The following is a 144,179-nucleotide window of genomic DNA, read 5'->3' as shown; positions in this document are numbered from 1 at the left end:
CCTCTTACTGGGAAGGTACTGGCGGAATTTAACCCTTCCTTTAAAATGTATAAGGGACTCGTCTATGCAAATGAATTTATCTGGGATGTACATCTCTTCAAATTTGGCACTGAAATGATCAATGACCGGCCTGACTTTGAATAGCTGGTCAAAGGTGGGATCATCTCTGGGTGGGCACTGTGCATTATCGTTGTAATGCAAAAATTTAAGGATCGTCTCAAATCGAGCCCGGGGCATGGCCATACGGTAAAATGGGGTGCTGTACAGAACATCTGTACTCCAATATTGCCTAATTTCTGGCTTTTTTACTATGCCCATATGAAACACCAGACCCCAAAACGTCATCATCTCTACTGCATCTACAGGGGTCCACCGAGCAAATGATGACGTGGGGTTTTGAGCAATAAACTGCTGGGCATATAAATTAGTTTGGTCCACCATTAAATTTATAAAATCATTAGAGAAAAATAATTTGAAAAAGTCAATTTCTCTGAGACCTGTGGAATCAAATTGGATTCCTGGCATGGCCAAAAACTCAGGAACCTGGGGCTCAAAATTGTCTGGTGGTGGGGTCCATACGAGATCAATTATTGGGGGGGGGGGGGTCTCAGCTGCTCTACGGGGGCGTCTTTGAGGGGGTCCCTCATCACCAGAGGAGGAAGAGGAGCTTAAGACGAATCCTTCAAATTCCCCGCTTGCATCACTGGCTGTGTCAGAGTCAGAGGCAAGCATGGCATATGCCTCCTCCGCTGAATACATTCTTCTGGATGACTGGGATGACATTTGGGATGACATTTGGGATGCCATTTTTATTTTTGTGTTACTGGTAGTGAAATGTTTCAACACGTGTATAGTGTAGGGGGGGGTACAAACTTTATTTCAACCCGGGGGGTATGTAGTGTGTATGTAGTGCAGAAAAAAAAATACTTTATACAAAAAAAAAAAATTGAAGGGGTTAAAAAAATAAAAATTGAAGGGGTTAAAAAAAATAAAAATTGAAGGGGTTAAAAAAAAAAAAAAGGGCCTGCGCCAAAAATTGAGCACAGATGTTGGTCAGTAACGTCCGTCACTGAACAGCGCTCAAAGGCAACAGGAATTTGATCAAAAAAAAAATAGATCAACCCTGTGCCGAAAAAGCTGATCAGTGATGTACGTCACTGATCAGCGCACAGTGGCCACAGGACACCCACAAAATCACAGTGTGTGTAAAAAAAAAATTAAAAAAAGACCCCACAGCACCCACAAAAAAAAAAAAGGTGATCAGTGATGCGACACTGATTACCAGTGAGGGGCAGCAGGTGCTCAACCTTTGGTGCAACTGACAGTGCAACTGGCAGCAACTGACAGGTATATATAAAAAAAAAAACCTCTGCACCCCCAAAAAGTTGCTGATCACCTCAGATATAGTGATCAGCACAAAAGGCGGGGGCAGCAGACACAAAATTTAGCACTCTCTATCACTCTCTGTCACTATCTCTCTCTATCTCTCTATCTCTCACTATCTATCACTCTATGACACTGCAGCAGCAGCACTGACAGTTATATATATGAAAAATAACCCCTGCACCCCCAAAAAGTTGCTGGGGGTGCACAAAATGGGGGCAGCAGACACAAAATATAGCAGTCTCTATCACTCTCTGTCACTATCTCTCTCTATCTCTCTATCTCTCACTATCTATCACTCTATGACACTGCAGCAGCAGCACTGACAGGTATATATATATATAAAAAAAACCCTGCGCCCCCAAAAAGTTGCTGATCAGTTAATTTATACTGATCAGCACAAAAGGGGGGGCAGCAGTCAGTTATATAAAAAATATATAGCACAATCTGTCTCTATCTCTCTCTATCTCTCTATCTATAACTCTATTACACTGCAGCAGCACAAAATATAGCACTCTCTGTCACTAGGCCTCTCTATCTATCTCTATCTCTCTCTCTCTATCTCTCTATCTAATAACTCGCAGCAGCACAACACAGCACAGGATGTCACAAGAAGAAGCAAGATCCAGGCAGTGATCAGGTAAGTATTTAGCAAGGTTCTGGTCAGTATATGGCGGCAGCTGGGCACGGTGACCGCACTGCACGCAATTCCAGACCGGAATGGCGTCTGCAGTGCAGTCACCGTTAGTTTAAACCCCCCTCCATGGCTGTGATTGGTCCGTCGGTCCGACGAACCAATCACGGCCTTTGGGGGCGGGCGGGGTGAGGTGGGGTGACACCAGTGTCACCCTTACACCCCGCGGTGATTGGTGCTGTACTTTACAGCACCAATCACCTCCGATCCCGTGTCACCGGCGAACGTTATTCGCCGGTGACACAGAAAACGCTGTGAATGGCTGTTCACACTGAACAGCCAATCACAGCGATCGCCGACGGGGGGGCGGCATCGCCGCCCCCCCTGGGCATGCAGGGACATGTCTGCTGTCAGGGACAGCAGACATCGTCCCTCTGTCACTGCGTCTCTAGACGCAGTGACAGTTTGAAGTCATGACGTATATATACGTCATGTGTCGGGAAGTACTTCCCGGCCATGACGTATATATACGTCAAATGTCGGGAAGGGGTTAATGATATTCTGTATTATTGTCACATTTAGTTAAAAACAAAGATATACAGGGGTATATTCAATTGCTGACGGAACTGCTGTCTTGTCGGAAAGACAGCAGTTTCCGACTTGAATAGGTCGGAAGGGGTTCCGACCTATTCAATAAAGGCTGTTTTTTTTTCCGACAGGTCGGAATGCTCCTACCTATGAGAAATCAGGTGGACTGGCCAAATAATAGGGAGGACGGTGATGGGTAAGCAGCAGCAGCTCACCCCACACCAACCTGCCGCCATCCTCTCGCCGGGTCCCGCCTCACTCACCTGTCCCACCTCCTGGCCAGGTGAGCAGCAGCAGCTCACCCGGCGAAGAGAGCGCCTTCCCACCTCCCGGCAGCCTCCGTCCTTCCCACCGGCAGGGTGAGCCGCAGCAGCCAGATCCAAAAGTCGGATGACAAATGAATGTTGGAATGGATCCGACATTCACTGAATATACCCCATAATATTCATAAGAAAATAAGAAAGTCACCCCAGAATAGCATAATTCCTCGAACATCGGTACATAGAGTAACGTGCACGTAGCTTTTGGTATTGTTCAAAATTATCTTCTTTTTTTTTTTTTCAGCACAAAAGAGAACATAATGCATGTATTTTACATATATCTGAAAATCGTAAATGGATTCTGGTGTCGAGCGCAGAATAACCTTTTTATTTTTGCAAGTGCTGATAAATCCCTTTGACCTTCAATTTATATACATCTGTAGCTATACACAAGAAGGAGCGAAACAACACAAAAGTGAATGGTTCTTCTACAGATATTCAGAATACATTAATTTCCATTGCAACAAAAAGAGTCATGTAAGTGGCCTGCAATTCCTAGCGACTTGTTGTAATTTTCCAGTATCTAAACATTCAGTACATAATAAGATGTATAGATAGATTTTGTTTTCAGCACTCACACCCACCAGTGTAAACATATATGCATCTGGAATTCAATGTCTACTTTTATAATTGCAGAAGGGGAGGACAAATAACGGTCTTGGTTGCCCTTTTATAAGACATCCTTTGTAACTATCACAATATGCAGGTAATTAAAATCCCATCATAGTTCATGTCATGTATAAAATTGTTGGGGTTCGGGAAGGGAGCCTGCCCAGAGAGCCACAATTGGACTGGCATAAGAGTCATTTGTGGCATACAGATGGAGCAGCTCTCTGTGTTCCTGCCAGCTCACCATATCGCTGTACAGATGGAGCGCCTCTTATGCAGCTACAGCGCTCGCCAGAACCCCTCCGCTGGCAAGCGCTGACGCAGAGGTGCTCCATCTGACTGGGACGTGCGCGCGTCTCACAGTCGCACGTCTGTATAGGTAATTGGTACGGCCTCATCTAGAACACTGTGTCCAGTTCTGTATAGGTCATTGGTACGGCCTCATCTAGAATACTATCCTGTTACTATTGTGCTTAAAATGGAGTGGCAATGAAGCTGAAATGGGAAAATTATTGATATGACACAGGTATGACAGGGTATTGTTGCTGTGTGTTTGCAGCAGATGGAAAAGTCCCCTTTGGAGTGTAGCCAGAGTCTCGTCCTTAATTTGGTGACTTCAATCCGGCCCAAGCAAGGGCAGAGTCCAACAATTGAGTTTTGGTTCAGGTATCCAATAGGAGGTTGTAATTTGTAATCCACAATATGATGAAGGAAGACTTGAAGAGGGGTGCTCAGCCACTGACGCGTTTCGCTGAGGGTCTCAGCTTTTTCAAACCTTTGAAAAAGCTGAGACCCTCAGCGAAACGCATCATTCGCTGAGGACGAGACTCTTGCCTTACTCCAAAGGGGACTTTTCCATCTGCTGCAAGCACACAGCAACAATACCCCGTCATACGTGAGTGTCACATCAATAATTGTCCCATTTCAGCTTCATTGCCACTCCATTTTGAGCACAACAGTAACAGGATCCTTACTAAGGAAGATCAGAGGGGTGCTATTCCCTAACTTAAAATTAAAGATTTTATGATCAAATTGCACTAATTTTTAGAATTTCAGGAAATGTATTATTTATGTCATGTTATTTTAAAGTGTTATATGTGATGTTTTATAGTAATAAATAATATAACGTAACACACTGTTTGGCAAATTTGTTTTTTTCTTTTTTGCTTTTTATGTATTATATACTAAGTACTGACTACCCTTAATTAAAACTGCTGCTAAATAAAAAAAAAAAAAAACCTTAGCAGCACCTGGTATCAACCCTAGGGTTGATACACACCATTTCTTTCTCTTTTTTGAAAGATCTGAAAGCAATCTGCAGTCCCTGGCATCATCGGGGATGGATCCTGTAATATAGCAAACTACAAAACGCTAATTATATATATTACTATTGTTATCAGCAAAGGCCTTGGGAAACAATACTAGCGGATATTGCTACTAACTATTGAGGAAGGTAAAGCGAATGCAATTGTTGTTCCATAATAACCTTGTTCAGATCCGTTGATCTGATCAAGGCCGGTGCTAAGGTGCTCGGTGCCCCCTGCAAAATATAAATCTGCAACTTTCCACACAGTACAAAGGGACAGCAAGTGACGAACAAAAGGGTGTACAATGCCCGTAGTAGTAGCACCGAGGATCGCAGCTTACAGAGCACCAGAGACACCGCCTGCCGCCTGTCCAGGCCTTCGCCTCCTGCTGCCAATTCCCCTCTTTAACATGTGTGGGGATGTGTAACGAAAAACATCCCCTTGCATGTCTCCGCAGCAGGAGAAATCATTTGATGGCCACTGACCATCGAATAATGTCTCCTGTCCTCGCAAATAAAGTCAGTGGGAATTTACTTTTTTTTATTTGCGGCTGCCTGACGAAGACAGGGAGGGTGGCTGATGTCCTGTGATGTTAGTCGCCGGCATACCCATGGGAACGCACACCGTTTTTTTTATGGGGATATCTATAAAACACTTAGTGTTCCGAGGGCCAACATCAGTCCCTGGCGCCGCCCCCCCCCCCCCCCCCCCGGCCGCCTCTATGTATTTGAATGGCCTGGTGACTATGCAAGTTACCAAAGCCATTAGTAAAAGGAGGCCTGCACATGCGCATACTAGACCATGGGCTTGCGCAGTCCCAAAAACATTGGGATTACCCCCATAATGCCCCAGTAGTTATGGCACTTATAACATAATGCCCACAGCAGTATTGCTCATTTTACATAATGCCCCGGTAGCAGCGTTACTTACACATATTGGGCTTAATTCAGACCTGATCACACAGCTGCTATTTCACAGGCCGGGCGATTATCGATAGACAGGAACCCCACCTCCCTGATCCCCTCTTCCCATGCATGCTCCCTCCTGCCCACTTCCCTCTGCCAGTGACAGGCACCCCACCTCCTCCCTTATCCCCTCTTCCCATGCATACTCCCTCCTCCCCACTTCCCTCTGCCAGTGACAGGCACCCCACCTCCTCCCTGATCCCCTCTTCCCATGCATACTCCCTCCTCCACACTTCCCTCTGCCAGTGACAGGCACCCCACCTCCTCCCTGATCCCCTCTTCCCATGCATACTCCCTCCTGCCCACTTCCCTCTGCCAGTGACAGGCACCCCACCTCCTCCCTGATCCCCTCTTCCCATATATGCTCCCTCCTGCCCACTTCCCTCTGCCAGTGACAGGCACCCCACCTCCTCCCTGATCCCCTCTTCCCAAGCATGCTCCCTCCTGCCCACTTCCCTCTGCCAGTGACAGGCATCCTCCCTCCTCCCTGATCCCCTCTTCCCAAGCATACTCCCTCCTGCCCACTTCCCTCTGCCAGTGACAGGCACCCCACCTCCTCCCTGATCCCCTTTTCCCATGCATACTCCCTCCTGCCCACTTCCCTCTGCCAGTGACAGGCACCCCACCTCCTCCCTGATCCCCTCTTCCCATGCATACTCCCTCCTCCACACTTCCCTCTGCCAGTGACAGGCACCCCACCAACTCCCTGATCCCCTCTTCCCATGCATACTCCCTCCTGCCCACTTCCCTCTGCCAGTGACAGGCACCCCACCTCCTCCCTGATCCCCTCTTCCCATGCATACTCCCTCCTGCCCACTTCCCTCTGCCAGTGACAGGCACCCCACCTCCTCCCTGATCCCCTCTTCCCATGCATGCTCCCTCCTGCCCACTTCCCTCTGCCAGTGACAGGCACCCCACCTCCTCCCTGATCCCCTATTCCCATGCATACTCCCTCCTGCCCACTTCCCTCTGCCAATGACAGGCACCCCACCTCCTCCCTGATCCCCTCTTCCCATGCATACTCCCTCCTCCCCACTTCCCTCTGCCAGTGACAGGCACCCCACCTCCTCCCTGATCCCCTTTTCCCATGCATACTCCCTCCTGCCCACTTCCCTCTGCCAGTGACAGGCACCCCACCTCCTCCCTGATCCCCTCTTCCCATGCATACTCCCTCCTCCACACTTCCCTCTGCCAGTGACAGGCACCCCACCAACTCCCTGATCCCCTCTTCCCATGCATACTCCCTCCTGCCCACTTCCCTCTGCCAGTGACAGGCACCCCACCTCCTCCCTGATCCCCTCTTCCCATGCATACTCCCTCCTGCCCACTTCCCTCTGCCAGTGACAGGCACCCCACCTCCTCCCTGATCCCCTCTTCCCATGCATGCTCCCTCCTGCCCACTTCCCTCTGCCAGTGACAGGCACCCCACCTCCTCCCTGATCCCCTATTCCCATGCATACTCCCTCCTGCCCACTTCCCTCTGCCAATGACAGGCACCCCACCTCCTCCCTGATCCCCTCTTCCCATGCATACTCCCTCCTCCCCACTTCCCTCTGCCAGTGACAGGCACCCCACCTCCTCCCTGATCCCCTCTTCCCATGCATACTCCCTCCTCCCCACTTCCCTCTGCCAGTGACAGGCACCCCACCTCCTCCCTGATCCCCTCTTCCCATGCATACTCCCTCCTGACCACTTCCCTCTGCCAGTGACAGGCACCCCACCTCCTCCCTGATCCCCTCTTCCCATGCATACTCCCTCCTGACCACTTCCCTCTGCCAGTGACAGGCACCCCACCTCCTCCCTGATCCCCTCTTCCCATGCATACTCCCTCCTCCCCACTTCCCTCTGCCAGTGACAGGCACCCGTCCCCACCTCCTCCCTGATCCCCTCTTCCCATGCATACTCCCTCCTCCCCACTTCCCTTTGCCAGTGACAGGCACCCGTCCCCACCTCCTCCCTGATCCCCTCTTCCCATGCATACTCCCTCCTCCCCACTTCCTTCTGCCAATGACAGGCACCCCACCTCCTCCCTGATCCCCTCTTCCCATGCATACTCCCTCCTCCCTACTTCCCTCTGCCAGTGACAGGCACCCCACCTCCTCCCTGATCCCCTCTTCCCATGCATACTCCCTCCTGCCCACTTCCCTCTGCCAGTGACAGGCACCCCACCTCCTCCCTGATCCCCCCCATGCATACTCCCTCCTGCCCACTTCCCTCTGCCAGTGACAGGCACCCCATCTCCTCCCTGATCCCCTCTTCCCATGCATACTCCCTCCTGCCCACTTACCTCTGCCAGTGACAGGAACCCCACCTCCTCCCTGATCCCCTCTTCCCATGCATACTCCCTCCTGCCCACTTCCCTTTGCCAGTGACAGGCACCCCACCTCCTCCCTGATCCCCTCTTCCCATGCACGGTTTAAGGATTTTTATTTTGCTGCTCCCATCTTCTGAAATGCACTTACAATACAGGGCCTGCTTCAGAGGTGGCTACAGTATCAGAAGCAACAGCGCCTTTTTACACACTGATAATGCATCTTTTTCCTAATCCTGTTGTCTTCCTACAGAGGCACCCACAGCGAGAATGCGCTGTTGTGCATATTAAATGTACTACTGAAACCCCATTGGTCTACCCATTAGACTTTACACCAGCCCTTTAGAGGTGCACAATCTTTGTAGAGCTGGTGCAGTCTCCTCCTCCACCCCAAGCATGTCCACCAAGCGATTCAGCAAACTCAAATTTGTTTACGCCAGTCCCGTCATTGTGATGGGAAACAGTAGTCCACCTGCTCTGGCCTGGAGAAAATTAGAATGAAATTACCAGGGGTGTCACTTACCCCTATGACATCCTGTGTGGCACTTGCTTTGTGGTAGGGGGTGTCGCTTCACAAAGGGGTGTGGCCTTGTAACCCAAACCACTGCCTTTTCGACACTACAAGGGTCCATGAGGTGTGGGCATAGCCAGATTAAGGGGGGTGGGCGCAGGGCATACTGTACCACAGACCCCTTAGTAAGGGGGCCCCCCGGCTGGAACACACTGACATTAATAACTGTCCCTCTTATGCAGCAGCAGAACCAGGCAGTCAGAATGCGAGCAGCGCAGTATGTAGTGCACACAGAAACACAGTAGTATCAGGTTTCTTTAGCTACCAATGGAGCTTTACCAGAGGAGAGAAAGGAGGGTAGAGAGAGAGCTGTAGACAGAGACCCTACACCCAACCAAAAATGGTCACCACCTTAAAGGAGACAGGTGCTAGAGGACTTCCTGCACCTCTAGCGTCTGTTAGGGGAGCAAAGTGCACCTAGTGCTACCCGGAAGTGCGTATTCCAGGAGTGCTGGAGCACGGTGCCCTTCCAGCCTTGGCAATGAGCATTTAACACCCCACTGGCAACAGGCATGTAACTTCCCCTAGCATTAAGGGCATAAAAGTGAATTAAGCATTATGGTGTATTGCATGTGCAATGGGCATTATGGTGCGGCTCATAATGTGTAATGGGCATTACAGATAGTGTGGCATATTATGTAATGGGCATTACAGATAGTGTGGCATATTGTGTAATGGGCATTACAGATAGTGTGGCATATTGTGTAATGGGCATTACGGTTTGTGTGACAAAATGTGTAAAAGGCATTACTAATAGAATCATAGGGGGTTATTTTGGTTCACTCTTTCTGACAACCATGTGCACTGCAGGGGAGCAGATGTAAAATGTGCAGAGAGAATTCAATTTAGGTGAGTTATTTTGTTTCTGTGCAGGGAAAATACTGACTGCTTTATTTTTACACTGCAATATAGTTCTCACTTTGAAGTAAAACCCCACCCAAATCTAATTCTCTCTGCACAAGTTACATCTGCCCCACCTGCAGTGCACATGGTTTTGTCCATCTAAGAAGGAACTTGTCAGAAAGAGTGAACCAAAATAACCCCCATACTGTTTGTCCAGGCACCAAGTCACCTAGCTACTCTTCTGCGGGCACCCCCCAAGGCTTAATTCAGCCATGCCATTAGGTGTGGCAGTAGGGCCATCCTGGCTAAGGTTTGACCCCGATCCAGAGCATTGCCGCAAGTCTGAAGGAGCTGAAGAAGAACCTATAAACTGCCCTGGACACAATAGAGTAGTAATAACTAATCCTATAGATGGTTTATACCAGTGCCTGTTTTACAGAACTCCGAGCCTGTGCACACACAGGTGTATTAATTACTGTCTGGCACATTTTAAATGATCCACCGGTGCTGCTAATTATTTTATTTGTAATACTGAAGAGATTTTGAAAACATGCAAAGTTAGTAAATTTGTATTCTGAACAATTGCTCTAGTGGTCATGGAGTGGGCTAGGGAAGGGAGTTTCCAGGCAACTGGAACCCCCCCACACCCCCTGCATGATAGTATGTGTAGCATCTACAATGTTATCTGGACAATGTTATTACAACTGTACTGGGGCGCAGCGTGCCGCCTCCTTTTTCGGAAAATGGAAATGATTGCTCCATGAATGTGATCATTCAGAGTAGTGTAACAAGAGAGGCGGCATACATAAAATTAAATAGGTAGAGTGTTTGGACGACATGAATAATGTTCAGCTCTCGATGCACAGATGAATACAAATATTTGAAAATAGCATGCAAGAACGGAGGACAATGGCTTCGCTTTATCGAGATTTAAGTGTTATAAAAACCCCTCTAATTAGCGGCGTTAAATGTGGCATTATCATGAAACAAGACTAATATTTTAAATGAAAAATGGAATTTTCCAAGGTGAAATAGGAAAAGCTTTTAGAACACAAAAATAAACCAAGGTGATAGGCGTCTGCTTATCTCCTATACAATGGCGGAGTGAATGCGTTTCTAAATACATGTCAGATAAATGATGATATGTGGAAATGTAAATCTGGTCAGTGCAAGGTAAAAGCTTCATTGAGGCTAAACGGTACAAATGGAAACACTAATGTATTAATTTAAGTCTAAAGAACCTTGCATTTAATAATGATAATCATAATACAGACTAGCGATGAGAGGACAGAGGTGCTGGGGCGCAGGGAGGCGTCCACCTTTCATACACAGCGGTACAATGACCGTTTAATGTTCCCTTATGTCTGATCATAATGTAAGCCTGCCATTCACATATATATTCCGCATTGAGTCAGATGTCCCCCAATCCTGGGTCACGGAATTGTGCCTCCAATGTTGCACTGAGAATGCTATAATTTACAATAAACTTTTACTGACAAATAGTAATTTCCCATCAAAGGTATTTCTGTATTTGTTGCTACATTGTTTATCCTAACCCCCCAACTTGGAGGCTAACCCTAACACCCCCCCCCCCCTCTTCCTTATTCTAACACTAACCTCCTTCTGCCACAGCCTAACCCCTGTCTCCCCAAAAATCCCAAAACTAACCTCTCCGACTCCCACAGCCCATTTCTTACTGCGCCCTTTGCAGTCTAATGGTGTGTACACACTTGCACAATATGCATGAGATTTTGGATCGCATGCAGATCGCACAGGTTTTAACCCTTGCGATCCCGATGCGATCCCGATGCACACTCCCGTATCGCAGCCAGAAAGTCTTGGCTGCATAGACTATATAGTGCAGATCTGCACTATATAGTCTAAATTGTATGCAGATAGTCCAAATTGTAATATAGTCTAAATTGTACAAGTGTGTACACACAATAACACTAATATTCCAGCCTAACCTTAACCCCTGTTCCGTAGTCTAATCCTAAATGTCCCGTGCCATCCCCTGCATCCTAATACTAACCCCCCCCCCCTGCCCTGCACCCTAACCCTCTCCTTAGTACCTAAACCTAACCCATGTACTGACCTCTGGGGTGTGTCAGGATTCTGATCGTCTTCTGACTATGGGGATACCGACTGCCATTATTTTGACCACATTCCCTTGATAGGCATACAAAACATTAGTTTAATACATCCAGTGAAAAATAGCTTTCCTAGTGTTTATCAGATTTCCTCCAGAGACAACTCTATAATAATTTTATTACATATGATAAATGGACTCACTAGAATAAAAAAAAAATAATCATGGCTAAAAATCACAATATCTGAGGGCTTGAGTATGGTCTGTAAATAATATCACAATGTAATCCAGTTAAATTATGTTATATTCTGGTTGGTTACATTATATTCTGGTACAGTAGGTTGATATTCGGCAGATGCCGATGGTTAGAATTAAACGTCATGATTATAAGAACATATTAATCTGATGTGGCTGAAGCTTCTATTTCTGATCACATGCTTCCATCTACTCAGACTAGTTTAAACCGCTGGGGGCTTTCCCAGCAAGCGTAGGATATATACTGGTCAGAGTGGAGAGACTGATCTTGTTGTATTTTCCAACTATGAATCCAAATCCAACAAAGATTAGAAATTTCTTAAGTGGACAAAAGTGGGTGTGGTATAGGGTACCGACAGTCGGAATCCCGACAGTCATGAGCCCAACGCCGGGATCCCGACTGCCCAGACTCAGACAGCATGGTGAGCGCAACAAAGCCACTTGCGGGTTCGCTGCGCTCACCACGCTGCGGGCACAGTGTCTCGCTACGCTCGCCACCTATTCTATTCTCCCTCTGTGGGGGTCGTGGACCCCCACGAGGGAGAATAGCCAGTGACCGTCGGGCAACCGTCTGTCAGAGTTTTGACAGTCGGGATCCCGACTGTCGACAGTCGGGATCCCGACTGTCGGGACCGCGTCCGGCACCCTAAAAAAGTATATGTCAATCAAACAGCCCTACAGAGCTTAAGGTTCCAGTATTTGACCAATGTTCTCCCAAGGCCCTTTTATTTATTTTTACAGGTGCAACTCTGATTTTCCAAACCACCCAGCTGTAACTCTATCCCAATGTCATTCCATGATTGCAGCAGAGCATTGTAATTCTATTACTCCAACTCTGGAATTTTTGGATATATATTTATCTGCGCTTCAGGCAGCCTATGTTTTTATTGAGATGAGGGGTATCACCTGACCATTCGATATATACAATTGGAGATAGGATATCTCAATTTAAAACAATGGCCTCTATATGTACATGTAAATATATTAAATACTCCCCTGTAAGTGTGGTAGTTTGGGGGCCCCTCTTCACTCCTCTGGTTCTCAGAGTGGTATATGAAAGATATAAAAACAAAATACACGCATCTCTTTGTGTGGCACTGATACTTTTTCAAATATATTCAGATATATAAATGTAAGGAATAATTATCGGGTATTCCTTTTTTTTTATTAATAATTTTTATTTGTTTCTCTTAATACATACAATCATATATAAAAGCCACAAGCTTAACATATAACAAACATATAACAATACATTCCCAAACTTTTACATACTGTTTATACAAGACTAACATATAAGACACGATCTGCATTCCTCGGTCGCTACAATTTATTCCTATTTCTTGGTCCTTACGGGATCCTCTACCACTTCCGTGTTTGATAGATAGCTTTATCGCTATACGACCATCACAGGCCTATTTTATTACTAGTGATTTATTTTGTTTGGGTAGAGCAGATTTTTCTATTAATCAAAGGCCTTTAGTTTTTTAATGGCTCAAACTCGTACTGCCCTTCCTTTCTTCCCTTCCTTTATGGGATACTGTCGCCTCAGGGCACTTTAGGGTTTTGTCTTAACTTATAGGAAAAAGAAAAGAGGAGAGAGAAAGAGAGAGAAAAAAAAAAAAACCCAGTGCTTTTTAATTTAAAATAATATCCCCCCCCCCCCCCACCAGTGAAAGTGTGCAGGTGTCCCAGTGCTTTTATATCCACTACCTTCGTTCTATTACATATTTTTTTATTTATTTTTTTCCTCCGTCCCTTCCCTTTCCCTTTGCATCCCCCTCTTCCTACCCTTTTCCCTATCTATCCCCCCCCTCCCCCCCCCCAAGTCCTTCGTAAAAGGCCAATATCATGGCCATATCACCTCCGCTGCCCTATTTCTTTATTATCGGTATTCCAATACACTCACAAGCGTAAAGAAAAGTGCTCACAGCCTCTGGTAAAAAGGTAAGGGCACTTAGCTCCAAATGAGAGGTCAGGTTCCCTAGATGTTAACAGGAATAAATGGGTGCCCCGATATCCTGAGTCAGTCCTTTCAACCCAAAATTGGAGCTGGTCCCGACCAGTGTAGAATGTGGAAGAGTCCAGAGTCCACATTCTACACCAGCTCCAATTTTGGGTGGAAAGGACTGACTCAGGATATTGGGGCCCCGATTTATTCCTGTTAACATCTAGGGAACTTGACCTCTCATTTGGAGCTACTGTAAGTGCCCTTGTCTTTTTACCTGTCTATTTTTGTGATTAAAGTAAAGCTATTTTAAACCGATTACAGTATCCCGCTTTGTATGTGTTACTGTTTGTGTTTATACAGTGTAATACATCGGGCGGACTGGGGAGGAGAAAGACCCACCAGATATGCTGATTTCCCATTGATTACTTGTGAGTAATTTGTTTAGGGGGTTTCCCCCGAATATAATAAAGTCACAGCAGGAAGATTAAGACGCCATTGTGTTGCAGAGATTGTGAGCACTTTTCTTTACGCTTGTGAGTGTATTGGAATACCCGATAATTATTCCTTACATTTATATATCTGAATATATTTGAAAAAATATCAGTGCCACAAGAGGAGATACGTGTATTTTGTTTTTATATCTTTCATATACCACTCTGAGAACCAGAGGAGTGAAGAGGGACCCCCGAACTACCACACTGACAGGGGAGTATTCCATATATTTGTATGTACATATAGATGCCATTGTTTTAAATTGAGATATCCTATCTCCAATATTACTCCAACTGACTGCCCCCCTTCCCCCCCAGTCCTCATTCAATCCCTTCTGCTCAGTGTGATGCAGCCTTAGAGAGTCGGCATAGACAGATAATGCTGACGTGCTGTACCTCATATTGTAGGCACCTTTTTAGGCTTCAAGTGCGAACACAGATAAAATTATTGGTACTACTCGGGTCTCCAACAGATTTTCTCTACACTGTTCCACTAAAGGGAAATTCCCTGCAAAGATGGACATAGGCTCTCATATAATGGTAGGTGGAACTAGTTCCACCTTTACCCAGGACAGTAATTCCAACAGAAAAAACTGTCCCACCACCAATGCCAATAGATGATGCAGGTGGAGCTAGTGCCACTCAGGAGCTGCAGCCACTTCCCACTTCTTCAGGTCCTGGTGGCTCCATGGCTCTCCTCCACCTGTGGCCTCCATTTCCTGGTACTCACACACGTTGTGTCTATCAGATGGCTTTATTTCGTCCCAGTGAAAACACCCAAGTTAGGAAGAGTATACAAAAATATGTCAAGGACCTTTTTCTCTCCTTCTGAGTACGTTCTAAAGCATTTTTAAGAAACAGAATGCATATGACACCACCAACATCTTGCCTAGAGTGGCCCCACAAACTGGATTACACAGTCTGGAGATGGGAAACTGCCAATGGCAACTTTTACAAGGATTTATGGCCAAGAAAGCTTTTTCTACTACAGTATCTCCCATGCTTTGCACAAAGCTGGCCTGTATTGTAGGGTAACAAGAAGCCTCTAAGGAAAATGTGCAACACTCTCCACAGTCTCATTTGTGCCTTGCAAAACCTTCTCAACTCAAATCAAAGTTATGTTATGTTTGGCGGAAGAAGCCAAAGGATTATAGGAAAGATGGATGCTCCGATGTACACCCAAATTCTTGATGAAGAAATGCTGTCCTTGGATAGAAAGATGAAGACAGCACATGGTTGACCTTCCACAAATACAAAGACCCTAAACGTACAGCCAAGAAAACAATGCAGCTAGTTAAGGATGGGATGGTTGACTGTTTCTGAGTGATCAAAACCTTGACCTAAAATCGTTCACAAAACCTGAGGATGGACTTTAAGCTGTCAATTTACTAAAGGTTCAAAAATAAAAATGGGTGATGTTGTCCATAGTAACCAATCAGATTCTGTCTTTTCTATTCCATCCTAGAAAATTATATAATCTGATTGGTTTCTAGATTTTTATCCCTTATTGCTCCTTCCAATGCTTTATCCACCGCTGATATCAGACTCAATAATCTGCAATTGATTATTTAGTTCTTAAATTTTGGTTGCAAATCTGCCTTTCATCAGATCTTGGAAAGCAGGACTACTTAAAGCGTAGACAATGTACCTGTGTTATTGCTGTAGAACATAACTTTTGTTCTTTCTACTCTCCCGGAAGATGAGGTAGACTTTTCTAGGTAGTTGCTTGCACCCTTGAAACAGTAGGTGGATCTCCCGCATTCCACAGTTATGTCATTCTTGCAGTTTCCTATATGGTACTTCCTCATGCCATTTATCCAGAGGGCACCAGAGTATAGCTATTCATACCTCTCTTTCACCCCCCACATTCGTGCTCTCTCACAGTCTTGCCGCTTTCACCTACGCAACATCTCACGCATCAGACCATTCCTCTCCACTGACGCGACCAAAATTCTCATTCACTCTCTTGTCATCTCCCCCCTTGACTACTGCAACATCCTTTGCTCTGGGCTACCTCTCACCCGCCTCGCACCTCTCCAAACCATTCTTAACACTGCTGCTAGGCTCATCTTCCTCTCCCGCCGCTCTACCTCCGCCTCCTCCATCTGTCTATCTCTTCACTGGCTCCCCATTCCTTTCCGAGTTCTCTTTAAACTCCTCACCACCACCTACAAGGCTCTCTCCTCCTCCACCGCTCCTTACCTCTCTTCACTGATCTCTATCCATACTCCCTCCCGTCCTCTTCGCTCCATCGCTGACCGCCGACTGACCTTTCACCTAATCACCTCCTCCCACTCCCGTGTCCAAGACTTCTCTCGCGCTGCCCCCCTGCACTGGAACAACCTCCCGCCACCCATCAGGCTTTCTGATTCCCTTACCTCCTTCAAGCGCTCCCTCAAAACCCACTTTTTTTGACTAGCCTATCCCTCCTCCTAACCTCTTTTGATCCTCCTATCCTGCCTCCGTATCCTGTTGTTTTTCGTTCGTCCACCCACCTATTTTTAGTATGTTAACTCTTATGAGTAGGGTCCTCCTGCCTCATGTACTCACCCTACCTCTTTACCTCACCTGTCCTCCTGTCCTGTTCTTCCCTTCCTCTACTTCATCTTCAGTCTCTTCGACAATTTTGACACCTACTTCTGAACTGATGCTGATTTTATTTCTACCAGCTATACCCCTATTTATACTGTAATTTTCAACACACCCTGTACGTTACCTTGTCATTTGTTTTTTGTTTGCTATGTACAGCGCTGCGGACACTTTGCGGCACCTTATAAATAAACGTACTACTACTACTACTACTGGGGGTTTGGATTTACTGAGATAGCTCTCTCTATTTATCAATTGGAATACATGTAGATCCTATATCATAACAATAATTTATTTTAGGAGGGGAGCATGTACAAAAAAAATAAATAAATAAATAAAAATAGGTTCACTATACATACCAAAACAATATTGATAAGCTCCTGACAAAATTTGTTATATAGGATCTACATGTATTCCAATTGAGGCGCCCTTAATATAATTAAAGGGACCTTCACATCCATAAAAACTCCAATCCCATCTAATCAGTGGATTGGGTATGTATGATTCCTAGCTCTAACAATAATCAAAATAAAAATATAAATTTTATAAATGAATGGCCCTCCCTCCCCTTTCTCTTCTGGAACCTATACCCCTGAGGAAGTCGTTATGATGAAACGCGTTGGGTTGTCATCATAACCAGGGTTACTGTCCATATCAATCACAAAGATATGGGGAATGGATTTATATATTTGACTGTATACACAGTTTTATCTGTTTTTATATTTTAATAAATATTTGTCAAAAAACTCTTTCAAATCACTGTGTTGTTAAAATCATCATACACAACACGGTGGTGGTAAAAATTGTAAACACGCTCTATTCTTCTAATATATATATGTGTGTGTGTGTGTGTGTGTGTGTGTGAAAAAAAGAAGAAAGGTTCAGATTGCGCTATGAGTAAATACACAAATGTAAAGACAAAGATTTAATAAAAATTGCCTTACGGGCATAACATGGTATATACAGAATGAAAATGAATAACTTAATACAGCATTGGATGAAATTCTTTTAGATGTTTAATGTTTATAGACATCAAGTGCTCATGTCGGGCCCCAGCGCAGTGTGATTGATGTCAAATGCTACCAAACTATAGAAAAGCACTGCAATGCATATAGTTTGCTAGCATTTGACATCAATCACACTGCGCTGGTTTGCTGCAGCATCCATCCCTACCATTGGGGACATGTCTCAAGTATACTGTATATGGAACTTTTGTTCTGTGGCAGCAGTTGCAGCACAGACCCCTTTTTGATATGGAGGTCCGTGATGTGTCACTCTTGACGGTCACTTCCGCTTCTGGTTTCAGCATTGATTGCCGATTTTCTACTCACAGACTCAGTGGGCGCTCTCTTGAGTTTTATGTGATGTAAGCCCTTGCCGGCGATAGCCATTCCTGGCCTTGCCCAGATTTTTATGCAGTGTATTAATAGTCGTTTACGATTGTGCACCGGAAGTGACGTAATTTGCGTGTCACGTTGACACGCGGAAGTACATATTCATGTAAATGTTGGCGCCCTTTTCTAGCACACATGTGGTATAAATAGCACTACACCAACAGCAGATTCCTTGCTGCATGAACTTGTTGCGTGGTTTATGCTGTGCTCTTCACTTGGAATGTTGCTATTGCTGCTAAACTCCTGATGACAGTCCATAACGGACAGAAACGTTGAGTATCATGTTATTATTCCTTTGATGCATATCAATTAAAATATACAGCTGCTTTTATTTGTATGTACAAGCTGGAGAGTGCTTCCATTGTTTTCTATATACATGGACTTGTACAAGTTCTGGATGACACCCTGGTAGTTCTTCATTTTGTTGGATGTGAGTGCGATCTGTTCACTGTGTGTATATATATATATATATATATATATATATATAGAGAGAGAGAGAGAGAGAGAGAGAGAGAGAGATAGATAGATAGATAGATAGATAGCACAAGAGATAGAGTGCGCTGGAATTTCAATACCTCCACCACCAAATTATTATCACTGTAATGATTACAGGCTGTATTGTCTTGAACAAATTTAATATAAAAGTGCAATAAAAATACAATATAAAACGTTGTCTCATTCATTTGTCATGATTGCAGTACAGCGGAAGGAAAACGAACACTCAACGCGTTTCGTCATAATGACTTCCTCAGGGGTAATGATCAAAATGTGGTTGATCAGTAGGATCAAGCTATTTCAGTCCACTACTGGCGTACCAACTTCAAAATTTGAACAGGCTAGAATGCCTTTTTTATGTTCTTCTTTTGCGGCCAATCAATATGGGTAAGTACTGCGGATAAACAAGGGTTTCTGGGCGGAGACTAATAATATCTTTGTCTCCCACAGGTAGACCCTCTCAGAGAGTGTGTCACCAGTGTTCAGTGGGAACCTCACACTGGTACACACCTCTGAAAGGTGAAAACCAAATTGTTTGATCAAACCACAACTCTGTACTGGTTGTTCCTGTCCTAGAATTTGTATTGGTGGGCCTCAAAATGAGATTGTCCAAACAGACAAGGAGAACCACAATCTAAATAGCGCTTGATGTTGTAAGGGGTATCCTCTGTCCTTAAGTATACACAGAGTGGTGACTTCTAACTAAAACACCCCCACCATCGTGATAGACCCAAAACAGGATCTTTCTTTGGAGTAATCCTCAAACCCCACAAATCCAGAGTTATCCATCTGACTGCATGCAGTCATAACTTCTAAACAAAAAAACCCAGATTTTGATCTGAATATTTGACAGAGAAGGTCCCAAAACCATAACGCACCTCAGGATCTATAAAAAGATCATATTGTGTCACAACACCTGGTTGGGAAACATATCCCGTTTACTAAAGTCGTGGAAATTGGTCAACACTATTTGCGAACCCCTGATGAAGTCCCTTTAGGGACGAAACGCGTTGGGAACATCAGTTTGCTAACTTGGAATATTTGAAAATGTACCATTAAACTTTTTATGGTCTGGAATATCCACCACTGTCCTGTGGAAAAAGAGACTTTTTAATAAATGTTTATAAATTTTGGACTTTACTTTTATCATAATTTGTTTTGAATCTTGTCAAAGGCCCATAGAGACCCAATAACTAAAGGTCTACACAGGGGCGCCAACTTACAACTGCTATCCACATCCCTTTTATCCCCATCCAACAGAGGTTCTTGTAAGTCCGGCAGCCTAGATCCAAATAGCCAACAAATTGGTGGCGCGAAACAAGTCTGCTCCTTTATATATATATATATATATATATATATATATATATATATATATACACACACACAAATCCTCTTTATACTACACTACATTCATGGTGTTCAGTTATAATACCCTTTAGAAAATAACACATTTCAATATACTGCTATACCCACGACCTGTTGCATTCCAGTTAAACAACCTACTTATTGAGCTATTTCCTCCTGCAAAAAAAGAGAGACTATATATAGCTTCTTGTACTTTGAAAGAAATATTCAGCATTGCAACTGAGCAGTTCTATGTAGTGTGCAGCCACAAATCCAATCCCATGCAGCCATGCACTATATATAGATCTGCTCAGATGCAATAGATTGATAAAATCAAAGTGCTCTGTGGAAAAAATTGCAATACCAACTTAATGTTTAAATTCGTTTTCTTTTTTTTCTTATGTAGGTTTTTTGAGTGTTTTTTTGTAATAAGGGCACTTTTCCGTGCCTCGGCCCATATGCAATATGGACTGTGGGGTTTAGCAAACTATCTCTTCCTTACTATGTATAAATTTGATTGGATTTAAACTTTCCTGGGATTTTAGTTGTTTTGTAGTGTTGCAAGCCAGGCAATTTAAGCAATTGATATATCCCATGTTTTTCTTATTTCCATTCTCGCTCTATTTCGGAGATACCTTTTTCAGGTCTTGTTTGAGATTTTTAGCCTTTTTATATATTATTTTTGGCTTTCTTGGCATAATGTCTTTTATACCTTCATATAATTTAAGGATGTGCCAATGTTCTCCAGAATTTTGGTTATAACTCGATGTTCACTGCAATATTGTGTACTAAAGGTCAGTTCATAATTTTTATTTTTTTAATCTTTATAATGGATAAGGTCTTTTCTATCCATACCTTCAATTTCTTTAATTTGTGTTTGTAACTTTTGGTCTGGGTATCTTTTTTGTACATTTTTTTCTTTGATCAGTTTGCTCTGTTATTGATAGGTGTCTTTTTTTGAACAGTTTCATCTGGTTCTTTTAAATTGCCCACCCAGGACATTATTCAACCACTGTACATGATGATTGCTTTTATTTTTGATAATGCATTATTGCTACTTACTTTTTGAATGCGGTTTCTTGTTTCTGTTTTTTCCTGTTCAAAATATATTTCCAAGTCTAAGTAGACAACCACTTTTTTACTGGTCATCGATGGTGAATTCCAATCCAGTAGCGCACGCAGAGGGGGGGGGGGGGGGGGTTCTGAGTACCCAGAAACCCCCCCAGGAGTCTAAGGACCCTAAGCTAAAAGCTGAGGGTCCCCTCTTTCCATCGGTACAAGAATTTTCAAAATCGGCCCTTGGGAACGGAGATATCTGACTTCAAAGCAGTGGTCCCATCCAAGCCTGTTAATTGCGCTTCCCAGTCAGATATTTCAGGTTCTCTCTGATTTAAGAGTTTTTCTGAGGGTATATTTCAAAAGCTGGGACTCTCCCCTTTTGATGGTCATTAGAAGCTTGTCTATACTTTTCCCAGAGCCAGAGATATCAGCCTTCAAGCAGCTGGTTACTGCTCCAGCTCCACACACCTGGTATGTAGTTTTATATTCTCGTTGGCAGATTGATCTGCCTCATGAACTCTAATCCCCTAGTCCCCAGTACCATTTGGTAGGTGGGATTCTCTAGTTTTTAATTCCATTAAAATCTAAGAAATCTATTTCTGGGAACTGGAGATATCTGCAGTCAAGCAAGCTGTCCTCCCACAGCCCACTCCACTATACACCCCTCCTCTGCATATTAAACATCCTCTACCACCCTGGAAGTTATGTATCAGGGCCCCTTCATTCAGCCCAATGCCCCCTTCTCCCACCTCATCTCCCACCATCTGTGCAGTAAAGGGGTAATTAGTGGAAATTACTGATCCAGGCCCTACATGCTGAGTGGTTGATATAATACCCCCTCTATCACCCGCGGGACATCAAAGCTTCCCCCACCCTTACCACTGGACGATCGGTAGGGGCCCCAAAACATTGCTATGCCCAGGGTTCTACACTGCTGTTGATGCCCCTGTATGTATGTGTATATATATATATATATCCTCCAAATGTCCGTCACTCCCCGCTTGGTAAAGTGAATGGCCCGGGTGCCTTCCTCAGTGGTGTTAGCCACTCTATGATATAGCAAATAATTGGCGTCACTCCGGGACTAGCGAGAAGAATAAAAAAAGAACTTTACTTAGTGTATACGGTCAACGCCGTTTCTGGCAGTCGCCCTTCGTCAGGACCAACACTTAACAACTTGTGCAATGAAAAAACAGTGTTTAAATAATCAAACTTACAGTGAGATGACCCTTGGTGCCACTCCATCCCCCGTCCGTCAACCGGGACTACCGCTGAAACCCCGGAATCTGTCGGCGGCAGTCCGGGTTGACGGATGGGGGATGGAGTGGCACCACGGGTCATCTCACTGTAAGTTTGATTATTTAAACACTGTTTTCTTATTGCACAAGTTGTTAAGTGTTGGTCCTGACGAAGGGCGACTGCCCGAAATGGCGTTGACCGTATGCACTAAGTAAAGTTCTTTTTTGTTTCTTCACGCAAGTCCCGGAGTGACGCCAATTATTTGCTATATATATCTATATATATAATCACAGTATAACCGCACTCCAAGCCAACTCTTGATAAAGGGGGTGCTCCTTATGGCAGCAACGTGTGCTCCTTCAATATAGCATATGACAGGCCCCTCAGGGTCCAATCAGGGCACTCACCAGACAATAGAATCGTGAAAAATAGTAATTTAATACATCACCAATACAAGGAAATTCTGATGGCCTCTCAAGTTGATCAGAAAATAGTGACCGGATTGTGATAAAATATCTTCCAGAAGAATAGAAATAGAATATGCCCTCCAGAGAGCTTCCTTTTCCTTCTGGGTTTTTGTTTGTCAGAGAGAAGAAACCGACAAAAAAAAGGGGAAAGAAAAAACGCTTTTTGGGCGCACTCTTTTGTAAATGATTAAATTAGATAATTAATACATAGCTTTTAATTTTTAGACTTAATTTAAAATAGGGTGGCACAAAGGATTAATTTAAATTGGAGATATATTAAAATGTAGTGTGATCCTTGTACTAGTTTAGTTCAAGGAATATTCGCAGATTGGTCACACCTTTAATATGTCATTTAAGCACTGTTTTTATCAGAGGTACAGTTACCAAGGATAGTAGGCAGTGAAAATGATTTGGTTCTCCTCAAATGCACAACAATTAATGCTTAATAGCGTCAAGTAATGTACCTAAATTGGTAGTATGAGGAGAAAAAAAGTTACACAACCTCAGTATAAAATTATGATTTTTAATAAACACTCACTCCAGCAGTCATGGTTGCAGGTATTTACCGTATTTATCGGCGTATAACACGCACAGGCGTATAACACGCACCTTCATTTTAAAAGGGAAATCTCAGGAAAAAAAGTAAAATTTCTAAATAAAAACTTTGAAGCAAAATAAGGGTAACTCAGAACTTTTTTTTATTAATATTATTACCACTTATAAGGTAAATAATGTAAAAGGACTGTAAAAGCAACTGTTTTAACAAAAGAAACTTGGATATTTTGTTTTTACAAAAGTTTACTCAGAAATCACTATCTGCGAAACCAAGAAACTCTTCATCTTCACTGCTATCTGCAAAATCGCAATGAACACTGCTGCTTTCACTGCTACTATCTTCATAAATCAGCTCATCTTCTTCACCATCCAAAGCATTACTTATGCCACATTTCTTAAAAGATTTGATAACAATATCTTCTTTAACTGCGTCCCACGAAGTCTTTATCCACTGACAAACTTTTGAAATGCCAGGTCTTTTCATTCGCCCAGAATTTGTCATTTCATGTTGGTTTTCATCACACATGTATTTATTCCATTCTTCACGCATTACGGCTTTGAAGGGCTTGTTAATGCTAACATCCAATGGCTGCAATTGTGATGTCAGTCCTCCTGGAATGACAGCTATTTCTGTTTTGCATTTTTGAAATTCTCTCTTTGTTGGTTCTGTAAGATGAGATCTGAATGAGTCCAGTACTAACAAGGATGGCTTCTTTAACAAAGCACCTGGGCGCTTCTCCCACACATTTCTAATCCAAAGCTTCATGCCTGCTTCATCCATCCAACCTTTGGGATGAACATGCACCTGTATGCCACTTGGAATTTTCTCTTTAGGCAAAGTTTTCCTTTTAAAAATGACCAATGGTGGCAGCTTGTTTCCATCTGCAGTGACAGCAAGGACCACGGTATAATGATTTTTTTCATGCCCTGAAGTTTTTATTGTTACTGTCTTGGCACCTCTTGCTTCCACAGTTTTGTTTGAAGGAACATCGAAGGTGAGTGGTACTTCATCCATGTTGCCTATTTGACCAATTTCAAAATTTTTTCTTTTCCTTTGTTTGATAATAAACTTATGAAAATTTATTATCTTCTCTTCATAATCATCCGGCATACGCTGGGCAATCCTGGTTCTTGTTCGCATCCGAAGCTCATGCCTCTTCATGAATCTTTGGCACCATGATGCTGTTCCTTTGAAATCATGTATTTGCAACTCTTTGCTGATTTTCACTGCTTGAATAATGATCATTTTTGTTGATAAAGCAATACCAGCTTTTCTATGATTTACTACAAATTCCTTCACCTGTTCTTCTAATTTTGTCCATTTAACAATACCGCTGCGAAAATTGCATTTTGTTTTTGATGATGTCTTGAGTTTTTCTTCCATTTTTCGCCACTCTCGTATTGTGCATTCTGTTGGTGGCTCTCCAAAATGCCTTGCTGCAGCCCTATTTCCGTGTTGTTTGGCATATTCCACAACCTTCAACTTGAAAGCAGCTGTATATGCTCCACGCTTTTGTTTTAAATCCATTAGGGATACCAGTAGTCACACTGCAGTGGTATACTTTTTAACCTAAGTTTAAATTTAAAAAAAGAGTAAGGTACCGTAGTATCAGGGGGGTGTAAATTTTACCACAAAAAACTGTGAAAACTTATTGAGTATAAGCCTAGGGTGGGAAATGCCTTCGGGGGGGCGGGCGGCAGGACTCTGCACATGATGTGCTGGTGTGGCGCTGGAGCGGGTGCCTTCGGGGGGGCGGGCGGCAGGACGCTGCACATGATGTGCTGGTGTGGTGCTGGAGCGGGTGCATGCGGGGGGACAGGCGGCTGGACGCTGCACAGCGTCCGGCTGCCTGTCCCTCTGCATGTGCCCGCTCCAGTGTTGCACCAGCGTATTTATTGTGTGCGGCGTCCTGCCGCCTGTCCCTCTGGGGGTGCCCGCTCCGGCGCTCCCTCGCTATATCGACGTATAACACGCACATATCGGCGTATAACACGCACCCATCTTTTCCCCCTATTTTCAGGGGGAAAAAAGTGCGTGTTATACGCCGATAAATACGGTATTTGATACGGCGGCTCTTACCCCTAATTTTGATGTTGCCACACCTGGGCTTCCCCAGGGGTCTCCCACCTGGGTACTGTCCTGGCCCTCCACTGCTTGGCTTCCAAGTTCGGAGAGGGTTTGGGCAGACCAGTGGGGTATGGTGGCAATATCTTAGGGTTTAGTGTCCCATCAAATGTGGCCTGTAGGGCTGCAAGAGGGGATTACTTCACCAGGCGCAACAGGTGAATTCTATCCAATGCTGGGTTAGGGAAAAAAAAGGGGGAATTAAATGTATAAGTATTGATTGGGGGATATAATGTCCCTGGATAATTTAGGCACTTGGACACAAGTTGGTAGATGTAATCCTAAAATAACTCTATTATTCCTATAAGTGTATCAATTGGGTGGAATATTTTGTGACTAAAGGCACAGAATAATCAAAAAGAAATAGCAATTGGCTGCTTGCTGGTAGCAGAATTTTAAGGAATTTTTAAGGTTTTTTGAAGATATGGTCACAAGCGATAATTGCACCATTTAAGATAATGCCACAAATCATGCGATTGAAGATACACTTAGCACTGGTATTTATCCAGATAATAACGCTTCAGGTGGGCATGGGTGGTTTGTTTGGCACATATGAAATAGATACAGTCAAAGCACAAGTCGCTGTGGATATAAGAGTCTCTGCCCCGCTGCTTGCGGCGGTGGAAGAGCGTTTGTCCAATTTGCTGTATTGTCACCAACTTGTGACAGTTGCCTATTTGCTGGTAGCTGATTTGTAGGGATAAAGTTTACAAGTGATAATTGCACTGTTTAAGGTAACGTTATACGCTGTGTAGTAGCAGATTTAAAGATATAGTTACCAATGGTAATCACACACTTAGTAGCAATACTTTAGGAGAGGCATGGATAGATTGTTGCAAAATTGGAAAAAAATACATTTGGTGTGGAGATCACTCTGTGTAGCGAGCCCGCTACCCCGCTGCTGGCTACAGTACGGGAGCGCCTGTCTGACCTGTTGCCGCTGCCTAGGTTAGCGGCTGACGTGGAACGGTCAGGAGTCCCGTGCAGAGGGATGACCCGCTGGACGCTGTGTGACGGAGACAGAGGTGAGGACTTGTTACCGTCAGAGTCGCTGCTTGGCCGCGCCGGAGCTCGCTGGTGAGCGTGTGGATGGCGGCATGTAGGAGCCGGGGGCTGCCGCTGGTGTGCTTTCTGCTGGTCTCTTCAGAAGGAAAAGGAAGCTCTCTGGAGGGCATATTCTATTTCTATTCTTCTGGAAGATATTTTATCACAATCCGGTCACTATTTTCTGATCAACCTGAGAGGCCATCAGAATTTCCTTTTTTTCAATGGACACTTAGGCATTTCTAACTAAAAATGATCCGCAATATATATGGGAAATCCTTAAATTAAACAGGATCAAGGAGATTATCTCTTAAAACCATCGTTATCATATACTTTAATAGGAGTTACGCAGTTAAGCAGTAGAATTCACCTATAGAAGTCTCTGTGAGACGAAACGCGTTGGGATGTTATCTACTCGTTGTTTTATACTCTTATCCACTGAAGAATAATAAATGAATATTGGAAGAATTCCCTTCTTGCTTCTTTGGATCTGAAAATTGGATATTATATCAGGACTATCTTACATTTGTGTGAAAGGCGCCACTCCACTATTGTGTAGTATCTTGGTTGTTTTATTCCCTTCCCTCAGGGAATTTAGTGGAAAGGCTGCCATAAGTCAAGTCATTACTAATATTTCTACTTTGTGTCATATATCTGAGCATAGCGCGTGTTGGAATATTGGGATTGTTTATATATATATATATATATTATTATTTGTATACATTTGGTCTATATATAATACTTTAACTGACCCGGCATATATTGGGTCACCTAAGTGTCCATCTCCGTGCATTGCTCCGCCCCTCTGGAAACCCCCTTCTGAAAATCCTGCGTTTGCCCCTGCAATCCATATACTGTATATATTCATTCATGTGTTCTAGAAATTCTTTTTATTCCAATTCTGGTCCATCCCAGATAAACAGAAGGTCATCAATATAACTTTTCCAGCCCGTTATATATTTATCTTACGTGTTATTTTTCCATATTTTTCCTTCTCCCAATACACTGAATAAATGTTCGTAAGATGGGGCGAAAGATGTCCCCATGGCTGTCCCCTTGATCTGTTTAAAGAACTTGCCATGGTACCAGAAGAAGTTACTGTATGTTTAACTTACAATTAATAAGGGAGAGATAGTTTACTAATCTCCACAGTCCATACGGCATATGGTCTGAGGCACGGTAAACTGCTATATTACAAAGAAAACAAAATATCACAAAAAATAAAAAAAGAGCTTAACTATTAAGTTGTTATTGCAATTTTTTTCCACAGACAGCTTTGTTTTTATCAATCTATATCACCCAAAGCCCCCATACAGAGCTGCTACATAAGGCACCATTAGAATAAGCTATTTTATTATTTTATACTGATCAGATGCAATGCTTATCATTTTTTCATGAAGTGCAAAATTCTCCTGCTTTCTATGCTTAGTCAGATAGCTCAATGAATGACATCAATGCCACAACCATTAAGATCATGCATTTTGTATAGGTATTAGTGATGGAAGGGGAGGAGGAAGCCTGGAGAGGAGGCCAAAATGACAGGGTGGGCTGATGTCACTAAGCCCTGCCCCCAATCCACAAAAACACTACGATTCATGGGTCTACAGAGAGGGGGCAGGGCTAAATGTCATGAAATCATGCAATCCCATAATTTGTTCTTACAGGAAAAGGGTGGTGCGGGGGCTACGGGGAGCATGCAGGAAACTTGCCAACCTTCCCAGCGGGCCGGGAGGGGGTCCCGATTTCCGGGAGCCTCCCAACCATTCCGGAGGGTATTCAAGTATACACCAGTCTGATTCAGAAAGTGCTGGTTCACAAAGGCAAATGCAGAGGGAAACCCAACAGCCTGGCCAGGGTTATAAAGGGTCGACACAGACAAAATATCTAAGTGGAAGATAGCATACTTTACCATTCACAAGTGCAGTCCACGTGGATGATAAAGTATACAAAAGTTAAAAAGTTAAGAAAACTCATGTAGACCTTCTTATGTGTCAGTCATTGCCACGTTGACCTTTTGCTTGTGTAGTTTAAAACAAGCATTTCCCTTCTACACCTGTGAGCCAGTCCGGCCTTGTTTGTGTGCTTGTTAAACTGAACACTCCATCATTGTACCTGATAGAGGTGCAAGTATAAATATAAACAGGAACATAAACAAATAAAAATAAAAACAAAAATAATATTCTTTATATAAACCAACTACTGAAAAATAAAGTCTTGGTGGAAAACCCAAGTATATATATCCAGGAACATTATATATGTAGTGGTTAGACCTTACTCTATAAATAAATCGGTACTTATGTAGTATCTGGGTGTCTGATTTTGTGATTGTATGCCTTACCTTAAGGCATACAATCAGATGCGATGCGATTCGATGCGATTTTGCATAGGATTCAATGTTAAGAAGGTCCTGTTCATTTCCCCACTATCCAAGTGGGCATAGAGTTGATTTTATATAGCGTGGCGAGCGCAGCGAGCCACCGAGCCCGAAGCGTGGCGAGCGAACGCATATTTCTTAAAAAGTATTCTGTGTCCCCTCACGGGGCTCGCTACGCTCGCCACGCTTCGGGCTCGGTGGCTCGCTATGCTCGCCACAGGTTTATATCCAACTCCATGCCCACTTGGATAATGGGGAAAGGAAAAGGACCCCTTTTTCCCATTGAATTCTATGTTAAAATGGACTCAGACCATTTTAACATTGAATCCTATGGAAAAATCTTGACCATCGCATCGCATACGATTTGGTCGCATGCGATGCGATCCGATCCGATTTCTAAATCGGACGCCCAGATACTACATAAGTACCAATAAATCCTGTTTGCGTCTAGGTATAAATAAATGTACCATTTACTTCCATAATTGTATTATTATATTATTAGTATGTTGTATAATTTTTTATTGATATTTATTTATACCAATGAATGTAATTCATCACACCTTTTTATATATATATTCTTACTTCTACATATTTGTATACTCTATTTACTTTCTATTTTTCTTCTTATTTTTATATTTATTATTATTATTATTCATCATTTTTTCTATTTTTTCTCTCTCTAATTATATTGTCAAAAATTAATTAATTTCTTTCTCACAAATGCGTTATAGTCATAAATATTAATTAAAATTAAAATAAATATAAATGAGGACAGTCCCACTAATTCTCTCTCTCTCAGATCTGGTCATAATATGATAAATACATGTAGATCGCAATATTAGTATGATTTGAATAAAAGTACAAGCAGATACCATGAAGCGATCCATGTATGTAACCCTCACTTAGTATTAACAGGGGCGCTTCCTTTCCTATTGTTACTAAAAATTGGTTCATGAACTCTATATTATGTATAATAACTATACTTGTAACTTATCTATATATATAGAGGTTCTACATATAAAAAGTATCTAATATATTAACACACTGTTTGCAATGTTTATTAACATTTTGTATCATTATTTTATTTGTATTCTAACTACAAAGAAACTGGAATTGTTTCAAGTGATTGTTCAGCTAATTGATTAATGAATTGATTGCATACCTATAAATAAAGTCTCCTCCAAGAGCAGAGTAAAGGTGCCCATACACTAGTAAGATTTATCTTCAGATCTGGCTGGTTGAAACAAAAACATGGTTATGGATGAGTGACAGTTTGTCAGTTTTCCAGCATTTCCAAGCAAATGGTCAACTGTCATTTGCTCTCATCCATAACCATGTTTTTGTTCCAAACAGCCAGATCTGAAGATAAATCTGCGTGTGCATGGCCACCTTTACTTGTCTTGAAAAAGTTCCCAGACTACCACGGGGACGAAACGCGTTGACGTCATCACTCTATGCGGATTGGAAACCCATTCAGCAAAACTTCCAGCCTGACTCAAAGCTGAAGCGCAGCTCACCCCACGCTGCCGGCAATCAGCTGTTCCACGCTGACCACGAACTAAGCCCCAGCACAGGTACACCATCCGGCTCCCCGCTGATCTCCCAGCCCAAATTACAGCTGAAGTGCAGCTTCCACGCTGCCGGCCATCAGCTGTTTCCACCGACCGCTCGCCACGCTACAGCGGGGGTCAATCATCCGGCTTCCCATTTGGGCAGAGGACCGCTCTTACCACCAACTCACCCCGTGTGCCGCTGCGGCCAGGACGGTGACTCCGTCACTGACTACAGGCGGACTACACACCGGCTTGTTGCCGAGAAGGGTGAACGCCAGGTCTGTAAGGTACACCACCTCCCCGAAAAACAACTGGGACTATTTGCCAGGACCTCACGTAAATTAGCACGGAGAGAGTGCTACTTCAAAAGGGTGAGCATAATATACAAAACCTGTGACTGCAAAAATACCTTCCTGTGCTATTATTATTATAAACATCGGTCAGCCCATATATATTTTTTCATACTTCTCCATATTTTTTGTGCACATATTGGACTTTCCATACTGGTACCATTAAATCATCATTATATGCATATTATCGCAAACTCCTATTCATCAATGAAAGATTGCTGAACTTTTTAAATTTACTACAAATCGGGATTCCAATTCAACTTTGATTTGCTATATATTTGATCTTTTATTATTTTTTATATACTGTATAAATTGTGTATTTATATGTTTATTTTTATATAAAGTTTATAACAGCAACAGTGTGTCAATCATTCAATTTCTCCAGCCGAATATTCTGTGTTTCTAGTAATATCATTCAGCAGCGCAAACTCACTTCAACTCCCTCCATTTTTTAGTTTCTTTCAACGTGAGTCTAGGCGGACTCACAGAAGCGTTTGCAGTAGCTGAATTACTTATTTATTATTTGTAATATATAAATTCAATCAAGCTACCGAGCGCCAGGTACTGTGTCTAGGAGAGGATTTCTTTAGCTCTACTCCGAAACACAAAATCCCATTGCTCCATCATTGTACCTGACAGAGAATCCGGTAAGTGGATATGTCTCATGTACTGTATTATATAAACACGCACCCACAAGCCCAAATGTATACTTTCACAGTGGTGGGCCATGCTTCAATAGTCCCCGTGCTCGGATGGCCATTGTTACACTAACATCACCATTGCTCAGCTAACTTGTTTCCATGCTGCTTCTGGTCAGCAACCACCAGCCTTGGGGAGGGCCAAAGGCAGAGTAGGTATGGTGGCTTAGGTACAGGTAGAAAGAGAGGGGTCAGAGGAACACATGGGGAAAGGAGGTCAGAGGAGCATATGAAGAGGAAGGTCAGAGGAACACATGGGGAGGAAGTGGCTAGAAGTAAACATGGAGAGGGGGGTTAAAGGCATGCTTTGGGGAGATCAGAGGCACACATGGGGAGGTAGAAGGCAGAGGCACTATTGGGGAGCGGTCAGAGGCCTGCGTCTAAATATTTTCACTATTTCTTTCACTATTTTTAGGGCCTCATTTGTCTACTTTACTAGTGTCATCACTGGGATAATAGACATGAAACATACAATAATAATTAATAATATCCCTGATGAATTAAGGGCAATAAGGTAAGTGAGAGCAGAGGGGGAGGAGACTGGAGGGAATCCCAAGTGAATGGAGACAGAAAGGTAGAGATTTCAAAACCTCTACTACACAAACAAAGTGATTTTCCACGGTAACATCATAGAAATCAGTGATGATAGTTTAGATTCTGAAATGAAGGCAAATGAATTGTGCTGAAATTCCAAATGAGTTTCTAAGATGTATTGCATAATAATATTTCCACAAGTGGGCTCCTAGTAAGAATAGAACATTTTAATCTGGGAGGTTTATCTAGCCAGACACATTTAGTTATTGCTTTCTGCAACCCCTGTAATTATAACGTTCTGTGACGCAATGAGAAAATTAAATATTTGATTATTTTCTCTTAATGCAAATTATAGGTCCCAGTAGAATGAGAATTTTCCTTATCTTTGCGCTTCAAATATTTCTGACCTTCAGGCGTGGAGAATGTATGCAATATTTTGGTTTGGCATGGTGGCCTCCTTTAAGATAAGTGTCTTACCAAGAAAGGGCCTTTCACTGGGGGGGCTGCATACACATAGGGCCTAATTCAGAGTTTATTGCAGGACAAATTTGTTTTTAAAATGAGCAAAACCATGCTGCACTGCAGATGTGGTAGAGATAACATGTGCAGAGAGTTAAGGCCCCCATACACTAGGGCGACTTGTCCTTAGGACAAGTCGCCCCCGACTTCCCCCTGAGCTTCCCCGGCTGCTCCCCGGGGGAGCTTGATTAGAATGGCACTTGATGTGCCATTTTTTACATGTGATAAATCGTCTCGATTTATCACATGTAAAAAACCCGGGGAGCAGGGGGGGGGGGGGGGCTAAGAGGTGGGAGCTGGTGGGAGCAGGGGGGCTGGGGACGCTGTGGGGGACACTTCTGTGCGGCGAGAAGGTAGAGGGAGCAGGGGGGGCTGGAGACGCTGCGGGGGACACGTCTGTGTCCCCCGCTGCTGGGGACGCTGCGGGGGACAGCGTCTGTGCGGCGAGAAGGTAGAGGGAGCAGGGGGGGGGCTGGAGACGCTGCGGGGGACACAGGCTGCATAGAGCCGGGCAGGGGGAGCCGGCCGGGAGCTGTCAGTAATGAATAAAAAAAAAAAGCCCATACAATGAATGGGCAGCCTGTGATTGGCTGAGCGCTCTCTCAGCCAGTCAGCAATTGGCTGAGAGAGCGCTCAGCAGCCAATCACAGGCTGCCCATTCATTGTATGGGCTTTTTTTTTTTATTCATTACTGACAGCTCCCGGCCGGCTCCCCCTGCACGTCTCTATGCAGCCTGTGTCCCCCGCAGCGTCTCCAACCCCCCCTGCTCCCTCTACCTTCTCGCCGCACAGACGCTGTCCCCAGCAGCGGGGGACACAGACGTGTCCCCCGCAGCGTCCCCAGCCCCCCCTGCTCCCTCCACCGCCGCGCCGCCCCACTAGGTCCCAAGTCGGGTGGTCGGACGTGCAGCAGGTCCGACCACCCGACGCAGATCCGATGCGCACGGGACCGCGCATCGGATCTGAGGGGACATCAAAACTAGTCGATTTTGGTCCGATTTCGGCCAGATCCGACTGATCTGGCTGAAATCTGACCAAAATCGGCTAGTGTATGGGGGCCTTTAGATTTGGGGTTATTTTGTCTCTGTGCAGGGCAAATATTTGCTGCTTTATTTTTACACTGCAATTTAGATTTTAGTTTGAACATACCTCACCGATATCTAACTCTACCTGCACATGTTACATCTGCCCCACCTGCAGTGCAGCATGGTTTTGCTCATTTTGAACACATTTGTCCTGCGATCAAGTCTGAATTAGGCTCATAGTCCGGTGGACTGGATGCCGGCGGTCAGAGGACCGACAGTGGCACGGCCAGGCACAGGCAGGAAGTAAAGAGCAGTAAAGAGAGTAAGAGACTTTTAATCCAATGCATACTGTGCAGGTGTTTGTTGGGATCATTTGGTCAACAGTCCTTATGTCGACACTGTTGGGTCGACATGCTGGAAGGTTGACAGGCGTCTAGGTCAACATAAAAGAAGGTCGACAAGAGTCTAGGTCAACATGGCAGAAGGTTGACATGCGTCTAGGTCGACAGGGGACAAGGTCGACAGGTGTCTAAATCGACGTGGCTAAGGTCGACATAGGGTTTTTCACTGTTGTTTTTTTACCTGAATGTTGACACAGTCGACATGGACACTGTTTTAAGTGCACCGCGTCCCCTCAAATGGCTCGCTGCGCTCGCCATGCTTTGGTCACGGTGTTTTTTATTCACCCACCACACCCTGGTGGATGGTAGGGCATGAAATACCGCCTGTCGGCACATGTTAGCTCAAGAAACTGTGAAAAAACCCATGTCGACCTAACGCATTTGTCATAGTGTTTCTTCTAGGAACCAAAAGGGGCAGGGCGCAGGAGGGGCTGACCAGGCATGCCAACGTCACTAAAGGGGGGCGTGCCCGGGCCGGCGCGCTACAAATGGAGGCATGCCCGGGCCGGCGCGTCACAAATGGGGGAGTGCCCGGGCCGGCGCGTCACTGAAGGGGCCGTGCCCGGGCCGCGCGTCACTGAAGGGGGCGTGCCCGGGGCGCGCGTCACTGAAGGGGGCGTGCCCGGCCGTAACTACGTCCCCGAGCTGCCGGGAAAGCGCCTTGCACCGCAATCTATGGCAGCGCTCGGCTTCACCGGTGCACTCCGGCGGGCAGGCAGCAGGCTGTTTTAGCGGGGCGCTGCTAGAGGGGCAGGGCGCATTCTGCCCTTTAAAAATCGGGCAGGGCGCAGCGCCCCGCTAAAACAGCCTAGCGGGAACACTATGTCAACCTAGACAGCTGTCGACCTTGTCCCCTGTCAACCTAGACTCATGACGACCTTCTGCCATGTTGACCTAGACACCTGTCGACCTTCTAGCATGTCGACCCAATAGTGTCGTCCTAATGACTGTCGACCATCTTACGCTGCTCTGCCGCGAATGGGAGAAGCCGGGCAGCGTCTGAGCGTATGCTCAGACGCTGCCCGGCATTAGACTGCACATTTGGGGGCCAAATCCCGGGATCCCGATAAATATCTCCTATATATTTGGCTACATCTGTCACTCAAAGTGGGTGTCTGTGTCTATAACGCTCTGTTCCTGGACTTTCCTCTTAATGTGTGATTGCCTTCATCTGTGCTGAACACCTTTCTGAGAAATTAACCTGTTTAAAACAGGTGATGGCAATCATACATTAAGGGGAAGTCTAGAAACAGAGCATTGTGTCCCTCCTGGAGAGGGTCATGTTGGGAGGTATGTGACAGAGAACCAGCCCAGTGAGCCCACAGACAGTGCCAGACACCCACTGCCTTCCCATGTTGCCCAGCACTGCTACTCCATAGCCACCAGGTGAGCGCCCCCCTCCCGCGATTTGCGGCAAAATTCCCCCCCCGCGCGCCCCCCTCCCGCGATTCGCGGCAAAAACACCCGCTCCCCCGCGACCCCCCCTACCGCGATTCGCAGCAAAAACACCCCCGCGACCCCCCCTCCCGCGATTCGCTGCAAAAAGAACCCCCCCCACGACCCCTCCCGCAATTCGCGGCATAACCACCACCCCGCGCCCCCCCCCCTCCCGCGAATCGCGGCAAACCCTCCCCCGTGACCCCCCCCCCCCCGATTCGCGGAAAAAACACCCCCCCCGCGACCTCCCTCCCGCGATTCGCGGCAAAAAGAACCCCCCCGCGACCCCCCCTTGCACGATTGGCGGCACCCCCCCTGCGACCCCCCTCCCGCGATTCGTGGCACCCCCCCCCCTCCCCGCAATTCGCAGCAGCCCCAGGATTAAATGGCACATGCAAAACACTGACATGGCTATGGTCGACAATGAAAAAGGTTGACATGAGTTTTTGAAGATTTATTTTTAATTTTTTTTTAATTTTTTCATATTCATTGTCATGTGTCGACATGGACACCAATGAAGTGGCACACTTATGTCAACATTTACATGTGTTGACCTTTCTGTGTTGATTTTTTCTTGTGGCGATTCGCGTCACCCCCCCCCCGCAACCCCCCCTCCCGCGATTCGCGGCACCCCCCGTGACCCCCCACCTCCCGCAATTCGCGGCAACCCCCCACCGGAACCCCTGTGAACCCCGCCCTCCCGCGATTCGCGGCACCCACCCCCGCGACCCCCCCTCCCGCAATTCGCGGCACCCCCCCGTGATTCGCAGCAGCTCCAGAATTAAATTGCACATGGAAAACACTGACATGGCTATGGTCGACAATGAAAAAGGTTGACATGAGTTTTTGAAGTTTTTTTGTCATTTTTTGAATATTTTCATATTCATTCTCATGTGTCGACATGGACACCAATGAAGTGCCACACTTATGTCAACATTTACATGTGTTGACCTTTCTGTGTTGATTTTTTCTTGTGGCGATTTGCGTCACACCCCCCCCCCCACCCCACCCCCCCCCCACAACCCCCACTCCCGCGATTCACGGCACACACACACACACCTCCCCCGCGATTCTCGGCACCCCACCCCGTGACCCCCCCTCCCGTGATTCACGGCACACCCCCGCGACCTCCCTCCCATGATTCGCCGCAACCCCCGCCCCTTAACCCCCCCTCCCGCGATTCGCGGCACCCACCCCCGCGACCCTCCCCTCCCGCAATTCGCGGCACCCCCCCCCCCGCGATTCGTGGCAGCTCCAGAATGAAATTGCACATGGAAAACACTGACACGGCTATGGTCGACAATGAAAAAGGTTGACATGAGTTTTTGAAGTTTTTTTTTTCATTTTTTGAATGTTTTCATATTCATTCTCATGTGTCGACATGGACACCGATGAAGTGTCACACTTATGTCAACATTTACATGTGTTGACCTTTCTGTGTTGATTTTTTCTTGTGGCGATTCGCGTCACACCCCCCCACCCCCCCCGCAACCCCCACTCCCGCGATTCACGGCACACACACACCCCCCCCGCGATTCTCGGCACCCCACCCCGTGACCCCCCCTCCCGTGATTCACGGCACACCCCCCGCGACCCCCCCTACCATGATTCGCCGCAACCCCCGTAACCCCCCTCCCGCGATTTGCGGCAACCCACCCCGCGACCCCCCTCCCGCGATTCTCTGCAATCCCTCCCCTCCCGCGATTCGCAGCATCCACCCCCCCACAACCCCCCCTCCTGCAATTCGCGGCACCCCCACGACCCCCCCTCCTGAAATTCGCGGCACCCTCTGCGACCGCTCTCCCCCGCGATTCGCGGACACCTAAGTTGCAATACAGGGCATCTTTCATACAATTCTAACCATATTTCTCATATACAAACGTTCACAAATTAAGGGGGCGCAGCCCCTTACGACGGTGTGAAGAGCGCCCGTAGGGCGCGATGAATCACCTAGTATATATATATATAGATAAATATTAATTCTTCCACACCACTAATGGATTGTTTAAAAACAACCTGTGACCTGGGTGCTCCTCTGACCTTTGTGTGCGCTGGCCGGGTATTGTGCTGCTGCCGCCTGCCGCCTGCTGCTGCGCTGCCGCCCATCGGATCCAACCCAGCAGCAATCCTGCGCGCTGCTGGGATGGCTGGATCACGTGGGCAGAGCCAGAGCAGGAAGCCTGGCTGTCTCTGTCTGGACCGCGGGAGCAGCTGCATGCGCACCAGCCCTCCCGCGGCCATTTTGACTGTGGACCAGCTCGAGGCCGGCCGCGGCCATCTTTAAACAGGGCAAAGTACACGGAGATGCTGCGGCCGGCCCTGTTAAGGAGGGAGGGCGGCCCTTTGCCCTAAAATTATGCCGGCCCACCGGGAAACAGCCCGGTTTCCCGGTGGGCCAATCCGCCCCTGGTGGCACCCCGGTCATCAGAAACCTGACAAGGGCTGGGTAAGTGTAATTAACCGCTCCCTCAACTGAAAGGATAGGGAAAGTACTTAACTGGGGGTATGAAAAGTTACCCTCTCTCCCCTACTTACCATCCCCCCCATGCTGAAAAGGGCATATACTGCTCTGTTTGAAAACGGACATACAGCGAACTGTAAATGAGCAAAGCAAAGCAGTAACATACAGTACTGTAAAAAGACGACACTGATGATTCTTATTGTTATGGGCAACCAATCAGAATCTTTTTCTATTATATTTAGCCCCTTCTAGAAGATAATAGATAGCTTCTGATTGGTTGCCCATAGCAACAGCCCATCTGAAATAGAAATCCCATTTTAGTAAATTTCCCCCATAATGTCAGTAAGGTGCATGTATGATAGGAGACTGTGAACCAAATTTTTATCATCGCAAACTATGAGCAGATTGGTAGACTCTTCATATAAATCATCAATACAGGTTAAACATTAATTATGTGGCATCGGCGGTTCCAGCACTAAGCTGGATTACCGGATTTGCCTGATTATCAGTGGTACCTTATATAAGCAGGGAGCCCCACCCCTCGTGTGACCTCCACAGTACCAATTGCTCCTCCGCCAACCCCTGGCATGTCTCGGGCTCGTAGAGTATCAAAGCTCCTGCAGCGTGTCTCAGTCCACACTGCGCAACCCCGCCCCTGCAACACGATCCCCCCTCTGCTCCCTCCCACTGCCTCTCTACACCCTCTCGATTCCCCTTAGTAAGTACTTCTAAGCCCTCCACAGTTATTTCTACATATAACAACCTAACAATAGTTACTTCCCCCCAGCACCTGATGTGTCCGGATTAAAGGAGATTCCGGACCATAAGGTGCCGGATAATCGGTGGTCAACCTGTATTTCAGAGTCTCCTTAACATTCAGGAAAAGCCACTATAAGATGTAATATCAGCAAAAACATCGGATAAAAAATAGGTCTATACCAAGCAGTAACTTTTATAATAAAACTGAAGGGACATCACAAAGGATGTTTATGTTGTAAGACGTGATCAGCTTACTGAGGTATAAATACGTCAGTAGTTAAGTGGAGGCAGGTTGAGATTGATCAATCTATCTACTGTATTTTTATTATCTATTCTGGCGTGGTCGGGAAATGGCTCCAAGGTACAGTAATTCCATTGTCAGAATAGTAAAAGCAATAGAGCTGGTGATTGATCCTATCGTAGACAATAGCCATTCATGGCCAAAAATTTTTTGTAAGCTCTCAGTATAGCTTTACGACAATTATTACACAACTCCTACCTCCAATACAGCATTTTAACCCTTAATCACGGTTTGATTTGTTCATGTCTCCATCTATTCATCTAAGTATCTCCCTGTCCTTTCCTGCTGTCTATATACTGTATATAATATTTATGTCATATTATTATTTTTATATAAAATTCAACTTAAAATAATCTAACTTTACCCTGATTACCATAAGTTTACGTTACACTGAGCAGTGTCATATAAGCAGTACAGTTCATAACTGACAGTCTGATGCCAGTAACTTTCATACCAAAGCTGAGTGACACCAGAAAGGCTGTTTATGATGTTAGCCAATCACATCATCAGCTTGCTGAAGTGATAAAACTCAACCTGCATGCATTTCATCACTGATTTAATCTCTTTAACTTCAAATATGCCCTCATACACTGTGGATTCAGTCACGCCAAACAGCCCTTTATCTTTGTGCCCAGTCCCGGATGACACAGCCACACCGGCCATCTTTTTGGCTCAAAATGTGTGTCCCATCCATATAAATAAAACAACTGGAAGCAACACAACTACTTTAGCATTCATAGTGATATAATACGCCAGGTTCCGTTTTGCTTCAACAGTAGTAAACAGCCACTTGTGTAGTGTAAACCTCCTTATTCCTCTCTCCAGTGTTTCCACCATGGTCAGAGAGTGATGACATCATCACTACGTGACACCGATCCAGCCTCAGTTATATTGCTAGCCTCTGCAGGGAGTCAAGGAGATCACTACTATTTCAAGGAGTCTCCCTACAATTCAGGGGAGAGTCAGCAAGTATACATTAAATCACGTCATCATGTATTGTAATTCATCTACACACTCAGGCGCAAATTTACGATAGCTTCTAAAAATAAAAAGAGGTGATGTTGCTCATAGCAACCAATCCAATCCTGTCAATCATTGCATCCTAGAAACTTAGACAGTTGCTATCGGCAACATCACCTCTTTTTATTTTTAGAAGCTTTATTCTTTTTACCACTCATTAGCCTTTTTTTATTAGGTACAGCAGCTCATTAGCGCAAATATAACGTCATGCAGATTTTTATTGAGGCCAAAAACAAGAAGGGGGAAGAAATGTTTTCTGTTGGAAAAAAAAATGCCTTATTAACGAGGAGGTCAGAGAAAAATGTCGCGACTGGTCCAAGTTCACGGAAAGGTTGACAGTTACTCAAATAACCACGCTACAAAATAGTCTGTGCTAATGAGTATATCTAAATAATTGCCCAGTATGTTGAACCTTCACATGAATGGGTTAATGCAGTAGATAACCACACCAAGGGCCTGATTCAGAGAATTCGCTTAACTACACCAGGCTGCAGGGGGGGGGGTCCATCTACACAGGAAAGCACTCGCACGTCACCAACTGCCGCCACAGTCCTTCCCCTGAGCGGGGACTTTTGCGAGAGGGATACACCTTCTGTAATGCTTTATTCACAGATGGTTCTGCTGAGATTTGAGTTTCATCGGAAAAATATAATGTTCTTTGACCAATGTGATGTATTTATCCATTACACCATCACTTTCTCTTCTGGGACTGCCAAGAACAAATTTGCAGAACTGTTGAAAATGAAACACAAAACAAACAAACAATCTATATATTTAAGCTCTACAAGGTACGGTATGTTTCTCATTTATAAAGGAAGTCCCCATTGTACAGAAAGTTTCAAGTGAATGGACAGAAGATACATTTTTTTAATCAAATCATTATTTGGTGTGACCAAAACAGCATCAATACTTCTAGGTACAAAGTCAGGGATTTTGTATGGATTATAGGGCCTAATTCAGTAAGGATTGTAAAGAAAAATCTAGAATAGAACATAGAATTTGACGGCAGATAAGAACCACTTGGCCCATCTAGTCTGCCCCTTTTTTAAACATGTTACCTCAAACCATATTTGATCCTTATTTTTTGTAAGGATATCAATATGCCTATCCCAAGCATGTTTACATTGTACTACTGTATTTGCCTCTACCACTTCTGATGGGAGGCTATTCCACTTATCTACTAATCTTTCTGTGAAGTAATTCTTCCTCAAATTCCCCCTGAATCTTCCTCCCTCTAGTGTCAGTGCATGTCCTCGTGTTCTGCTGCTCCTCTTCCTGTGAAGAATGTCTCCCACCTGTACCTTCCTCCCTCTAGTGTCAGTGCATGTCCTCGTGTTCTGCTGCTCCTCTTCCTGTGAAGAATGTCTCCCAGGAAGAGGAGCAACAGAACTCTGGGTCATACTTGCCGACTTTTGCTGGCTGCCTTCCGGGAGAGGGCAGCCAGCTCTGTTATGCAGGGGGGCGGGGCCATCGCCGGGAGTTAAAAAGAGGTGGATTGGGGGCGGAGCCACAAACGGGCTTTCCTGTTGGGGGCATGCCTACAGTGATCGCGTCATTTTAGCCCCGCCCCCCGCCTTGCAATGCCGGTATTTCAGGCATTGCACTGCGGGGGGCGGGGTTAAAATGATATCATCGCGTCATTTTAACCACGGACCCCCCCGCCGAGGGGCGGATCGCGGGAGAATGTGGTTTATGCGGGAGGATTGCCCCCCCTTTCCGGGGGGCCGGGAGGGGAACCCGATTTCCGGGACCCTCCCGGCCATTCCGGGAGGGCAGGCAACCCTGCTCTGGGTATGGGTCAACCAACTAAAGTTTGAAATGCATGGGTTGACCACTAAAGGTCGACACAGCTTAAGCCGACACCTCAAATAGGTTGACATGGTTGGAAGGTCAACAAAAGCATTAGTTCGACAGTGTCTAGGTCAATAGTCAAAAGGTTGATATGGGTCAAGAAGTGAAACAGTGGCTTTTGGGTATGTTTAAAGGCAGGGGGACTGTTTGCAAGTCTAATTGGTCATTGAGGCCAACACCCAAGCATGCATTAGCTGTGGCCCATGACTGTTTGATTCAAAACAGTACTGGAAGGCTGAGAAGGCCACTTTAACAAAGGTTTAGAACACAGACAAGGCAACTGATATTCTTAGACATACCAGTACTATGTGTGCTGAGAAGAAATGTTTAAGACATATCCTGCATTACAATGCAGGGGGAGAATCATTAGCATTCATCGCTGACCTTTAATACACATGAAGCTCTCATTAACCCACCACGGATTGTGTCATAAGCAATATGACACAGGGAAGTGACATCGTCCTTGTGAGGACTCGTACCTGACATGTTGAAGTGAGCTTGTCTTCTGTGATTCTCTATACCCAAGTCACAAGTTGAGCAATAAGTTTGAATAAACGTGTGCGACACACTGAAACACAACTAAGCGCTATTTAAAGTTGACTATTAAAACAACAATATGTAACTGTAAAAAGCTTTCAAAATCAACTGTAAAGAGCTGAACAGTTGTGAGTGCGTGTGATTCCATAAATCGCGCCTCTGGTATCAAGTTCATTCGTGCAATTCCCCGAAAAATGCATCAGGAAGGGGTAAATGTACTAAGATGGGAATACTAAGATTGGAGATTGAATGTTGGCCATCCATAGCAACCTGTCAGATTCAACATATTTATTTAGCACCTTCTAGAAAATAATAGATATAATCTAATCAGTTGCTATGGCAATATCTCATCTTCAATAGCTGCCCACTTTTCCAGCGATTTGGACAGATCTTGGAGACCAGTCTACTCTCCCGGGAGAGCTCCGGGAATCTCCTGGGAAGCAAAAATAACTCAATTCATATGAATATCAAAGCTTGCCATGTCACACCTAAACAACTGTCCAGGTGATGAGCTTGCAGTCTTCTAGGTAACAGAAGACTGCCAACTGATGGATTTAAACAGGAGCATAGCTAGTTGACCACATAGCATAACAGGACATACTCTACAATTTGCTAAATAGTTGCACCTTTATCTATGAGTCAGGCTATGGCTATATCTGGACAGCAGTAGAATCTGAACAGTACAGGCGTTCCCATGGGTGGTCCCTGTCCCCCTGCTGCCGTCTGCTCCTGTCACCTCCCTCCCCGCTGCGAACAGCCCAGCAGAGATTGTTTAACTTGCCGCGGCCCGTTTGCTGTCAGGTTTGCCCATGCACAAACCCCAACCGTCGGGGCAGGGTCCGAATTCGGATCACTGCAAGTGATCTAGAATTGCCCCAAAAATCTTTTAATCCCTGCCTACCAGCCAATACACACAGTAGCAAAAGCTGCGATACGCATTGTGTCTGTATCATAACAAATAACAACACAAAGCTGTATTCTTATGTAGGGTACACACCAGGATGATATGGCCCAAAACGAGCCAATTTAGATAGAATCTCGACCGATTGTATGTAAATCGGCCGTGTTTTGAGCCATTTTGCTGCCCTTTTGATGCGATCCCGATCCGATTCACGTCCTGTTAGGTCTTTTCTGAGATCCTACCTGCTGCAGGTAGGATCTCAGAAACGACCATTGTAGTGGGTGCGGGTGGCGATCGGATCGCAATCACATCAGGGGCTTTTTCAGTGCCGGTCAGTGGCGGGTCGGCAGCTCCGTCAGCTCGTGAGCGGGTCGTACATTCCTGTGACGACACACTCAAGAGCAGGATCGTGCTGGTGTGTACCCAGCATATCTGCAGGTTGATGATGCTAGTTACGTAGGATTACCGTAAAATCATGAGCAATGCACTTTTTTTTTTAAAGTTTTAATTTCGGCTTATTTAAATGTTAGTAATAATATACAATCAACTTCATATAGAGAAGGATCTAACATCTGCGCCATCCGCAAACAAAGAACCATGGCCTCGGGTCTTCAGCAGGATATTTCCTAGAGTGATACGTCTAGCTAAACAACTCCAGCTTGTCAGTGACAATCCTCACCCACATAACAAGAGAATGAACATTGGGATGTCTCCGTGTAAAACAGTAACCTTTGTAGATGATCAGTCAGAGCCTAAGCATCATTACCAGAGGTGTTTCCTTGTGCTGGCCAAGGCAGCATCAGATACCGTACATGTATAATGTATAATATATAGCAATTATAGATCGGCAAGACCAATATCACTTGTGGGGAAAATGTTTGAAGGAACCCTCAGGGATGCTTTTCAAACTGTGTGATGAATAATATATTCACAACTGAAACTAGTGGGTGATGACAGCATAATTGTCAATGACATCATTATACGTAAAAAACATGCTTTTTTGTGAATCACATACACTGGATGAAAATTAGGTCTGTTCTTTATTAGTAGCAGGCATTCAGGAATGACAGCTTGGCAATTCACACGTTACAACAGGACAGGTTTTCCAGCAGGCAACACACAGGCTTCACAATGCAGGTACACTCCAGAGATCCCTAGCCTAATACCCACATTCCCCCCAGCCTATTGCCCAGTCACAAAAAGGCATTGGGAACACTGACCCTCTGCTCTGGACAAACATATAACAGCAAAAACACCAGGTGTTAATTTAGCAGACAGTGATTCACAATAGATCACTCGGAGGGGATTTAATTAGTCCTGCTGCCGAGCTAAACCCTGGACTGTATATTCCACATTCACTTTAGGGTAAAGAGAACTGCCAAATACAATCTTGACAATTTGCTATCAATTATCCAATTAAGCTAATTGGATACTTCCAATTGCTTAGTCATGGGGGGGGGGGGGGGGGGGGGTCTGCAAGGGTGCCAGAGGAAGTCTCGCTATTCTTTTCTTAAACATAACAATTGTAATTTAATTAAAAAAATCATACTTAAGGTGCCCATACATGGGGCATTTGCACCGTGAGATGCGCGATACCGTGGCCATCTCCTCGAACAGTACAAAAAGTATGTGCTGCACATTCTTTTTGTACTGCCCTCCCTTCGCATGTAAATCGCATGCTTTGCGATGCGATCCAGCCCATAACGGGTGCGATCATCACACCGTGTATGGGCACCTTTACTCCGAGCTTCGAAAAAAATGACTGTCATTGCTCATTTTCAGATTCATAACCTAATTGGATCAAACCCCCAAATGTTCTTGTGCTGGAGGTGCTTAAAGGTATCTTCATGCAGATGTATGTATTTGTGTTTACTGTGAATTTCTTGTATTGCATTGTAATGTATGTGAAATATTCCTGTAAAAAGTTTCTGTTTGTTTATTTTACACATGTAATTAAAATTCTAATAAGCCTCTATTGTGTGATTTTGTGTGTTAAAATGAGTAATAAAAAAGGCACAATGTTTTAATCTTCCTTTATATCAAATAGATTTAAGCCGACAAACTTCAAGCTGCATAGAACTTTCTTTCTTTAAATAAATTCTGGACTGTTCATGAAACATCTTAATACAAATCTGTCTCCGTAATGATGGACTTGAAAAGAGCATTAAGCACTAAACCAAAGTGCATGAATATCAGCTGTAAATTTCCAGGGTCTTTCTGCCAGATGGTACCCATGGTCCACTTGATCAGACACTGAAGTTGGCCCCTGATCTTGTGAGATACATTCAATTGTATACTTGAGATGCTCTTGAACATATGGTGGGACCTGACGTTAGCATGCTCGTTTCTATGACTATTCAGAAGATGTGGGATGAGGAACATTTAATAGAGAATTTCAAGTAGTTATTCTGTAATTCGAAACGGTGAAATACAACATTTGGCAAGTTGATAAGACTGTTCTTCTGGTTGGGCTCTGTACTTTTTTTGGTCCTTCTGAAATGCCTTGAGTCATGAGGAAAATAATCGACGGATTGGTGAAGTTTAGAGACAGATTGAAGATTGAAAATTTCATCCGGTCAAAAAATGAATATATGCACTTGGGTGGAAACCTTGATTAGCAAAGACTGATTTCTTGTTTAAATATTTAGAGAGAAACTTGGCTTCTGGCAGTAACCAGCGTGCAATGGCCGCTTCTCAGCAACCTTGCCAATACTTCACGAAACTGGACAGAAACTGAAGGCAACTACAATCAACACAAGTGCAACTCTTAACTGCTAAAACTTTGATTATTACTCTTTTTGCTTGCATATGCACTGTCTGTTTTAAAAATGCACAGCTGTACCTCTAATGACTTTAGCTCTCCTGCTCTTCCATTGATAATAGGTGTCCCCCAACATTTTATTCTTGGCCCTCTTCTTCTCTATCTCTACATGTCCTCCCTGGGTGAGCTTATTTGCTCACTTAACTTCCACTACCACCTCTATGCTGATAATACTAAAATCTACCGATCCTTTCCTGATCTCTCTCCCTCTATCCTCACTCATATCTCCAACTGTTTCTCTGCTGTCTACTCTTGGATGACCCAGCACTTTTTTAGACTTAAAATATTAAAGACTAAGCTGACCTCTTCCCACCCTCCTGCATAAAACCTGCCAATCTCTCAACCTAACCTGTCTAAGCTCACTTCTTCACCTTCTGTGTCACCCCAGTCTGTCTAACCCTCCCCTTTAGAATGTAAGCTCTCACGAGCAGGGCCCTCTCTCCTCATGTGCCTTTCTTAGAATATATAAACCTTTGCCACCCTGATAATTGCTTCAGTGTCCTGTCCCCTGGTGCAACTATCCATATTAACCATGTACTTGTCCGAAACTGTCTTGTACTGTAATTTGTTATGTGTTTTTGATTATAACTATGCTCTGTAAAGCGCTGCGGAATCTGTGTGCGCTATATAAGAAACTGTTAATAAATAAATAAATAAATGAATGTTGTACCTAAAGAAATTTCCAACAGAAGATGCTACTCTCAAGGTTGGTCTATTTCTCTAATTCCGTAATCCTGTTCTTCTGTCTGTAACTCCCATGTGCCATAGTGATGTTTTGTATCTTTGTGTCAGAATGATCACTACCAATTAGGGTGGCCAATCCCGGGATCGGCGGGATCCCTGGATTTGGCCTAAAAAAGGTTGGGATTTGAATCCCGGGATTGGACCTTCCAATCCCAGGATTCCAGGATTAGATGCGCATGCGCATATCTGATGCCGGGCAGAGTCTGAGCGAGTGCTCAGACGCTGCCCAGGAGTTCCCGATCCCCGGCCTGCAGTCTGGAGTGGGTATAGGCAGTCCGACCTGCGCAGCGTGACCTCTGACCGTCACGCTGCGCAGGCCGCACCGCCCATATCCGCTCCAGAATGATACCTCAGCCCTCACCATTGAGTCCTGCCCCCTGGGCGGCTCTGCTGCCGCCACCACCCGCCCGCACCTGTCTGCCCTGCTCTCGATGATGTCTGCCCTGCTCCCGGCCGCCCGCCCACCCTCCCATGTAAGTAAATGAATGTGTGGGGCGACCGGAGTGGGGGGGGGGGGCAGGGCTCGTTTTTTGGCCATGCTTCCTGCCTAAACTGCTTAGAGATGTCAATCCCAGGATCCCGGGATTGAGCATTTTTCAATCCCGATTCCCAAGATTGAAAAAATGCCACGGGATCGGCATCCCTACTACCAATGTTGGAGTGGGGTATGAAAGCCCAACAGTGGAATGCATTGGTAGGGACCAATGTTTAAGGGTGTGACCAGTCTCCAGATGGGGGTGGCCAGACACCACACTGGCTTGGCTAACCATTACAGAGTGCATGGGCTGGGCCCGGTGATACACATTCCTAGCAAATACTGTTAGTGCATGCCTGATAGTGTACCAGATTTATAACAGCAATACTCTAGAAAATAAACCCTAAGCCCTGTACACACAGGGCGATATTAGCCAGCAAGCTGAGCGATCATATCCCCTGTGTTTTCATATCGCTAGGTGCGTGCTCCCGCAACCAGTCCTGTAATGGTCACTGGTTGAAACTTTTCAATACTGACTTGTCAATCAAAACTGAAGTCTCTGAAAAAACAAAACGGTACTCTATGCGATATGATTGCCGATGATAATAAGCCCAAATCGCTCAACGACCATATTGCACCGTGTGTACACTACTCACCTCTAGTTCTATGCAGTATAGTGTAACATATTTATAATGTAGGAGGTGAACTGAAAATAGTAGCTGCTGTCCTCATTTCAAAAAGGTCTATAAATACTAAAGTTTTTTGGAACAGAAACATTACTAATATCCAGCCAAAATATAAGGAACTGATCTACAGGTCATTACATTTCATTTAAATTTCAGTATAAAATATTTATTATTCACAAAAATATAGGAAATCACTGGATTATGCTTTTTTGCTGCTCTAATCAATAATATAATTTATGTAGATGTTATATAAAAATATAGGAATATAAATATTTCGCATTTACCAGATTCCCATTTACAGGTTTGTGAAAACCGGGTTAAAATTCATCTCCATTTCATCTCTGCAGAGAGAAAAAAAAAAGGTTTCTGGAAAATATATATACTTATGTTCTGGTATATATTTAATGCTGCCCAAATAGAATACCTCTTGATTATGTTGCACGTTCATCTCATAAAATAGCTAATTTAATGACTGTGTGTATGACATATAGAGGTATAAAGAGACAACACCAAAAATATACATCACCTTTGAAAAAGCTGAGGGATACCCAGCGAAATGCGTCAGTCTCCAGCACCCCCACCTTCTTCTTCACATTGTGGAGTGAAACCAAGTTTAAACCCTCCCCAAAGATACCTGAACCAGGACTAAAAGTGAACACTGCTACCCATTGGGTCTCTACAATAATACAAGTAAGAACAGCGCATCAGTCTCATGGGGATCACCATCTATTACAACACGGAACAGTGGCAACCATCCCGGATATGTGAGTTATTAAACTGCCCCCCCCCCAAAAAAAAAACACTTTTGCCCATGTGGAGTCCAAATAGGAAAATAATCCGTTTATGAAGGACTAGCGGGGTGCTTTATTTATTTATTATTTATTAACAGTTTCTTATATAGCGCATACATATTCCGCAGCGCTTTACAGAGTATAGTTGAACATTCACATCAGTCCCTGCCCCAGTGGAGCTTACAATCTATATTCCCTACCACATGTACACGCACACACACAGACATTCTAGGGTTAATTTTTGTTGGGAGCCAATTAGCCTACCAGTATATTTTTGGATTGTGGGAGGAAGCCGGAGTACCCGGAGGAAACCCACGCAAGCACGGGGAGAATATACAAACTCCGCACAGTTAGAGCCATGGTGGGGATTGAACCCATGACCTCAGTGCTGTGAGGCAGTAATGCTAACCATTACACCATCCGTGCTGCCCCAAATCCGTTCTTTCCCTTATCATCCCCAAACAATTCAAAGGGGTCATATATCTAAAGCTTACAACATTTATATGCCATGCATCATTGAGGTGTTAAGCAATATTTACTCATTTGAATGTGTTTTTTAATGTATTTTAATTTATTCATTTTTTTTAAATCATTTGTTATTGTGTGATTCACTTCCTCAAAAGCGCAGTTTCAATTTTGTTTTATTGCTTTTTTACCTTAGGGGCTGACTGCCCCTTTACTATAACTGCTGCTAGATTTGAACCGAGCTCTGAACAGCGCCTGTTTAGTACCCCAGAGGCACCATACAATTTTCGTCTTTTTGTACCAAAAATATATAAGCATTTATAACTTTTTCCCCAATGTGAAATATGGTCTCTAATAAATGATGCCAGGACTTGTTATATATTTACAAATATACCAACATATTTTGCTACCATAGAATTGACAAAATTTTGTCCCCGGGGACTACTAGCCATACTAGGATCAGTATTTCTTTTTTTTTTTTAAACACACTTTATTTGAGGACACACATCAAAATATGAACATAGTCTGAAGCATTAACATCAGTTACAATAAGTAAGTGACATAAACAATATACAGTTTTAGTATATCACAGAGAAGCGGTCCAGAGAAAAAAGAGGGGGAAGAAGAGAAAAGAAAGGGAAAGAGGAGGTAGATTGAGAATTTTTGTTTTAAAAAGAGAGATAGAAAAGAAACGAGAAAAGAGAGTGTAACAGGATTCCTATTTGCATTTGAATGATTAGTAGTCTATAAAAAAAACAAAAAAAAAAACAATTTGACTTCTAAACTAAACTCAAAAAAAAAAAATGGTAGAAGGGGAGGGGGAAGGGAGAGGGTAGGGTAAAAAGGGAGGCACGGGAGCGAAAGGGAAGGGGAGGGGGTGGTCTCCATTATCAGGGGTCGAATGGCGGTGGTGAGTTCTGTTGGGACAGCCAGGGGGTCCAAACCTTATGGAAGGACTTAAGCGAATGGCGTATGTTAGCTGTCATAAACTCCATTTTGTAAATATACCACACTCGAGAGAGTATTGCTTGCATTGGGGCTGGGAGGGGCTTCTTCCAGTCAGCCGCTATTTGACAGGTCATTGCTGAGGAAATGTGCCTAAGTAATTTGTGTTGGTGGAAATTGAGCGTGGGGGGGGGTTCAGCGGGAGAAGGAAATATCTAGGGTCTAAAGGAACGGCAATTCCCAACAAACTTGTAAGTAAGTCTACCACTTCTCTCCAAATTCCAGCAATTTTTGGACATGTCCACCAAATATGAAGAAAATTACCTTCTGTAGGACAGCCTCTCCAGCATCTATCGGATACATCAGGAAACATCCTATGTAGTCTAGAGGGGACGTAGTACCAACGATATAGAAGTTTGTATGTGTTTTCCTTAATTTTTACACAAATCGAACTGGAGGTCGCGTTATTGCGTATTTCCTCCCAGTCTTCGTCATCTAAGGAAAGACCAAGATCTCTCTCCCAGGCTGTTTCATGGGGAGCCCGAGGGGAGGATACATAGGAGTCCAACAGAGAATAAAGTGCGGAGATTAGTCCTCTAGAAGAGGTGTGCTTCCAGCAGATGTATTCTAATAATCTCGGGAAATTGGCTTGAAAAAGTTGGTGGTAATGGTGTGTCAGATATATGCCTAAGTATTTGACCTTTTTCCTATTCCAATTACATGGTAACAGGTTCATTAAGTCTAATTTAAGGGGTCCGGGTATATGAAAGTCAAGGACATTTCCCTACGTTTATTTTGTAACCAGAATACAGGGAGTATTGTTGTATCTCAGCTAGTAAGAGGGGAATGGAGCCCGCTGGATCGGCGAGGGTTAAAAGCACGTCGTCGGCATACAATGCTATCTTGTGCTCTGAAGAGCCAGTTTTGATGCCGTGGATGGCAGTGTTATTGCGTATCCTCGCCGCCAGAGGCTCCATAACAAGGGCAAAAATTAATGGAGATAAAGGGCACCCCTGACGGGTGCCATTAGATATACTGAAGTGTTCAGACCCCACCCCGTTAACGACCACCCGAGCGGACAGCGTGCGATATAGGGCCTTAACCCCTTCCAAAAAGGATCCCGATATGCCCATCCTTTCTAAGACTGCGAAGGCAAACGACCAAGAAATACGGTCGAATGCCTTTTCTGCGTCCAAGGCTAGAATCAGGGCGGGGATTTTCTGCTTCTGAATTACATGGATGAGGTCGATCGCACGCCTTGTGTTGTCTGACGCCTGGCGACCAGGAATAAAGCCTACCTGGTCTGGGTGGACCAGGGATGGAAGCAAAAGTGCCAGACGACCGGCTAAGATTTTTGCATAGATTTTTAAATCGACATTCAATAATGAAATTGGCCTATAATTCGCACAGCTGGTTGGATCCTTGCCCGGTTTTGGAATCACCACTATGTCCGCCAGGGTGGTCTCGGGAGAGAAGGAAGCACCCTCCAATATATCGTTAAACAGCACCACAAGGTGGGGGGATAGTTCTTTCGCAAAGCGTTTATAATAAATAGCTGAGAAGCCGTCTGGGCCTGGGGCAGCAGAGGACCGCATAGAGCGGATTGCTACTACAACCTCCTCTTCTGTTATTTTTGCGTTCAGAGTGGTGAGCTGAGCTTCTGAAAGAGACGGAAGGGAGGTGTCAGCTAGGTAAGAGGACAGATTATCTCTGTCGGAAGTGTCTATGTGGGGAGAATTCTTCAAATTATACAGTGATTCATAGAAGACTTGTAATTCCCTTGCTATTTCTTTAGGGTCGTATGTGTGAGGTCCTGGTTTTGTAGACTGTATTTTTTCAATCATCCTTGACGCTTGTTGGCGCCTAAGTTTATTAGCTAATAATGAATCTATTTTATCTGCTTTATCATAAAAGCGTTGCTTAAGTTTTTTGAGGATGTTGGCAGCTCGGTGGGATAAAAGTGCAATCAGCTGACCCCTAACCGCTTCAATTTGGGGCAGCAGGTTGGGGGCAGGTGTGCTTTTATGTTGGTCCAATAGGGAGGTTAGCTGAGATTCCAAAGAGTGTATCTGTGAGGCCCATTTCTTTCGAATAGAGGAAACCTTAGAGATTATCATGCCTCTAATTGTTGCCTTATGGGCCTCCCAGATAGTGTTTGAGGGTATATCAGGAGAGGAATTCTCCTTAAAATAATTAATAATAGCGGCCTTAACCTCCTTCAGAGAGGAAGGATGGTCTAGTAAGGAATCGTCCAACCTCCACCTATATGTACCGGGGGGGGGGGCGATCATAAAGGCTAAGGTCCAGGAAGGTGCCGGCATGGTCCGTCCATGAGAACGGTACCATGCCCGTTTCCCCAACCTGTGGTATTAAGGAGGATGAAATGAGGAGCATGTCGATCCTAGAGTATTGTTGGTGGGGGGCCGAGAAGTGTGTAAAGTCTTTGGAATGAGGATGTTTTAGTCGCCAGGAGTCGCACATCCCATATTGTCTTAAAGCGGCAGCAAGGGTGCGCGTAGCTCTAGGAGCTTCTGTTGTATGAGTGCGGGAAGAGGGGGAAGATTTGTCCAGCAGTGGGTCAATAATCGTATTGAAATCTCCTCCAATAATAATATGACCTTGGGCTACTCTGTCCAGTCGCTTGAAGAATTATCAAAAAATTGGGATTGGTCCTGGTTGGGAGCATATAAGGAAGCTAGGGTCACTGTCAATGATCTAATTTTTCCTATCACAATAACAAACCTGCCATCAGGGTCAGTAACTGTTTTAATGGGGACAAAAGGTACATCATTGCGGATTAGAATAGCGACTCCCCGTTTCTTGCAGTCCGCCGATGCGAAAAAGTTTTGAGAAAAGGAACGACCCCTCAGTTGGGAGTGAATGCCTGTAAAATGTGTCTCTTGCAAGAAAACGATAGATGTGTTCTCCCTCTTGCAAGCTCCCAAAAGGATTGTTCGTTTTCTAGGGGAATTTAAGCCATTAACGTTTACTGATATAAAATTTAAGGGCCATAGGAGAATGTGTCAACACAGCTTATAAAGAAAACCCGTGAATTAAAGAGAATAAAATAAAGGAAATATGGAGGCCATCCCCAGGGAAAGGAAAGGGAAGAGGGGAGGGTGGATAAAAAGGAAGAACCATTGAGAGAAAGCCAAAAAGGAAAAGATATAGCTTGAGGGAAAAGAAAAGAAAGCCCGAAAGGGCTGAATCCCTGAAAAGAAGGGTCCCAAAATGAGACCGCTACAGAGCAAATTATTTCAACATACATGTTAAACTTTTATATAAGGGATTATGGGGGGTGGTGGAGAAATAAGGTATTTCCGAACCCGGAGCAACCGGGGCCAACAATGTCCCAATCCGGAGCAATCTATAGAAACTAAGCTAGCATGTGGAAACACATAAACTTCTACATGAAATATATCAACACCAAGGGTTAGCATATAATAACAAAAACCTCAACAAGGGTAAATCTCACCCAGAAAGAATCAAAACAGTGAGCTCGTGTGCGGAGCCATCACGGTAATCATTTCAGTTTGGTTCACTGTTTTCCACTCGGTGGCGAGAGACCCTTGACCATTCTGGAGAGGGAGGAGTCTGTCGCTGGGACCTGGGGGAGGGGAGGCTTGCCTCGGCTCCCGTGGTTGGAGTCGGAAGGAGATCCAGCTTGGACAGCAATTCCTGGCCTTGAGTCAGGGTCTTGACGTTGTGTAGCGAATTGTTTGCTGATACTTGTAGCATGAAAGGAAAACCCCCACCTATAGCGAATGTTGTGCTGATGAAGGATTTTAGTAACTGGTTGTAGGTCGCGCCTTTTTTGAATAGTTGAGGGGGCAAAATCTTGGAAAATTTGTAATTGCAAATCTTGAAATTGTATGATTGGGGTATCTCTGGTGGCTGAGAGGATTTTCTCCTTCGTTTGATAGTAATGAAATCGGACGATGACGTCCCTCGGGGGCTGAGATGTAGAGGGCTTCGGGCAGAGAGCTCTGTGGGCTCTGTCCAATAGGCAGTCCTCATCCCAAAGTGCCGGGACTATTTGTTGAAACAAGTCCTTAAGGAAAGATGGTAAGTTGGACCCAAGAACAGATTCTGCTACGTTGCGGATGCGCAAATTATTGTGTCGGGACCGATTTTCCTGGTCCTCTTGGCGATCTTTAAGGGCCTCCAACTCTTCATGGAGCCTGGAGAGTTCCTTATCCAGGCGCACTTGAGAGCGACAAATGTCGTCCTTCTTGGACTCCAGGGCATCGGTTCTATTACCCAAGGCTGTTAGGTCAGACCGGAATTCTGAGACTACTTTAGCCAGTTCTTGTTTGAATGCGTTTTGCACGCCCTCCAGGAGTCCAGTCATGACTGCTTGGATTTGGGGGTCTATAGGAGTTTCCACTGCATTGGAGTGGGTGGGGGAGTCTGAAGGCTGCGACATACATGAAGTATTTCTGGATTTGGAACCAAAGAAATTCCCAGCTGCCTGAGAAGCTTTCTTATTTTTCTGAGACATAATCGACCAGAGTAATGAGGGCCAGAGGCAGCGACCAATGTAGTAACGTTATATTCGTGGTGTGGGGGCTATAGAGATGATCAGCAGGTCAGCATTGAGGGACAATCTCGGCCCCAGCGGGCCATCGGGGACAATCAGGCGGGCATGACAGATCCAAGGGGAGGGCAACTCACTGATGTAAGTTCACAGTTGGTCTTATGAACGTCCACACAGATACCTATGTGAGTCTCACAACAGAGCCCACTTCTGAAAAGCCGGGCCCCAAATGTGTCCCCCACAGAGGCTGCCTCCTGTCTCCGTAGATCTCGGGCTGCCCGCTCTGGTAACCGCCGTCCTGCGGCCTGCACAAGATGGCGGCCGTCCGTCTGTGCCTGGAACAAACCCGGGGGACTCCGGCGTTCAAGCCTTGCTGCAGGGGGGGGGGAGCGGGCTCTTCACTTCAGCGGCTCCCGCTATGGTCTGGTCTGCCACGTGACTCCTTTCCAGCCTGTCAGCCGCGTCGCCTCCTGTTTTTATTTTTTTATATATATTTTTTTTCTTTATATATATTTTTTTTATTTTGTGTTTTATTTAAATTTTTATAAACCTGTCCTCAGTAAATTGTGTGGTAGTGCAGAGGGGATTCAGCACCCCTGGGATAATCAAATTAGTAGGCAGGGGTGAGGTGTAGACACTTGTGCTGCAGTGATTGCAGGCAGGGAGGGCTGAGCAGTGTGTGTATATAATACTCAGTGTGTGGCTCGGATCCAAGATGGCCGCCGCGGCTGAAGCCGAAGGGAGATACACGGAACTTCACTCTTAGCTCCTGTCCCCAGGGCAGCCCAGGCAATTCAGGGGTGCGGGGAGGGGTAGGGGCGCCCACCGCTTACCTCCAGGAGGGCGGGATGAATGATATGCCGCCCCCGGGATCCGTCCTTCGGCGCGATGCAGCCGAGGAGCTCAGGCACTGGACACAGGACACTAATTGAGGCCACGGCTCCAAGTCAGGTGAGGGCCGCAACCGGCAGGGCTGGATTTCTCCTACCCCCGGCTCCGCAGCGCACTCAAACCTGATCCGGAGGGTGCCTGTGGGGCAGCAAGGCTGCTGCTGAGTTGGTGCCCCCAAAGCAGTAGAAAGGCACTTTATATAAGGAATAGCAGGAGCCCTCTCAAAGTGCGTCCTGCCTCTATCCCGGCTAGGCCACGCCCCCCTAGGATCAGTATTTCTATAGATTGTAAGCTTGCGAGCAGGGCCCTCCTACCTCTATGTCGGTTTGATACTACCCAGTTTGTTTTATCACTCTTTCTTATTGTAAAGCGTGACGGAATTTGCTGCGCTATGTAAGAAACTGTAAATAAATAAATTTCTTCTGTTCTTACGGTCTAGCAATTTGGTGTGAGACAATAATATACAAAAATAACCTTAAAAAGTAATATATGAATTAATAACCCATATCTTAATCAAAAATATATAAAAATATTACCCGATACCTGAAAATCAATACTGTGGATAGCTTTAGTGATAAGCCAATGGAGGTAGGGTAATCTGTATTGTAAAGAAAGTTAGAGACCCTAATATATTTTAATGAACACCTTTTTTTTTTAGAAACTTTTTAATACGACACTATTTCATAATGGTATATTTTAATTAAGGAAATTAATTTAATTTTTAAACAGATTCTGTACATGGGCAATCTCCCCAAATAATACCGGTCAATAAATTCTTTAAAAGTGACAATAACATATATTTTAATTGAGGCACTACTAAACTAAATTTAACGTTTCTTTCTTCATGGAGTTTAATTATGAAGCACTGGGTTGTAAAACCTGGCACTTATGAGTATGTTAATGCCTGACATTTAAAAGGTTTAGGGTTAAAAAGCATTGCTCGTCTGAATATTCAGCATATCTTTTTCTACAGGCTACCTGGAAGAGCAACCAAAGGCTACTAGAAACCATTTAATTTCTGCATGATTACACTTTAATTTATAATATAACCTATTTTGGGTTTATAGGATCATACATGTAAGCCTGCTCAAAGCCAATGCTTCGAAATCTAGTCTGCTACCATGTGATTGCCTCTGTGTTTGTGCATGTGTGAGAGATGTAGTTTCACTCGCTGCCAACAGATGGCAGTGTTTCGGAGACACACAATCAGACACTAGACATATTTCTATCTATCTATATAGATAGATAGATATATAGATGATACAGTACCAATGCAGAGGTCATCCTAAATTACCCTCTCTTTATTGGTGCTTCCAATTACAAGTCTTTTCCCAGTTTACAGGGAAATACATTTTTTTTTACTTTTTCCCACTTTTATATAGGGCAGGGCTGGGCAATTACGGCCCTCCAGATGTTGAGGAACTACACATCCCAGGATGCTTTGCATTAGTTTTGCTATGTGGCCATGCTGAAACTGATGCAAGGCATGCTGGGATGTGTAGTTCCTCAACATCAGGAGGGCCGCAATTGCCCAGCCCTGATATAGGGGGAAAAAAAAACATGGAAAATTTGATTAGGACATTTCCCTCGGAATTTTCTCTGTTAAAGTAGTTTTATAAACTTTCCTGATAGGTACGTACCATAGTATTTTTAAACATCCCAACATCTTATGTGTTCCTCTAGCATGTAAAACCCTTACACATTCATAGCTTGGGTGCCGGACGGCTCCCCGACCATCGGGATTCCGACAGTCATTCTTCCGACTGCTCCCTCATGGGGGTCCACGACCCCCATAGAGGGAGAATAAAATAGGTGGCGAGTGCAGCCCGCAAGGGGCTTCATTGCGCTCCCCACGCTGTGCAATCTGGATTCCGACGTCTGAGTAATGACTGTCGGAATCCCGACTGTCGGGGAAATATACCACACCCCTTAGCTTATATAGCTAAACCTAAAATAACGACTCGGAGACATAGGTTTGGCAGAAATTGTTAACCGATTTATTTACCGAAACTTTTGAACTAGATTGATTTTTTTAATTAACTAATGTTGGCCAAGAAAGAACGGCTACTAACTAAAACTCCACCCCAACTACAAACTTAACTGGCCTAACTCAAACAAGCGGTATCCAACTCCACCTAACTGCATTGACTACCCACCCGGCCGGGTGGGGACGCTGTCCCCGAACGGGTGATCCAGCGAAGGCCTAAGTCAATGAGAGGTGAGTACACCGAAAACAAGCCATATACGTAATATAAACACATAATGTAAGCTAATTTGATTAAACCTGCCGTTATTTCCCGCCTATCAGCTAACGCGATGAAACCCCCCACCCTCAATAAGGGAAAAGGGGAGGGAGGGCGGGAAATTCTGCAGGAAGAAGAGGAAGCCTCCTCCCATTCCTGCTACTGATATCACAGTCAACCCTATTGGATCCCCGAGTCACATGCCTCCAAGGGTGACACACAGACAGGGATGTTTAACCCACTAAACGCCTACTGCTGGCATTACTTTATTCAAGTGCCGTTTGGCAGGATTTGTGACTATGGAAAAGCTCGTAAAAGCAGGTAGAGGGCAGGATATCTGTATATGTGACAGTTGAATCACTGCCCTGGTGAGCCAACAAGTGTCTTCTCTATTTTTAAATTGTGATAAAATGTGGGAGCCTTGGGTGAATATTAAGTAGATATTCCTGCTCATGTGAAATTAGCAAGCCTTCCCTGAGGTCAGCATTTAACAACTCTTCATGTTTAGTTGCAAAGTGTCTCATTTCATTTTCCTTAAGCATTCTTCTCTGCCAAGAGTTGAAGAACCTCCTTACCATATTTATCCCCATCTATTAATACAGCCATACATACTATAGCTTGTTTTAGGAGTAAATCAGGGTTATTTGTAAATAAGGCCAACGTTCCTTGGGGAAAAAAAATAAAAAAAATTGCATCTATTAATAAAGATGTACATTGATAATATATATTAATATAACATTTATAGATTCAAGATGCTTTATATACTAAATTTGACTTTCAAGCCGCACAAACACATTTCTCCCAGGTCTCCTCCTTTCTTCTTCCAACCCTGACAGTAAACCAGTGTGGGGGACGGAAAAATCAATCCCGGATTCCGACTGTCGGAATGTCCTGGGCAGTTTTCGATCAGCTCAACAGAAACTCGACAGCCGGAATTCAATGCTCCAGCTGTCGGGTATCGGAAAGTGGGCGTGTCGGTGAAAACGGCCATGAACTGGACAATCCACCGCCGTTTCTGACCAAACAGATCCAACTTGTTTTAAAGTCGGATTTGTTTTGTAAGAATCTGCTTTCAATGTGGTCGGAGCTTTCCCCCCAGCAGAAACTGAATGCCCCCTATAACTGAATGTAATTCAAAATATATCAAGATTTATAAACTCCTACATCCATTTTTGCACCCCCAATGAAGACACTGGGGCTTTTGATTAATCCTCCCAATAACAAACTGGTTCAGGTTGACAGTCAACAAGTTGACCACTATTATTCAACAGACAATAGGGTGAAACAAGAAAAAGATCGACTTGAGAATGGTTGACACATGAAACGGTCGACATGCATTTTTCACAATTTCCTGGTTTTAATAGACTTGTTCAGTGTTATGCAAAGCAAGGCATAATGCTTGAAGAATGGCAAGTGAAATGCGTTAATCTAATTGTGAGTCCATGTTGACAGACAATAAGTACTGCAAATTTCTCAGGTCAACCTTTACTGGTGTCGACCTTGTGCATATAAACATATTTCATGTTTCCAGCTTTTCACCGTCAACCTAATTACGGTCTAGCTTTCAATCCATACCCATAACAAACCCCCTGCACAGCCATTAATAATGGTGAATGTAATCGTTTTGCCTAGTCTGTATTCCAGAAGTGACAGCGCACCTGGAGACTACAGTGCATCCGGAAAGTGTTCACAGCGCTTCACTTTTTCCACATTTTGCGGTCTTACAGCCTTATTCCCAAACGGATTAAATTCATTTTTTCTCTCAAAATACTACACGCAATACCCTATGACAACGTGAAAAAAGTTTTTGGGGAGATTCTTGCAAATTTATTAAAAATGTGAAACCAATAAATCACATGTACATAAGTATTCACAGCCTTTTGCTCAAGACTTTTTTGATGCACCTTTGGCAGCAATTACAGCCTCAAGTCTTTTTGAATATGATGCCACGGGCTTGGCACACCTGTCTTTGGGCAGTTTCGCCCATTCCTCTTTGCAGCACCTCTCACGCTCAGTCAGGTTGGATGGGAAGCGTCAGCGCACAGCCATTTTCAGATTTCTCCATAGATTTTCAATCGGATTCAAGTCTGGGCTCTGGCTGGGTCACTCAGGGCCTATTATGCGCAATAATAGGGGCAAGGCCGGTGCAAGGAGTGCCCTAGGAGGGGGGGGCGCCCCGGCGCTCACCAGCTCCATGGGTGGGACAGAGGGGCGGGGGGTGATGCGTCTGGAGCTGCTTCGCTCCACGGCGGGGGGTGTTTGCTGGAGATGCGGGGCTGGCCGCAGCGTCACTCACTTCCCTGCAGGGGGGCAGGTTGGTGGGGGAGAGAGAGCGCACTGGGGTGCGTGCGGCGGCGGGAGTTACATAGCTCCACGGGGGGGAGCTGGGGAGAGAGAGGGAGCCACTCACCTGATCCGAGGGGTAGGGGCTGCTCCAATTGGCCGCCCTCCAGTGGCAAATGCCTAGAGCTGCCTAGTGGTGGCACTGGCCCTGAATAGGAGTTGTGGCCAGCACCTAATAATGTGGGTGGCGGGACCAGTGTTCTGTTCGGGTTGTCTGCTCATGGGTGTGTCTGTATTTGTGTAACTACTTACAACTAATTATATATCCCTGGAAAAGGCAGGGGGCTGGCATAGGAAAAATGCAGGGAGATATATTGGCGGGTGCCCTCCAAAGGTGCACCCGCAGGATGCCAATGTCCTAGGATACTTGCGGGTTGAGGCAGCACTCCAGTCATAAAAAAATACTGAAAGCCGAATCTGGGTAGACAACATTTCAGCACCTTTTATGTGGTCACCTAAGTTTACCACACCATATACCCCTTATACAAATCATGCAACACAATAGTAACCCCCTTATACTGTACTTGCTTCTTACACATTATGCCACATGGTATGAGCCAAAATTCACACCGATTGAGCCAAAATTCACACTATGGCACACAGATTAAGGCAAAATTCACATTTTGCCACATGGATTGAGCCAAAATACACACTATACCAAGCATGATCAAACAGTGGCCCTCCAGCTATTGTGAAACTACACGTCCCAGCATTCCTTGACATAGTTTTAGCATTCCCTAATAGCAAAACTGTGGCAATGCATGATGGGACTTGTAGTTTCACAACAGCTGGAGGGCCATAGTTTGGACATGCCTGCACTATACCAAACAGATTGTGCAGTAATACACAATATGCTTCATAAATAGGGGCATTGCGCGCCAAAGGCGCGCATTAAAAATTTACACCATAATGCCCATTACATGTTAAGCCTCACACCATAATCTCCATTATGTATTATGCCGAACACCATTATGCCTATTTAAAATGAAGCTACATAAGTGTTGCTTACCTACATATTCATTGCCAGGGGTTCCATGTTCATTGCCAGGGGTTCCATGCTCCTTGCCATGTGGGATTACATGCTCATTGCCAAGGGGGAATACACGCTCGCGGTAACTGGGGGACAGCCACCGGGCAGAAATGACAGCCGGGCAGAGAGCAGGGGGCTGCCCGGCTTTATTCAGAGCACTGCATGTCCTGGCTATTTGAAATAATACCCCTTTCATACGGTCCCAGGATCATGCAGGGACATTCCCGGACTGGCCTCTTTTACGCCAGCCTAGTCCCTGCATTTTCTGATGTGAGGGGAGAGAAAACCACCCCGTCCCCCTTTAAACAACCAGCTATATCTTCGGAACCAACTGACCCATTTACATGTAGGCTTTGAATGATTTTGGCCCCGTGAAACTGGGCCGTTTGGTTCCCAGAGAAATCCATCCTCAAACATGAACAGCCATGAAATTACATTTCAGAAATGAAAAAAAAAAAAGGTTTTCCATATGGGTTCATTATATCTCTAGAACCAATGAACCCATATGGACCAGGTATCAGATTGAAGGCCCAGCGATTTGGGTTTGACTGAGATCAACCTCGAGCTTCTGTGATGCCGGAGGGGGAACTGGCCGCCGTTGGAACCAGGTGGAGGTCGGAATTAGCGGGTCCCATGTTATCCTATGGTGAAAACGTTCCAGGTTTGCCTGGCAGTATCTCCGGTTCCCGGGGGGCTAGCGACGCAGGGCTTGGCTCGTTGGAAAGCCCGTGCCATCAGCTACAAAATGGGCATTGGAGAGTGGGCCTGGAGCTGTAGCTCCATCAGGCCCATTGTTAATCCGGCTCTGTACTTAGCGTCGTTGTCCTGCTGAAAGATGAACCATCCGAGGTCAAGAGTGCTCTGGAGCAGGTTTTCATCCAGGATGTTCTGTACAATTCTGTATCCATCTTTCCCTGTACTCTGATGGGTTCCAGATGGTTGACAGATTCCGACGTCGGTATAATGACTGTTGGGATCCCGACTGACAGTGTGCTATACCACACCCATTCTGACTAGTCTCCCAGTTCCTGCTGCTGCAAAACATCCCCACAGCATGATGCTTTCACCACCATGCTTCACTGTAGTGATGGTATTGGCCTGGTGATGAGCGGTGCCTGGTTTCCGCTAAACATGACGCCTGGCATTCACGCCAAAGAGTTAAATCTTTGTTTCATCAGACCAGAACATTTTTTTCTTATCGCCTGTGAGTACTTCAGGTGCATTTTAGCAACTCCAGCCGGGTTGCCGTGTGCTTTTTACTAAGGAGTGTCTAAGGTATCTAATGTTTAGTTAACATAATGGGGAGGAAGGGAGAAGGAATCCTTGTAATACAGATTTGAGCGGTCACGTGACAAGGTCATGTGACCAGGATTTAAGCTGTTTCTGTGAATTTTATTATGAAATGTCAGATGTCTGCCTTCTATTTCTATTCAATTTATTTAATTTTATGAAATGTGAGTATTTTTAAGGAGTATATTATAATTATACAAGCATGAGAAATAACATAAAATAAAAATTCATAATGATTGAGTGCATACCAGGAACTGAGAACAGCTGGTGCAATTAGGGGCCATTTTGGCACTAAAGTATAAATACAGAGAGCCCACAAAAAAGAGGTCACCTTTGAAAAAGCTGGGAGATACCCAGCGAAACGCGTCAGCCACAACACCCCCATTCCTTTTCCATATTGCGGATTACAAAAACTTCCCAAAGGGCCCTGAACCATGACCCAAAAAGTGGACATCACAAGAACTGGGGCTTTTCCCAAGAGGATCGGATGACAGCATTCTAACACCACGGGGACCACTTCAATTGCAGCTTACAGCAGTGGCAGCTATCCCAGATATGTGAGTGACATTGACTGTCCCCCCAAATTTTCAGTATCCATTGGCGTCCAATAGGAACAGGGCCCGCTTAAAGAAAGGATCAGCGGGGTGCATTTCCCAAAAGCTAACCTTATATATCAAAGTGGAGCTATATATCCGATTAGGCCAGCACCAATAGCTATCTATCTATGATATGGTTTTTAGTGATTTTTAATATGTTAATCATTAATCAATAAATTGTTAAAAAAAAAAAAAAAAACATTATTCGTGTCCTTCCTCAAAAGCATAGTTAAAATTATTTTATTTTTTTGTCTATTTCTCAGGGACGGACTATCCCTCAAACTAACTGCCGCTTGATTTGGATAAAGCCTGGTGCAGCGCCTGGTAATTACCCTAGTGGTATTACACACCTGTTTTCTTTTTTCTCAAGGAGTGGCTTATGTCTGGCCACTCTAAAATACAGGCCTGATTGGTGGATTGCTGCAGAGATGGTTGTCCTTCTCTAAGGTTCTCTTTCTTCCACAGAGGAATACTGTACAGATTCAATCGCCATTCGCCAGGCCCCGTTACCCGCAGACGGAAGGGTGCTTGTGCCCCCATTCCATCGGAGCCCTCCACTGCTACCACTAACCCTGCCCAACTCCCTGAAGCAGAGACGGGCAGAGAATCTGCTCCCCACCACCTTGCTGACGGGGGCACCTGACCGCCAGCTCAGGACCTTTGGTGGCCCTGCTGGGAGGCGCTCCATCTGTAGCTCTAAAAAAAGTGACCATCGGATTCTTGGTCACCTCTATGACTAGGGCCCTTCTCCCCCCGATTGCTCAGTTTAGATGGCTGGCCAGCTCTAGGAAGGGTCCGGTTGGTTCAGAACTTATTCAACTTATGGATGATGGAGGTCACTGTGCTCATTGGGACCTTCACAGCAGCAGATATTTTTCTGTACCCAACCCCAGATTTGTGCCACGAGACAATCCTGTCTCGGAGGTCTACAGACAATTCCTTTGACTTCTTGCTTGGTTTGTGCTATGACATGCACTGTCAGGTGTGGGAACTTATATAGACAGGTGTGTGCCTTTCCATATCATGTCCAATCAACTGAATTTACCACAGGTGTACTCCAATTAAGCTGTAGGAACGTCTTAAGGATGAACAGTGGAAAGAGAATGCTCAATTTTGTGCTTCCCCACGTGGAGCGGTGGCTGCAACTCTCCCCTCCCTGGAGTGGGTGAGCGGCGGGGTACACCCACCCCGCCTGGGGTGCTGCAATACCTTGCAACAGCCCTGTGTATTACTATATTACAGATATATTTAATAAGCAGTGTAACGCCATTAACTCCCTATTTTAAATATAAGCTCTTATGAGCAGGGCCCTCTTCCCTCATGTGCTTTTTCTTCTCTCATACCCCTTTTACACACCGCAAAAACCTGGGTATTTCCCTCGTGGACCCAGGTCAGCGGTGGTGTAAAAGGGGTTAAACTGTGTCCCTTTACATGGGACTTCTACCCAGGTCCTGACTAGGGTAGAACACTGCCAGTAACCTGGGTAGAGGGCAGTGTAAACAGGTACGCCAGGTCATCCAACCCAGCTCCCATTCTCCCCCTGGTATTGCTGGGAAGCTCTCTGTATTCCTAGGAGCCTATACTGGGACTCGTAGTTCCACAAGTCACTCTCCCCCTGGTATTGCTGGGAAGCTCTCTGTATTCCTAGGAGCCTATCCTGGGACTTGTAGTTCCACAAGTCACTCTCCCCTTGTATAGGTGGGAAGCTCTCTGTATTCCTAGAAGCCTATACTGGGACTTGTAGTTCCACAAGTCACTCTCCCCATGGTATTGCTGGGAACTTGGGAAGCTCTCTGTATTCCTAGGAGCCTATACTGGGACTTGTAGTTCCACAGGTCACTCTCCCCCTGGTATTGCTGGGAAGCTCTCTGTATTCCTAGGAGCCTATACTGGGACTTGTAGTTCCACAGGTCACTCTCCCCCTGGTATTGCTGGGAAGCTCTCTGTATTCCTAGGAGCCTATACTGGGACTTGTGGTTCCACAGGTCACTCTCCCCCTGGTATTGCTGGGAAGCACAGGTCAGGAAGGTAGCACTGAGTGACTGTAGGCAGCAGCAGCAGGGACACCGCGCGCTCACCAGTCCTGCTGTCAGAACGGCGGCGTGTGCGCGCACGCGGACGTCACGCGCCCGTCTCGCTCCCCAGCACGCCGGCGGGAGGAGGAGGAGGACGGAGGGGCGGGCGGCAGAGGAATGGGCGGAGGAGGAGGGTCCGTGCGCGGCCGCGCGAGGGGGGCCAGCAGAAAATGGCGAGTGTGTGTAAGAGCCAGCAATGCTGTAGCGAGAGGCGCGGCTTTCGCCAGGAACTGGACTCGTGGCGGTACAAGCTCATTCACTGTGTAGGTAAGCCCTTATAGCCCCGCTCCTGCCCGCCCAAACACGCCCGCCCGGCGTCTATCGGGGCCGGGAGCCCCCTGAGCGCGAGGGGCGCCCGGTCACACCCCCCCTCCTCCTCCCTTACCTCGACCTCCGGTCTCACTCCCGAGCCGCCTCACACAGCGCGCGCGCACGAGGTCACCCCCCCCTCCTCCCTCCCTCAGCGCGCGCGGCCGCCACCCCACCACCCGGGCGGAGAGGGCACCGGTCACGGGCTGCCGTGGAAGTAGTTGCCGGTAGGGCGACTCCCGGCACTTTTTGGGAGTTTTTTTTTTTTTTAAATGACCCCCGCACGTCACGCAACCCCCTCTCCCCGGCCGGCCCGGTGGTGGGCGTGGCGCGTGCCCTGTGGTGGGGGGGCTCAGGGAGACTCGCGCCATTCGGCCCGCGCTAGAGAGAAGGGAGGGGGCGCGCCCCCGTGCCTGCTATAAGTACACCCACCCCTTCGAGGCGCGCCCCCGACACTCCCCCCTCCCTCCAATTACCCAAAATTCAGCCCCCACCCCCCCCCACTGATCTCTCTTCCTCCTCTCCAGCAGCGCTACCTGTCACCCTGCCCCTTGTATGGGTATAACGCGGTGACCCCCGGGGCAGGGGTGACTGCTGCCATCAGCTGCCCAGGTAAGTGCCACCTCCCCCCCAGCAGCGGGCAGTGTGCATGCTTAGCCCGGGGTCACAGGTCAGCCTTGGTCTCTGCAGCTTTCATCAATTTTTTGGGTGTGTTTTTTTTTTTTTTTGTGTGTGTGTGTGCTGCTGTTTGCTTAATTAAAGAAACTGCTCCCCCCCCTCTCTTCTCCTTCCCCCCTCCCTCCTCTGCAAACACTTTTTGTGTGTGTGTTCCTTGAATGGTGGGCAGGGAGGGGGGTGAGGCTCATGAGAGGAGGGGGGGTGTGGAGCCTGAGGCCTAGCTCAGCTGCTGCTGCCGCCCTTCCCGGTGGAACCTTCCTCACCCCCATGATTAAGGATCGCTGTGCTCCCCAAGGATCCGCTCCTAGGAGGAATCTGAGAGAGAGATCTCCTTTTTTGATGGCCGCAGAATGCTGGGGGATGGGCGAGGGCTGGATGAGAACTCCCCTCTTACAGTATGTCTCTAGTTACCCCCCCACCCCCTAAGGTCCTGTTTCCCTCCCCTCTCCTGAATCTGACCGGTCAGAAATTTAGGACACTATACATAGGTACCTACCCTTGTCAACTAAGTTGCTAGGCTTTGCTTTGTTTTCTTGAGAGCACCCGTCCGCATGCAGCCCTGCAGCCCCCTCCTCACTAATTTGTTTTTGTGCCATTGTTATGGTGCAATGGGCTTTTTGTGTAATTAATTTTCACCTTGACGGGGGTGTTTTTTTTGGGGGGGATGGCGTAAGTGAAGCGTAGTGCTGTTGCCAAGGGCAGGTGCTGTTTCTAGGTGAAAGTTAATTTTGTCCAGCGTTGGTCATGAGGTATCTCCAGGCTTTGACATAATTATTATTTTTTTAAGCAAAGCCCATTATGCAAATTGTGCTTGCATTGAGATGTCAGTGCACGCTGCAATCATGTTTCTTTGTCCCCTGCCTGAAACAGTCACAGCACTTTTTTTTTTCTAAATAATTTGGGGCGGATTTGGTTGATAAAGGGCTCAGGTGTCTCATTCCTGGCAGGTTGGGGAAATATTTTGATAAGTGAAAGTTTATTTAAAGATACAAAAACACGTTTTATAGTGCTGTTCTGCCACTGAGCGGTGGTGTCAGAGTGTACAGTACATGCAGAAATGTGCAGCTTTTGTTGCCATAGGAAAATGCTGAAGAATTTAACCAAAATACCCTGAAATCAGAGATTTGTGTTATTGTGTATCTACTGTGTACTAATGCTGTGTACACCCCTTGTTTGTTTTATATATTATCTTTAAATATTTAAGCAATGTTTTCATGCCTGTCGTTTTTAGAAGCATTTGTCTTTCTAGCAACCGGTGTATTGACACCATAATGAGTATGTGTTAAACAATAGTGTATTTGCAAATGTCAGGGTTTTAACTTTGCTGCTGGCACAGATGTAAACTTCAGCATCTGGGCAATTTGGTTTATTTCTGCTACTGTCCTCTAGTGCAACATGCAGGACTCCAGCTGCTGTGGAACTACGTCTCCCAGCATGCACTTTGTTGTGCATACTGAAACAGACAGGGGAATTCTGGGATGTGTATGTCCATAGGAGCTGGACTGGTACAAATAACCGACTCCTCCAATTCTAGTTATTTGTTAGAAATGTGTTAGAAAAACCTACAAGATAAACCCAAAAAAGTAAGGTAGCAGCTTTCTCAGATTTGCTGTGAATTTGGGATCCTTAGGAGCTTACAATCTATATTGCCTATACATGCACACACATTCATTCTAGGTTTTTTTTTTATTTTTGGGGGGGGGGGGGAGCCAATTAACCTACAAATATTTGGGGGGGCGGATTGTGGGAGGAAACCATAGTAAACTCACACCAGCACGGTGAGAGAATTCAAACTCCACAGAGTTAGGGCCATGGTGGGAATCTAACCCATGACCTCAGTTCTCTGAGGCAGTAATGTTACCCAGTACATAAACAATGTGCGATTTCACTTATACTGTACTATAGATTGTAAATTTTTTTGTGGTCAAAATTGTGCTGCCTACATAGTCTGTTTTCACTTGCGATACCGACCACGCATAGGCGCGCATCGACATCGCAAGCGGTGCGATTTGTACTATATTTTCTATTGATATGGGCTAAATTGTCCATATCGGTAGTGCATATCACACCTTGGCCCTTATTCTGGTTTACTCGGGCAAATTCCTTCTCAAATGGACAAAACCACGTGCACTGCAGGTGGGGCAGATGTAACTTGTGCAGAGAGATTTAGATTTGGGTGAGTTATTTTGTTTCTGTGCAGAGAAAATACTGACTGCTTTATTTTTACACTGCAATATAGATCTCACTTTGAAGTAAATCCCCACCCAAATCTAATTCTCTCTGCACAAGTTACATCTGCCCCACCTGCAGTGCACATGGTTTTGTCCATTTGAGAGAGAATTTGCGAGTGAACCAGAATAAGGGCCCTTGTGTATGCCCCATTAGACCTATTGCAGTGTCCTAGTTGGAAAGTGAATTTAGGACTTCAGCTGGCAAGAAAGTGAATGGCTTACCTGTAACTGCTTAGTGACTTCACAGTGTAAAAAAATGCCATAACCCCTTTTAGCACAGTATGTGTGCCGTGACCTTTAACAGTTTGAAAGTCATTTTTGCAAATCGGGAAGAAGATGCATGCTTTATTGCTAGCTTGACATATAAGTTAAAGTACACTTTTTAACAAAAGGTTCAAAGTCTAGAATCGCCAACTATTTTATCTTTATGACAACGACACAGGCCTTAAATTGATTGTTTTTTATGGTACAGCTTTGCATGTTGAACTTGGGAATGACTCGTACGTATGTATACTTTGGGGTGTAAAAAAGTTTTCATCCTGTTAAAAAGTAACCCACGTTATTACTTCTGTCGATAGTTTCGTTTTGCTCCAAAAAAAAACCAAACGGGTGTGGAAATGTTTTATATGTTGGAAGTTTATTCGCTTCCAAAATAGGTATTAATAAGCATTCCTTCACGCTGGTATTTTGGTACTGATGGGCATCCCTACAAGCCCCTCACTTGCAGCCTTCAGCTTCTTCCTGCCTTATTTGTTACAGCCTGTAACAAAAGACCTGCTAATGAATTTTACACATTGATGTCTTCCTTTAATGTATTGTTTTAGCCGATGACTGAGATTAGGGCTAATATGTGTCTCTTTTGAAGGCTACATCGTCCTTTGAAGTTGCCTGTCACTGATTTTTAGTGTATTCCAAAAAACGCACGTGCCAAGACTAGGCGTGGAAGTGTTCTGTTTATGCGTCGGTTCTCTCTCTCTCCTAGTTTTTATTGATGAGTTCAGTTTAAAAGTGTAGCTGTGAATTACCCCCAAGGTAACACTAATATTTTTACCATGTGTACTAATATTTTGACCACACTTTTTGTGTTGGATTCTAATATTCCATAAAGCCAGTAGGTCCAGATCATTTTTTTCCTCTCTTACATGAGCGATGATTGGAGATCCGCACTCCAAATGCTTAGCTGCGTTAGAGAATAATTTGGAATGCGGCTTGATATCTCCCAGTTGTTGAATGATTGCTTTTATGGAAATATAGTATCATTAGGCTTACATGGCTGTGTGACTCTCGAAATGTAACATGCCCACCAAGCAGTTTCCAGATTAATACAGTCGCTCGGTCCTCTTTTGTGGGGGAGATTAGCGCACTGTTTTAGGAATAATTGGAAAAGGCGAAGCTGTCCAGAAAATCAATGCTAAAACTGCTCAATATTTCCTCTCAGCTGAAATATCCATTTTCAGGATTTCTTGTCAGTTTTCTGCTTTCAGTCCCCCCCCCCCCCCCCTAGAAACCGAGAAGCAGCGCTTACTGTACATAGCTGTTCACGCGGCTCCTTAATATCTATCTTTTTGCATAATTTGGTATTAAGTTAATTAGTCTTGGGGTTTGAATCACCGTTGTATTTCGTGTGTGACTTCAATGATAAGAGGCACATGCAAATTAATTTTGGTAAATGACGAGCACCATAACGTAGAGGAGTCACTGTGATACAGTCCGTCATATTAGGATGCAGCAAAAGCAGTGATGTTACATCATTCAGTCACTGATAACTTTACTGAGAGTGTGGTGATGGTACGGTTTGCTTAAGCGTTTCATGCATTTTTCAATCTAGCCTTTCTAAGTTTGTCGTATAGCTATTAAACGCCGTACAATACATTTTGAGTTGACAAGCGTGAAGCTTATTGGGCAAATGCTTGTGGCTGAATGCTTTTACAACCTGTACTGCGGTGTTCTTCTGACCAAAGATGTAACCCTAATTTCCAAAGAGCCATGCTGCATTTAACACCCCGTCTTTGAGTAGTGAAATTGTAACGCTGGGTACCAGGGCTATTTTTCAGCAGGAACTGAGGCCCTTATTCTAGTTCACTCTTTCTGACAAAATATATCTTAGATGGACAAAACCATGTGCAATGCAGGTGAGGCAGGTGTTACTTGTGCAGAGATAATTAGATTTGGGTGGGGTTTTACACCTGTCTCACCTGCAGTGCACATGGTTTTGTCCATCTAAGAAATATTTTGTCAGAGTGAACTAGAATAAGGGCCTCAGTTTCTGCTGGAGCCTGCTGAAAAATAGCCCTGCTGGGTACACACCGGAACGATTTGGGCCTTATTTCCCTAATTTCGATTTACGGATGATTTTGTATGTAAAAAGAGCAGAATTGTGCATGTTTTCAATGGGATGCCGATCAGCATCCCTGCTGGTTGTTGGGTCGCTTCTTGGAGATTTTAGGTGCTGCACTAAAGATTCATCATCTACATTGGATTGGGTACAGTTTGTGTGCAGATAGTGTACTCCAATCCATCATGTGACCATCATACGATTTCAAGGAAAACTGCTCAATGTTTCCTTTCAGCTGAAATATCCATTTTTCAGGAAGTTTATTGGAAGAAAGGACTGAAAATGGGTTGTGTGTTTTAGCTGATGTAAAGGGACCATCCACTAACGGATAAGCAAAACATAACAGTAGAAATTCTACGTAATGTGCCGCAGTTATCGCAGCGATGCCTTGCTGCGCACATCGTCCAGTTACGGAAATGTATTATTATTTAATAACACTTTCGGTACTTATGTAGTATCTGGGCGCCCGATTTAGAAATTGGGTTGGATCGGGCGCATCGCATGCGACTAAATCGGATGCGATGCGATGCGATGGACCCGATTTTTCCATAGGATTCAATGTTAAAATGGTCTGAGTCCATTTTAACATAGAATTCAATGGGAAAAAGGGGTCCTTTTCATACCCCTACTATCCAAGTGGGCATGGAGTTGGATATAAACCTGTGGCGAGCGTAGCGAGCCACCGAGCCCGAAGCGTGGCGAGCGGACGGTATTCTGTGTCCCCTCGCGGGGCGCGCTACGCTCGCCACGCTTCGGGCTCGGTGGCTCGCTACGCTCGCCACAGGTTTATATCCAACTCCATGCCCACTTGGATAGTAGGGGTATGAAATGGACCCCTTTTTCCCATTGAATTCCATGTTAAAATGGACTCAGTCCATTTTAACATTGAATCCTATGGAAAAATCGGGTCATCGCATCGCATCTGATTGTATGCCTTAACTTAAGGCATACAATCAAAAAATCGGGCGCCCAGATACTACATAAGTACCACACTTTCTTATATAGCGCACACCTATTCCGCAGCGCTTTACAGAGAATATTTGAACATTCACATCAGTCCCTGCCCCAGTGGAGCTTGAACTCAGTGCTGTGAGGCAGTAATGCTAACCATTCCACTGTCCGTGCTGCCCATGCAAATGGCAACTTCTCAGGAAAACTTGCCTCACTACCGGGGCGATGTGCCATTCCAGAACAGCAAAGCTTGTACAATATCTGATGAACTCATGGGATGGTTTTATTAAAGGTACCTGTAGGAAGGTGTGAGGGGTATTCAAGAGACTTGGGGAGATTAAAATTGTGGTGGGACCTTTTAAACGGTGAACTAGGACCCCAGTCATTGTAAATAAACAGTCCCTTGTACCAACATAGGGGCAGATGTATTAAGCCAAGTGTGATAAGGAGAGATAAACGTCCAGCCAATCAGCTGCTAACTGCCATGTTACAGGCTGTGTTTGAAAAAGTCAGTAAGGAGCTGATTGGCTGGATGTTTATCTCTCTTTATTACACTTGAATTTATCTCTTGTTAAGGCTTAATACATCTGCCCCATAATTACAAACGGAATGGGATCATTCGTCAGACTGCATTTAGGTCTACAGTCATTAGGTCGACCCCACTAGGTCGACTGGCAGGAAGGTCGACCTGACTTAAGGTCGACATGGGCCAAGGTCGACATGACTTAAGGTCGAATTTGCATAAAGGTCGACATGAGGAAGGTCGACTGGTCATAAGGTCGACATGGGTTTTTCACTGTTTTTTGGTCCGAATGTCGACACAGTCGACATGGACACAGTTGGCAATGAGAATCGGACCCTCGCATCGCTCGCAATGCTTCGGGCACGGTGCCTCGCTGCGCTCGGCACACTATTTTATTCTCCCACCACGCCCTAGTGGATGGTAGGGCATGAAATACCGCCTGTCGGCACATGTCGGCTCAAAAAACAGTGAAAAACCCATGTCGACCTTATGACCAGTCGACCTTCCTCATGTCGACCTTTATGCAAATTCGACCTTAAGTCATGTCGACCTTGGCCCATGTCGACCTTAAGTCAGGTCGACCTTCCTGCCAGTCGACCTAATGACTGTAGACCTAAATGCAGTCTGACGAATGACCGCATCCCTTACAAACAGTGCAACCACTGTGCATCGCTTTGATAAGTCTTGTGATCTAGATCCAACATTTTCATGAAAGATTTGTATGTTTTTTTTGTTGGATCCGAGCTAAGTACCGCCTGCGAGGTCTGAACGCGGTAGCAGGAGCCGGTTTCTGTGTGACTCCTGATGGGATTCTGGTGCACTGTAATAACTGCTGCACATTCACAAGCACAGGTATAATAGTACAAGTGTACAGCTACTGTTGGGATTCTTGTCAGCAGACCTGCACCCTTTGTCAGAAACACAAAAGTGGGCAGCAGAACTTTTGGGGGGAATTAAGTTTGCCTCAGGCTTTCAGCTCCTGGGTAAGCCCCATTGTTAAGACATGTCATTTGTAGCCCTGATTCTGGTCTGAGTCCCATAAAGCCCATCCCAATGAAAATACGCTCCCCCCCCCCCCCTGCTGCCGTATACCTCACAACTATGCGAGGGGTTGTGTTACGAAGACACATCCCCTCCCATGTGCCCGCTGCAGGACAAATCATTCGATGGTCGGCGACCATCGCTAGGCATTCCTGTGTCTGTGCGCCTCCAAAATCCCTCGCCCCCCTCCCACTGAGAACGGCTCAGCAACATTGTAAATTGCCATTCATAGTCAGGGTTTGCTCCTGCGCAGAAATGTGAAAACCATGACCCGTCGGGGAAGGGGCCAAATTCAGTTCACTCTGCCGGAATCGGCCCCCTAAGTACCTGGACCTATTCAATTACTGTGGGTTTCTCTGCTGTTTGGCCTCTTCCTGTGGTGTGAACAGAAATCTGTATTAGGTGCAGCTTCAGAGCTTACTACGGACAGTAATTGAATAGCTCTGGGCTACTGACATGGCAGCTAAAGTCCTGCGGTACCTTACACGACAAGAGCGACTGTAAGGCGCAATGGAAATAATAAGAAAGGACGCACCTGTACCACATTAAATTTGTGCTCTTTTCTTATTTAGTACCTGTATATAAGAAAAATCTGCTGTTATTGTAACCTTTTGTTTGTCTTTCTTTTTACCTGTTCTGTCAGTTTTGGTTTGTCTTGGCCTGGCCACCTTTCCAATGACACCACCCCGCCATGCCTCTGACTTGTAAAGGGATTATCGCACTTGATTCTGCTTGATAGGAGGCCCTGGGAGCAGATAAGAGGCTTATAGTCACACAAAACAAAAGCACTCTATACAGCACCACAAGCACTCGCAGGAGATAGGTGAAGTTTGGCAACTGGCATATTGTAATACACTTCTCCGTCTGACAAGGATTTCTGTACATTATAGCTGTTCAGCTCCTTTTTTCTGTATGTATCTGTCATTTTGGTCCCATAGAAAAGTAATTTGAGCAGGCGCCAAAGTTGTTCCCAATAAAACCTACATATGCAAAATAAATGTGATAGTTATTCCCGTTTTCTTCTAGCATGGAATTCCTGTGTTATTGCATGTGGGTATAGAGCGCAGGGTATCCAAACCTGGCGCTAGTAGGGCCAAATCTACAGCATGTGGTGATCAGCATTCCAGTGCTCCCCAAGAATCGGCACTTTGAATTTATTATGGTGCCCAAATTCACCTGGTTTTTGATGGGTTATTGCCCAAAGAGCAGAGGTTCCCAAAAGGCAGACTTTTGCAGATTTCTAGTCTGTACCTTAGCGTGCGAGCAGAGATAACGGGCGTCCGCAGTAATTGCGCCCATCGAAACAAACCATTAAATACTTAACACGGGAGCTGCAGGCGACAAATTCATTGAATTACCTCCCCGATCTATATCTATCAGAGGTTCACAGGCGCAGTCAATTTATTTTGACCATCTGTGCTGAGCCTTGGATATACTTAAAACTTGGAACATCGGGGTACCTGTTAGAACCACGTGTGGAAACCTCTGCTCAATATCGCTCTTTTCGTCTTTTTCTCTTTCCAGTGCTTCTTCCCCCTCCCTTGTTTATTTACTTTATTAGCACTTGGTTTTACAGGTTGAGTATCCCTTATCCGAAATGCTCAGGACCACGAGCATTCCGGATAAGGGATTTTTCTGGATTTTGGAATAATTTTTTATTTTTACATACTTACCTGTCCCCGATGGTACCTCGGCAACCATAGCAGGCCTTCAGCTTCATCTCCGGCATATCCAGTGGTCCCAGGAGTGCATTTCGCGAGTTCCCAGGCGCGCCGGTGACGTCACCAGCGCACCTGGGAACTCGCGCAATGCACTCCTGGGACCGCTGGAGACGCCGGATAAGGATATCATACCTCTTTCGCTATATGTATATACTAGTAAGCGTGCTTGAAGCAAATGCTTCGAAAACTGGTCTGCTACCTTGTGATTGCCTCTGAGTTTGTGCATGTGTGAGAAAGAAAGCGATGCAGTTTCACTTGCTGCCAACAGATGGCAGTGTTTCAGAGACACACAAACACACTAGATTTATATATAGATTATTGCTTGCATAGACTGTGGATGTGTGACACCCACTGTTGTCTTTATACAGAGGCTGATGTTCTCTCCTGTTCTACTAGACAGCAGCTGGTGATTGTATTGTGCCCTATCCAACCAATGTACCAGCAAGCTCCGGCTATTCCATATCCCTCTGCGGTGGGATTACTAGGAGCCTCCTAAACTGACATAGGAATTCTCAGATAAGGGACATGATGTGCAGGCGCCATATTAAGGAAATGTTTATTTTGGTCTGTCCCGTGCAAAAGGCCTAATTCAGAGGTAGACGCGGATGCTGCAGCAGTCGCCCGTCTGTGACTTTATGCCGTTATAGATCCCTTCCCGCGTGTACATCCATCCATGCATATCAATGTCCAAGGATGGAGACTCCCACTTTTGAGCGCCCGTAAACGCGCTCTCACACCGCCTGGTGTGTTTACAGACCAACGGTTTCACCATGGAAACTTGCATCAGCCTGATGGCAGGTTGGGATTCTCGGTCAATGTGAACGATTGTCTGTGTATGTACAGCCTTCCATGGCTCTCCATGCTTACAATACGGACCATCTTCATGCATCCGTTTAGCCCTCACCCAGTCTCTGCCCAGAAATATACAGGCTTATCTGACCCCGTGTGGGAAATGTAATAGCGCAGAAGATTGCCGATTGTGGGATGCCGGGCCAATTTTGGACTTTTTTTTTTTTTTAAAGCGGCAAAACCGCGTCTTGTAACTTATTGTCACTTTAAAAAACAAAACAAAAAATCTGCGTGTGGGAAATTTGTAACTGCGTCTTTGTATGTGCTCTGCATAAGCCAATGGAGTGTTTAGGGATTATATGCGCTCAAGCTATACTACATGGGCATCGGCATTGCGTGGGGCTCTGTATCAGGCACATTGTGTACTGCAGTGTTTAACATGATTCAATCTGTGGCTGAATCTAAAAATATGGACTTGATGCTAATATATACTGTATGCTTTTTTTTTTTTTTTTTAATAGAAAGGTCAATTCCGTCGCATAAGTGAGATAATGGAAGAACGTACAGTAGTTTAACTGCTGTTATTAGCGGTTATATAGCAACAGTGTGGTCTTCAGCACCTTACCACTGGGGAGGCATACACTGATAATGTAGCGTGGCCGGTGCACAGCTTGTATGTATAGTTGTGGCACACAGTTTCCTTACTTGTGAACTGAGTTCTGATTTGTGCTACTGATCACTAGGGGTAAATTTACCAAAGCTGCTTAAAATGAAAAGAGGTGGTGTTGCCCATAGCAACCAATCACATTCTGCCTATTATTTCTCCATTGCATCCTAGAACCTGGTTGCTATGGGCAACATCACTTTCAGAAGCTTTACGGGTGTATTCAATATGTGCTGCTATCTCCTGACAGGGGAAATATTGACACACACCTATTCAGTGCTGCCGTTAAAAGTTGTCAGATCCAACTTTTTCTTTAAAGGTGCCCACACACTAGAAAGATCTGCGATCATAAGATGTGCGCATAAATTAGCCTTCAAATCTTTTGTCCGATCTGGACAAAAGATTTCAGGCAAGCGCACATCTCTACCAAAGATTTTTCTTAAGATCCCGTGTGCGTTCCTATGGATCTTTTGTGAAATCTTCTGATCTTTTGTGCAGCACGTAAGATCAGAAGATTTAGCAAAAGATCCACGGGAGCGAGCATCGGCCGATTTTCGACCGATTATCGGTAAATATCGGCCGATTTATCGAAAATCGGCCAATCGGCCCAAAAATCGTTCTAGTGTGTGGGCTTCTTAAGTCTGATCTGTTTTGTCAGAAACGGCCGTGGATTGTCAAATTGTCCTTTGCAGTCTTACGGACTGCTTACTATGAGAAATAGACACGTGTTTCCTTAAGGTGCCCACACACTAGAATGATTTTTTGGCCGATTGTCTGATTTTCGATAAATCGGCTGATATATCGTACGATTTTTACCGAAAATCGGCCGATATTGGTCCGATGCGCGCTCCCGTGGATCTTTAGCTGAATCTTCTGATCTTACGTGCTGCACAAAAGATCAGAAGATTTAACAAAAGATCCATAGGAACGCACACAGGATCTTAAGAAAAATCTTTGGTAAAGATGTGCGCTTCCCTGAAATCTTTGGTCCAGGGCTGACCAAAGATTTGAAGGCTAATTTATGCGCACATCTTAAGATCGTAGATCTTTCTAGTGTGTGGGCACCTGTTTATGGTGGAGTTTAGTATACATTTACAGAGACTGCTCAGGAATTCCTAACAGTCTGTCTGTCTCTCTTTTACCCCCCCCCCCCCCCCCACGTACATGCAGGGAGACTGCAGCCCTGTGCTTCTGCACACATGCGATGTGTGCTGAGTGTTCTGTGGTGAGAACATTGGAGATCTGAGTAGATTTTGTCTGCATGCAGTCAAGATCCAGTCAGGCAACACACTAGACTGCACATCGGTGCCGCTCGGGGGTATACACACGATTCGTGCTTAATTTCGAAATAGTTCAGGCCTGGTGCGACCCTGCATTTTGCACTGTTCAGATCCCTACAGGGAACCGGCAATATTGCCGTTATGCTGATGTCATGCAGGGGCGGGGCAGATCGACGGAGCTTTATCGGGGGCGGGGGAAGAGGCAGAGTTTAGAGGTGGCGCTGCTCCAAGCACTGCCAGTCCTGTTTGAGAGAGTGCGCTATATATGGATGAGTTCACATGAGTGGATGTTTCATGTGAACACCTCCCCCATTCTCCGATGGTCGCTGACAATCGAATGATGGACCGAGCGGTGAGGCAGCCCCAACTGCTCCAGACCACTCTGTCATTTCTCCGTGTCAGCAGGGATATGGACGGCCAGCTGGCATCCGGCTATGTCAGCTGTCCGCCCCCCACACGTGCGTCACGGCCGGATTACCATACGTACACCCAGCGTTTTCATGGGAATGCCCATGAAACGTGGGGCGTACGCATATGGTAATGAGCCGAAACAGCTCTTCACGGCCCTCTCCACCCCCTGCTCGGATGGGTTCGTACAATCCTTTTCTGCACGGAATTCACGCCGTGTTTGGACTTGCGAGGCGTTCGCAAATGTGCAGAAATGCCTCTGCACATGCACAAATGCAATACATCGGCCGTCCGACCGAACACGCAGCCGTCCGATTCAATCAGAATAAGGGCCTTAGTGTGAATGGGAAATGGGTCGCTCAACCAGATTAACCCGTTCACTGCAAAGCAACCCTTCTTTTTAACTGTTGGTATTGCCGTGTTGCTACCGGTTTGCTTGACAGGTTAACCCTTTTCAGATTGTACCAATTACCAGCTCGAACCGGCATGAACCCGGTAATTGGGTGCGATGTAAAAGGGGTATAATCTAGTCAGATTGCTTAGAAATAGTGCTTAAATCTCCCTGTGTGTATGGGTGTAGTGATGTCTGTAGATGAGCGATGCTAGATTGCTCAGCACACAGCTAAATATTCAGAAAATCGACAGGGCCAGTGGTATTAGGCCAATAGTTTCTAATACTGCTTTCACATTGCAGAAGCGGGTATTGACCCTGTATTCTTAAATGGGACTTTAAAACGGGTCTGAACCTTAAGACCTTTCACATTGCAGGTGAAAACCGTTTTAAAAAGCATTTAATACCATTCACACATTCAACCTATTTTTTTTATTTATATATTTATTTTTAACAACTTTTTATTAGATTTTCAAATAAAGTATAGCATAAAGTGGCAACACAATCGAGTATCACATAAATCTACATCACTCAAGTCCAATAGACATAGATACATGAAACACAGACATAAAGTTATATCTAAGTATACGAATTCCACTGAATACGACCAAACGGGTGAGGCAATGGGAGTATTCACATTCAACCTGTTTAACCCCCAAGGGACACGTTTCAAGCCATAGAAATAGAGCCATTCACACTGCCTAAAAAACGGCTTTGAAATGTGTAGGACTCTGCTTTTTAAACGTGTTGAAATACCAGTTAACTTTAACCGGTAAATCAACTCTGGCACCTTCACACTGCAGCCTTAAACGTTTTAAAATGGAAAAAAAACGGCAATATACCGTTTTAAAAGTGCAGTGTGAAAGGGGTATTAGAGATGTTCATCAAAAATTATTAAAATAATGTGGCGCTTACTTGCATCCCTAGGTTCAGTTCTCCTCCTCCGATCAGCAGGAATATTCTGAAAACCCACGGTTTTCTGAATATTTAGGTGTTTGGAATATACAGATAAGTGAGACTCCACCTGTATCACAAAATGCAGTTGTCACATACAGGACAAACTAAAGTCCGCCGACTTTATAATTCAGTTAAACTCTTTGCATTTTTTAAATTATGGATACTTATGAGAGCGGGATAAGTTAACTTGTCCATCTCTTTGAAAAACAATCCACGGCTACAGTTTATTTTTCTTAGGGCAGTATTCAATGACGGAGTTCTCCGTGCATGGAGAGCGTTTTATTTTGCTCTCCATGCACTCTCCGTGTTCCGGAGGGCTCGCTGCCACTCCTGCTCCCACTATTCAACGTTTTTAAGACTCGCCGCCACTCGCGGCGAGTCTTAACCCCTGCAGCGGACGAGCGTCCGCGGCAGGGAGCTGACAGGGAGCCGTGGGACGTGGCATCCAGGGAGATTAAAGTCTCCCTGGATGCCACAGAACATATGTGAGGGTAGGGGGCCCCCCTGGGACCCAGGCAGCACAGGCTGCCCCCCCCTATAGCCAGCGGGGGACCCAGTATTCACTGCACCCGAACGTGCATACGGGTGCAGTGAATATATGAATATCTAATGAGCGGCTCGAGCGCTCCGGCCCCCTGCTGGCTGCACTGTGTAAAAAAAAAGAAAAAAAAAATTAAAAAAAATATTTTTTTTTAAATTAAATATATATTCATGTGCTATAAGCACATGAATAAAAATCACATGCCCCTTCACAGAAAAAAATTCCTGATTTTTTGACACCAAAATTAAATACAAAACCCTTTTAGATTAAAAGTTTACATTCCAGCTCTCCATCAAAAGATGGAGAATTTCTACACGGAGATAGACGGCGAAAATCACTTAGAAAGACGGAGAACATTTCACATTGAATAGGGTTGCTCGCTTTTGGAGAGCAAAATGCCCCGTCCAAGGCGAAAAAAGCACAAATTCTCCACAAAACACGGAGAACTTTTCTCATTGAATACTGCCCTTAGTGTCACATATGGGGCTTTTTGATTAAGTATCGTGGAATGGTCCATATAGGTGACCTTTCTCGGGTAGGCTATAATGGAAACAGCTCGGTACCCGGGATTTGCCGAAAGCCATGGATTGCTCCATCCTGGTAGCTGGCTGCTGATGTCATCAGGGCAAACTCAGCCGCAGGGAGAGCAGACACCGCGAGCATTCAGCGCTGTTAGTGTGTGGCCCGCCTCCCCCCTGAATCCACCACTGGTCACAGCTCAAAGTGAAAATTCATTGCAGATTCTGTCATTTTGGCAGGCTTTTAACTAGTAAAAAATATATATACTAGTAAAATATATACCGTATATCGCAGCGGGCTGGGTGTGGCTGACATGTACTATTGCTACTGAACAGGATCGGTGGGATTTAAATTTTAAGGCATTTAAGTTTTTATCACCATGAGCACTTAAATATTGCATTGTACATGTGTTTGCATTGTTCACAAAATAATCCTAGGCATGCAAAATTCATAAAAGCTGTGCACCCATGTAATGTATGCTATGTGTCTGGATTACATGGCTGGCTGTACAGTTATTTTCACTTGTTCTTTTCTAAGAAAATGTATCTAGTACAGAAATGTAAAGAAGCTTGTTCTTCTGCTCCAGAGAACGTATTTCTGAAGTAGCTGCACTGTAATGTTAGGGGCAAATCATTTGTGTTGGTTTAAGGTTTAAATCTGTTTAAAAATGTGAATGGGTTTTTGGAGGATTTCTTCTTCACACGTGTGCCCCTGGTGGGTTACTCTGGGGTCAACATTATTCAGTTTGCGCTGAACCATTTTCAGTATTTTGTATTCAATTGTTATATCATACCCGGTCTCCCATCTACAGTGATGGGAGATCACGGGGCGATATTCAAGTAATATATATTTATACATTTTTATGCTAATTTCCAGGTTCAGTCGCTATATCACGCGAAAATCCCGCTTCCTCAAATGGGTGACTTTTTGCGCATTTCATTCAGCTCACCATCCCCAGGGGTATTAAGCTGAAATGTTAGCGCGCCTCCTGACAGAAACAATTGAATACTGCCGGCAGGTGCGGTAAAAATTCAATACCGCAGTTTGTTTTGTTGCCGCTACTATAGTGAGGGCAGAATGTGATTTGTTCTAAGTTCTTTGCAGTGCGGAAAAAGATCACAGATGTGAATGAGCCTCCTGTTTAGATCAGATGTTGGCAGCGTTTTCTTTTCTTTGTGCTAACACCATTACAACCTATGTAAATATTTGGTGGCAGGGTTCACTCACAAGAGGCCCTGTCTTTGCTTGGTCTGTTGGCCACAGTTGTATTTTATTTTCGACACTCTGCAGGCAGAACATTGAATTCCGCCTTTCGAGCAGAGCGAAAATGGGCCAGGATTCCGACTGTCGGAATCCAAAATTGAATATCTTAGTGTCTAGTCTTCAAAAAAAGGTCTCCTCTGAGTACTTGCCACCCTACGGCACACCTGCAAAGGTTGCCCACACCTGGTTTTTAAAATATTACAAAAGCAAGGCTGTTAACTGGCATCTGCAGTGTAACCTCTGGGTGTACCAACATTATGTTTAAGCCTAGATCCCGGTCATTTTCAAAACATTCTATTTTATTGAAAGAATTGGTAGACGATCTCTACACTGGCGTTAACATTCTATGTTTATACTTGTAAGGCAAGTTATGCATGTGTAAACATACAAGACATTTCATGGCACTTAAATTAATCATTTTGTTTCTCTCTATTGTGCTTTTAATTTGCGCAGCGCATATTTCTTTTCCAGCTTTTTGTTTCATGCATCAGTACAGTTAAACTTTAATCTCCGTAGGAGTGTATTGCGAAGGCAATGAGATTTGGTTAAGGGTTTCACATGTACCCTTTGCATTGAACAGGATAACGCTCTAGTTTCATCAGATTCATGTTTAACACCGCAACTTGATTATTGTGCTCATTGTAATTAAGCCAAGCTTAAAAGAAGTGTTTGTAGCCTTATGCTGGGCATACATTGTCCAATTAGAGGCCCGATCAGCCAATAATCCTTTAATGAGGACGATAATTGAACAGTGTATTCCCGCAACCATTCAATAATTATCAGTCTGTCTGATATGCAGAATTTTCCAGCATGACTGAAAGATTTGATAATTGTTGGGACCCGTCTGGTAGTTTATGCACTGCCTCCGCAAAACATCCCCATGTTGTTTCTCCTGGTTATTCTCCCTAGGAGTCAAAACCAGATATTAGGCGGTATTCTTCTGTTCCTTCTAGGAACTGGGCAGGGCGGTGCTGCACGGGGGCAGCATAAAGGGGGCGGACCGGGCCGAAGTCACTGTTGTAGGCCTGGGTTGCCAACATCGCGGAAGGGGTGGGCCTGGCCGCCGACGCCACGAAAGGAGGCTGGCCGGACCCGCCGGCATCTCCAAAAGGGGCGGGCCTGGCCCCGGCAAAGTCACTGCCGGGAAAGCGCCGGGCATCTACGGCGGCACTGGCCTTCCCTGTGTTTCTGGCGAGGACAGGCAGCAGGATGTTTTACCAGGGGGCTGCTAGAGGGACAGGATGCATTTTGCCCTTAAAAAATTGCATTTTGCCTTCTAAAACAGCGAGCAGTGCCGATGGGTCGCTGTCAGAGTTTTCAACTGTCTCCCCTTCACTCGCCGTTTCCACCTTGCTGGTTCTTTTCAGCGGTGTGGAAATGGCGAGTGTGCCCATTAAAACAGCGGGGCTCACCACAAAATGTAGCGGACTCACTGCATTTGCGCCACACCTTGCCGTTTAAGAGGATGGACGGCGAGGATTCTGGGCAAACATTGGGGTTGGAAGGCGAGGGCGGCTTTTACTCACCCAAAAATAAGCCATACTAGTCATACAAAGTCCCCTCGCCACGGCATTGAATACACCTGATTGTGTGGCCATACTCTAATACATACCTCATGGTATGTCCACTATTCTATCTGATGGATGCTTATGTCAAAGATGGGGGTCGATCCTATTAGTCACGGATGATTCGCGATTGCGAATCATAGCGGCATCAGGTGCGCATTACAGGGTATGGAATTCGCCTAAAAGCACCCGCTGCTTCATAGGGTTGCGAGCACTTTTAAGCGAATTCGGCCCTGCAAAGGGTGCAAGATCGGGTTAAATCAGGTGCCACTGCCGGTGTTTGAACACGTTGGAACGGCACCCAACGCAAACAATAGGATTGACCTCATTGTATCGCACAGTATGCCCAGCAGCATTCCGCATTCTGCTTATGGCTATAAAGGCTATACTAGGTCTATTCACAATCTTGCCATAAAGCCAGTCTCAAGTCTGTATTTAAATAAAACGTGCAAAAATAATGAAATCATTCATCGATAGACGGGTAGGTCCCACATCTCCATAATATAGACTTAAACCAAGCTGGATCCATTCACAGTCCAATAATACTTGGTAGCTGCTGCAAAGTCCATTCAAACAAGCTGTCTTTTTTTTCTGTCCTGTAATCTACTTTAAAACAAAAAGTTGTCCTTTTATTTTAATTTGTATTTTTTTTTATTTATTTATAGTGGTATCCTGCATAAAAAGACATTTGCTTTGATAACCCTAAGTAAGTAGAATTCCTTCTTGGATTTAATAAAAAAATTCTGAAAGTTCCGCTGGTGATGTACATGAAATCATAATGCAGATATTGCACAGAACGATCGTACCACTGGTATTTTGGTGTAAACATTTTTGGTATGTTGGGGATTGAAAATTTTTTTTTTTGAGGCTACAATTGTGCAGCAGGTGCACTAAGCGGGTGATTCTGATCAGTCCTCGACGTATTTGCATTGGGGACTGATGTTTGCGCATATTTACATATGCGCATGTGGAGTTCTGTTGTGCAGACGCCTTGGGCAACTTGCACAGTCTCTGAGGGGTTCGCACCGGGTGGCACAACCATCAAAAAATTTGGCCCCCCGTATGCTCCTTTGCAAAGGGATTTTTATGCAAAACATCCATTCGCAATGCACGGGGGGAGGGCATTCGCTCGCCTGGTGGGCGGTGTTAGTTGGCTCGCTGAGAAGCAAGTTTATGCTGCTTAGTAGGTCAGCCAGAATTGGGCCCTTAGTGCGATTGTCACGCCCAGATGCACCATAAGTTGCGTAAAGTGGCTAAACCTATGCAAAATTCTAACCCAAATGCTGCAACAATTGAACCACTCTGCACGGTGCCCAAAAGACCCCCCCCCCCCCCACACACCCACCCCCCCCCACACACCCACCCCCCCCACACAAACACGTTACTTTAGACAAGAACTGTGGTTACAAAAAAAAACAAACATTGAATTCCCCCCTTAAAGTCACAAAGGAATTATAAGAAATCCAAACCAGGTATTGAAATTATATGAAACAGACCAGAATTACTGCAGATGTTACAATGTAAAGGTGGCCATACACTACTGTGATGTATCACAGCAGTGTATGGTGGGCCGATTCTCTGCGGCCCACTTGCCGTCCTTTTACATGTGATGTATCGCATGCAACCCCTGTCCTTTGCCGTTGGGAGGGAGGTCGGACCTGCATGTGCATCGGACCTGAGGGGACATCAAAGGTGTCCGCTTTGGGACGATTTCTCGTCCCGATCCGTCGGAAGTCCACCTGACACTTCTTATATAAACAGCATGTTAAACTACTATATAATAGTAATATATGAGACGGTCACATATAAATGAGGTAAATGATTTGAGTGTTTTGTCTGGCATACATTATGCTTGTACACAGCTGCAGTAAAGATGTTACCTAACAGACTTGTAGGGGGTAATTTTATTTTGTATTTGCGCAAAGAGCAGGTTAAGTGGGTATTCAGTCCCGGGTCACGACTGTCGCTCTGTCCCGACAGCCGTGACCCCGGCCCGTTTTTGTTTTGCCCGACAGTATATTGCCAGGTGGTATTCAATGTCCAGCTTAGCGATCAGCGAAAAGGGGGCGTGTCCGCGTAAACGGCCATGGATTGTCAAGATTCACCCGTGTTTGGGACAATTTACAGCCATAATCGTCAAAATGGGCCCGACAGCTTTCAAAGTCGGGCCCGTTCTGTCGATCTGCCTCTTCAATTGGACAAGACAGCATTGAATAGACGCCACCACTATTTCCCCCGTCGGAAATAGCGGCGGGGATTGAATACCCCCTAAAACAGTCTAAATTCATGACGCGGCACAAACTGCTTTTTGGGTGCCTAAGCAGCTGATCTTCTGCACATTTCAGCCACCATAGCAGGCTGCGAGCTGTAATGTCTGTGCTGCGTTTTACACCTGACTGAAGCAGCAATGGGATCTCACCAGGGGCGGGCTGGGCCGGGGGGCAGAGTGCCATATGCCCCCCGGGCCGCTTACCCACCCACTGGCTGCGGGCCGTGCTGCGGCTGGATCAGCTTCTCCAGCCCTCCTGCACTGGCCGCGGCTTACAGAACACGGCCGCGGCTACAGGAAAATGGCCGCCGGCCCCCTGCACTGAGGACATGTTCTCAGTGCAGGAGGCCGGCGGCCATTTTCCTGTAGCCGCGGCCGTGTTCTGGAAGCCGCGGCCAGCGCAGGAGGGCTGGAGAAGCTGATCCAGCCGCAGCACGGCCCGCAGCTAGCGAGTGGGTAAGCGCTCTCCCCCCCCCCCCCCCTCCCTCACCCCAGCATATGTGTTTCTGTCACTGTGGGGGCATATCTGGCACTGTGTGGGGGCATATCTGGCACTGTGTGGGGGCATATCTGGCACTGTGTGGGGGCATATCTGGCACTGTGTGGGGGCATATGTGTATCTGGCACTGTGGGGGGCATATCTGGCACTGTGGGGGCATATATGTATTTGGCACTGTGGGGGCATATGTGTATCTGGCACAGTGGGGCATATGTGTATTTGGCACTGTGGGGGCATATGTGTATCTGGCACTGTGGGGGCATATGTGTATTTGGCACTGTGGGGGCATATGTGTATCTGGCACTGTGGGGCATATGTGTATTTGGCACTGTGGGGGCATATCTGGCACTGTGGGGGCATATGTGTATCTGGCACTGTGGGGACATATGTGTATCTGGCACTGTGGGGACATATGTGTATCTGGCACTGTGGGGGCATATGTGTCTGGCACTGTGGGGGCATATGTGTATTTGGCACTGTGGGGGCATATGTGTCTCTGGCACTGTGGGGGCATATGTGTCTCTGGCACTGTGGGGGCATATCGGGCACTGTGGGGGCATATGTGTCTTTGGCACTGTGGGGGAATATGTGTCTCTGGCACTGAGGGGGCATATGTGTCTCTGGCACTGTGGGGGCATATGTGTCTCTGGCACTGTGGGGGCATATGTGTCTCTGGCACTGTGGGGGCATATCTGGCACTGTGCGGGCATATGTGTCTTTGGCACTGTGGGGGAATATGTGTCTCTGGCACTGTGGGGGCATATGTGTCTCTGGCACTGTGGGGGCATATGTGTCTCTGGCACTCTGGGGGCATATCTGGCACTGTGGAGGAATATGCGTATTTGGCACTGTGGCAGAATATCTGGCACTGTGGCGGCATTTGTGTCTGGCACTGTGGGGGCATATGTGTATTTGGTACTGTGGCGGAATATCTTGCACTGTGGGGGCATATCTGGCACTGTGGACATCACATTGTGCGGTGTAATGAGCATCATGGTATGGGGCGTAATGGACATTACGGTGTGGGGAGCATTGGGTAATTGCCATCACAGTATGGGGTGTAATGGGCATCAAGGTGTGCAGCATAATGTGTAATTAGCATCACAGTGTGCGGTGTATTGAGTAATTAGCATCGCAGTGTTGGGCGTAATGTGTAACTGGCATCATGGTGTTCAGCATAATGTGTAATTGGCATTACGGCATGTGGCTTTATGTGTAATGGGTATTACAAGGTTCGCTAAAATGTGCAATCTGCAGGTACACAATACAATCATGGTACAGGCAACGCCCCTTATGATAGGCCACGCCCCTAATTTTTCGGCGCGCCTACGGCGCGCAAAAGCATTCCTTCCGACGGTGACTTGGCTGATTATGGGCCAGTGCTCTGGACTTGCCCCCTAGGCTAAAAGTTGCCAGCCAGCCCCTGGATCTCACCATCATGTGTCCTCTATTCAATGCAGCCACGTAGAACCATTATATTGCACCTATAGGCTTGTTTTATAGGGGGAAATAATCCTTTTTATTGGGCGTCATGTGCCCACAAGTGCTGTGTATGCCCATTATTTCTGCTCACACCCTCCTGAGATGGTATACAGAAATGTGCTTTAAGTCTGGCTTTTGGCAGCACATGCAATGGATTACATCCATTACGCTTCTAAACTTGGTCCATTTGGGCGCATTATGGGCACCCAGATACTTGCACCCTCCAGCACATTCCATTGAATATCATCCCATCTAAAGTGATGGTTATTGAGGCACTCGCGCGAAAAACAAATGAATCGCCCTCATAAAGAAATCCATGTGTAGTCTGGTGGATGCATACACTTTGCAATGTTTACACTGGGATATTTGTTAGTATGCTGGAGGAGACTAGAGATGTGTATAAGGTTTTGCAATTGGGATGGTAATACTGTAAGTATGAGGTGTTCTTGCTTTGTGCTGCATGGGAATGCTGTGTGGACATGTGACAATGTTTTGTGTTTTCTATACTATGCAGTACAGTATTCTTACTTAATGCACTCCTTGAGTGAGTTCTGAGGCTTTTAATAAAGATACATTTGGACAACTGGTAATTCAGGGGTTGTTCTAGCCATCTACGCTAACAAAATAATTAAAAATAAATTTGGCCACCAGGTTTTTATACATATGGTTGCAATAATATTACAATTGATCTGTGTGTCCTTTGTGGTGATCAAAAATGGTTTCCATTTAAAGATTCTTTATTTCAAAACCTGTCAGATGGGATAGCCAGCACATGATGTGCGGTACTGCCTACAGATGTGACCAGGAACAACGTCCTTCCAATATTCCTAGTGCTTTAAAAGAAAAAGAAAAATATGACATAACCTGAAGTTGCATTAGGTGAGGTCTGGTGATTGGTAGGGCCTGATGACCCGTTCTACCATAAAGTGTTCTCTTTTCAATTGAAGCACTAGTCAAGTGATTTGTATACTTAGATAGAGAGATAGATATCTCTCTATCTAAATACTCACCTCTATGATCAGTGACCACTCAACGGACCAAATTACTCCTTTATGTGCGGAAAGATGTCCTAACAGAAAGTGAAAGCAAATTTTGGCAGGGACACTGATCTGTTTCAAACGTGCTGGATATGGAGAGGGAGCTGTGAAGACAGATTGGATGCAGGCGATGATAGGGACAGGGGGTGGGGTAGGGTGGAGAGTTTGGGATATAAAGCTTCACAGATTAAAGTGAAATTACATTGCGGAGGCCATCATTTTGACTTTTAAATAGTATTTTCAATAAATGAATAGCACAACACATTTATTTATTATTTATTTACAGTTTCTTATATAGCGCAGCAGATTCCGTTACAGTGTCTTATATAGCGCAGCAGATTCCGTTACAGCGTCTTGTATAGCGCAGCAGATTCCGTTAGTGTCTTATATAGCGCAGCAGATTCCGTTACAGCGTCTTATATAGCGCAGCAGATTCCGTTACAGTGTCTTATATAGCGCAGCAGATTCCGTTACAGTGTCTTATATAGCGCAGCAGATTCCGTTACAGTGTCTTATATAGCGCAGCAGATTCCGTTACAGCGTCTTATATAGCGCAGCAGATTCCGTTAAAGTTTCTTATATAGCACAGCAGATTCCGTTACAGCGTCTTATATAGCGCAGCAGATTCCGTTACAGTGTCTTATATAGCGCAGCAGATTCCGTTAGTGTCTTATATAGCGCAGCAGATTCCGTTACAGTGTCTTGTATAGCGCAGCAGATTCCGTTACAGTGTCTTATATAGCGCAGCAGATTCCGTTACAGTGTCTTATATAACGCAGCAGATTCCGTTACAGCGTCTTATATAGAGCAGCAGATTCCGTTACAGTGTCTTATACAGCGCAGCAGATTCTGTTACAGTGTCTTATATAGCGCAGCAGATTCCGTTACAGTGTCTTATATAGCGCAGCAGATTCCGTTACAGTGTCTTATATAGCGCAGCAGATTCCGTTACAGTGTCTTATATAGCGCAGCAGATTCCGTTACAGCGTCTTATATAGCGCAGCAGATTCCGTTACAGCGTCTTATATAGCGCAGCAGATTCCGTTACAGCGTCTTATATAGCGCAGCAGATTCCGTTACAGCGTCTTATATAGCGCAGCAGATTCTGTTACAGTGTCTTATATAGCGCAGCAAATTCCGTTACAGTGTCTTATATAGCGCAGCAGATTCCGTTACAGTGTCTTATATAGCGCAGCAGATTCCGTTACAGCGTCTTATATAGCGCAGCAGATTCCGTTAAAGTTTCTTATATAGCACAGCAGATTCCGTTACAGCGTCTTATATAGCGCAGCAGATTCCGTTACAGTGTCTTATATAGCGCAGCAGATTCCGTTAGTGTCTTATATAGCGCAGCAGATTCCGTTACAGTGTCTTATATAGCGCAGCAGATTCTGTTAGTTTCTTATATAGCGCAGCAGATTCCGTTACAGTGTCTTATATAGCGCAGCAGATTCCGTTACAGTGTCTTATATAGCGCAGCAGATTCCGTTACAGTGTCTTATATAGCGCAGCAGATTCCGTTACAGCGTCTTATATAGAGCAGCAGATTCCGTTACAGTGTCTTATACAGCGCAGCAGATTCTGTTAGTGTCTTATATAGCGCAGCAGATTCCGTTACAGTGTCTTATATAGCGCAGCAGATTCCGTTACAGTGTCTTATATAGCGCAGCAGATTCCGTTACAGTGTCTTATATAGCGCAGCAGATTCCGTTACAGCGTCTTATATAGAGCAGCAGATTCCGTTACAGTGTCTTATATAGCGCAGCAGATTCCGTTACAGTGTCTTATATAACGCAGCAGATTCCGTTAGTGTCTTATATAGCGCAGCAGATTCCGTTACAGTGTCTTATATAGCGCAGCAGATTCCGTTACAGTGTCTTATATAACGCAGCAGATTCCATTAGTGTCTTATATAGCGCAGCAGATTCCGTTACAGTGTCTTATATAGCACAGCAGATTCCGTTACAGTGTCTTATATAGCACAGCAGATTCTGTCGCGCATTACAATAGTAGACAGTGATAAGACAAACTGGTAACAACAGATAGACTTGGAGGTAGGAGGGCCCTGCTGCAAGCTTACAATCTATAGGGATATAGGGGGGAAACACAAGGACAGGCACCAGTAATAGCATAGCAGTCCCACCAAGTTACAGTTCCAGAAGGGAAGCTATATAATACATAAGTGCCTCAGAGGGTTATGCGTGTAGAACTTAAATATGATAGGCTTGCCTGAAGAGGTGAGTTTTCAGGGAACGCTTGAAAGTTTGGAGGCTAGTGGAGAGTCTTAATGTGCATGGAAGGGCATTCCATAGGGTGGGAGCAGCCCGATGAAAGTCCTGTAATAGTGAATGGGAGCTGGTGATCCGTGCAGAAGAGACGCAGATCTTGTGTAGAGCGTAGTGGTCGAGATGGGAGATATTTTGTGATAAGTAAAGAGATATAAGCTGGTGCAGTATGGTTAATAGCTTTATATGAAAGGAGAAGTTTTTTATATTGAATACGGTAATATACAGGCAACCAATGGAGGGACTGGCAGAGCGGATCAGCAGACGATGAGCGTCTTGCAAGGAACTTAGAGGACTGCCCAGGCAGAGGACTGCCTTATAAGTGAAGATATATACCAGGTCTGATTAGAAAAGGCTACAGCTGAGGTCACATGACCAGCTAATCAAAGGACATCAATTAGCTTGTTTTATATAAACACTAGCCAAAAATATATACCCCAATAAATTAGGCCTCACTGACAGCTTCAAACAGGTGACCTATTGCCCATACATCATTTCATAATGAGCGTTAGACCTCACTCCGGGGGTTCTTACTTTTGATAGCCCTACAACTGTCAAAGCTATTTCTTACATCTTTATTTTTTTATTTTTTTTAAACGTGCGTACAGCGTGGTCTCTGACCATGTGTTGCTCTTACCAGGAATGTGCTTTATATTCAAATAACAAAGTCATACTAAAGGCCTGTACACACGGGGCGATGAGCACTCCTTGCTGAGCGATTTGTGCGACACTGGCGATATGACTAGATAGATACTGCATGCAGCAAAGATCTAGTCAGGCGAATATAATGCACGGCCGTCGCTGGCCGATATACATGCGGGGCGATGTGTGCGTAATCTCTATGCAATCGAGTCAGATTGCTTAAAAATATCCCTGAAATTGCCTGTACGGCTGTAAACTCTTGTTAGAGCTGCTTTACATGTAGATGGGAAAGACTGCGGCTGTAATCCATACATTTTCTCTGGGCCTCCGGTCTTGTCAGCAGCATTTGAATGGCTGTTCATTGTCGATAAAGCTATTTCCGTAGAGCAAAGTACAGTAAGCAGGGAGTGCTGCTGCCTTCATGTGCAGCTCTGTTCGGCAGTGTGACTCTCCACCCTTGTAGTTTAGTTTCCCCTCCAAACTTGCTGGGGTTTTTTTTTTTTTTTTGCAGGCCCCATAAATTTATTTACAGTTTCTTATATAGCGCCTATTTTGTGTGTGTGTGTGACCTTATTTTTTTGTAATTAAACTATATTGCTGGTTATGAAATTTGTGAGCAACTTCAACTTTTTAAAATTAAAATTTTTATAGGTAAAACAATTACTTAAAAAGACCACAATATATGGGGGAAATTTTACTAAGATGGGAGTTCTATTTCACATGTAGTGTTGCTGTGGGCAACCAATCAGAATCGACTTATTTATTACGCACCCTGTAGAAGATCGTAAACAGGATCTGATTGGTTGCCGATAGAAACATCCCTTGTGAAATGGAACTCCCTTAGTACATTTTCCCCATAGTATCTAGTGAGCTCTGAAGTAGGAAATACATTACAAATATATTGCAATTATTGTATAATAATTTAAAGAGAGACAATGAAAACCTATACATAATGCTTGCATATGAAATGTGTGTACTTTTTTTTTTTTTTTTAATATCCTGTATAATTCTGATGTAGTATTAATATAACTTCTGGGGCTTATTCATTGCATCTCCAGGATGAGTTTCCGGGGGGTACTTTTACATATTCTATATGGGTTAGTGTCACAATAGCACATTCCTATGGTTACACATGAATCATTTGCTGTAGTTTACGTATTGAATGTTGTATCTCTTTATTTTAGGTTTTGAGAGTATTTTAGAAGGGCTGTTTGGACCAGGATTACTTAAAGACCTCAGCTTATTTAAAGGTATTCAATCTTGTTGATTATATTCCATTTAGAATGAAGTTTTTTTTTTTTTTTATGACTGCCCTTTGTGTGCGTTGCTCTGCCCTATTTTTGTTTGTCGGGTAACTGGTTATATACGTGCCCTTTTCATTTGTATCTGTATTATGCATGCTGTAGTGTACCCCCATACTGGATACCCGATAACTGCCCGTTATCTCTACACTTTTGCGACTGACTCTCTCTCATGGACATTGCACTATTCTGTTTCTTCTCAATTTTGTTATTGCTGTGTAGGATCTTTACATTTTAAGTACATATGTTCTTCCCCAGTTTAAGTACATCTGTTCTTCCCCTGTTTAAGTTCATGTGTTTATACAAATCTTTATTCAACCCGGCAAATGTTCCCCAGCTGAACACTGGTCAGTACCTGTTCACTGCAATGGAGAAGCCGGCACTTCGACAGGCGAGATTCCGACAGTCATTAGTCCGACATCGGAATGCCGTCTGTTCAATGACCGATAGTCCGGATCCGACTGACAGGGAGTATTCTCCCACGATCCACCCAGCCTGCAAGGGGCTTCATAGCGCTCGCTCCCCATTGGGGTACCGGCAGCCGGGATTCCGATGTCGGACTAATGACCATTGGAATCTCAAATGTCTGAGCATCATACCACACCCGCTGGGAGATGCTGTCATCTCCCAGCGCTGGCTCAGGTCCCGCCTCCAGTGACGTTACGCACCCAGCATAATGCCGGATGGGGACACCGTGTAAAAAAGGGTCACACACACTCCTAGCCTCCCACAAACTCTCAATCAATATGTGTTCATATTGCATTACAACTTCCGGTACTCTTTACCTAGCACGGCGGCCATCGCATGCACTAAAAAAACGGGTGCGACGCGATGCCCGCGATTTCCCATAGGGAACAATGTTAATAGTGTCAATGGATGCGATTTTAGTGTTCAATGCCCGCGATTTTTCCATAGGAAACAATGTTAAATGGGCCACAGAGCCCAAATAGTCCCCCTGAAGTCTGAAATGGCCCCCACAATTGTTAACGCCACCCCACAATCAACGTGAACCCGAAGCGTGGCGAGCGCAGCGAGCCCGCGTCCTTCGACCTTTTCATACCCCCACTATCCACGTCGGCGTGGAGTTGAGAATAGAATAGTGTGGCGAGCGTAGCGAGCCACCGAGCCCGAAGCGTGGCGAGCGCAGCGGATACCTGTGAAGCCCGCGAAGGGATGCGTTTACCTGTGAAGGTATCTGCGTCCCCTCGCAGGGCTCGCTGCGCTCGCCACGCTTCGGGCTCGGTGGCTCGCTGCGCTCGCCACACTATTCTATTCTCAACTCCACGCCGACGTGGATAGTGGGGGTATGAAAAGGTCGGAGGACGCGTACCGCCGCCCCTCGCGGGTTCACTGCGCTCGCCACGCTTCGGGTTCACGTTGATCGTGGGGTGGCGTTAACAATTGTGGGGGCCATTTCTGGCTTCAGGGGGACTATTAGGGCTCTGTGGCCCATTTAACATTGTTTCCTATGGAAAAATCGCGGGCATTGAACACAAAAATCGCGTCCATTGACACTTTTAACATTGATCCCTATGGGAAATCGCGTCGCACCCGGTTTTTTAGTGCATGCGATGCCCGCGATTTTTTACCCCCGATGACCGCGATGGACATCGTGGGCGCCGTTCTAGGTAAAGAGTACCCAACTTCCTTCACAAGACAATCCAGACCCATGCACGATGGGACAGTCTGTGTACACAATTGTCGTCCTTGCAGACACTGAGGATCAGGCTCTAAACTTGGGCTTTGTGCACATGCCACTTGTATTGGTCCTTCCCGCAGCCGAGAGACAGGCATTGCTTCACACTGGATTGTTCATTAAACTAATGTAATGTCTGTTCTGCCATCATTCTCACTTTCCACAAAATCTTATACCCCTTTCAGACCGCGCTTCTTACCGGGTAAAATGACAGTTTTTTACCGTTTCAAAACGGTAATATGTGTGGTGTGAAAGGTCTGTTTTGAATTTACCGGTTCAAGAAAACCGGTAATTCAAAACGGTTAAAAAGCAGGGTCCTACCAGTTTCAGTGTCCCCGTGTAATGTGATGGGACAAAACGGCATTGAACCGGTAATACCCCTTTCAGACTGCACTCAATGTGATCCATGCATGCAAGGCATTGCCCATTAGTAGAAGGGTCTTTATGTTGCTAGGCTAACTATGTCTTAGCAGCTGCGCTGATACATACTGCCAACCGTTCTGTGCCATGATTAGTTTAGAATGCTCAATGTCTTTGCTCAGGCACACATGCAATGTAAGTGTAATCAGAAAAGGGGCATAAGTAGCTGACTAGCTAGACTCCTCAGGCCTGTGTCACTAATAGCATGCCACCGGAACACTGGAATATGTAAGCAAGCATCCATTGCGTTCTATGTATATGTTACAAGTATGCAAACGCTATAAGTATTAAGTTAAAGCATTCAACATTTCCACGGCAGCAAAGATCAATGTTTTAAGTTGGAATTGAGGTTTCAATCGATTTTGACACAACCCTTTAAAAAAAAAAAAAAAGACATACATTTTTTTTTTAAAACCACTCTAATCTGATCGAGACTGGATTTTAAAAAGCCGTGGGGGGGGTGTATCTGAGCACTGAGGCACAGAGAGGTATGTGAGATAAAGAACTCTGAAACAGTCACGTGACCAGGAAGTTCTCCAGAAATCATTTCATCGCAACTTCCCATTTTATAGATTCCCCTGTGCATGCTGTAAAACCTGTGATATATAGATTGTTTGGTATGTTAGCGAGCATACAGGGGGGGAGGGGTGTGTGGACATACTATAACATGATTTCATTTATTTCATGTTTACAGACTGTGAACCTACAGGTGTTTGTGATTGGTCCTTTGATGAAAACTGCCTCTTCTGCTGCTTGAGACGAGAAAAAGTTAAGGTAATAAACTGCGCGATATTCCACATATGAATACATCTTTCTCTTTCTATGCATAGCATAAAGGTGGCCATACATCTGCAGATCGATTGTCAGATCGGGCTGGTTGGAACAAAATCCTGGTAATGGATGAGAGCAAATTACAGTTGTCCATTAGCTTTGAATTGCTGGAAAACTGCCAAAAACTGTCATTCAGATATTACCAGGTTTTTGTTCCAACCAGCCAGATTTGACAATCCGTCTGTAGAGGTATGAATGTACCTTAAGTGTTCAGTATGTATCAAGCGGCACTTGAGCTGTTGCACTATGAGTACATTTACCTTGGGTAAGGGATTAAGCCAAGTTTTGGTTTCTTTAGAAATTGCAATTATCTATTTATAAACTTGTAATAAGGGGACACAGTTTGCAAAATAGCTGGATATATTGTTTTTTTTTAACAGTAATAACTTTGCCACGGGCTCTAGCAGGGATTCTGGCAATTTAATGTACCGTAGGTACATCTGATGGGGGTCTTGTATGTTCACTTAACACACTAATACCCCTTTTCCAACAAAATCCCTGGTCAGACCAAGGAATTTTTACCTGGGATTTCGTCGGGTCTTAATCAATGCCCCCGTTTCCACTGCACCACTGAAAAAAGCCTCTCCCGGCATCTCCTCTGATGACATCAGCTGCCAGAGCCCAGGAGGGACCAATCAGCAGCTTTTTTTGAAATCCCCAGGTCAAAAATCCTGGGTAAGAGCGGTTTCCACTGCAGCTCACCTGGAAAAGACCTGGTAAAAATCCCGGATCACTTTACCTGGGATTTTCTACTTGTAGCCAATTCCACTGACCAAAGTCCCGTGTGGTAGGTGCGCGTTTGTCCGTGGAAAAGCGGTAAGGCTTGATGACTTAAAGCGCTTAAATACTGAATTATCTAATTAACAATATTTTGACTGCATGTTCAGACGAGGAGATCATTAATGACCCGCGGGAGCGTGTACTGTTAATCATATAGTGGGAACACACAAAACAATATGCACACTATGATCGTTAACTTGCATATCGTTGTCTAAAATCGCATAATGGACCTTCTTCTGATCCACAGTTTTTAACGCCACTCGCACGGCCATCCACCCCCCTTCGCTCGCTTTTGCATAACCATTCGTTCGCAGCCTTGGGTGTGGACATCAAATCATTCGAATGATTTGGAACAAGTGCTCAAAACTAAGACACTCTCGGGTGCCTTCGTTTTGCGTGCGCCCTTTAAGGGAACAGAGCGGGCAGCTGACATCCTTTGATGTCGGCTGTCCGCCCCGGCAGCCGCTTCACTGCCTGATTTCCACGGGAACGGCCGGTGTTTTCATGGGAACACCCATGACATGCTGGGCGTTCCCATGGGCTCATACACCCACAAAGAAAAAGAAGTATTTTATAGGGTGCACTGAGAATCAGATATTCATTAATTATTTACCATAAAAAGTAACTTTTATTTATTCACTTAAAAAAGGTCTCTCAATTCAGAGGAGACCATACGACCTTGTCTCAGAGTGAAATATTAAAAAAATAGGCTCATCCACCGGCCGCTGCCCCACACCCACGTCCACACTGGTGGGTGCAAATGTGATGCCTTCGGCAGAAATGCAGCTGCGCATTAGGAAATCATCGTTCCCCGTGTGACATGCGCGGGGGCCCATGCAAATCATAAAAACCCTAATGTGTTTCCAGCTTAAGACCTAATGGTCTGTAAACCTAAATAGTGTTCGTCCAGAATAGAGATTTCAATTGTGACATTCTCAAATATATTTATAAAAGTTTGAACGCAACATTTTTGACTCGTTAGGAGCCAATTCAGATTGCGAACAACTTAAATACAAACTATTGTAACTCCTATATTACATTCTAAGTATAATTGAAGTCTCCCGAGGTGTTCAATGATCTTCCTATACCATTAAAAGTAATCACAGGACTAGCGCCTTTATGGAAGGCTCATGACTCATTAGATCCTCACCATTCTCGTTATTCCATATAATACGTGATCTAATGAACACTGAAGCCATTGGAGTACATCTTACTTTTATAGTGACGCTACTTTGGTTATTTAATTGGTGCCCTTTGTTCTCTCCAGGAGCATTTAGCTGGCTTTCATAAACCAATCTCTGAATCTGGCCAAGAAAACATACTCAAACAAGAGCAAGCTAAAATAATCCGTCTAGAAAGACAAGCAGAAGAGTTCCTCAATGCAGTCTTCTACAAGAAAGGTTGGTGGTCGCCATGTCTGTGTGCACGCTTATTCTATTTGTGTGCAGTTCAGTGATCCAAGTCTGATGTACCGGGCACTACCTCTTGAGTAACTACCCACAGTGATGGATTTTGCGGTTATATCTATATAATACAAAAGATATAAAGGCGATCGTCAGTCTTCCATATGGGTCAAACATCACATCAACGTTTCTGGGACAGACACCCCTTCATCAGTCTCTTTCCCCCCATATCCGTCTGATGTGATGTTTGAGTCAAAGTTTTGACAGAAGGGAAGACTGAGTGCCGCCTTTATTTATTTTGGATTGTACACTCATTTGCATGTGGCTATTAAACATAACAGGGCCAGATTCTCTGAGCTTCAACAGTGATAAAATACAGAGTGATAAACAACCAACCAATCAGCTCCTGCCTGACATTTACAGGCAAACAAAGTCTGTGGCATGGCAGGTAGGAGCTGATTGGCTGGCTGTTTATCACCCCTCCATTTTATCACTTTTGAAGTCTGTTTCATCTGCAAACTTTTAATCTGGACTGGTTTGTCTGTATTAAGGTACGTTTAATGTATCATTAAAATACCTAAATCCTTTTAATTTCTGTAAGGTTAGATTCCTCTGGTGGTTACACCTCTATGCACTAACAGGAATAAGTGCATTGGCTAGATTGGTCACAGCTGGAGACGCTTAACTACTTCTTTCCAGTCTGCAAATACCCTGGTTAATCTACACCTAATAATCATTACCTGCTATGTTGTAATCCAGTGTAGGCCAACATCGTAAAGGGGAAAGCCTCGTAACTTCTGAGTTTATTTGGTGTTAGACTGTAATCTGAGGCAATAGAGTGGGGAAGTCTGGTATTCACAGAACCTCTTGTGTTAGATTTGTTGTATTCCACTCCCAAGTGCATTAAAACTGCTGTTTTAAAAATGATTGATTGCCAGTCTATGGGAGGAAATCCATTCTACTCAATGCATGGTTGGGCACATATCGCCCACAGACAGTAGTGCCAACTATACACTAGACCGACATAGACAATTTATTGACACAGTAATCCTACATTACCAGGGAAGTCCAGGAACAGAGCATTTTCTCCCTCATGGAGAGGGTCAGGGTCAGGCAAGTATGTCAAATGGGTGGTAGAATGTGGTTGTTGTATAGCACCCAGTGGCGGCTCCAGAGGAGGGACAGCAGCACAGTTCAAACTTCATATAGGGGAGCCACACCCACTACCAGTGAGTCAGTTTGGAATGGCAGTTGGTGCGGCTCCTCTGTTTGAATTTTAACTGTGCTGCAGCCCCACCTCTGGAGCCACCACTCCACCTTTCTACCCCATTATCCATATCATAGATTTCACATTGACTTTTTGTTGTTGTCCCTCCTTTTTAGTAAAACTGTTTCACATCTATACATTCTTTTGAATGTATTTTAATATGCTAATAACATTATGCAAATGAGGTTGTATCTGTGCCCTATTAATTGTTTCATTTCTTCTCAATTCCAGACAGCCCTCGGATCTCCGACCCTAATATCCCTTTAGTTGCACGCGAGATCATGCAGCGAATGATTCGACAGTTTGCTGCTGAATATACCTCAAAGAATAGCTCAACTCAGGACTCCAGCCAGCCCAATAGCACAAAGAACCAAAGCTTGCCGACACCACCGCCCTCTGGACAAAGTTCCCCTCCCCCTGCTACTACTCAGAATCCTGTGCTTAGCAAACTTCTGATGGCTGACCAAGACTCTCCTCTAGACCTCACTGTCAAGAAGCCCCTCTCAGAAGAACCCTGTGAGCAAGGTATTTCAGTATGACCTGTGCTTTTTGCTAGGGGAAGTCCCTCCCAGTTTGCCTGCTTTCATGTCCCTAACAGCAGGGGCTATCCGTTTATATCCATTTTGTTCCCAAGCTCAACTGGTTTCTGCCTTTTTTTTTTTTTTTTCTCCCCCCCAACATAGAATTAGGCCTCTTCGGTTCTTAGAACAGGTGACGCCAAGAGAGACATTGGTGCGTTTTTACTATTGCTGTTCTCTTTATTTGTACTAATGTCGTTTTAGGGAATAAGCGGAGCACAGTTTTTCCTAACAATATCGCATTCAAATTTATTCAATTTTCTTAGAATTCTTCACATTCATTGTAATTGTTCCATGTAATGGGCAACTTGTAGGGGAGATAAAAAAAACCCCAGGTTTTCTACCACTGTTCACGAGTAAAGCCCCATGCACACTAGACGATATACCGCTTACTATATGAACGATGGCGATATCGTTAACGTCCAGCATGTGCTCTCAATTTAGTTAACAGTGAACGTACTTGCTGGCCGCTAACTATATTTACTCTCATCTGAACATGCAGCTCATTGTTGACTATATCGTCAATGACTTTCACGTTCAGCGGGGGTCAGGTGACGCCAATAAACAATTTCGTTAACAATATCGTTCAGATGTGTATGCATTAGTTCATTCGCCAGGGATCAACGCCAAATCTACAAGGGTATAAGATTCTAGAACTAATGGTGCAATGCAGTGTGCAGTGAGTGCTAATATGTCTAAAATAAATGTTACCACAGTTTACACATTGTGTTAAAACACAATTCCTGATGCAAACAAAACCACTAAATATGTAGAAAAATACAATCAATACTGTTATAAGTTCCTGTATCGAGATGTGAGTGCTTGGAGTGCTCTGGGACAAGTGATTTGTTTGGGATCAAATAATGTGGAGAAAATATAGAACAAACAATGTTTAGGGGGGTATTCAATCACGCCTATTCAATGCTGCAGTTTCCGACAAAACAAATCTGACTTTATAACAAGGCGAATCTGTTTTGTCCAAAACTGCTGTGGATTGACGAATCACCAAAGTGGGCGGACCAGGCCCGCCGACGTCACCAAAGTGGGTGGGCCTGGCTCTGCCAAAATAACTGCCGGGGAAGCGCCTGGCTTCAACATGGGCTCTGGGCTTCCCCGTGTGTATCGGCAGCAGGCTGTTCTAGCAGAGCGCTGCTAGAGGGGCAGGGCACATTTTGCCCTTTAAAAGTTGGCCAGGGCCCAGCGCCCCGTTACAACAGCCTAGCGGGAACACTATGGGCGGTATTGAATGAGGCTGATTCGCCATGTTTTTATGGCGATTTTGTGCTGTAAGGCGAATTTTTGACTTTAACGCTAAATCACCCTATTCAATGACCAGATGGCGAATACATTTCAAGGTTTTTTTCGCCATGATTCACCGAGTAGCAATCGCTATCTTTTTATGGTGAAGTGGAATGTGAACTTTTAAAATAAAGTGTTTTGTTTTTTACATTTGGTGTCAAAAAATCAGGAATTTTATTCTGAGGAGGGGCATGCTATTTTTATTCATGTGCTGTAAGCACATGAATATATATTTTAAAAAAAAAAAAAAAAAAAAAAAAATAAATATATATATATATATATATATATATATATATATATATATATATATATATATATATATATATATATATATATATATATATATATATATATATATATATATATATATATATATATATTTTTTTTTTTTTCACAGACCAGCCAGCAGGGGGCTGGAGCCGAGCCGCTCATTAGATATTAATATATTCACTGCACCCGATCATTACATATGCATGATTGCCTGTGCTGCCTGGCACCTGGGGAGCCCCCCCCCCCCCCCACAAACGTTCTGGGGCAGGCAGGGAGACTTCCATCTCCCTGCCTGCCGCCGTCCTCGGGCTCCCTGCAGCATCGCAGCAGGAGTTAAAACTCGCCAGTCAGGAGCAGCGAGCCCCTGACTCGTTGAATACTGGAGCCGGCGAGGCTCCGGAACGCAGCGAGCAGTGGCGAATGTGCACATCGCCAAAATGCTCATTGAATACTGCCCTATATATCAACTCTCTAAATATGTGAGGTTTAAACAGGAATAGTCTTGAAGCCAAATTATTTCCCCTTTGTTGTCCTTGGGTAAAACAACACCAAGGCTTTCATTCCTGAATATTGGATATAATGGGTTCTATAAGCATATCTGGTGTCTTACCTAAAGTGAGTTATCAAAGATCCCATAGAGGTATCATGGTTGCCATTAAATCTATAATACTGTAAGAGATTATTTAATCTTAAACAGACATTTCTATTTTAAGTGTGTGGCCATCCTACTGTATATAGTGTATATACCATTGTAGAGTTTAAGTAGGTTTTAAAGAATAATGTTCTCTTAGGGGCTTGTGTTCTGTTACTATGGGGTTTAACCCACGGCTAAATGTTGACTGATTACCACACAGTGCAGGGATAGGTTATTCGATTAAATGTCCTTTTCCCCTGCACCCAAAACTGGCGATTGCCATACAAAAACCGCTGAAGCAATGTGTTTTTTTTCCTGCCCGTGATTGTGCCTTTTGTCGCAGACATTTCCTTGCAGCTCCTAAAGGTGTAAGAAGAGTACACCCTCAGGAAATAATGTAGGGGTTTATCCCTACTAATTAAATTGGGCCGGCTGTTTGATTTTTGTTGGGCTGAATCTGTGGTTGATTAGCTATGCTTGTTCGCACGGTACTGAAAGAAAGTAGATTTATCCTAGAAAATAATTAGTCTTGAGTGGGCTACAGATGTTATATCTGGTGAAAGCAGCTTGAAATGAACATATCCGGTTAGGAAAAACTCATCCTGAAAGGGTTAATCTAGTTTTGTAATACATATAGTTTAGGACAAGCCGTTATATGGGCTTTCGTGGTCCTGTCCAATTTACATCTAGCAAGTCAATTATGTCTGCTTCACGGAGTGACATGTTTGCAAAGTGCTTATAGTAAATTTACTCCTATTTCACAGTTCTGCTGTAATATTTATACAGATAATCTGTCCAGCACCTTGTATCCCCGTGTGGGTTGAACTGATGAGTCTTGGCAAGGTGGTGCTCCTCTTACTGGCATCACTTTTAAGGGCGGAAGTTGCAGTTTTGTGTGATTGGATTCAAATTGTCCTAGGCTTAGGATCTGATTTGTGTGTATACCGCAGAGTGATGGATTCATACTGGATAGTACAGCTGCTACTTGGGTGGCTGTGTTTGAGGTTTAAATGTAGGGTACCAATTATACTTTGGAGGGGGGTTCAAATGAACACGTTTGTTAAGCTCTGAGGATAAAGTCTCAGTGCTTTTCAATTATCCACCTGGCTCCCTGCAATTGAGTTGTTTACTGAGTTGCGTGCGGTAAATGGTTTGAGTACGAAAGACAGATAGCAGGATCCCAACGCTCAATCTGTTTGTTTGAATTAACAAATTTATCCAGTCATTTTTGAAGGTTTTCCAGTGTCTGGAAGCAAATGGTTAATTGTCATGTACTGCCATATATTTCCAGGTTTTTGTTCCCACCAGACAGATTTGACAGTCGATCGTGCTTTTACAGCACAGCAAATTGAATAACTCTGGACATTCTTGTTCAACTGAATTCCCCTCTATTGTGACAACATGAATAGTATACTAGTGGAAGAAATATTGAACCCAATACTTTGAATTGAGGATTTATTTAAACTGTTTTTATAGTACAGGGGTGATTCAATAAATAAGGTAACAAGACCTCTCATTGTATGATTTTATTCAACTCGCACATAGACCTATATAATCATTAGTATAGCCTTGGTACAGATTTCTCCACTAGCCCCTATACTTATTTGTTCCAATGGTACACCAAGGCATCTATCCCAGCACATGGGCCTGATGACTTGCTGATCCTCACAGTTTGTCAGCAATATCACTACTCAAATGTATCTGTCCTCCTGAGCCAGACATAAAGTGGAGAGTGAAAAAGTACCTGCCAATCAGAAAAATGAAAGGAGCTGTTTGACTGACACTTGATCTCTCTCCCCTATATCACTTTTTGAAGCTCAGTACATCTGGCCCATTTGGTGCTGCACAAATTGTCATCTGTGGCGGGCATGCTAGGCCAGCCAAATCGCTACCTATTTTGAACATCTGTATTGTCGTTCTCAAAGGCGCCCCAACTGTTTCCATGACATCATAACCGTAGACCTCGACAGGTTTGCGATGAATTTCAACTTCTATTTCTGCCAGCCTGCTATCTTACGCCTGATGTTAGGACAGTATGAGGCGGAGACTATTGGCCATGAGGAGAAGCAGCGGTCTACCTGCTCTGGCCTGGTGGGAAAAAGGAATATTGCTTAAGTGAGGGGTCTTCCACCCTTGTATATTGTATTATGTAGCAGTTATGTTCTAACAAAATAGATTTGGTGATGTAGAATTACTCCTAATATTTTATTTGCTCTGGAGTGTTTGTAACACAAGACTATAGTATAGTATTAAAATGTCATTTTAGTCCGTCCATGAACCTCGGTATTTGCAGTACTGTGGGTTCGATTTGATTTTCCCATTATATTTGGGATTAGATCTTTCCATTCAATTTGGCATTCGATCTGTACTTTTGCATTCGATTATCAATTTTACAGTGTACACATTCAAGTTACTAGATTGTATTCAATATAGTCTTGCCTGCACAGTCTATTTTTCTGTTTGATTTAGACAAAATGGGAGCGCGCCTCACATCGAAATGCGGATTGAACGCATTTAAAAACCTTTCAAATTAGATTTCAAATCAATTTTTCTTCTAGAAACAAAATTGAATTGAAAGCCTGTGTACACCCCATTAAACCGTCTTAAAACTTTTGGAATATTGTTTTTTTCATTGTAGATTTTACTTTGCAGTATGTCCACATTGAAATCTCCAAGTCATATAAGTATGACAGAAAAACCTTAGAATGTGATCTATAAGGAAGAGCGCAGCACCAGCTCTCCTTCCCTCATTACTCCAGTTTGGTGTGACTGAAGCTAGCTGTAAACCTTCAGCGTTTGTAATTGGGGCCTCTACTGTCTAAGTGACAAAGGAAAGGACAGAAATACCGCTTGCTTTATGTGTTTGGTTAGTAGGGCAGGGCTTGACAAAACCTGGTCGCCATTGCGACCAGATTCTGCTTCCTGGCGACCAGATTTTCCAGGAAGCAGATCACGCCGGGCAGAGTCAGTGGTGGCTTTCGTTAATGCTGGGCAACCCACCCGGCTCCGGCTGTATCAGATCTGGTGGTCCGCCACGCAGCTATTTTGAAATTCAAGGCTGCCGCTGCTCGCAAGCCGATCTTTACTATTCTACTAATCTCTACTATTTACCGTGCAGTCAGAAGCACGGTACATTGGAGCCGCACATGAACGATCCTGAGCTGTACATGACCTCCGGACTAGCCGCGGGGCGGGACCAGCCTGTGTCCGGATTTCAATGCTCAGTGGATACTGCCGAGCTCACCTTCCTCTGCTGTGTTCTGACTGGGATGCGCTTCTGCCACTACACTGCCACTCAGACTTCCAGGCCAGCCAAGCCGTGCTGCTGCTGGGTGAATAGGGGAGGGGAGGGGTTAGGATACTGCTGCTGGCCGGTGAATGAGGGAGATGGGGGGGTAGGAATGCTGCTGCTGGCTGGTGAATGAGGGAGGGGGGGGGGGTTAGGATGCTGCTTCTGGGTGAATGAGGGAGAGGGGGATTAGGATGCTGCTGCTAGGTGATTGGGGGGGGGGGCTAGGATACTGCTGCTTGGCTAGGGGGGTACAGTTAGGAGGCTGCTGCTGGGTTGGGGGGGGGGGGCACAAGAGGCTGCTGCTGGATGCACCCCTGATATTTGGTTTAACATGTATTGAGCATTACAGCGAGTGGTGTATGTAATGGGCATTATGGCATGTGGTATAATATGTAATAGGGGTACTTGTTTCCTAGCAGGGTGGCCCACTAAGCTATTTGCTTAGTGCAGTGGTTCCCAAACTGTGCGCCGTGGCTCCCTGGGGTGCCTCGGAACACACGCAGGGATGCCCTGGGTTGGTAGTCCAGGACCAACTCAAATTATTAATGGTTAATTATTTATAAGCAAAACCAGTGCTGGTGGCTGCCAATCAGAAAATGTGTACAAATAGAAGCAATTCCTGCCCTTTTCCACATAACTGACCCTAAGTATCGCATATAAATCCAATCTAATTAAAATAAATTTGGCCTAGGGGTGGCGCGAAAAAAATTCTTATACTCTAGGGTGCCTTGATTAAGAAAAGATTGGGAACCCCTGGCTTAGTGGGTTATTCTGCGTAGTGAAATCACATCTCATGGCTTTTTGTGCCTTGCGATGTGTGCAATGAGATCTCAGTAGTTAATTTTAGTTAATTTATTCACTGCACCCTGAGTGAAATCGCATCGCAGATGAGATCTCAGTAGTTCATATGGTAAAAGACCTAAAACAGCACCTCTCACATCTCACGCCACAAAAAAGGGCCATGCGATGTGATTTCACTCAGGGTGCAGTGAATAAATTAACTACTGAGCGTACGTAGGAAATCTGGGCGCCCTGCTAAGAAACAAGTACTGTAATAGGTATTACGGTGTGTAACAGAACGTGTAACGGGCATTTTGACATGTGGCATAATCTGTAATGGGTGTGTGAAATGTGTAATGGGCATTACAGTTTAAATTTTTGTTGTGCGCATTGGCCCTGTTTTTAGTTTGTCTGGCTCCTAAACTTTCATCCTGGCTACTAGATTTAAAACAAATTTGTCAAGCCCTGAGTTAGGGCATGTCCTGGAAAAGCTCATTCTCTATAAGCAATCAGTGACATAGGGTAAACATATTGGTGCTGTTTGAGTCCCAGGCAAAGTGGGGCTAATGCAGGGGTTCGTGCCTCTGCGCTGCCAACTGACTTTATACCATCTACAGGCGTTAGTGTCAGCACTTGGTTAGGTGCAGATAGACATCTAAAACAGTTTCTTTTTGACTGCTATTCTTTATCAAAGCTTGGCGAAGGATCAGGTATTTGCCAATCGGCATCCACCTGCCATGTTACTGGCTGTGTTGAAAAAAGTCAGGATTTGATTGGTTGCAATCTTTCTCCAAGCATTGATACATTTTTCGCATTGTTACAATCACACCTGCTGACTTTCTATTGGAGAGCGATTTCTATGGTAAATATTGAGAATTGAGTCTCTTTAAGGGACAGTGCATAGTCAGTGTATGCCTAGCAGCTGGCATGTCCTCCATAAACTCCAAAATGGCGGTAACTGGGAAAGGAAATTCTCTTCCTCTGTTGCCAACTTTTTGTTACTGGAACAGGTTTAAGAGGTTTAAGTCCTTTTATGAGTTTCATGTCTGGTGCAAAACCTCAAATTCTTGTGTATGTAGTGTTCATTGGCTTGTTCTACTTCAGCAGATGGAGTGCTCGATCTGTCCACTAAGAAGAGTCCATGTTCCAGTGGCACGCACGCAAGCATTTCTCCAAGTACCTCAAACTCTATAGGGAATGGGTAAGAACCGTCCTCTCCTTTTTTTTTTGCTTTTTTGTTTTGTGGTGTTTTTTATTTTTTCGTTTTGTTTTCACTTTTAATTACTTCTGCAAAAATCTTGATCTGTTTCGAAACTGAAGTGATTATGCCTTCTACCCTTTAAAAATAATGAGCTCTCTCAAATTCATGACTTGCCATTCTTCTTCTAAAATTTTTAGTAATATGTCCATGAAATCATACTCTATTAGCTCTCTCATATCTCATTCATTGTCTTTAATTTAGATGGGGCCGTGTATGAATGTTTAGGCTGAACGCTTTCAGGTTTATTGGTTATATAGAGAACATTTCGTAGTATGCCAAGAAAGGTGATCACAAGGGCATATACATGCTTCAGTAATATTAGTTGGTGTATAGGAGCCTGATAACCGCGGTTGATGTTCTTTATCATTGTGTAGCTTCATGTCAAGGTTTTCCCCATCCCACACGTGCTTAATTTTTATTTATTTTTTTATTTTATTTTTTACTATTGTATGTTAACTTTTTTTTTTTATAAATTGCTACTTTGGCTGCTATACATCCAACATATAGTTACAGGATATTGATTATAGCTTAGTATGACTTATCTAGTACCTAATGCCTATTAGTTTTATGTGCATTGTGCATAATATTTTTGGTGTTTTAAACATTTATATGCATTCGTTAGGAATACAGTGGCAAAATGGTTTAGATTTTGGATTTACACAATAACACCACAGTTTCTGGCAATAGACTTGCGTTTTTAGAGTGGTAGTTGAAAGCCTCCAAGCCTGTTTTTAATATTTTTGTTGTTTGTGGTGTGGCCTTTTTTAAATTGTGTAAATTTTGTGCATTCAGACATATTTAAATCATATCTGAATAATCTGTAAACCAATCACCATCTAAATCATTCCTTCTGTCACCTGTCAAATCTATTCTTTTTAAGGGGAAAAAAAAAATGGTCTGAGTGCTATGCAAATTGAGTCTGTAAAAAATAAAATAATGTCTTTGAATTGCCCTGATGCTTCCTTTTTATAAATAAAAAGTCGAATATTTTAGTAAATTTTGAACATCAATTCAATTGCACCCTTGCTGCAGACTTAAAGGCCATTTTTTTTTCTTTTATGTTCTTAAAGTGTTACTTGATGTTCATTAAGAAACTGTATTTGTGGGCCTTGTTGTTTACAAACTATGGCTCTTTTTATGAATTACTACCATCACGATTTATGATGTGAGCAGCAGACTTGGTTTATTTTTACTTTAAAGTAGGTTGCATTATGTACTAAGTGGCTTACTCTTTTATTACTGTACTTGTAGTGGTAACGTCACATTGATAAAAAAAATAAAATTGTGTAAAACACTGAACGGGATTGATTACTACGTCCTAATTTATTTACTACGGTGCTAATTAAAGACTGTTGCGCAAACTTTTTTTTATTATTATTTTTTTTGCTACAAGAATTTGTGAACCCAGCCAAAGACCAACTGACACCTTTTTATATTATTTAATTTTTTTTTTTTGTTGCCCACAATGTTTTTTTTTTTTCTATGAACTTTATTTTTTTCCTTTTCTGTTTTTTTTTTACTGTGACACTGATGCTGAGATAAAATTATTTATACAAAAAAGTGATGTTACCCAAGCAAGGCCTTCTAATAAAGGAGTGGCCCCTTCACCCATCCCTCCCTTCCTGTGCAAGTTCTGCTCACATCAGTTTCCTTCCATCCAATTAGGCGACCTGGGAGACCCAGCCAGCACCGTCCAGATGGACTTCCACGCAGTAGTGATGGGGTGCCGCCAAGACATTTGCTGGATGCAACCAGGGAAACTTATGGCCACTCCACGCCCCTAAAAGTACCATTGGCTCGCTCCTTACAGATTAGTGAGGAATTACATAGCAGAAAGATCTCTACAGCTGCAAGCCATGGTTCGTCGGGACTGCAAAATCAAGGCCAGCATTTGATCTTATCCAGGGAAGCTTCTTGGGCAAAGCCACACTACGAACTTAATTTTGGCCGTTTGAAATATAGGGGCAATGGCGCACTCAGCAACATCAGTGACCTGCCTTTTCTCACAGAAAATGCAAATACTTTTCATAAAAACATTCAAAACAAACACGAAATTAAGAAGGAAATGGGTCTTTCTTCTCCAGTTGATTTGAAAATTCCTCAGGTCCGTGGCATGGATCTATCTTGGGAATCCCGGAGCGGGGAATTGTACAGTTACAACTCTTTGGTAATGGGTTCACAAACAGAGAGCGCACTTAGCAAAAAATTACGGACTATCCTTCCAAAACAAAATCGGAGAAACTTATTGGAAACTAGCGCTGATTCCTGGAGCTCAGATGTTGAGCAGTCTACCTCTGGACAGCCATACCCCACCTCAGACCAAGAAGGCGACAACGGCTCGAAACAACCAAGAAAAAAACGAGGGAGATACAGACAGTATAACAGCGAGATATTGGAGGAAGCAATTGCAGTCGTCATGAACGGCAAAATGAGCGTCTCAAAAGCGCAAAGTATCTACGGGATTCCTCACAGCACACTGGAGTACAAAGTCAAAGAGCGGCTAGGCACACTAAAAAACCCTCCAAAGAAAAAGCTAAAACTAATGAGGTTGGAAGAACCAGATGTCGCAGTAAAAAGTGAACTGGATCCTCAGGACGAGGTGGCGGCATCGCCAAGTGCAAGCGAATCTAAAGATGAATAGGCAATGCTGTAAAGTCCTAAGTCTAGTAAACGAGTTGTAACCAAATTGGGCGAGCACGTCTGCATTCTGAGCGAGCACACTTGTCACCTGCTTAACTTATTGTGAAACTCTATGGCAGTTTCCTACCAGACCTCTGTACAGGTGAAAGTTGTGTGCTCACGGTCAGGCAGATCTGTAAATTCCTCACGCCCAGTAAACAACCCTTGAATACTTTGTTTGGCCTTTACGCATGCTTTTTATTTTCAATAGAGAATTGTTACCTCAACAAGAGAACCTCTACATGTAACTACGGACTCGGTGCTTTTGAGCCTACATGTATTGTGTTCTTTATGTATGTTTTAAACCTTTTGAACACAAGTCCACTTTAAAAAAACAAAAAAGAAAAAAAAAACTATTTCAGGAGACACTTAAGTAGAAACAACCTACCAAGGTCTAGAGAAACTTTTAAAGATAGTTTAATCAATTCAATCAATTCAATTCCTCCAAGTATGATTTTTTTTTTTTTTTTTAGTGTTTATGCCAAAATAACTTCTCGAAAAATTGAATGTACCTCACAAAACCGCGTGATGGAGGTGGCGCTTTTTTTTCCAGAGACTGCTAATGATAAAGGCTTTAGTTCAGAGCAGATATGTGCACATAGCACAACACGTTGCATTGGTTGGGGGGAGGGGCACAGGAATGGGGGAAGTACGTTGCTAGCCTTCAAATGAGAGTATTACGCTAGAGCTTTACATTGTTATACTTGCAGAATCTCCCGACCAGGGCAGCGTTGGCCTTGTTAAGGCAAGAAGTGTTGGAAGCATTTCCTGTTTTTGTTTTATTTTGGTTTTGTTTGATGTGGGGCAGATATATGTGTTCTATATATATTATAACCCCAATAACACTCCAGCAAGTACCATGCAAAACCTTCTCATGTAACTAAAGATAATGGACCTCTGTACCTCACTGCACTGCTTTGTTTTGGCAAAATTTGGTCTTGCCTGCCATTCTGGTTGCGAGGGGGAGGGGGGGCCCGTACACGCAGCCTTCAAAATATACGTTAATTATATAAACACTAAACCTGGCTGATGAATTATCAGTAGGGTTTTTTTTTTCCTATTCCCGTTTGAGGAAGCAGCCTTATCACAGCACTATTGCGTCCAGGTGAGGTTCGTTCACACTTTGCTCTAAGGAAATGCCACATTTATAGAGAAGAGAGAAAAATATATATATATATATGTAAATTTAACTTTTATTTGTAGCTACTGAACTGTGTGGTTATTACATTGTCAGAGATCAGGGGTCGTAAACACTTTTACTGTGATTATTATCTGGTGCATATTTTCTTTTAACAGTACAACCTCACAACTTCTTCAGTTTTCAGGAATGAGGGACACTCCGGGGTCCTAGCAGGTCTGCTAGAATAGACTTTTACTGCATAATAGTTATTGCGTAACAAAGATACTCATTGTACGGTGTAGAACGCATTGAGCTACGCCACACACCTAAAAATGCAGCGTCTACTCTGTCTTCAGGTAATTTTTATTTTATTTTTTTGATTTTTTTTTTTTTTTTATAAGCACTCCATGAACCACACAGTTTTGTACGGGTTTTTTTTAAATATATGTTTTGGGCCGTCGGCAACAAGCTAGTTTGCTATTGCAGCAAACCTGCTTGGAAAGAGACTAGCACCATTTGTAAAACCTCTTGAAATAATGAATTACACTATTTTTGTTCTCCATTTAATGCTTTATACTTTGTATGCAGTGACAACTGTCGTTTTTTATACTGGTTTAAGAAAATAAAAAAAGAGGCTACTTAGCTCGCCACTATCACTGCACTGTTGTGTTAAAGTAGGTAAATTGTTTGTTAGCTTTTTTTTATATTGTGTTTGAGTTTTTTTCGGTGTATAATTATTTTAATACGTTAAAGGGTAGGCACACATCCTGCATAATGTTGTTGAGTCCATTTAAGATCTGAATTTACACTGGATTAAAGAGGGTCAGAGTTTTTAAAGTTGTGTTTTTTGTAATGCGCATCAAACATTTGCCCATACCGGCATAATACTGTATAACGATACATCCTTCCTATATGGACTTCAATTGTGCAAATCATTTTCATAATAGTTTTTTTTGTAGAGTAGAGATCCAATCCATGTACGGCATTTTTTGTTTTTAGCCCTTCTGTTAAATCAAGGCCAGATATTATGCATAGATGAACCATTGAGCATTTCAGTGCATCTGAATTGTGTATTATATGGGCAGATGATCTCCAGTAGCCCTATTCAATTGTCACGCAGGCTAGGTTTTTCACTGTGTCGAAGACCCCAACAAGTTTGTGATTTGCATTTTTATACAGGCAAAACACTACAATCTTTAGTTGAATGTGGCTACCAAGTTGAAAATCTTAAAGCTGGTTTAAGGAATGAGGCATACAACACCTATTCAATTCCTGGGGATGTCCAGATGTACTTTTCCCCAAGATTTAATGAACCCCGTGGGGTACAAAGATAAATGCAATGCTGGTGGCCGCATGGTGCCGTAGAACGCTAGTACCTCCCTTGCCAGAATGGGCAACATAAACTGCAAAGATGTCCCAGAAATGACAGAAAGGGGGGAATTATTTGGGCAGTGACCTGCACCTGCTTCAGTTGTTGCCCCAATTGGGCACAGGGGCCCAATTCATTGGGGGCACTTAATTATTCTTGCCTCCCCCTGAGCTTGCAAGCAGAACATTTTGCACATTTTTCTTGTTGCACAAAATACTTTAGATTGGATTAGCTGCTTTACACAGATTAACTGTGCTTTTGGGCCAGGCGAGTGTATAAAACGTTGCACCCAATGGTAGAAAAGACATTTGCTTTACTGAAGTCAGATCTTTGTCAAGACAGGAGACACGAAATCACATGGTATTCGTTTATTTTCACAACGGTGTACACTGCCACATTTTTTAATATGGACCATTTTTAATATGGTCAGGAATAAACAAATCTAGAAGGGATATTATTCACTAGAGCCAAGAATTGCTTTGTTGGAAATATTTTCTTAGATTTATAATTGGGAATTGTTCAGTGGGCACCTACAACCAACTAATAAATTAATGTATTGAGATATAGTACAGTCAGCCCTTTTTTTGGGGGGGGGGGGGGGGGGGGGGGGAGAGGGGGGATACAGATGTTCTTGTCAATATTGTTTCATATTTGAATTGTTTGGTTGGGCTAGTACATGCCTACAGTAGAACAACATGGAGATTCCCACTATGAATGCTTTTCTGATGCTTCGTAGTCCCAAAAAAATTGAGTAAGCATTCACCGGGAGTTTGAAAAAAATATCAGTATGTCCAACAAATAAAATAAAATGTTCCACAAGAGGAATGTTTAAATGTACTATGTTCCTGCCAATCTCAATCCACTCCTTGAGATAAAAATACTTTGGAGGTTTAAAATGTAAATAAAGTATTTAATATATTCCCCCCCCCCCAACCTATTTTAATGCTGTTTTGTAGTTTTTATGTAATACTGACCATGACTTATAAGGCTCATATAATGACAATCAAGCAGTGGCAAAACTGTGTGCCTACTCTTTAATACTGGTGATCGGGAAGGGATATGTGTGTAGTTGTTGGGAGTTTAGGTTAGGACCTGTAAAAAAAAAAAAAAAAATATATATATATATATATATATATATATATATATATATATATATATATATATATATATATATATATATATATATATATATAATTTTTTTTTGTAAGAATTATTATTATTTTTTATTTTATTTTTTTTTGCTGATTTATGAGGTTTTTTTTGTTTCTTTTTAAACCAAACTCTAAAACTTTTATCTCAGTTTTAAAGCCCGGAGACCTGAAGATTGTATTGTGTTTTGTCTACAATTTTGTAAGCATTTCACGAAGATCTGAAACTAAACTTTCAGGTAAAACCTACTTTGCATGGGAAATATTTGAACAAGCAACCGCATATTCTTCGTAGGGCACTTGTTTTGAATTGCAGGCGCCTAGGTAAACATTAAAGCACTAAAAACATTGCTAATTGCAATACAAAATAGCCATTATCTGTTTTGTGAAAGCATAGTTGACACATTACTTAGTGGTCCCTTAAATATTTCATAAACCTTTAAAAATATAAAAAAGGAGCTGCTGATTATTTCAAAAGATTTATATTTTATCTTGTAGATTTTGTACATTTTCAGTCTTAACTTTCAGGTGCACCTTCTTATCCTGAATAAAATTACAAAACATTCCTACAGTTTGAATGTGCATGTACCCACCCGTTCCTTCTGAGACTTGTGTGTACTAAGACTGAAGGTTTGATTCCCCCATATGTTATTTAAAAACTTGCTTTGCATTCTTCTATAACCTTTAGCAGGTCAGCTGACCAAGTGTGTCATGCTTTCTGCATTGTGTGCATTTTAGTGTTTCACTATGAAACGTCCCAAAATAGTACCAATGAGGTAATTATACATTAGTGAGAATTTATACTGATAGACTGCTAATAAAATTATCAATTTATTAGTCTTAAAGAGAAGTTTTGAGATTTAACACTGGTATATACCAGTGTGACTGAAATATGCAATGTAACTGCAACAGTGGAAAGTTGTGTGTGTTTTTTTTTTTTTTCAAATTCTTGTAATTCTGAGCCATAGTACACCCACTCTGATGTTAAATAATATTTATGTACTTTTTGTTTTTGCTTTTTTCACCAGAACAAAAGCCTACCTTTTCAATTTACTCTTTATAACATGCGCTTTATATTTCTGGAAAAGTCTGAACCGTCAGTCTTAATTAATGTTAAAATAACACAGGTTTTAAAACGAGAAATACCTCTTTTTAGTACATTATTGTCCATATTTTACTTCAAATTAAAAAAAAAAGCTGTATCCAATATAGTATAATTCCGGACCATTTCTTTGCTATCTTGCGAATTGTGAATTTTAAGTACACTTATTACTTATAAAGTGTATACTATGCTCTTTACCCCCTGCAGTTTGTAATATATAATATATTCTAGAGCTTTAAAAAAAAGTTGTAGTTAATTTAATTAACTACGAGGTTCCATTGAAGCCTCATGTTTATGAAGACAAAGGAGGACACATTTTCTCACATCCCTAGGGAGTGTAGAAACAAAAAAATTATCAAATCAAGAATATTTTTTACTTTGTAACCATTGCCCACAATTAACTCTGAATTGTACTGCACAAGTCTGCTGTTGAACCTTGCAGTTAATTAAATATCCTTTTAAAGTAAAACAACAATGGCAAAAGTTTGCAGAAAACAATTGTTTCCATGTCAAATTACAGGAATTCAGTATTTACCAATGTACTGGTTATGAAATTGCTGTAAATATTTTCTTTTGTCGTTTTTTTTTTTTTTTTTAATTAGATCGCAAAATGTAATTATTTTTATGTACAGATAAATTCCATACCTCAAAGTTATCTTTATTTTTAAACTTGTAGGTTAGGTTTAGTTTGAGAGAACAAGTAGTGGAGTTGTTTAAAAAAAAAAAAATGGGAAAAAGTTATATATACCTAAAAATAATTCTCTTGTTAAGGGAGAGCAGTGCAATTTCAATAAAGCCGTTTTTACGACAGAGCCATATTCAGGCGAGGGAATGTATTGCTGTGTCACTGAATTGTCTAGCATGTAAGTATTGATGCATCAGCTCATCCTCTAGATTACTGATAGGTGGTTGTTTAGCTACTTTTTTTTAGGTTGTTTTTTTATTATTTTTTTGTCTCTTTATGGCTGCAAATTAACCAGCAGTGGACCAATGCTAGATGTGCTTACAAGTTGTATTTGCCAAAAATTGTCTATTTATTAGATTGCGGTTTGTGTGCTACAGTTGTGTAATGTGTGTTTTTTTTTTATTATTTTCTTATAATAATAGGTGAGATGTAAATTAAACTGGTTAAATCTTTAAGGGCAAGTCATTTCAGTAGTTTTTACATGTGTGCAGGAATGAAGAGTAATATCGCAATCTTGGTTGGCATTTTGATAGTTTTATCATCCTTAGTAGATATTTTATGTGTATAGTTTTAAATGTTAGCAAAAGGTTTTTTTTTTTTTGTAGTCTGTGGGAATGCTGGACCATTTAGAGAGCACTTGGCAGTTGTTCCTGCTGGTAGAGGTTTTTCTGTTGGCACTTCTTTTTTTTTTTTTGTATTTCCGTACTAGGTTGCACTTGGATTTAGGTCTCAAGTTAAAAAAAAGTTGTTGTTTTTTCTGATTCCTTTAGTCTTGAAGTTATCCCACTGTTTTATTTAGCTCTGCTTAGGAACAAAGTATGGGACTGGCTGAAATAATTCCAGGTTTAGATCTGCACCCACACTTGCACAAGCAACCCTTACACGTAATTTAAAATCATATTCTACGACTCTCAAAGGATAACCCTACCTAAATGGGAAAACTCCCTTTTGGATGACACTTTAAATGACAATTTGTTTGGCTTGTGAAGTTCCTCCTCATCTAGCAGGCCTCGGGGTCCTAAATTTGACCAGCAGCCGTCCTTTGAGGTGAGCCGGTATTCAAACCGTTGTACACAACCACCTACAACCACCACCCCCCCATGGACTTCTCATTGCATTGGGAAGTTTCATGAGAACCGCTGCCTGTGTGAACCTGACTGGACCTGCAGGATTTGGAGGAGCACCTGGTAAGTAGTAATTTATACGGTTGAAGTTCGGTTTGGGTGCAGGTATCCTTTTATGGTACACCTGCATTTGACGTAGTATTTGAAAGATCTTTCCACAAACTAGATGATTGTTCCACGCGCACATCGTTTTATAGGACCAACACTCTATAGTTCCAATAGTATATAAAATCACCTTGTATATGTGCACTGGAGAGTATGCAATGTTGTGGTACTGTAATATGCCCAGCCACAAATATTAAGAATTGAACTGCCCACTACTAATATAAAATGGACGTATATAAATTTAACCCTAAATTACATTCGCCTATAAACTAACTTGCATTTAATATCTTGATAATCTAGTACATTACATATTGTATTTTTTTCTTTTTTTTTTTTATATTATTTTGAAAAGAAAACTTGGTTTTATTTTAGCTTTAACTTCTAATGCACAGCAAAAGGGTAATTGTCCGCACCACAGCTAAATATGTGTTTCTCCTGTGTAATAAAAAAAAGTGGTAGTATCATTACGTTACCAGCATAAACCTCACATGTGGTTGTAGCCTTTGGATGCATTTTAATGTACACTGCTAATGTTTCAGGATATAAATGTATTAATATAAAGGGCAGCTTGCCTTCTGTAGTAATTTTTAAGGTAATTGTTTTATCGGACTCCCATGTGCAGAGCTCGCTAATGGGATATATTTGTACAGCAGATGACTGCTGCTTGGAGGAAACCATTGTACAGAACACACCATTAATGTTTTAGCATAAGTCTTAGCCGCTGCTTGATGGGTTGCCTGGGATTTGCTTCTGCTGTTGCTTTATTTTTCAGTCTGAAATGTTAAAACTTAGAAATTCAACATATGTACACACTGCTTAAAAAAACCCTCAGGGACACTACTCACTACTCAACTTTATTCAGGTACTTGTACTCTATTCTTAAACTTAGCAGTGATTTTTTTGTATTTTTGTTTCTTTGTTTCCTTTATGACGTGCTTGTAGCACATCCTTGATGAATGTCAAGTTTAAAACTCACTTCAGGTATCTAGGTATAAATCAGCCAAACGGTTTATAAAAGCTGCATATTAACTCTACAGCACACAGTGCCTCAGACACTTATAGTGGCATTCTGTATAATCAGTTACTACTGAACAGATAGCATTTTGGGGGGTTCCTGTCTTTTTTTAAAGATAGAATCGAGTTTAATAAATGTTCGGAAGCCGTTGTTTTAAAATATTTTCATTGAACACCAGTAGTTCGGTGCTGGGGTTTTCAGTTGGACAGCATATTAAAGAATCTAATCACATCTATATCTATGGCTATAAAGTATGAAAACTGCATAGCATTTATTTACCACATTCCATAAATGTATTGGTTTGTATAGAAAAGCCATGTAAAATATATACTAGCTCCATTGGATCTCACTTTTAAAAGTAAAGCCTGATTCTTACAGGCTTTGTACGATAAACAGTATTCACAAACCTCAATTCTTCTGCTTTTAAAAATGATAACTAATTTTATATTTATAATTATTATATTTTGGTCATTGGATAGCCTATGCGTTAGACAGGAACCCCCTACACACTTATTGACCTCATTTCAATATACTGTTTACAGTTTGACAGAATTGTATAATTTAATATTTCTCTTGTACTGTAGTTTATATTTATTTAGTTTTTTTTTGTACTGTGTGATTTGAACTTTTTGTTTTTGCTATGATCAATGTCTTATGTAGTAGAGCACTTATGATCACAATTACTTTTTTGTTTTTTTGTTTGTTTTTGATTGCACTACATAATTATTTTTTTTATGCATTTCTGATTTTTTTTTATTTTTTTTTTGACTGGACTAAATAAAATGTCTTAATGTATGTGATACTGTAAGTATTTTTAAATTTTAAAAAAAAATCCACGTGGTTTCATTTTTATTAAATTCTTTTGGCATTGTATGTTGAAAACGCTGATTCTGTCGTCGTGCATGTGTAAAAAAAAAAAAAGAAATTAATGGTTCCATTGTATTATTTGACCATGTCATTTTGAAAACAACAACAACAAAAAAAATTACATTCCCAGCTGTAATGTTGTGTATGGTAGTTCTCACTGGATGCTAGACTTTTCAAAACCACTATTCTTCTAATAAATTTGTTGTGAAAAAAAAAAAAAGTTCTCTTTTTTATTTGCTTTTTAGTTGCAAATGATATGTTGTATTTGTTCGGTAGTTACTTAATTTAATCTTTTTTTTTCCAGGAGTCATTTTGCTATATATAAGGCACATAAATGTGCTTAATAATTCTGAAAAAAATATAATAAGAGAACATTCATTGGACAATTGGCATGATGAAATTTAATTTATATTTAAATTGTATCTTCCTTTATGTTGCCTTTCGAAGTTCTGTACCAGATACCTGCAGCCGCTTCCAGAAAAACATATGCCACGCCCCACAATGCATCATTTCTGGTCTATCACAAAACCACAAATGATGTTACCCCAGAGTTTTTTTACCAAAAGGGGAAAAACTCCCCCCAATGTGCATAACTGAACAGCAGTACATAATTAAATCAAATGTATAGAATAAACTGATGGCTTTTATTAGTCTTTAAGCTGATTGTTGCCACTTGAAAGTAAAACAATATCCTTACTTGCACAGCTTGTTCTAATAGACCAAACATCTAGGAATATTTGGTAAAGTGTATAGAGTTTTACTCATTGTAAAAATAGTCCTATAACCCGCCAGGAGATGCATTTCTTTTTGGGCCCTACAAGCCGATAACCTTTTAGGTACCCGCTACTTTACCGTAACTACGCATCCATGTTTTAGTGGGATATTCAATTCTGTGTCAAGACTGCCGATCCTTCCCGACAGCCATGACCCTGGCCCGTTTTTGTTTTTCTAGACAGCATATCGCCAGGCAGGATTCAATGTCCCGCTTGGCAATCTGCAAAAAGGAGGCGTGCCCAACGGCCATGGATTGTCGAGATTGAGCCATAATCGACAAAAACGGGCCCGGCAAGACCCCATTGAATAGGTGGCCGATGCTATTTCCCCTATGGGAAATAGTCTAAGGGGGGTATTCAATCCCCGCCACTGTTATGGTCTGATATTTCCAGGAGTGGCCTTTGCTTGGTTTACAGAAGTCACACATGGTATAACCTATTGTAAGGGCAGTATTCAATCACGGACGTTTTCCCTCATCTTGACTCTAACTCACCAGCCAGAATTCAATATTCTGGCTGTCGAGTGTCGCAATGTGGGCAGTTCAGCGAAAATGGCAGCGGATTGTCAAAAAAACCGGATGTGACTTTGACAATCCGCATCCATTTCCGACAAAACAGATCCGACTTTAAAAAAAGTTGGATCTGTTTTGTCAGAATTTGCCTTTAATGCTGTTGGAAATGGCAACCAATCAGCATCCAGCTATTATAAAGTGCATTTTCCAAAATTATGCTTTAGAAGGTTTGGTACATCTTCCGGGGTATTACATTTATTTCTTTGTTGTAAACTAGTGATATCTGCACAATTGCTTTCTGCAAGGTTTTATCACGTTCCTCTTCTCCCAGGATTGTGTGTCAAAGTCGGTTATATGCATATTTGAATTGTATAGCACATCTAATGGCATCCTCTTTTTAGAACACTAGCACGTGCAAGCAAACAGGTATACTGTATGGCTCACAGAGATAAGATGGTATAATGAAAGAACAGAACGCATGACTTGGAATCCTACCCCTATGCTCTAATACTGTGTCTTTACCAAAATAAAATGGAGAGTCCTAGGACCCTCTTTGACCTTGCCGTTTCCAACCTCATTGAAGGGGGATCTTGACCAGTCCGATCTGTTTTTGTCAGAAAGGGCCCTGGATTGCCGAATTCGAGGATGTTTTTCTACAATCCATGGCCGCTTTCGCTGGCATGTCTACTTTTCAACACTCGATAGGTGGAACTTTGAATTCAGTCTGTCGAACCAGGGGAAAACGGGCCAGGATTCCGACTGTCTGCACGTTCTGACCCTTTTAAAATACCAACATGGTCAAACTGCTGACAACATTTAAAATGTCGACAGGTCGTTTTTCATGACTTTTTTTATTTTTTATTTTTTTACTATTTGTTCATATTTTACCATCCCAGTGGAGGGGGGATATAATAGGTGGTAAAAAAATGAAATACACACTGTATAGAAATATAAAACATTCATTCCATAAGAATATACCTGATTTTTATGTTATATTGACATAAGTTATTAAAATTTGCAGAGGATAAATTGTACAGGGTTTTTTTTTATATGTTTTGCTTAAAAACAGCTTTTGTATCTTGGTAAATTGATTTTAAGCTGAACTTTGTTTCCTTGAATACCGCTCTGCATCACATGATCACTTTGTGTGCTATTATAACTATAGATTGGGGTCGGTATAACATTCCACTAGCATAATGGTCTCATTATTGATTTTCTAGGTATGGAGCTTTTAAAACCCCATAGGTGAAAGTGTCAAACACTGCATTACACTACAAGAAACTGTTCTTCCAAATACAGGCAGCTTACATTTTACTAGAGCTGATGAGAAAAACCAACCCCATTTCTGTGATAGGATTGTGCGACCAAGGCAATGAGCCTTAGTATACACACTGCTCAAAAAAATAAATGGAACACTAACATAACACATCCTAGATCTGAATGAATGAAATATTCTTATTAAATACTTTGTTGAATGTGCTGGCAACAAAATCACACAAAAATGATCACTGGAAATCAAATTTATTAACCCATGGAGGTCTGGATTTGGAGTCACACTCAAAATGAAAGTGGAAAAAACTCACTACAGGCTGATCCAACTTTGATGCAATGTCCTTTAAAATAAGTCAAAATGAGGCACAGTAGTGTGTGTGTCCTCCACGTGCCTGTATGACCTCCCTACAACTCCTGGCCATGCTCCTGATGAGGTGGCAGATGGTCTCCTGAGGGATCTCCTCCCAGACCTGGACTAAAGCAGGATGGAGCGAGACATGATGTCCCAGATGTACTCAATTGAAATCAGGTCTGGGGAACGGGCGGGCCAGTCCATATCATCAATGTCTTGCAGGAACTGCTGACGCACTCCAGCCACATGAGGTTTAGCATTGTCTTGCATTAGGAGGAACCCAGGGCCAACCGCACTTGGTCTCTCAAGGGGTCTGAGGATCTCGATACCTAATGGCAGTCAGGCTACCTCTGGCGAGCCCATAGAGGGCTGTGCAGCCCCCAAAGAGATGCAACCCCACACCATTACAGACCCACTGCCAAACCGGTCATGCTGGAGGATGTTGCAGGCAGCAGAAAGTTCTCCTTGGCGTCTCCAGACTCTGCTACGTCTGTCACATGTCATGTCTGTCACATGAACCTGCTTTCATCTGTGAAGAGCACAGGGCGCCAGTGGCGAATTTGCCAATCTTGGTGTTCTCTGGCAAATGCCAAACGTCCTGCACGGTGTTGGGCTGTAAGCACAACCCCCACATGTGGACGTCGGGCCATCATACCACCCTCATGGAGTCTGTTTCTGACCATTTGAGTAGACACATGCACATGTGTGGCCTGCTGGAGGTCATTTTGCAGGGCTCTGGCAGTGTTCCTCCCTGCACAAAGGCAGAGGTAGCGGTCCTGCTGCTGGGTTGTTGTCCTCCTACGGCCTCCTCCACATCTGATGTAATGGCCTGTCTCCTGGTAGCACCTCCAAGCTTTGGACACTACGCTGACCTTCTTGCCACAGCTCGCATTGCTGTGCCATCCTGGATGAGCTACACTACCTGAGCCGCTTGTGTGGGTTGTAGACTCCGTCTCCTCCTACCACTACAGTCAAAGCACCACAAGTTTCAAAAGTGACCAAAACATCAGGTAGAAAGCATAGTAGCTGAGAAGTGGTCTGTGGTCACCACCTGCAAAACAACTCCTTTATTGGGGATGTATTGCTAATTGACTATAATTTCCACCTGTTGTCTAAACCATTTGCACAACAGCATGTGAAATTGATTGTCAATCAGTGTTGCGTCCTAAGTGGACAGTTTGATTTCACAGAAGTGTAATTTGACTTGGAGTGACATTGTGTTGTTTAAGTGTTCCCTTTATTTTTTGGAGCAGTTACACATATACGGTCACCACTAGCCTTTATGGGTGTGTACATTTCTGCCACTGAGGCTTCATAGCCACTCCTAATTAGCCTCTGTGTAAAGGCCCCCACACACTAGAACTAATTTTTTTTCCACCGATAATCGGCAATAACTGGCCGATTATCGATAAACATTTCGCCCGATATATCGGACGATCGGTAGGAAATCGGACAATCGGCCACAAGAATCGTTCTATTGTGTGGGGGCCTTTACTGTTCCCGAGGTATAATGTGCAGCAACAATTTAAAACTAGTTAATCTGCTTTAGCCCATTCGTTTTAATTTCAGAGCTATCTTGTTCTCTCTCTAGGTAGGTAAGCCATTGTCGATCTCTAGATAAGTTGTGTGAATTTAATGACCACGTGAAAAAAGATTTTGGGAGGTTTTTGCTAATTTAGTAACAATAAAAAAAGCTTATAAATCACCTGTACATTCATATTCACAACCTTTGCTCAATACTTTATTGATGCACCTTTGGCAGTAATTACGTCTTTGGGCAGTATCAACTATTCCCTTTACACACCTCTCAATCTCCATCAAGTTGGAAGTGAAGCACCGGTGCACAGCTATTTTCAGATCTCTCCAGAGATGTTCAATCGAATTCAAGACTGGGCTCTGGTTGGGCCACTTAAGGACATTCACAGAGTTGTCCTGAAGCCACTTTTTCGATATCTTGGCTGTGTACACACAATAATTTTAGAGTGATTATAAATGCACTTTTCTGCCAGCAGTGTCACATTGATCAAATTCTTCACATTAAATTAGGTATTTGATTAGCTGTAGTAATTTACAGAAGCAAATTTCTTTTTATCAGGGGCTATTCAATTAGCCCTGATACCTGCGAGTTATCTGTGATTATGCACACTAAGCATAATCCCTGGTAAACAGCCCTCAAAGCTGCAATAAGTGCAGCGAAAGTACGTAGGTCCATGGCTTATTGCAGGGCCTATGTATTTTCACACACAAACTGGAGGCTGGATTTTTTGCAAAATAATTAAATAGGGGTGATCATGAAAATCCCCTGTTTTGCACTATCGTGACTAATTGAATACCTCCTGATAAATCTCAATGCAAAAAAAAAAAAAAATACAGGCACTGATTGGCAAAATTATGATGGTAAATGAGCTGTGCAATAGATCAATAACTAGTAATAAATACCTGTTAAATTGTATGTGACAAAATACATTTCTTCCAGTGGTTTTCCAGTTTAATAATTCACAATTGAAGGAGTTAAAATGATATATACTGTGTGTGTGTGTATAATATATGTGTGTGTATGTATATATATATATATATATATATATATATAGATATATATAGATATATATAGATATAGATAGATATAGAGAGAGAGGAAAAGCTCCCCAGAAATGTTGGCCACACTTCATTGTTGCTTCTAGTCAATTATCTCCGTGAGTGCCAGCCGCAAAAAAAATGATATGTTTCCTATTTAGAAGAAATTAGTGGTATTCTGGCTTAAAGGCCCCCATCAACTAGTCAGATTTGGCAGCTTTTCACCAGATTCAACAGATTGGGCTGAGAAATCGGGTGTAAAGTGGCCATATTGGATGTGTTTTTAAAATCCTATCCGATGCACAATCCCGTGCGCATTGGATCAGTCAGAGATTGGTCTGACCTCTGACACAGGCAGCCTCTCGGAAGTGAGGAACAGGGCAGCCGAGAGGTATGCACCCCCCCCCCCCCCCCCCCTCCAAAAAAAAAAATTATTACGGGGAGAGGAAAAAAAACCCTCTAAAGTCAGTGTTTTTCACCCCCCCCCCTCCCTCAGCAGCAGCACACACCTACAGAGTGTGCTGTGCTGACAGCAGGCTCAGCATAAGCTCTCACGCTGTCCATGAGACGTTCATGCTGCGCCTGGCCTGCTGTCCGCACACCACATGCTGTACATGTGTACTGCTGCTCCCCACTGAGCCCCTCCAGCAAGCCTGGACCTGAGCAATTAGTACCCGCTCTCCCCCACCCCCCCCCCCCCCCCACCCCCTCGGCTGCCCTGGTGGGGGAATAGGATCACATGCCCACATGTGATATATTGCCGTCCGGGATCCTCAATCCTGTGATTTGGGGGGTTTTCAAAGTTCTAATTTTTGTATTCAGGAGTTTGTAACTGTGCTGCTAAAATGTTATAATATATTTTATTTAGTTGACCTCCAAAGTCTTGCAGGCTAGATCCTTGCACTCTGGTCTTCTTGAATCTTTCCTAAGTAGTACAGAGTAGGAATTTGTTTGACTACTGTCTTTACATAAGGTGCGCATAATTTCCTCTCTAACTTTTAACTTTGTCTCGTTCTAGCACACAAGATTCACAGAGCGAGGCAACGGAACACGACAACTCCACAAGTTTAACACTGGAAAAGTTCTTAGTTAAGCTGTGCTCGCATCACCAGAAGCAGTTTATTCATGTGTTAAAAAATTTGTGCGCTGAGGAAACATTAATGAAGACGAAAAGTCACAGTTCCTCAGTTTCTGATCTTGAGGATGCTAGAGATGAAGATAATGGCCATGCCTGTTCTGGCAGTAAATTAAACCATTCCCTTGTGGATTTATATAAAAAAGCAAGTGTAGTCTGTTTAAATACACCCAGAAAATCAAATACTGTAGAAATGCCAAGAAGTGCAAAAGAAATGGAAAGTTTCCATACTGAAGTTGTACAAAATTTGGATGAACTTTTAAAGTCCACACTTTCACCAGATTCCAAAGAGGATGTCCTCACAAATTGTCCATTATTACAAAACTGTGTTCACTCCATGGACCAACTGGAAAAAAATCATGTGTATCTTAAACCCTCAGAAGATGACACTCAAATTTTATCAGTAAGTGAAGTTGATTGTGGTAGTCAAAAAGCTGAAATTAATCAGACCGTTCTTTCATACAGCAACTCTGCACTGGGCCTACTGAGTGATTCCCAGGATTCTGAATTACCTACAAATACTCCTAAAATCTCAGACAAGGAAAACGCACAATATATCATCCCCAAACAGACATGTTTGGACAAAGACAACAATGACTGTAAACTTAATCAAGAAAATTCCTTGCATGCTATAGTTGTTAAGAAGCTTGGAAGCCATTTAGGCCATTGTGATGGTGCATTTGAGAATTTTCAGAATCTTGGTGAAACTTCAGTTCCAGCTTTGGAGAAAGTCAGGTCGCATGACAGTACAAAGCACTCGAAAACTGGCCGATGTAAAAACACACCATGTGTGAGGAAGAAGGATTTTGATAAACATTGTGATGTTGTTTATGTTAGTGAGCCAATTTCAGCTGAATGTAGCCTCGAGAGTCAAAAGTCATTCATTTGTCCACGAAGCACAGCAAGGAAAAGCACACGAGGGTATCTGTTTGGTGGTGACTGCTGTGAGTTATCCACTGTTCGCACATTGGTTAGAAGCTCCAAAGTAGAAGACAAAGGAAATCCTGCCTTACATATTACAGAAGCATTAATAATTCCTAATGGAATGATCTCAGAGATTCTGCCTTCAGCAGATGCCGTATCTGTTGTTCATTTAGGAGAGACCATAGTAGAAAAAGCAGCTATTCATGCTCTACCAGAAAATTACATGGTTATTGACCATAGACCAGATTCTGACCAATGTACCAATCCTGGAAACCATCTTGACCAAATTTCATGTCTAACTAAACAGTCCGTAGATTCTTTGGCAAAGCCTTTAATATCAATCTTCCCTCTTGAACCTGAAAAAAAATATTTTACAAGATCCCTAACTGAAAAAGAAATGTCCCCAAATGACCATCCTGAGACATATATGAAGATGTCAGCAGTAAATACTCCGGCACTATGTACGAATGATGATTCTGTATCTGGAAAAGACAATGAAGTTAGAGTATCTGACATTGACCTTTCTACAGATCCACTTGTTAATGTAAACCTTTCCAGTGGTTTTATGAGTCAAGGGGACAAATTAGAGTACCCATCACTTGATGTGGACATCACGGTTTCTCTGCAGAGTAAGCCTCTGATTCCAGAGCATGTTGTGACAACAGGTGAGAGTATTCCAATGAAAATGGCTGTTGACGCTGCTTCCACTTCACTACAAATTGGAACTGATGATCGAGATCTTTCATGTCTAGCATCCTATTCTCATTCCGGTCTTAAAGATTCCATGTCCTTATTTGAAAACTGTCCTGTAGCGATGATTACAGATCTTGAAGTTACAGCTGTAAAGGAATCATTAAGACAGATGTATTCTGAATCCATCCCAGGAGATCAGGCCAATAATTCAGAAGAAGCAAGTCTTCAAACATTACAGACCTATCTAAATTGTACAAGTCTTGTTGGTAATTTGCAAGAAAGCTCTGAGCAAGTGATTAATGAAAACTTAAACATAAATTCAGGACTGTTGAAACATTTTCAGGAGGATCAAACTGTAGAAAATAAACTTGATAACTGCTCTGTAGAATTAAAGCCTAAATGTGATAAAGAATTGAAGCGTTTAGAACCCTTAAAGTCTTCACACAATGAATGGAGTCTATCAACTCCTGGCAATAGTCTACACAGAAGTAGTACTAACGATCAAGACCTTTTCGATACATGTGCTAAAACAGGTAGTAGCACTGATGTTAAACTGGATGTAAACACTGCTTCAATGCGAGGTAATCAGTTTTGTGATACGGGTAATTCATTCATAAACCAGCAGAATGTCAGGGCTGAGGAGATGTTGGAAACAAAAGTGAGTAATGAGGGAAAAATCATTGATGCAGGCAAAGTAGACCCATTGGACAATTCTTTGATTGACAGTAAAAATCCTAATGTACTTCTAACCCTATCGAAAAGGAAGTTAAAAAAATCTCCGGCTCCTTCTGACCGATGTCTGAGAAGCAGAGGAACCCCCAGCGACTCGTTTTCACAGAAAAATTCTTCCCTGGTAATCCATATCCTTCCAAGCACTAACACAACACAGAGGTCTGTGGAATTTGAGACCCCAAAAAACACAGAACATAAAGTTTCAATTCCTATTGAGTTATCCGTTGATGAAGTGCCAGATGGGGAACCTCATTTTGGGCATTTTTTGAACAATCCATTTGCCGAAGGTAAACCGTTGCTTTCAGAAAGGATGCCCAAAACGAATTATATTTCCACTTGTAAAATGACAGAAAATATCATAATATGTTTTGAAATGGGTTCAAACAAACGAACAGTATATTTTGGCATAGAACATAAAGAAGATGATTTAAGAATGGAAGATAAAGGAAGTAGTGGCAATACAAGTAGTTTAAAAAGTAAATGTGAGTTTGAACTTGAGAAATTGAATATGCTGGTATCTTCAAATGTTTCAAATAAATTACCTTTTTCAAAAAGAAGCACAAAAAATGTTTACTCAAAAGCCTTAGAGAAACGTGAAATTAAATTCTGCAATACTAACATTTTAAAGGCTGAGTCGAAAAAAAATGTCAAACAACCCATTCAATTTAATAAGTCTACGCAATCCAATGACCAGCAATATGTCATTTCCTTTAAAAAAACAGAATTCCCTGCAAAAGACAAAGAGAGACCCAAATTTTTAGACTGGTGTTCTGAAGAAGAAAATCAAGAGCGTATCTCTAATTTTAATAACCGATACATGTCCCTTCATAAAAGCTGGGTTCCACTTGAAAAAGAAGCTGCAAATGTAACCAAGTCTAAAAACAAAGCCGACAAATTAAAAGAGATTTGGAAAACTAAGAAAAGGGTGAGGAAAAGTAAAAGTTTGCCGGAAGTGACCCGATGTTCTCCGATGCAAAAGCTGTTTATGAATTCTTTAAATGTATCAGACATTTGTAGGTGGTTCTTGGAAACAACAGAGACAAAGTCTTTAGTGATCGTAAAGAAAATAAACACTCGGATTCCTGAGGAACATCAGCTGCCACTTATGCCGATTCAGAGGCATTCCAAGGAAAGTTTATATCCCCACACATTACAGGCGGAACGTTTAAAAAAGCATCTGAAGAAGTTTGCTTCGATTTTCCCAGTTCGTAACATTGCCAAAACTCCACAGACTTTGGCTAAAATTATAGAGAGCAATGTAGAACTTGACGATCCTGTAAATACCATAAGAACCCCCAACTGCAAAAATGTGGAATCTCAACTTCACACTAAAAAACAAACCAGTGCTCGCATCTTAAGAAAATACAATAACTTCAGGGAAAACTTACGACTTCAGACTGCTCCAGCAATTAAACAAAAGGCAGGAACTGTGATCCGTAAATCTGACCGAAAAACAAACCACAATAAAAAATTTAATAAATCAAGTTTACAAACTGTCACAAATTCTCCTGCCCACAAATATGCAATAACTAGTGAAAAGCCGAAAGCAAAGAAACGTCCCAAAGATGTCTCCATGGCGAAACATGTTGTACACCCAAGTAAGAAGCAAAAAATTGAAACAAAGCCAGTGTTAGAAAAAAGTAAACATGGTGTCCATAAAAATCCACCAGCAACAAAGACTGAAGTTGATAAAGTAAAAAAAAAAGACTTTATTTCCAAAACCCAAGCTCCAAAGAGGTTTGGGACAAAAGCTCAAGTGTGCAAGGGAGACATATTGAAGAAAAGGGGCCCCAAAGTATCTATCCAAAAACATTCCTGTAATGTGCAACTTGCCATTCATAAATGTCAAACGAGATCTTCTAAGCAGAAACCAAATCCTTCCAATTTGTCAAGGCAGAAAATTTGTAGGACCTCATCTTCACAGCCAAGGAAGAAGGAAGTGAACCAAAAAATATCTGCAGTTTCTAAAAAGAGCAAAAACAAACATGCCACATCTCGTAAAGAAAGGTCACAAATAGACTCATCACACAGCAAGAGATGATCACTTAATTTAAAATGACCCACTCAAACTGTTACCTGGTTATTGTTGTACAGTCATAATTTGCATTAATTGTGGACTTCTATAAGCTGTAGCAAGCCCTTCTACCATTAACTGTTATTCTCTAAACAGTGTAAAGCTTGGAGTGAAGGGAAGCGAAGATTTGATTTTTTGGTACTTATGTATTATCTGGGCTCCCATGTTAAATGCACCCCATTTTTTCATACCCCTACTATCCAACTACGCATGGAGTTGTTTTTATATAGTGTGGCGAGCGCAGCGAGCCACCGTGCCCGAAGCGTGGCGAGGGGACGCGGTCTCATAAGAAAAACGGGAGCCCAGATATTACATAAGTACCGATTTTTTTTTTGGTGCTCAGAAAATAAGTTATTTCAGTCCTAATTTTTTTTTTGAACAGTGAATGTCATTTAAAAGTACAGTGCCTTATTTATCATTTTTTTATTTCGTTTTAGTAGATGACACGCCGTGTGATATGCTTTGCATTTAATACTTGACGCACAAGCACTTGTACTATAGTAGAAATCAGGCACAACATGATCACACACTTCTACACTTTTTTTTTCTTGTACATGAAAAATGATGGCATATTTTAAATTAGCTTAGAACTAATTTGAGACTTTAGATATTTCAATTCTGGTAAGTAGCAAAGCACACTATTTAACTTCCATGTTGTCAATACAGTTTTAGAACGTTGACTGCTATAATTACTAAAGGTCTTTTTTTTTTTTTTTTCATAGCTATTTCAGGTCGCTTAAAATGTATCCTAACCAATGTTCGGTTTCCAGGGCTAAAACACACATTTACGTACAATTATTTTTTCAATTCTATTCCTTTTTATAATATTAGTAAATGTTTGCTCTAGACCTGGAAGCCCAGCATCAATTTTAAAGATCAATTTTAATCGGTGAGGAATTTTTTTGTTCCTTCTTAAATCGACCTTTAGTAAATATACCCCTATCCTGACACTATCACCATGATGGAAGACAAGACCACTGTGTAAGGGTGGATGGGTGTGCTAGTGATGTTGTCCAGTTTATTTTCTGAAACTCATAGGTCTATGAAACAGGTTCGTCAGGTCATTAATCCTGGACATAAATGCAACTAGGTCACAAATATACTATTTATATAACAACTAATTTGCACTTGCTTGAATTTTATTGAATTTGCACAATTGAACTGGTAACTGATACTCTTGTATTAGCATTAACTTAAAAATGTTAACCTTTTATAGAAAAAAAATTTAAGCATACATTTTCTTCTCCAGTGTCTCATCGGGAAAGACGGATTTAAATACACCATTTTTTAAAAAGAAGTTTAAGAATTATGAAATGTAATTTTTTTTTTTTAAATCAAAGTTTAATTTGGATGCAATTGGGGAAAAAAACAACAAATTCCACTGAATGAGTATAATGTCAAATAATCAGTACTTTTCTGCTGTGTGTTCAGAAATGCTTGAATTTGGTAGACACAAATATTTTTCTGGGAGTAGCGCACAGGCCGTAACTAAAACTAAATGTGATTTTACTCTGCAGTCTATTGCAGATTTTGCACTGGTGAGGTTCAAAAGACTTGATTTAGGGAGTAGAACGTTAAACCCTTTTTCCCTCTTTATTTCCTATATGATATAACGTGGACATAATTGTATTTAACCCTTTGAGTGCCAGGTGAATTTAGCAAAATTGGTGTGAAAATTGCCCACTTAAAAAATTTGTATTCATCATAATGACCTGTAATGTTTACCGTATATAGAAAATATTTTTTTTTTGCACATTTTAATTCTAATTTATATACCAAATGTGAGCTTTGCTGGTATTTTTATTGGATATCATGAACATCTCTCAGATATGTTGGCACTCAAAGGGTTAAGGTTAAGTTTTTAAATGCTTTTAGATCTATTTGTTAAATCATGACTGTTAACATTCCAGAACGGTCACGTCCAGATAGAAGGTGCTATGGTATTTCAGTTTTTTTTTTTTTTTAATCTTTAACAATGTCTGCTGTTCAATCCATTTTTTTTAGAGCACACTTGTGAAATTCACTGTATAACCTTTTTTTAATGTAAATGATTTTAGGTAACCTTTTTGGATTCCAAGTTTCCAAACGTGGCTTCAAAGCAACCAAGCACACCATGGCAGGATTTAGTCTTCTTTTGAAAGTTAAGTCCCCTTCCCATACATCCGCAAATATGAAAAAATATTTGCAGACTTTGACCATACCTCCAAACTGTCCTGATTTAGTAGTGGGGGGGCGAGTGTCTACAGTTGGAAGTCCCCCTTTCACTCGCTGCTCTGCTTAGCTGAGGTTTTCCTGCTTCTAATGAACTGCTCAGAAGAGCTGTGCATGCTACCTACATGTATTTAAAAAAAATCACACTTTTTTTTACCATAGGAATCAATCCTTATTTTTCCCATTTTTCAGAACTTTTGTTTCCATATACATCTACGGGTAAATTTTTACTAACGTTTTAAAAGTGAAAAGTGGAGATTCTAGCCATAGTTTCTCTATTGCACAATAGAAAATAATTGAATCCAATTGTTGCTATGGACAACATGCCCTCTCTTCACTTTTAAAACCTTTAGTAAATTTACCCCCTAGTCTCCTTTTGCTATAAACAGCCCTTGGTCACACCAAGTGTCTTTACAGGCAATGATTTCTTTTTGAAATGCGTTTATATGCATATCCATTAGGATGCACAAGCAGCTTATGCTGATTAAATTATGCGGCCTGCCTAATTCTGCATACAAAATGCTACATTGGTATTTTCTGTGTGTAACCATGGCTGTATCTGCATACTAAATGCCTGGTTGCAATGTTTTCCTAGAAAACACTTTAGTGTTGCATTTCGTAGGCAGATACTCCCACTGTCACTCATATAATAGAGGAATGCTGCCTGTCATTTTAATCAGCAAAAGCTACTTGTGCATCCTATTCTCATCACTTTGCTTTGGAAAAAGTCATACAAAAAGAATCTTGCACTACTGTCACAAGGCGCTCACCCTTTGTGTAACACTACTAGTTGCGCACATGGGATAGATTTACGTGGACAAAACTGTCGCACCTAGTTCATTAGTCTTACTGTAAATAAAAACTTAGTGACCGTAATTAGTTGCCCGTCACACTAGAAAGCTAGCAGTAATCCTCTGAATCAATCTGGTGCTATTTCACACAAAATTTAAGCTATAGATTTGAGTGTTTCCAGTCCCTTTTGTTCATTAAAAGACAAGGCCATATGTCTGTATTACAAGACAATCCTTTCTTTTTTCAAATGAATAAGAATGAAGGTCAGTTTGCTTGCCAAATACAATATCTGATTGTCAAAGTGTGCAAAAAATCCCATCATTCCACATTTCCAACACAAATCCCTTCTACACTGCTGTGGCTGCTGCAATTGTTACACTTCGATTTCTGCAACTGATGCAATAATTATTCCATCCTGTGGTTTTGTGTCCACTCGTAATACAAACTTAAGAATAATTTACCCTTGTAACCAACATCTGACCCTAGCATTAAAATGGAATGAATAATATACATGGTGAGATACGTGGGTTATAGGCCAAATCTTTTCCAGCTAGGTAAAGCTCAGGCCTCCTAGCCCTGACACTATGTATAAAATAGGAAACCTTTATTCCCAAACACGGGTTCCTGCATCTACAAACTGGGTGAATACAGAATGTGCTGCCCATTCGTTGGAATGTGCCATCAGGGTGCAATATATGGGGCTTAGCCCTCGTTAGCTGCACAGACACTGCTGCAATACATCCTATAGCAGTGCATACTATTGTCTGTGTGTTCGTATTGTTTTTTTGCAAGCATGCATGTTAGGATTGAGCCTATTCTGCTTAATTTATTCACAAGCTTAGTGCATTTAGTATGACCATGATGACTTGTCCTGTATTTATGGCAGTACATAGCTGCTATTGCACATTGTTACCGTATATATGTCTTTTTTGTGTGTTTTTGTGATCTTCATAGCAGATAGGACATGTGTTCAGAGCCATCTCTTTGAGAAAGGATCAGGGATTTTTGAGCTGTTCAATATTTTTGTATTGCGGTGTCATTTTAAACAAAACACATTTTGGGGATCTAGAGTTTGCTTCTTTTTTTTTTTTTATAACTGTACAGATACTGTGAAAATATATTATGTTAAGGGATTATTGACTTCTGATTTTTTCGGGTATTTAAGATATACTGTAGTAGATAAAATGATACAATGTTTTTTCTTTGTTTTTTGTATTTATATAAATCAACTGATTATCTTTTTGTTTCGGCTTTTCTTTTCTCTGATTATGTAAATGTCTTTTTGTTTTTGTTTTTTTTTCTGCAAACGCCGGTTATGACTGGCCTCTGAAGCTGCCCATACTTCAATGATGGATTGGGGCAGTCTGAAGATTTTGTGGTGATTGCCCTAAACCATTGCTGATTGTATAGGCTACCGCAGTTGATGATTGTGACCAAAATGCGATCTCAGTTGACATGGCAGATTTGTCCAACATAGTGGATACTCTGCGATGTATGGTGGCGATCAACTGTTTTGACAATCGTACAACTCTTGACCATCGCTGCTATAAATAATACAATGAGGTGGTATATGGTCATTGTTAGATCTTAACATCCATTGTGAAGACGAAAAAAATGGTCAAATCACTGGTAAATATCTGTAGCACAGATTGCAAGATTAGAAATTAGTATAATCATGGAAGAAATGGCAAAATCATCCAATCGTGGATTTCAAATCATTGATCTATACAGGGCCCTTAACTGAACTTGCCTTCATGTGTACCCTGTTTTGAATGAGAAGACACCGTCTTACAGAAAGAACAATGGTTAATTTATTTTCTACCCCTTTTGTATTTCATTAATATAAATTCATATCTCCTTATTCACCTTATCCCCCTCACCCCTCCCTCAAAAAATAAAAAATAAGCTGATGTTTGCAGCAGGATTTAAAGAGTATAATAATAAAATAAAAAAACTACTAACCTATATAGGGAAGTTCCCACCACAAAATTGAATTTGTCATACTGAATTACTAATCCTAACTGCCTGATACACCATCAGCAAGAAAAGGTTTAAAATTGAGGGCTGGGTTAAAAAAGCAAGCAGATTAGTCTGATACAAGTGACCCGCTCCCTTCATCGTTATGCTCAATCTGTCATTTTATATGTATTTAATAAGTGTCTATTTACAAGCCAATCAGCTCCTAACTGCCATGATACAGTCTGTGTTTGAAAAAGGAAAACAGGAGCTGATTGGTACGTTGGGGGGTGATTTCACGATGGCTCGGTAAGATGCGTACATTAGCAGCCAACCGATCGGTCTGACGCCGGCCGCGTGAACTCATGGCCCCAACATCCGTGCGAGCTGCCGCTTTTGCATGCGAATGGTTGTGCACGCTCACACATCCATTCACATGCAAATGTATGGGTGAAAAAAATCATTAGACGGTGTGGACTGACTTTTATTTGCGAGTGGCTGGACGCAGACGGGGCAGCTGTTCTACTGGGACATCAGATGCCTGCCCCAAGCAGGCTTCGATGCGCCTGTGTTCACATGTGACGAAGATCCACAATTGAGGTGCACAACACTGGAATCCCACAAGGTGTCCTGCTACTAATGGCAGCAAAATAATCGGTCTATGCGGATACATCTGTGGTTTCAAAACTCTGCGTTTTGCCACCATGTTCCCGGGAGACACAAGTCTGTGTCTTTCAGAAACACAAATTATTCATATATAATGGAATGCATTTTTTGACCTTTTAAGTCCAGACCTATTAGAGTAGTCAAAGTCATTTTGGAAGGTTTCCCTTCCAACAAGAGTAAATCTGAGTAGCTGGCAAGGTTTGGGAAGACTGGTGGGTATATCCTAAAGTCACACGAGTGCTTTGAAGGCTTGCATTGTGTTTGAATATGGCCTAATTACACATACATCATTTTCTTTACTGAAATGTGTACCTAACCTTTTCCACTTCCTGTCTGCATCTATTTGATCAGTTGTGGGTTTAAAAAAAAAACTGTCACTGACATTGATGAGGATGCAATTAGTCTGAGTAAGGAGTTCACAAATGTACGGATTCTGTCTATAAATGTGTTTATATATGAACAGACAATTAATCAATTATCCTTCTTACTGTGCTCTCTCTGAAGAGGTTTAGTCTGTGATGGAGCATTTGTAGAAAACAATGGAAATAAAGCTACGTGTTTTTAATAATGAAATGAATAGACACCTATTGGTACTAATTAATTCTTACATATGCAGATCCTATTAAGTTTAGCATAATTAACCTTTGCTCAAAAATGACAGTTGATCCTGGAAGATTTGTTTGTGAACCTCATCCGTTACCGATGACTTCACACAGAGTCTGATTGGAATCTCTGCACGTGTAAGCCTCCCTATTCGCAGATGGCATTAAGGTAAAGCTGTGCCAAAGGCTTCTGTGTGGGATTCTGAATCAGGCACTGAATGTGATACAGTTGCCAACAGACAGTGGAGACTTCACTGTTTGCGCCCAAATCCAACCTATTTTGGTTTTGATCTCAAATGAGAATGCGGTTGCTAGAGCAAAACAACGTAACTTTTCAGAAGTAGATTTACTAATGCTTCAAATAGGAAGGGCAGTATTCAATCTCCACCGACAGGAGAAATAGTGGCATCTGCTTATTCATTGCTGCTGTTTTTGATGGCATTGAAGGCGGAACTTGACAAAACAGATCTGACTTTAAAATCAGTCAGATCTGTTTTGTTCACGGACGGATCTCAACAAGCCACAGCCATTTTTGCCAGCAAGCCCCCTTTTCGCCACTCAATAGGTGGTACGTTGAATTCCGCCTGTTGATCAACTGTCAAGCTGGGCAAAAATGGGGCAGGATTCCGGCTGACAATGTTCCGACAGTCAGAATAAAGTATGAAATACCCCCCTAAGTAGCAATTTCTCCTAAAAATGGAGGAGAAAAGTAAAAGCTGCTGTTGTACATATGGCCTAAATGTGTCCTTCTACAGTGGGGTGCCGGATGACTGCCCGACAGGGGCGATACCGACGGTCAGTATCCCGACTACTGGTGCTCCGACGGGGGTCCCGACTCACATAGGCTATTCTCCCTCTTGGGGGTCCACTACCCCCCGTAGAGGGAGAATATATCCTTTGACAAGGGGCTTCTTTACACTCGCCCCCTGTCGGAGCACTGGCAGTCGGGATTCCCCCTGTCGGACCGCCCTACCACACCCCTACAGTGTTGTGTGGATGAGCTGTTCCGGCTAATAGCTTCTCTGCCGGAACAAACTCTCTTACAAAAGGAGAAAACAATGTTGCACAATCCTGGAATCTTAATGGAGCTGTCACAGAGCAGAGGGGACTTCTCCCCGCAATTACAATGATGCTTCTGAAAATCAAGAGTAATCTGCTGCATTACTGCTACTTATTGGGCCATGGTTATTGCTGCAAAATGGTGTGTGTGGGGGGGGGGATGCTTGCCTGTATTAATAGGCCAGCCTGCCATATGATTTTGTCCCCATTTACTGTGTCTTAAAAGCAGCAGAGCTTTCCAAATGTATTCTTGTCATTTTGCGCCTGACCTTCTATTAATGCAGCAATTTTCCACTCTTCCAATCCTAAGTGTCGGTTTTTTTTTTTTTTAAATGAAAGGACAGAATAACGCTGAAGGTGTAGCTTCCCTCCATGTCTGTTGTGCAACACGAAACCTAGGCAATGCAATGATCTATGCTATAGAATGCTTTATGTAACATCTGTATAGTTCTTTGTCCTCTACAAAATTATTTTCATGGCTATTGAGCCCTTTAATCATCTGTTGCTTCTAGATGACCTGCTTGTGCTGTGTCTTGGTCAGGATTCTGAATCTTTTTAATATTAGAAGAAATGGTTGGTCCGTGACCTCAAGTGCAGCTCTTAATTAGATACTGGGCAACCCTAGCAGACTTCCATAATTACTTTCCACATCCTAAAGAGTTAAAAGTTTTCAGCCCTTTGTTGTGTTCTGCTGCCTCGTCCATAGTTCGTGAGCATGTTCCTTGTCTTTCTATAAAAAGATCAGATGTTTATTGTCTGGGCAACATTTGATGAATGCACTATTATGGTAACAGAATCTAGTCTCCCTCAACTTGTCCGATGTATTAATGAGAAGATTAGACAAGAAAGAGGAACATTTTATAAAGTTGACTTTAATGCCACACTCTTCCCAAAAACGAGTCTTTCATGAGTCTTGAATCTCACTGCCCTGTGCTTTTGTTAATGATGAGCCACTTGGATTGACTACGTGCTGATCTAGCCATAAAGGTTACCAAGCTTTGTACCTATAATCATTCCTATAGAGCTTTTCAATCCGGTATGAGCCAGGGTATCTCTCCAACATCGTTCAGATGCTATGGTAAGTAATGCACAAAGATTGGTGGGTGCAATAATTTTAATCCTTTATAGGGTTTTCCTTGATGCAGACTCAAAAGGAGGATTTCATAGACCCTTCCCACCCATTGATTCCACCATGTACAACTGAAACGGTTCTCTCGAAGGCTGATAATGAGCTAGCACTAAGCTATAGAACAAGACTTACAGTACCCTCTTGAGTTTGAGGTTTGGAGGCAGAAGTATGTTAGAGAAGTGTATGGAGCTCTAGAACACATGCCAGTCATAGCTGAGTAAAGTTGCTCTAGCTAACGATATTGAAATTGGGAACAGTGGGAATCCTGGAACTTTTGGGAATTCACGAAATGAACATAGCATCATAATGTTCGGTACTTATGTATTATCTGGGCTCCCATGTTAAATGCACCCCATTTTTTCATACCCCTACTATCCAACTACGCATGGAGTTGATTTTATATAGTGTGGCGAGCGCAGCGAGCCACCGTGCCCGAAGCGTGGCGAGCGCAGCGAGCCCCGCGAGGGGACGCGGTCTCATAAGAAAAATGGGAGCCCAGATATTACAAAAGTACCTAATGTTCTATAGCATTGTTATATGTTTAGTCTGGGAGTCAAAGGTAGTAGGGCCCATTCTAGGATAGAATAGCAGATTGTTCCAAAGTTGAGTTGTGTGCATAGGGTTCTATGTAAGACTATAGAATCTGGCACAGTAGCATACCTGCCAACATGTCCCATGCCAGGAGGGACACAGTACTCTGCTCCTGGACTTTCCTCTTCATACGTGATTGCCATCTCCTGTTTTTTAAACTGGTTCTAATAAGAAAGGTGTTTTTTTTTTTTTACCACAGGTGATGGGCAATCATAAATTAAGAGGAAAGTCGAGGACCAGAGCATTGTGTCCCTCCTGGAGAGGGTCATGTTGTGAGGTATGTATTAGTCATAGATAAACAATGTAACGCTAGACATACAGGATAAGATTATCTGTCCAAACATTGTAGGAGCAAATCACAATCAACACTGGTAAACCGACTAAAATGGTTGTTTAGGCAAGTGTAATAAATCCATTTGATTTAACCAATTTATTGCCTTTTTTTGCCCATTTTCTGTCGTTTGGGAGGAAGTGGTTGATTGTCATTTGCTCCCAAACATTACCAGATTTTCGTTCCAGCCAGAAATATTGAACAGATTTTACAGTGTGTATCCACTAGTGCATGGTATTGCATGCGATACCTGCCATCTCTCCCTGCATCTGGACCACATAGGATACATTGTATTTATTTACAGTTTCTTATATAGCGCACACATATTCTGCAGCGCTTTACAGAGAATTTTAGAACATTCACATCAGTCCCTGCCCCCGTGAAGTTTACAATCTATATTCCCTACCACACATATACACGCACACAGACATTCCAGGGTTAATTTTGTTGGGAGCCAATTAATCTACCAGTATATTTTTGGAGTGTGGGAAGAAAACTGAATACCCAGAGGAAACCCACGCAAGTACTGGGAGAATATATAAACTCTGCACAGTTAGGGCCATGGTGGGAATCGAACCCATGGCCTTAGTGCTGTGAGGCTGTAATGCTAATCATTACACCATCTGTACCGCCCCATTGTATGCATTCCTTTTGCATATAATGTATCGTACGGGATCCAATAGATCCTTGTGGCAGCGATGATGATCTCCAGCTCTGATGAGCATGAGACTGTGCATCAGATTGGAATCCGATGTTTAAACACTTGTGATTTGACACTTTTCATATGATTTCTCCGCCCGATGCATGGAAATCCGATGAAAATGCCCAAATTGCACTAGTGGATGTGTACTTTTTTTAGTTTGAGTGAAATTTGCACAAGCAAAGGTATAGCTTAGCACAGAAAAAGAATATGATGACAAATAAGGTCCATCTAGTCTGCCCATGTTCACACACACACTTAAGGCCCACACACTATGAGATTTTCATTTCAAAAGACTTTGCCAAGATCTCAGATAGATATATCTGTCACGAACGTAGTGCATACACACTGAGCTATTTACACCAAAGAGCAAGAGATTCTCAGGAGACAAAAGACTTTGCTGAAAATCTTTCCTGTAAAAGGCTATTTACATAATGGGCGGGTTTGAATTCCAAGGGTTGGAGCAGGGGTCATTTTATTCAGTGCATTTCTATTCTTGGGGCCTGATTCAGAACTGATTGCGGGGCGCGTATACACATAACAAAATAGACATTGGGGGGCAGTGGCGGCGGTAACATACATCGCTGGCCTGTGAAAAATTTAAGGCATGGCTTTGTGGGACAGGGGACTATGCACACCAAAATGCAGATTGCACATGATGCCACACACCGTAATGTCCATTACACAATATGCCACACACCGTTATGCCCATTACATATCATGTAAGTGCCACTTACCTACAGGCTCCATGCCAGGGGTTATAGGCACAGTGCCAAGGGGAAGTTACCATGTGGCCTGCGCTGTGCGGTAAAGGAGACAGTTGGGCAAAGTGGTGGGAAACCCAGCTGTCAGAGCAGGTCTATCTGTCCATAGCATGATTTTTTTCAATGACGCACCTACTCGCAAGCCAATCAAGCATCGTGGCTCCTGATTGACTGCCGGGCCCCAAGCTCCAATTGGCTCGCGAGTCACATTCCGGCGCGTCATTTGAAATAGCCACGGATGTACCTGCTCCAAGATGGCTGAGTTATGCTGCAATGCAGGCAGGGACAGACAGTGGTGTGAAGTGAGCAGACGGAACACAGTTCCACCCCATTCCGGGTCACTTTAACCCCTGGTGTACAGTGGTGCCAATAATATATATTTTGTATATATATATATATCTTGCCAAGGAAGGTGGCACTCGGGATAAAATAAACACATGAAGACCAGTCTGGTGTAGTCAACGTTTTAATGGGAAGCACCCATTTTCATCATGGGTGCTTCCCATTGAAACGTTGACTACACCAGACTGGTCTTTGTGTGTTTATTTTATCCCGAGTGCCACCGTCCTTGGCAAGCTGCATTGAGGTTTCCTTACCTCTAATCTGACGGAAGGCAACGGGAGCAGTATTTCTTATATTGGAGAGTGCCGGTATCTACGCTTCTTATATATATATATATATATATATATATATATATATATATATATATATTGCTGGCCTGGACCAGCAATGTATATATTGCTGGCTACTAAATTATCATTGGTGCCAATAACATATGCATTTCTGATCTGGGCCAGCAATGTATACATTACTGGCTTAAAAATAACACATTGGTGGCAAGTGTATCTATGCTCCGTGTTGAGCGATCCGTTTGTGTAGCCGGGGCTAGCGTTGACAGTGGGAGCGTACATCATTGCTAGTCAGCAGTCACTAGCTGACTTTAAACTGCATAACGCGCAAAACTGCGGTTTTGACCTCCTTTGAGCTGAAAATCGCCTAGTGTGTGTGGGCCTATACACACAAGTCTATTTTGGTTGGCAGCCAATTAACCTACCAGTATATTTTTTGGATTGTGGGATGAAACCTACGCAACCACTGGGAGAACATACAAACTGCACACTGTTGGGGCCATGGTGGGAATTGAACCATTGACAACAGTGCTATGAGTCAGTTATGTTAACCATTATACTTCCTTGGTATGGCAGTAGACATTGTGTCTCAAAATCCATCCGGGGCATTAGGCTGTATAGGCATGTGTGTGAAATAGATGCCTTCTGCGATCCAATTGCCCCGCACAAGGATCAATCATGCTTGTTGCAGATCCTGGGCTCAACGTGCCTACAGAACTTGGGGTGCCACACCTTGTGCTTCGTAGAGCAGCCCCAGTTACACACACACACCCCAATGGCTGCAGCTAATGGAGTACTGCGAAAAATCACCTTGAGCCCCTTCTCGACATGCGCAGCCCCACAAAGGGATTACTGTACTAATAAGACTCAGGCTCTAGGTAGCAATAGGCAAAGACTGATTGAATAAGAATAGAGGCTAAGGGGTAAACTTTCAACCAATCAGATACTATAATTTTCTATGATGCAATAGAGAAATGAAAGACTGACTCTGATTGGTGGTTATGGGCAACATCATCTTTACATTTTTAGAAGCTTTAGTAAATGTATCCATTTTATAACTACTATCATTTTCTTTTAAGAAAGAACGCTAAACAAAGACTAATAATTGGGCTAATCTAAAACCAAGATCATTCCATATTGTTAAATTCTTCAGCATGGACTCCATTAGCAGTGGAACGTTTGCAGTATATAACTGGTAATGGAAGCTGGTGATTTAAGCACCTAACAATTTTAGTTCTTATCAAAGGAAGCTTCTATGTCTTATCCCCCCAAAAAATTTTCATATAGAGCAAAATCAATAAAAGTACAGTCCAGAAGCATTTGTGATTGTAACTACGTTGGATATGTATAAATCTCTTGGGCCATCCTGAGAACCATAAATACTCGAAGCAACACTTGACTTGCTCCGGCCGGAGGTGAGGAGCCCTTCTTAAGGGGGGGGGGGGGGGGGGGGGGATTCAAGTGTGATGGAACATTTTGGTTAACGTCCAATGGTTTTATACATGTTATTTTGAAATACAAATTTTTTATTTTTTTTAACCTGAGCAAAGGACACCACACGTGTGACCACCTCAGATGGCATGAAGGGGTCATAGAGAGCGAAGATGGGCCCAGTGGATGGGGGCCAATCCTGCGGAAAAAAAATGAAGGAATGCTGCTATATGTGCTGTTGCTGAAGAATGAACCTCCTAGCGCACATTTGTCCCAGACCTTTAATTAGCATATGCACCCCCACCTCTTCAGGGGTATGGGTCATAGGATCGACAAGAGGAAGCTCGACCACTGAAGGTTAACATGGGCCATTAGGTCAACATGGGGTTTTTATCTTTTTTTTTATATCCTGAATGTCGACATGGACACTAAAAGAGTGCACTGCGTCCCCTCGCCATGCTTTGAGTTCAGTACCTTCGCTACACGGCACACAATTTTGTTCTCCCACCACGCCCAAGTGGATAGGTAGGGCATAAAAAAACCACCTGTCTGCACATGTTGGCGCAAAAATAAAGTGCAAAACCTCATGTCAACCTTATACCCTTCTCGGTGCCCATGAGGACATGCAAAACATATACCATAATCTGACGAGCAAAAATGTCTGACGGCAAACCAGGAAACACCCCCTTACATGAACTACGTAGATCTTTTTTGTGGTGTTTTAAGGATCGCTACAAAATCTGTGATTCACAGCTGAGCTGTGGCCATTCCCAAGAACTTCACAGAAGAATAGAAGATTACATATTGTGCTAGCCGAACCCAGAATATTTACTCCACACGCAGCTACATATTTGAGTCTATTGTTAGTTTTGGATTTAAAAAGGATCAAAGTCCTTTATTCGCTGAGTAACCTAGCAGGAAATGTTTGCAGATAAAGTTTAAAGTGATAATTCTACCTGTGCAATAATATTTGTCAGGGGAGGGGGGAGAACCATGGAGTGGAATTATGCTTTAAACACTGTAATTCTGGTTCATTCTCTTAGATGCGAATTCGCATCCTTGCGAGTGACCCAGATCCCACCTTGCGAATGGTGGTACGCCGGCCCACCATTCAGAATCACAAGGTGTGTACGTTCACAATGACTACGAATGGATGTTTTGCAGAAACATTCATTCGCATGCCCTTGGACCCTGCCACAACTTTTGATGGTCGGCAACCATCGAAAGATGTGGAAGGTGCCCGCATATGTAAGGTTCCTCTGAGCATATGCGTGTATGCTTGTGGGGGAAGTGGGCGGGATCCGGGTCACTGCGGTGATGTCAGCTGCCTGATCCCCCTGCATGAACGCTGGGCGTTTCCATATGCTAATGAGCCCCCGTCCCTTTCGCAAGCATGGTTGCGTGCACCCAGCAATCAGTTTGGTCGCCGTGAATGCACGCACATGCGCAGAAATGTGCAATGCAAAATCATCGGCCCTGTGCGGACCAGAATAAGGGCCTATATCATCTTCTCTAGCTCTGTGTAAAGCTCTTAATACAAAATAGGTAATAGAGATGTACAATAACATGATAATGAATGGAAAGAAAATGTAT

At 43.3% G+C, this 144,179-nt stretch overlaps 1 protein-coding gene and 1 pseudogene across 9 annotated transcripts; one reads left to right on the top strand and one right to left on the bottom strand.

Annotated features, from left to right (window-relative positions):
• Window positions 1-25,547: 25,547 nt before the first annotated feature.
• Window positions 25,548-25,666, bottom strand: LOC146011715 (5S ribosomal RNA; annotated as a pseudogene).
• A 39,691-nt stretch (window positions 25,667-65,357) lies between these two features.
• On the top strand, window positions 65,358-133,920 carry LCOR (ligand dependent nuclear receptor corepressor). Of its 9 annotated transcripts, none has more exons than XM_083149618.1 (8): window positions 65,358-65,541; window positions 84,110-84,150; window positions 92,843-92,908; window positions 95,770-95,849; window positions 97,954-98,086; window positions 99,588-99,881; window positions 107,317-107,410; window positions 125,186-133,920. In XM_083149618.1, exons 1-8 carry the CDS (start codon window positions 65,396-65,398, stop codon window positions 129,690-129,692), a joined length of 5,361 nt encoding a protein of 1,786 aa, XP_083005744.1. In that variant the 5' UTR covers window positions 65,358-65,395; the 3' UTR covers window positions 129,693-133,920. The 9 variants fall into 9 exon arrangements, with proteins under 9 accessions (XP_083005744.1, XP_083005742.1, XP_083005751.1 ...); XM_083149616.1 differs by having other exon boundaries at window positions 107,314-107,410; window positions 125,186-133,919; XM_083149625.1 differs by lacking the exon at window positions 125,186-133,920 and adding an exon at window positions 109,136-113,232.
• The last annotated feature ends 10,259 nt before the right edge of the window (window positions 133,921-144,179 follow it).

This window comes from Crinia signifera, chromosome 6 (assembly GCF_055691185.1).
Source record: "Crinia signifera chromosome 6, ASM5569118v1, whole genome shotgun sequence".
NCBI classification, from domain to species: Eukaryota; Metazoa; Chordata; class Amphibia; order Anura; family Myobatrachidae; genus Crinia; species Crinia signifera.
Note: the sequence above shows the minus strand (reverse complement) of the source record. Positions and strands in the feature narration are given on the sequence as shown.

What these genes read in the sequence shown, in the direction of transcription:
- LCOR (XM_083149616.1), top strand. Translation starts at nt 65,396, where the DNA reads ATGGGCGGAGGAGGAGGGTCCGTGCGCGGCCGCGCGAGGGGGGCCAGC. An exon ending in TGCAGTCTTCTACAAGAAAG is followed by an intron (nt 98,087 to 99,587) that starts GTTGGTGGTCGC and finishes TCTCAATTCCAG; the next exon opens with ACAGCCCTCGGATCTCCGAC. An exon ending in TCAAACTCTATAGGGAATGG is followed by an intron (nt 107,411 to 125,185) that starts GTAAGAACCGTC and finishes GTCTCGTTCTAG; the next exon opens with CACACAAGATTCACAGAGCG.